The sequence below is a fragment of the Lycorma delicatula genome, chromosome 13, assembly GCF_047948215.1.
Source record: "Lycorma delicatula isolate Av1 chromosome 13, ASM4794821v1, whole genome shotgun sequence".
Lineage (NCBI taxonomy): Eukaryota > Metazoa > Arthropoda > Insecta > Hemiptera > Fulgoridae > Lycorma > Lycorma delicatula.
Window position 1 is genome coordinate 9428166 of NC_134467.1, and position 144179 is coordinate 9572344.

General features: G+C 30.4%; 5 protein-coding genes across 6 annotated transcripts; all 5 read right to left on the minus strand.

The window, feature by feature from the left end:
* Positions 1 to 13278: 13278 nt before the first annotated feature.
* On the minus strand, positions 13279 to 33791 carry LOC142334010 (uncharacterized). Its single transcript, XM_075381677.1, has 6 exons — positions 33690 to 33791; positions 30854 to 31006; positions 27573 to 27698; positions 21288 to 21422; positions 18877 to 19035; positions 13279 to 13746 (listed from the first exon to the last, which is right to left on the minus strand). Exons 2-6 carry the CDS (start codon positions 31001 to 31003, stop codon positions 13711 to 13713), a joined length of 606 nt encoding a protein of 201 aa, XP_075237792.1. The 5' UTR covers positions 31004 to 31006; positions 33690 to 33791; the 3' UTR covers positions 13279 to 13710.
* On the minus strand, positions 13740 to 18870 carry LOC142333975 (uncharacterized; the record flags this gene model as incomplete). Its single annotated transcript, XM_075381633.1, has 1 exon — positions 13740 to 18870. A coding segment is annotated over one exon (2133 nt), but the record flags the coding sequence as incomplete, so codon positions are not given.
* An 8309-nt stretch (positions 33792 to 42100) lies between the features above and the next one.
* On the minus strand, positions 42101 to 66244 carry LOC142334012 (uncharacterized). Of its 2 annotated transcripts, none has more exons than XM_075381679.1 (6): positions 66113 to 66244; positions 63302 to 63454; positions 59962 to 60087; positions 53568 to 53702; positions 51473 to 51631; positions 42101 to 42244 (listed from the first exon to the last, which is right to left on the minus strand). In XM_075381679.1, the coding sequence occupies exons 2-6, from the start codon at positions 63449 to 63451 to the stop codon at positions 42233 to 42235; spliced, it is 582 nt and encodes a 193-aa protein (XP_075237794.1). In that variant the 5' UTR covers positions 63452 to 63454; positions 66113 to 66244; the 3' UTR covers positions 42101 to 42232. The 2 variants fall into 2 exon arrangements, with proteins under 2 accessions (XP_075237794.1, XP_075237793.1); XM_075381678.1 differs by lacking the exon at positions 42101 to 42244 and adding an exon at positions 46459 to 46930.
* On the minus strand, positions 46929 to 51466 carry LOC142334009 (uncharacterized; the record flags this gene model as incomplete). Its single annotated transcript, XM_075381676.1, has 1 exon — positions 46929 to 51466. A coding segment is annotated over one exon (1545 nt), but the record flags the coding sequence as incomplete, so codon positions are not given.
* A 9702-nt stretch (positions 66245 to 75946) lies between the features above and the next one.
* LOC142334008 (uncharacterized) lies at positions 75947 to 96670 on the minus strand. Its single transcript, XM_075381675.1, has 5 exons — positions 96570 to 96670; positions 93726 to 93878; positions 90383 to 90508; positions 83726 to 83860; positions 75947 to 81367 (listed from the first exon to the last, which is right to left on the minus strand). The coding sequence occupies exons 2-5, from the start codon at positions 93873 to 93875 to the stop codon at positions 79406 to 79408; spliced, it is 2373 nt and encodes a 790-aa protein (XP_075237790.1). The 5' UTR covers positions 93876 to 93878; positions 96570 to 96670; the 3' UTR covers positions 75947 to 79405.
* Positions 96671 to 144179: the final 47509 nt, after the last annotated feature.

The window sequence follows — 144179 nt, forward strand, 5'->3', positions numbered from 1 at the left end:
CTAGTGTATTGATTTTATCCACTTATTAATTAATGAATAATGCTGGTTTTAAAATTACCAATATTCTGAAAGATTATACGTTAGATTAACCCTCATTCCCTGGAGGCGGCTTCAAAAGCTTACTTCTGAGTTGGTGTCGTTTTTTTTTTTTTTTTTTGCTATTTTTCCCTGACTTTCGTTCTATAACTTTTGGCCAGATTCAAATTGTAAAGAAGCCTGAGAAAAAGAGTTACAAGGATACAAGAGATTTGTACTTCTCAGTGGCTGACGTATAAAGCTATGTTTTCGTCAATTGCATAAGCTGATCTGACATCTCAGAGTGTTCATCGAGATAATTTCAAACCTCTGTGCTTTTAATTTAAAGCATTTTATTTAATGTATTTACAGATACAATGTTGTGAACAACACATATATATAGTTATCCATATTGACTTCACTAAAAGATTGGCTGAATATTATTTATCTGGTTCATATTTAAGTTTTAGACTATTTGAATTTTGAACTACTTTTAAAAAAATGGGAGAAACTAGGTATAACAGATGAATACAACAACCGTTTTAGATCACATCTTATAGATAATAAGTAATGTATACCAAAAAAAAAAACGAGGAAATTATTGATTCCAGTTTGTCTAAGCATTAGCTGAAGTACTGCCTGCATTATGCAACACTTCATCTATCTAGTGATCACATTTTGTGCTTTTTCCCCATGGTAAGAACTATTCTTTTTTCACAAACACTATAACTAGAGAAATTTATCTCGACAAGGTAAGTGAATGGCTAATGCCTTGAATTAGGAAAACACTGAGAATGTCATTTGTATAGAACTGGGCTCATTGAAGTTTGAAATTATCTCAGCGATTACCTTACAAGGAGTTGGATTGGGCTATGTAACTGATGAAAACATAGCTTTATACGTTGGACACCAGAAAGTCCAAACTTCTTGTACCCTTGTGATTCTTTATGGATTTTATAAAAGAGAGGTTTTGCCCCTCTCTTTCTGATATCCAACCAACTTAAAACAATGTATCATAAACACTTGTTAGTAATCGGGTATTCCATTTTAATTCAACAAATTTTATTGCATCACTATTTTTGATTTTGATGATATTTGGTATATGAGAACTACCCACCTTGCAGTGACCAAAAAATATTTTTTTCTTGAGTAACAGGCTATTTTCAGACTTGTCAACAGGTAAAACAGCCATTTTCATCACTTTTTCCACGAGCTGCAGCTTTCTTATTTTACCAAATATAGGGGTCAAAAAGAGATTTTTCAAAAGAGTAAAGATGAAACTTCATCTTAGTGTACTCAAAATTCATTTTGTTAACTAAATCTTTTAATATTTACTGAAATTATTTTACAAATTGCTTTTTACAAATTTTGGGCCCAAAATAAATAATGAAGGGCTTTGGGTAACAGGCTTGGTTTTACCTAATAACTCTAGGTATGAGTTTTTTTGTCTTCAGTCATTTGACTGGTTTGAGGCAGCTCTCCAAGATTCGCTTCTAGTGCTAGACGTTTCATTTCATATGTAAAACAATTTGTTTTACGTATTCCAAATGTTGCCTGCCTACACAATTTTTTGTTCTACCTGTCCCTCCAATATTAAAGCGACTATTCCAGGATGCCTTAATATATGGCCTCTAAGTCTGTCTCTTCTTTTAGCAATATTTTTCCAAATGCTTCTTTTGTTCATCTATTTGCCGCAACACCTCTTCATTTGTCACTTTATCCACCCATTTGATTTTTAACATTTACCTATAGCACCGCATTTCAAAAGCTTCTAATATTTTCTTCTCAGATACTCCGATCGTCCAAGTTTCACTTCCATATAAAGCGACAGTCCAAACATATACTTTCAAAAATCTTTTCCTGACATTTAAATTAACTTTTGATATAAATAAATTATATTTCTGACTGAAGGCTCATTTCGCCTGTGCTATTCGGCATTTTATGTCGCTTCTGCTTCGTCCATCTTTAGTAATTCTACTTCCCAAATAACAAAATTCTTCTACCTCCACAATCTTTTCTCCTCCTATTTTCACATTCATTGGTCCATCTTTGTTATTTCTAATACATTTCATTAATTTTGTTTTCTTCTTGTTTATTTTCATGCGATAGTTCTTGCGTAGGACTTCATCTATGCCGTTCATTGTTTCTTCTAAATCCTTTTTACTCTCGGCTAGAATTACTATATCATCAGCAAATCGTAGCATCTTTATCTTTTCAGCTTGTACTGTTACTCCGGATATAGATTGTTCTTTAACATCATTAACTGCTAGTTCCATGTAAAGATTAAAAAGTAACGGGAATAGGGAACATCCTTGTCAAGACTCCCTTGCTTATTACTGCTTCTTTCTTATGTTCTTCAATTATTACTGTTGCGGTTTGGTTCCTGTAAATGTTAGCAATTGTTCTTCTATCTCTGTATTTGATCCCTACTTTTTTTAAAATGCTGAACATTTTATTCCAGTCTACGTTATCGAATGCCTTTTCTAGGTTTCTAAACGCCAAGTATGTTGGTTTGTTTTTCTTTAATCTTCCTTCTACTATTAATCTGAGGCCTAAAATTGCTTCCCTTGTCCCTATACTTTTCCTGAAACCAAATCGGTTTTCTAACACTTTGTCCACTCTCCTCTCGATTCTTCTGTACAGAATCCTAGTTAAGATTTTTGATGCACAACTAGTTAAACTAATTGTTCTGTATTCTTCACATTTATCTGCTCCTGCTTTTTTTGGTACCATGACTACACTATAACACTCTTTTTGAAGCCTGATGGAACTTCCCCTTTTCCATAAATATTACACACCAGTGTATAATCTATCAATCGCTTCCTCACCTGCACTGCGCAGTAATTGTACAGGTATTCCATCTATTCCAGAAGCCTTTCTGCCATTTAAATCTTTTAATGCTCTCTTATATTCAAATCTCAGTACCGTTTCTCCCCTTTCATCCTCTTCAACTTCCTCTATAACACCATTTTCTAATTCATTTCCTCCGTATAACTCTTCAATATATTCCACCCACCTATCGACTTTACCTTTCGTATTATAAATTGGTGTACCATCTTTGTTTAACACATTATTGGATTTTAATTTATGTACCCCAAAATTTTCCTTAACTTTCCTGTACGTTCTGTCTACTTTACCAATGTTCATTTCTCTTTCCACTTTTCTTTAATCCACTCTTCTTTTGCTAGTTTGCACTTCCTGTTTACAGCATTTCTTAATTGTCAATAGTTCTTTTTACTTGCTTCATCACTAGCATTCTTATATTTTCTACGTTCATCCATCAGCTGCAATATATCATCTGAAACCCAAGGTTTTCTACCAGTTTTCTTTGTTCCGCCTAAGCTGATTTAAGAATTTCCTTTTTACATTCTCCCATTCTTCTACCTCATCTTTTTTACTCAGACCTCTTGTGATGTCCTCAAAAATCCTCTTTACCTCCTCTTCCTCAAGCTTCTGTAAATTCCACCGATTCATCTGACACCTTTTCTTCAGGCTTTTAAACTCCAATCTACATTTCATTATCACTAAATTATGGTCGCTATCATTGTCTGCTCCAGGGTAAATTTTGCAGTCAACTAGTTGATTTCTAAATCTTTGCTTAACCATGATATAATCTATCTGATACCTTGCAGTATTGCCTGGCTTTTTCCATGTGTATATTCTTCTATTATCATTTTTAATCTGTGTGTTGGAAATTACTAAATTACACTTCGTGCAAAACTCTATAAGTCGATCCCTTCTTTCATTCCTTTTACCTAGCCCATATTCACCCCCTATATCTCCTTCCTTGCTTGCCTTTTCCAATCTCCAACTAATATTAAATTTTCATCTTCTTTTATGTGTTTAATTGCTTCGTATATACACTCTACCTAATCATCATCATGGGCGCTTTGTAGGCATATAGAAGTTAACAATCGTTGCCTGTTTAAGTTTTGATTTTATCCTTATTACAATGATTCTATCGCTATGCATTTTGAAATACTCTATTCTCTTCCCTATCTTCTTTTTCATTATGAAACCTACTCCTGCCTGCCCATTATTTGAAGATGAGTTGATTATTCTAAAATCACCTGACCAAAAGTCGTTTTCCTCTTCACACTGAACCGAAGGTATGAGTAGTACTTATAAAAAAAAAGCTGGACTGTTACTGAGTGTCCTTCATTAAAAAAAAGTGGCTGCCAAATCGTACGATTTTAAAAATGTCTCATTTTTGGGACCCAAAAACCACATGTAGGACAGGTGGCATGAATTTCAAATTTTTACAGCAGTAAGTACTTTTTATATACTTTAAAACCTTATAAAATTTATTTTATTACTGAAAGGGGTTGACGAGTAGCGAAGCCATCAATACCGCTAAGACACTGATCCTTCTAACCGTGAACAATGTATCCAAAAAATTCACAGCATGTATTTTTTCTGATAATAATGTAGGCCTACTATACAAAATATTTTGATATGTTTATAATGAGATAGCTTATATTCTAGATAGTTTTTTAGTTAAAGTTTGACTGATACACACAAACTCACATTTAAACACGAAAGAGGTGACATGGACATGAATATTTGCGTAATCCTGAATGTAAACATTGTAGAAGGGTGTTACTGTTTCGATTTTAATGTGATATGTTGTATTGTTAATACTGTGATTAGTTAATGAACACTTGTTTATAAAGTAAATTTATTAGCAGTGAACTTCTCTTTTATGTAACATCTTTTATTTTTAATTTTACTAATTACAGAAATTTTTATTTTAGCTATAGAGAAACTGGGATAAGACAAAGTGAGGTGCAATTGGTAGTTTTATAATTTATACTAACTGTATTGTTATTGTAGGAACCCTTGCATTTTATAAAACCGGATTATGGAGTGTTCAATTGGCATTCATACTGAAACAGTGCGACACAAATTGACTTACACAATAGATCTTCTTTATTCCACGATATTTTAGAGTTTACTGAACAGCAATTAACATTGATATCTTTAAGAAGGGGAAGTATTGAAACAAAAAATATCTGTACTTATCATTAAACCGAATATTTAGATAAATATTTTCATATTAATGGGAAAAGTTGCTCTGATCCATTTAGCTGTCTCACTAAACCAGTTGAGAAATCTCTTCGAGAAATATCTTTGATACTTTCAGCAAGCAATTCACATTTAAAATTAAATCTAGGCAGAGCACTGAGTACAAAATGCTTAAACAAAATACAAGAACTGCAAGATGATACAGAAAGCAAACGGGGATGTCAAGATACATTTGAGCCGCAATGTGTTGTAGTTGAATCTGTGAATAAAGCTTGTTCAGCACTTGGCATTTCCCCAGTTAAAGTTAAAAAATGATAGAGCAGTGGAAAAGAACAAATTTAAAAAAATAAATTTACAAAAATAGCCGAGTCAGTTACCAGTAAATTAAACAATTCCTTTGATTTGAATATTTGTACAAAAGAAAACAGTTTAATACCACAAAATTATGCTGATTTAGGTAGGGAATATGAAGAATTAATCATTAAAATAAAGGAAAAATGAAAAAAGTTACAACAACCCAGGAAAAATATAATATTTTTTATTACCAAGCAGCTGAAGCATTCAAAAAATTCAAATTGAGTTTAGTGCTAATTATAATCATATACCAAATATCATTAAAATCAAAAATAGTTATGCAATAAAACCAATGACAACACACATTCAATCATGAATACTGAAGATTATTTTTAACGTTCACCACCCCCACAGATTACTTTCATAACTATCTATTCAGAATAAGAAAATAAACTAATGCCAACCCAAATTCACTCTTCATTACCATAGATTACTCTTCACATTAACCGCCCACAAAGATTACTTCCATAATTATCTAATCAGAATAGGAAAGTCGATAAAAACAAAACAGATGACAATACACACTCACTCTTCAATACCGCAGATTACTCCTAACATTCACTGTCTTTACAAATTAATTCTGTAAATATCTACTAAGATATGCAATATAAACCAATGACAACAAACATTCATTCTTTAATACCGCAGATTATTCTTAACATTCACCACTCTCATAGATTACTTCTGTAACTATTTAATCAGAATAGGAATATAAACCAATGACAACATGCAGTATTCCATTTTAATTCAACAAATGATGTCGCATCATTATTTTTGATTTTGATGATAATCTGTATATGATAACTAACCACCTTGTGGGCAACAACATATTTTTGATTTTGATTTGATTAACAAATAAATTCATAAATTTTTTCTCTTCATTATTTGTAGTAATTGACCATTACATTATATATCATTACACTGTGATAAACTGACTGATGATGCAGACCTACTCTCTTCATGACATCATCAAAAAACAAAAAAAAAAATTATTGAAAGTATTCTAATAAACATATCTTACACATCGAGATTATTTTTCTTTTGTTAAAGGTAAGAAATTGATCACTTACTAATTAGGTTAAAAAGTGTGGATCACTTAAACAGTGTTATGCGACTTAAATAATTACTATTAATGTAATACTAATAATAATTAATTGGTGGAAGAACTACTTAATTTGTAATTGGTGCTCCTTTTTACAGTATGTTATGTCTGTTTTTTACAGTACATCAACATTCTTATTTTTTATTGAAAATTTGTGCATATTACAATAAATATGCATGTTAGTTTTAATAAAAATATCCTTTCCTCCCAGCAGGCCTATCCACAAGTTGTTTATTTTTTATTTATACATTGTTATATGTGTTTTCAGGTTGTACATGTAACTTATTTTTGAGTTAAATGTTAGTTTTAAGTTGTGGTTGTGCTCCTCCAATTACCAGTAGGGCACAAATGTGATGTGTTTTTTTTTGTTTAACATCTGTACAACATTCATTTTGTATTTTGTACAACATTTATTTTTTTTACAAGAATTAGTTTAGTTTTAACGAATTCAAATTGTGTAGAAATTTATAGGGTATTTTAATTTTTACTAATTTTGCTTCAGAATATTTTAAGTTTGTTTGAGATATGGACAATTGTGATATTTTGAATAATTGTTGAGACACTGTAAGTTATAGTTAATGAATAAATAAAAAAAACAATAAAGAAAAATGAAAACACTGGATTCAAAAGGAACAAAATTATAAAAAATTTAAACAAATTGTTGAAAAGAACTTTACGATTCATGTATATAATTTCATTACAAATTAAGATTACACAGTACTTAAAAATATATTTCTTACATAAAACAATTTTTTTTTTTTAAATTGAATTGTTAATTTTTTATTTCTTAATTGTTTTAACTTAAAAGTTTTAATGGCACAGTAGTTTTGATTTGTTAAATATTTTAGGGAATCAAGTACGCCACAGTGCTAGTTACTAGGAACATACCTCTGAAACAATATGTTTTTATTTTCAATTTAATTTTGATTCAATATTACTAACTTTTTCATATTGAAAAGGAAAATTTGGATTCTTACAAAGTATCTGAAAAATAATATTATAGAAGATTATCATGAAAACTTGTTTCTAGTTCAACATCGGTGAGTAGAATAATAAAAGCCATAATATGTTCCCACCTATATGTTTTATACCTGCAATTTACTTTTCTCAGAGACTGTTAAAGTGGTGTTTTATCATACTTTGTATGCAAATATTGCCTGACAAATAAATCTCCATTTGGTAACTTTTTCGAACCACTTTAAGTCCTCTAAGGAGTTGATAAATTTTTCTAAAAACGTTTTTACCAAGTAAATAATATCTAAGAACAGAATTATCAAATTTTAGTCTCCTTGAATAAAATAAAACATAAATTATTTGAAGCAAATTGTTAGGAAAAAAGAAACTGATAGTTATTTAGAAATAATAATGGTGGTCTGTAATAAACTAGGTGGAAAGTTGCCAATCGGTTGGATTGAAGAAGGTAATTTTGATCAGTTTTGTAAACAATATTTGTGCATAATTAAAGTAGCCTACAGCTAATTTATGTTAATGCTAAATACTTATGATGCAATTACAGAATATTGATAAGAAAAAAATAATTCAATTAGTGAATCCTGGATGTGATAGAAAACTCATCCCATACAACTTGATGATTCCATAACGCATGGAATGTTTCGGAGAGTAAAATCATGGAAATGAATGTTTTGAAGTACTTAAATTTCCAGTGGTCAGTCATATGATCCATGTAGATCATCCAGGTTAAAGATGTTTAGTGCAATTCACTATATGCTATTAACATTTTTTAATAGCTATGTCCATAATAGCGAATGACATAATTTATAAATTGTACTACCTTTGTTGTATTCTATTTAAATGCTTATTTATTTTGTTCCAGTCAATTGACAGGAAGTATGTGGGTATATCACCTTTTTAAAAGTCTTCAGCACACTATCAAAACGCCAAGAAAAGTGACAGGGAACTCTGTTCCCTTTTTTATTTTATTACTTTTTTATATTTTCTACTTTTGAATAAAAATAAAATACAGTTTATTAAATGATTCTTGTATTTCTAATTTATATACAATATTATTTTCCTTTTTTTCTGAATTGTTCTGTCTCTTTTCCGCCTTCCCCCATTCCTTTCTCTTTATTTTTCAAATGGGTATTTTACTACTGAACTCTAATATCTTGATTTTCTACTATTATATATCACTGGATATTTGTTAAGTCTTTCTCTATGATTTTTTTTCAGTTGTGTTTCTGATTACAATATTAACCTCTATCAAACTAGACAACAGAACTGTTTTCAGGTTAACTCAACACAATACTTTGATTTACAAGAAAGAACCATATTTTGCTTCCATTACCATTTTTAATTATTAAACCGTTTAAAAAATCTTCCTACCAATTTAAAAAACAATATTACAATAAATGATTGAGAAATTTTTATACTCAAAACAATAAAATTTTCAAGCGGTTTTAGTGTAAAACCATCAGAATATGTTTAATTCATTTTAAATTTTAATAAATAAAAATTAAAAAGAAGTAAATATTTTTCAGTAACTATTTTATTCGATTATATTTTTCACTACAAAATACCAAATCTTAATTTAATAGTATGCAGATATTGGAAATGCATTTTAAATACGTATTGAAGACGTTATCCAAAGATTATAGCAGAAAGTCATAAGACAGCACAAAGAGCAGATGAATATTGTTAGAAATGGTGTTCGATACAAATGACAAAGTTAAATGGAAAGGTTGACTTAAAGGTTTGTCTAGAAAAAATAAACGAGAAATGCAAAGTTTAGTTTGAGAAGGTTAGGCGGGCATTGTATCAGAGTATATATGGTAAATTAAATTAAATTTGGGCGAAAAAATATAAACGATTTAAATATGAGAAATTTTATTAATACAGTATTCAGAGCAAGAGGTAGGTTGTTGTTACTCTTAAATGGTTTATTGATTAGGGAGGCTGAGGTGGAAAGAAACGCACACTCCCTTTGCAATATACAGGAGTACAATTTCTAAGTTCATGTCGGATTTTCCAAATACTAGTTCCGGTTCAAAATGAATTAGAAGAGAAGAGTATTATTTGTAAATTGGATGGAGAGGACTGGACTAAATCGGTTATGTCCAGGATGCAGTAAAATTTAGCGGCCATAGGTCGAGAATTTTAAAATTTTTAATCAGAAAGACTCAATATATTTTGAGCAGCCTGTCTTTCATTTACGACTGTTGAGCAAAACTAATATAGAACATTATTTAAAATAAACTTATTTCTTTTTGCTTTGCATTCTTGAAGCCGACTTTGCAAATGCCGTCGTGGTCATGCAGAACGTACAGTAGTATTTATAAGTAAATCTTTATACGTCTTGTAACTGTTATAATTCTATTTTACGTAGATAAACACAAATTATTTTATTTGTTTATCGTGTTACGCCATTTCCTTTACAGGACGAAGAAAACATTTTGTGGCGGTCGGAAATCATGAAAAGATTCTTTGTAAAGGGTTTCCCGTGTTACATACTGGTATGCTTAGTAAATTTTATTTTTATATTTGTTAATTTATGCGTATTACATTATGTTTATAAGAGAACAGTTTAGATCTTTCTACCAGATCAGGCTAAAATCAGATCTTACTTCGAGTGTTTTATGGTAGGCCTCTCGGGGAGAGATTTCACACGTTAATAAATTCTCAACACACCAAGGTTGCTACCTCAGTGTGGTGCGGAAAGGCAACCGATTTTTTCAGTTTATATAAGTGTACGTAACAATATCGGTTTCATTCCTCATTTGATTTCCATCAAGGAAATTTCAATCGAGTTACACGGCTTTCCTTGATAATAATGACGATTTTATCGTAAAGGAATCGGCTGTAGTGGCTCCTTACTCCTTTACTATTCTTTTCTTTTGACCGCCTTATGCAAAATCTAATCTTTGTTTTTCAAGATATACTCATAATGCTCTTATCGCTTATGGGAAACCAATTTAAATTTAATAACAAAATATATAAAACCAAGGATTGATTTGGAGGATAACACGCTATCAGTGATTTCTAAGTGAACTATTCCTATAGATTACTGAAGAAGAGAATATACGTGATGATCATGAAAATGCAGTTAGAACATTTTAGTTACACGGATGACACTGTATTAGTATTTAAAAAATAAATTAATCTAAAATTTAAAAATAAATCTATTTAAAAATCTAAAAAATAAATTAATAATAATAAAGAAAAGATTTTGGAAGAAATGAACAAATTCAACAGTTTCCATCAATGATGGAAAAATAGATAAATGAAACTATTAAATGTTTAGAAGTAACGATTAAAAGAAATAATAATAATAATCAAGATTTTGAAATATACAGAAAAGAAACCTTTATAGATAACATAATAGCTTATGATTTGAATCACCTGATGGATCATAAATTATCGACTTTTAGATACATGATAGATAGATAGACTACGTAAATCACCATTAAAGAAATCGGCATATAAAGAGTTAGACATTTTTCAAACAGCAGAAAATAATGGGTATAAAAATAAACGAACGGAAAAATGAATAAAAATAGAAATAAATTACATGACATTAAAACATACACAATAAAAAAATCTTTACATGGCGTAAATTAACATTTACCGGGAAAGAAATTTACCCGATTAAACAATTCTTTAGAAAACAAAATTTAAAAATGGTTATAAATGTAAATAATACCCTAAAAAATTTTTTTTAACAGCGACATAGAAAAAAAGATATTTACGAATGTAATGGTATATACAAAATAAAATGTAAATGGGATGCAACATATATCGGACAAATGGGAAGAAGATTAAAATAAAGATATAATGAACGCATGAGATCTTTTAAAAATCTAAAACAATATTCTAATTATGCGACGCATTTTATAAAAGGATACTCTGATGAAAATGGAAGAATCGATGAAATTAATTCACATCTGTTAAAAGAAGGAGAATGAACGTTTTAGAAAATTTTTAAATCTTTAAATAAATTAAAAAGTAACAATAAATGAACAGATTAACAATCAAGAGGATGTCATTTTCAAGAAACCCAATTTACTGAAAACAGGAAATAGATAAGTATAACCGTTAATAACAAGCAAGAAGGCCAAATAAGGCATGACATGAAATATAGGGAGGGGCGTTGACTAAATGCTATATAAAGATTAACAGAAATTTAAAAGTATGATTACAATAAGTTTTGACAATGGAGCGGTTTTGAAACACATCAAGAAATAAAAGAATGAAGCTAAGAAAGGCAAACAGTAGTTAACATAAAAATCATAGTAATGTTCTTAGCAGAAAAGATAATAGTAAATATTATCTTATAACAATAATTTTTTGCTTACGAGATTTTTATTAAACATTTATCAATATAATTAAAATCAGTTACGATACTTTAAATATGTACCTGAACTGTGTTTTATATTTAGATTAATTTCCGGGAAATCAGAAAAAAAAATTTTAATTGGCAATAAATAATTGAAGGTTCAAGGAAGTTATAGATGGTCCAATTAGTGAAATTTGAAAATGCCCTTGATTTTCAAATCTGCAAAGAAAAAAAAAATTTTTTTTGCAAGAAATAATTAGGTATTGTACAGTATTTCATTTTTTTTTTTAATTTTTACATAATACTATGCACATTTTGTCTTTTTTAACGTAATTTAGTACTGTAGTACATTATTATAGAACAACATCAATTTTTTCTAAATTATCAAATTTTTCTGTACAATTTTTGAGTTTCATTATTCTACCACTGTAAATAGTAAATCGCTAAATCGAAAAAAAATGTTGGTCCCTTGAGATTCGAATTAGAGAGATTTGTGCAAAATCGGTCCCAAAAAAACTCACCGTTGAACAGAAAAACAGGGTGGAAATGTGCCACAACTTGTCCTGATTTTCTAAAAATATGTTAATAATGGTGATGAATCTTGGATATTTGAGTACAACCCAGAAACCAAATGCCAGAACAAGGAGTCGAACACTTCAAACTTACCACGTCCTAAAAGAGCAATCAAAAATCAAAACCATGCTAATTTGTTTCTTTGATAATAACTGCATTGTCCATAAGGAGTTTTTAATTGCATGATAGACTGTAATTCAATATGTTTACCAAGAAATTCTTGGAAGACTGCGGAAAGGAGTTGCCCACGTGAGACCAGCCATCAGACAACTGGATGCTACATCATGACAATGCACCTTGTCACACTGCACACTCAATTAATTAGTTTTTGGCAAAGAAAAACATTCCTGTAGTTCTTTAACCACTTTATCCACCTGACTAGAGTTCCTGTGACTTTTCCTTGTTCTTTAAAAAAACAACTCAAAGGACACCATTTTGGAACAGTAGAAAACATTAAAAAAATGTAATCTGAAGTATACTCCGGTTTCTAAGTTGCAACACTGCTATGAAGAGTGGGAAACTCTATCACCTTCAAAATAGTTCCTTGGGAAGCCACACAATGCTTTAAATAAAAGGTTTTTCTGAACCCGTCTCATTATTTTATTTACAGACCTCGTATGTATCAGCAGGTCGAGCGCTAACTTTTTAACGCATCTAGTACACTTTTGATCTACCGGATCTTGGTTATCCGGAAATTAAATCATTTAGCTCTTATATTCTGATTGCACTCACTCACTGTACGATCTGATCTTTCGCTAAATACGCTCAAACCCATGTGCTAGCGCAGCTGTAAAGTATAAACATAAGAAGACTAAAAAGTAAAAAATAAAAAATAAGTAAAAACAAATTTTAAAAACACCACTCTTAAAAGCTCTAAAAGGTAAAAAATAATTTTAGGTCGGTATTTCAGAAAGGATTTTTTACAAGCTCCTTTTTCAAATTTTTATTTAATATCTCATTTTCACATCATTGAAAACTTTTAATAATATTAAAGATTTCCTTAAGTAATAATCTGATTTCTTTAATAAAACATTAATTTTTCTTTCAGAGGAAAGAAAAATTGGAATTTGTTTCCTTAAATAATATATCTCAGGCCAACTTACTTACACATCTCAGGCTAAGCTGGGATACATTACCAGATTATAGATGACTTGATTACATTTTTTTATTTTAAGAAAACCTTTTTTTTTTACCTTTTTTGAATAATATTTCATCAAATTGGGTAACTTATCATAAATAATTACTTTGATAAATAAAATTTTAACCCCATAAATCAAGAGGGCTTAATTAGATCTGTACTTAAAATCAACTTTTTTTTAACTTTAATTTCACGATGTAGAGACTAGTCAGATTATAAATTTCCTTTGCAAAGAAGAAGTTGGAGAATCTGTAAAGGAAAGAGCAAGAAAAACAGAAACAGCTTATCAGATGCAATATACATAAAATAAAAAAGCACTATCCATCATGTCAAAATAAGACATTATGTGGTTAAACTGGAAACAATATATGCACATTCTATAGAACGTTTACAAAAAATAAGTCTGCTTTTAAAAGAAATAAGGCAAAATTCTGAGGAAGATTCTAGGCCCGATTACAGTAAATGAAGAATATAAATTAAGAAGCAATAAGAGATTAACAATAAAACTGAAAGGATAACAACAATCAAGAAAAGAAGGTAAATGTTCTACTGTCATATTAAAAGTATGAATAAAGATAAAATAGTGAAACAACTCGTGGTATTTTGCAAAATAGAAAATAAAAACTAGGTTAAGAGAGAAGTGGAGAGGAAAAATAACAAAATTAAAGATGTAGAAAATAAGTGATTATAGAAATGTGATAAACACATGTATTTAGAATGAATAAATATACTATTATACAATATTTCAATTATAAGTGAACTTACTGGACACTGACTGTTTCCAAGTAAACTGTTATCACCTCATTATCCTATTGTAAAATGAACTAAATAGCAAACAAATGTATTTTTGTAGATTACTCAACTCTTGTCTATATAATTATATACATAATATGAGAGAGATCTTTGACAACAACAATTTTGAGTGAAAAAAAGTTATGTTGTACAATGTAAATATATATCAGAGATTTACAACAAAAATTTTATAATGCATTAAAATTTTCTATCATAACATAAAGTAGTTCTGCATACTACTCATATCTACCTATCCATATAAATAATATGAGAGATGTACAACCACTTAAAAAAAAAAAAAAAAATCTAACCGCCGTATTTACTTATTATTTTGATGTATTAGACTGTATAGATCTAAGTAGAGGTAAACATCTGTGCTCAGTAAGTGCAGATGTTTACCTATTAGAAAACTGTTAAACTTTTAATTTAAGATAATTCCTTCAATAATTATTATCCCTTACACCATTGACCACCACATTCTGCGATACTTCGACTGATCAGTTCTGCTTACCTTTGCATCAATCATAAAACTTAATAATTTTTTTTTTACTCAATAAATATTTATATATGAATTACATATATAAAATTTCATATATATTACCGTTTTTAAAATAATTTTTAAAAAATCGTGTGTTTGGGGCATGCAAGGTAACAACTTACCTGCCTTAAGTTGTAACATACAGAAATAAGAAAAATGTAATGTTAAATTATAAAAATTAGATAAATTTTGTTATACAGGGTCATTCACGGGAACCGGATGTTTTTGAAGTGGGTTGTACTCAGGCTCTCGTGGTGAGAGGGGCACATGGCTGGTGTCTTGACGTTTTCTTTGTTCATAGCATTTACATTTTAGTCGTTGAGATGGAGCCGTGGACGCTAGACCAACGCCTGCCTGTACGCATATGACAGTTTTGTGCAAAATGACGAATCCGTAACTGCTGTTCACCGAGATTTCCGCCGTCAGTTTAATATCCATCGTAATGCAAGTGTCCCTTCTCGTAACACAATATTGCAACGGGTAAACAACCTTCGAATAAGTGGTTCAATATTGAAGAAAAAACCACCGGGTCCCCGATGAACTGCTAGCACTCCGGAGAACATCGAACGAGTAAGGGAAGCCATTGTCAGAAACCCACGCCACTCTATTCAGAGGCATTCAGCAGCGCTTCAAATGAGCAAAAGTACGGTAAGACGAATTCTGCATACAGACCTGCATTTCCATCCTTACAAGATAGCCGTCGTGCGGCAGTTAAACAAGCAAGATTTCACGCAGCGATTACAATTTTGACGACAAATGCTTACCATTTTTGAAGAAAATGAAGATTTGTTATTGTTAATGAGTGATGAAGCCCATTTACATCTGAATGTCTTCGTCAACAATAAGAATTGCCAGTATTGGGCAGAATGAAATCCACATCAGCTTCACGAGAGACCACTTCATAGCCCAAAGGTGACTGTCGGGTGTGCAATAGGAAAGGTCAGTGTTATTGGACCATATTTTTTTGAAGAAAATGACGCTGCCGTAACTGAAACAGCTGATCGTTACATTGCGATGTTGAATACGTTTTTCATCCGAGTTATGAAACCGGGGAATCGATTTTCAAAATGTGTTATTCCAGCAGGATGGAGCTACAGCGCACACAGTGAGGGCAACGATGGCTGTTCTCTGTAACTTGTTTCCGGGACGGATCGTTTCCAGATTTGGCGACATTCCTTGGCTCCCTCGGTCCCCCGACTTGAGTAGTTGTGATTTTTTTCTGCGGGGGTTTCTGAAATCGCATGTGTACGGCAATAAACTGTGTACATTGGAGGACCTAAAGATCGCAATTCGTCATCACGTCACCCAGATTGATGTAGACATACTGCAAAGAATTGAGGCCGGTTACTGTGAAAGGCTACAACAATGTATTGCCCAAAATGGACATCACTTGCCGAACATAATTTTTCGTTCATGAGTAAGTAACAAATGCTTTGATTTTAAAAGTGTTTCAGTACCAATAAAACGTTTTTAAAGTAAATATTCAATGTTTTATGATTATTTTAAAAACATCCGGTTCCCGTGAATGACCCTGTACTTGTTATAAATTATGCACACTAAAAGAATGTTATTAATTTTTTTCCTTAATATAAGATTTTTAAAGGTCTTAACAATTCTCTAATATGGACATTAAAATGTCTTTTTAAAGTATAACTCTCGTTAAAAGATTTCTGATAAACGTTATAGAAAATGTTTTTCTTTGTGTGTAAATTAAATATGCTTCTTTAGATTTAAAAGACGATTAAAAAAACCTTTTGGCAGAAGTTACAAACATAACTTTTCTCTTTTGTATGAATATTTAAATGTAAATTTAAAGAAGAATTATGATTAAACTACTTCTGACAAAAATTACAAACATAATTTTTCTCATTTGTATGACTATTTTAAAATAAAAGAATGGTAAAAATCCTTTAAGCAGAAGTTACATAACTTTTCTCTTTTGTATGGATATTAATATGTGCCTTTAGAATTTTTTTACAATTAAATGACTTTTGACAAAAGTTACAAAGATAATTCTTCTCTTTCGTATGAGTATTAATATGTACCCTTAAATTGCATTCTTGATTAAATGACTTTTGACAAAATTTACAAACATAACTTTTCTCTTTTGTATGAATATTAATATGTACCTTTAGAGTTTTCTTACAATTAAATGACTTTTGACAAAAGTTACAAAGATAATTTTTCTCTTTCGTATGAGTATTAATATGTACCCTTAAATCGCGTTTTTGATTAAATGACTTTTGACAAAATTTACAAACATAACTTTTCTCTTTTGTATGAATATTAATATGTACCTTTAGAGTTTTCTTACAATTAAATGACTTTTGACAAAAGTTACAAAGATAATTCTTCTCTTTCGTATGAGTATTAATATGTACCCTTAAATTGCATTCTTGATTAAATGACTTTTGACAAAATTTACAAACATAACTTTTCTCTTTTGTATGAATATTAATATGTACCTTTAGAGTTTTCTTACAATTAAATGACTTTTGACAAAAGTTACAAAGATAATTTTTCTCTTTCGTATGAGTATTAATATGTACCCTTAAATCGCGTTTTTGATTAAATGACTTTTGACAAAATTTACAAACATAACTTTTCTCTTTTGTATGAATATTAATATGTGCCTTCAGATATTGTTTACAATTAAATGACTTTTGACAAAAGTTACAAACAAATTTTTTCTCATTTCTATGAATATCAAGATGTGTTTTTAAAGTAGTAGAACGATAAAAAACCTTTTGGCAGAAGTTACAAACATAATTTTTCTCTTTCGTATGAGTATTAATATGTCTCCTTAAATTGCGTTCTTGATTAAATGACTTTTGACAAAAGTTACAAACATAACTTTTCGTATTTGTATGAATATTAATATGTGCCTTTAGAATTTTTTTACAATAAAATGACTTTTGACAAAAGTTACAAACATAATTTTTCTCTTTCGTATGAGTATTAATATGTCTCCTTAAATTGCGTTCTTGATTAAATGACTTTTGACAAAATTTACAAACATAATTTTTCTCTTTTGTATGAGTATGAATATGTGCCTTTAGATACTGTTTACAATTAAATGACTTTTGACAAAAGTTACAAACATATTTTTTCTCATTTGTATGAATATCAAGATGTGTCTTTAAACTAGAAGAATAATAAAAATCCTTTTGGCAGAACTTACAAACATAATTTTTCTCCTTAGTATGAATATTTAAGTGTAATTTTAAAGAGGCATTACCATTAAAAGACTTTTGACAAAAATTACAAACATAACTTTTCTCTTTTGTATGAATATTAATATGTGCCTTTAGATATTGTTTACAATTAAATGACCTTTGACAAAACTTACAAACATATTTTTTCTCATTTTTATGAATATCAAGATGTCTCTTTAAACTAGAAGGATAATAAAAATCCTTTTGGCAGAACTTACAAACATAATTTTTCTCCTTAGTATGAATATTTAAGTGTAATTTTAAAGTAGCATTATCATTAAAAGACTTTTGACAAAAATTACAAACACAATTTTTCTCATTTGTATGAATATTAAGATGTCTCTTTAAATTAGAAGAATCATAAAAAACCTTTTGGCAGAACTTACAAACATAATTTTTCTCTTTCGTATGCCTATTAATATGTACCCATAAAATGCTTTCTTGATTAAATGACTTTTGACAAAATTTACAAACATAACTTTTCTCTTTTGTATGAATATTAAGATGTCTTTTTAAAGTAGTAGAATGATAAAAAACCTTTTGGCAGAAGTTACAAACATAATTTTTCTCTTTTGTATGAGTATTAATATGTACCTTTAAAGTGTTTACTTGTTTAAATGACTTTGGACAAAAGTTACAAACATAATTTCTCTCATTAGTATGAATCTTTAAATGTAATTTTAATTTACAATTTTGACTAAAAGACTTGTGACAAAAATTACAAATAAAACTTTTCTCTTTGTCACGTGTAATATGTGTTTTTAAATCATTAACATGAATAAGAGACTTTTGCTTATTTCCTTTCTGAACAGGTAACACATTTTCACTACTTACACTCTCGACTATATCTTCTGTCGTTACATCAACAAATGCATGCTTACAATCACTAGATTTTTCTTTTATAATTCCATCATGTACAGAATTATTTATACATCTCTTACAAGTAACACAATTCTTAGTACTTCCCTTGATCATTCCTTTATCGATAGTAACCTGTAAAATTAGAAATAACTAATAATTACAATCGAAAATGAAAAGGAAACACCAAAATTCCAATGTCTGGTTATGACGGAACAAAAATGGTGTATTTTTTTTTTCATGAAGCAGCACACTGTTACAGGGCAGTATACCTCAACATGCTTGAGAACTTTGCTGTTCCTCAGATTCCTGCAGGACTCAGTTTCCAACAAGATGGTGTTTCACTACACTTTTATTGAGATGTTATCATGTTCCTGAACAATGCTTCCCCGGATGTTGGATCACGCGAGGAGGTCCAACTGCATGCCCACCCAGATAATTTGACATTTAGATGATTTAAAACAAAAAAATTGTTGAAGGTGTTTGTCTAAAAATGCCACAGATGCACCTAAACACCTGGCAAGAGTTAAATTATCATCTAGACGTCTGCCGAGCTATAAAATGTGCATACACTAAAGTTGACTGACCTACATTAAAACATGGAGAGTTGCTGTGTTTATTAAAAAAAAATATTAAATTATATTAACTGGTTCTCTTATTGTAAACAGCACTTTTGGATACTTTTATCTGGACACCCTGTAAATTATAGTACATATATGATCAAACTAACAAAACAATATTTATATTATAAAATTATAATAACTTTAAATTTTAAATCTTTTTAAATGGTTTATGGTACATTTGATGATTCACATACTTAGGGTGAGCAAATAAAAACCAAATTGAGTAAGCTTCAACTGCAGTTATTTGTGTGCCACCTTTAACAATGCTTCTACTAGCACTATTATTGGTTGTATGTTACTCTAATCTACTGTCAGTTGTAAACTAATCGTGCATCAACAAAGTAAGTTTCATCCCACGAGTTGTTTTTCTAAAGAAAAATAGCCTTGATGCATCAAGGAATGCGTTACTATAGTGGAAGCTAATCTGCGTTCTGGAATCCTTTCAAGGAACACATTTGATATTTGTGAAAAATTTCTGAATGCCAATATCCCAGCAAAGAATAGTCCATAAAAAATTCTGTTAAAAAGTGGCTTACAAAGGTGTTGATTTAAAATTCCAGAACGAAGTAGACGACCTTCTGTTAAGAATCCAGAAGTCACAGACAATATTCAAACAATTTCTGTTTGTCCGAAAAATTTGTAATTGGTTTTCATGTTAAAGCCGTGTAAAATACACATCTTGCTTTAAAATTATTCACGATTTAAATTTAAAACTGTATCATACAACAATTTACGAGAACAAACTGAAATATCTTAATTAATGTAAACCGGTTTCTCAGAAACATTATTCATCGACAGATAGACCAGATATTGTGCTTTTTGTCAGATTGTGCACAGTTTCATTTATCTAGGATAATGAATGTAAATCCTCACCATGCGTTTGAGTGTACATATTACTATGAGAAATCAGTGTACAGTTCTGGTAATCATATAGAAGGAGGACCAATTTTTTTTTACTGTTAGTACAAAAGTGTTCTACTCTTGATCTCTTGGTTAACAGATTGTGGAAAAAATTATGGCTTCTTCTAACAAGACGAAGAAACAATCTGTTGCACATGAAACAATTCAATAGCACATATTCATGCAAGGCTACAGCCTTGTTACTGTGAGCAAGGGATAGTGGCCTCCTTGTTCCCCAGATTTGTGTAGTTGCAATTTTTCCTTTGGTTATTTAAAGGATTGGAGTTTATAAATCAAACTCTTACACTATTGATAATTGAAGGAGAACATTCAGAATAAGAGACTGAAGTCACCGACAACATTTTGCATCAGGTGACTCTCAGTATGATTACTTAAGCATTGCAGATACACAGGGTGCTTGCATCAAATATCTTTTCTAAAAATATGGTAAGTATGTAAGTTTTCCTAATGCAAATACAGAATTAAGTTTTATTTCATTTTCATTTCATAGAAAAAATTTTATGTCACAAATGTGTTTAATCTGTATCAAATCGATTTTAAATCGTATACCTGATAATTGAAATATGAAAAGCAAATACTATTAAAAACAAATCACCCAAAACATATTAAGTATGAACCCTTTCAACAACTTAGTTTCAAAACATCACTCTACCTTCACTCATTGACTTAGCATTCACACACACGCTAATAGGCCTATGTTAATTAAACAGAACTAAATAGAATTAAAAACAATTTTTTTTATAACAGAACTAACTGAAGTCGCAAAATATACATAAATACACAATAATGAAATTAGCAAGAGGCAAATAATGTTTATTACAATATCCAATAACTAATACTTACATAATCCGGATAAAATCCTATCTCTTCTTCTGCCTTCACCGTATGTAAATACTTATCATTTATTTGAAGTTCATCGGTTTTCATATTTAAATTAAGCTGTAATGAAACTTCTTCATTCAAAGATATCTCAGATTCCTTAAAAAAATATAATAAAAAACCTTACAAAATGTGAAAACTACCAATATTCATTCAATAAACAATATTTTTTTATTCTGAATGGAAGTTAATAATACCATCATATCATTATAAAATAAATTACAAGATAAAAATAAATGTGATTAAAGTTTATATCAATTGTTCACATAAAACACATGAAATAATGTTAAAAAGGTAAATATATAAACATAAAAGATCACAAAAAGATAATTCACAATTCAGAGGGCGCTATTGAAAATTATTCTGAGCATATATTTATATACATGTTAATCAAAATGCAGATAAATTGTGCGTTTTTTGCGTATTTAAAAATTCATTAACATAGGAATGTTGTTTCGATGAAAGAAAATTTTTAATTGTATTTTGAACTATTTGAAAAATCCTTCCACCAACTTATTTAAAATACAATTAAAAAAATTTCTTTTACAGAAACAGCATTCCTCCGTTGATGAATTTTAAAATAATACTAATTATAAAAAAAGTACAATTTACCTGCATTCCGATCAAAATGTACATAAATAATTGGTGGGAAGATTTTTCAAATAGTTTAGCAATTCAGACAGAAGTGCAATAAGGCCCTTTCTTGTAAGATGAAGTTATTTGGTTCAGTTTAGATGGATATTATTATTTTTTAAGAATAAGTTACAATTTTTTTTAGTAAAGATTTCATATTCATAAATATAAGCACAAGGATAAAATAATATATATATATAAATTTTGTATCTTAAAAACTCGATTTGACTTTTTCAGGTAGTGCCAAGATTTGATATACTTTATAAAAGATTATATGTAGGCATAATAAACATTTCATACAAACTGTATAATTCCTAATTTTGTCATAATCATTGTTTCATGCCAATCTCTGTGGCACAACAAAAACATTTTGGCCTTTCTTCAGGAGGTCCTGGTTTGAATCCTCATCACGAACGACATTTTCCACGTGCTACAAAATTCATTACCATCCATCAGTAACTTTAAGCAAGCATAAGCTTGTTACTGTAGAAATAAAGATTTATAAATAGTATATGATTATACCGAGCTATATTTTTACATTTTACTTTCTTTCTTTTTTTACCTTTGTTAAACCGCATATAAATTATGAAAGTTATTCAGAATAGCTAATATAAATCATACATTTCTAAATTTCCCTTTTACTATTATTATACTATCATAAACTCTACAAAATCTCTTATAATGGTATATAACCAGCTGTTTCAAAACCTAATAACAGCAAACAGGAAGAAATTAATGAAACTGAAATATTCAAATACCCAGGGAAGATTATTGGACATCAACATCTCTTATAAAGAAGCCATTATGTTAAAAGCAGTAAAATGGAACTAGCCTATTGATTAACTAAGAATACCTGCAGTAAAAAAATTGATATCGTTGAATGCTAAACTAAGTCACTACTGTACAGTTGTTTGATTGGAAGCTCTATAACCGATATAATATCTGACATTTGACAACTAACTTCTAATCGAAAAATTTCAAACAAAAAAACAAAGAATAGCAAACAAAAAGTCTTACAGCCCATCAAGGACAGAAAAGAAGACACAATAATGAAATTTACAACCTATGGCAACTGAACCAGAGAAACTGAAAGAAATAGAGAAGAAATGAAAATAACCCAAGAAGACTAAAAATGAACATTTAGTGCGAGAAAGAATTGTAAAATATCTCAGGTTTCCAGGAAAAACAAAACCACGAAAGAAATATTTCTTCCTATTTAAAATACCGAAAAATGATGAAGAGATATGGAAGAAAATGGATGTGAAATAACATGTATATTGAAAAAATTATTAAAAGTTATTTAATCCCCTTACTGGTTTTTTGACAAAATAACTCGTCATTAACTACCTTGAAAAAAGTCGCCCTTGACAAAACGATTTGTCAATATGAACCGACCTGTTTTATGCTGTTTGTTGACAAATTACAGCAATGTGTGTGTCTAGTTCCACTGTTACTCTAATTTAATGGTGAAGGGCTAGTTGCATATCGTTTCTCTATTTTATGTCTTATCTCATATTGTTCTGAATAGCTGTTACTATGGATTTTTCTTTGTTTTATGATTCCTTAAGTTACATTCATATTAGTTTTATTATTTCTTTGTATTGTTTATTGTTTTCATAATTTTGCTATTACTTTTGCATAATTTTCAGTCATATTTTTATTTCTAACTGTTTGTGTCTGTAGATAAGACCATACGTAAATAACAGAGTTGTTTACTATAACCTAATTTTAGTAATTTTTTATGCGAATAAACAATCTTTGTGTTATTATTTTAATTACTAGTGTTTTACAATATTATTGATATAACAGTTAAATATTGTAAGTGATATTTATTAGTCCAACATGGTCTGTTCATCACGTGTAAATGATAGTGATATAATTGAACTTTTAAATGATTTAGCTCATGGCAAATAAGATGATTCTCATTTTTTGGGCAATATTACCAATGATGAGCATGATGAACGGGATTTACAGCCTCCTGATAGGTACAAAACCTTAAATATCTGTTGCTTAAAAAAGGGCAAAACACTGGGCTTCGAATAGGGCTTGAATGGGCTTATTTATGATGTGACCACAAAACCTTGCAATGCTCAAATATTTACTGGTAATCCACGAATAAACTTCCCGACTGATGACCCTAACAATGTAAATTCTTTACGCCAAAAATTTCTTAAAAAAAAAAAATAATAATACTAAACCAGTATTTGAGATTTCAGCTATAGAATCCAACTGATAATGATGAGATGCTTTTGTTTCTAATTGTATACATGCTGTCAGCAATTATTTGGAAGCCACAAATCAAAAATCAAAAGCCAAAATTTGGAAGCCAAAAACAAAAGTTATCATACAAACAAGCTCCTTTTTACAGTTATTGTATTTGGAAAAATTTTATACCATAAGGGTCAAACTTCTGTTACATTTCCAACATTTTACTGTGATAATAACTAACCCATCTCCAAAAAAATAAACCGATTATTTTAACATCCGTTACCTTTATATTTTATAACAAATTCATATACACCTGAAAAAAATTTAGCAGTTGATGAAAGTTTACCACTGCAGAAAGGCAGGCTAAGTAAGCTTCATTCAGTTTATTAAAACAAAAAGGACACACTTTGGGGCATTAAGACATATGTTATTTCAGTCAGAAAAAAGTTATAATTATAAACGTGATTGTTTATGTAAATGGAGACAAAGAAATTATAAAAAAACCTAAATCATGGCAATAAGAAAGCAAATTATTGAGCAAATTGTTGAAATTCATTATAAAGTCATTTACCAAAAGAGGTTGGTCGTCTGTAGAAGATGATCTTATGAGAGTCTGTGAAATTTCAAGACGTATATTCCAGATACAGATAAAACCTACACAGAACAAGGTGTGCTGTTTGTTTTGCAAGCAACATAAGAAAGGAATTGCAATATTATTGCTGCGAATGTGATGTTGATCTTTGTCCCTAGTTTTAGACATTTCCACACTAAGAAGGAATAAAAAAAATATTTCTTAAAAATCTTTCAATATTTTAAAAACATTAAAATTCATTTAAAAAAAATAATTATTTATAACAAGTTTTAAATTGAAATATGATAACAGCAGGTTGGCAAGTGCGAATATAAATTGTTACTGTGTGATCTTGAACTCTTGCCTAAATTCATAAACACTTACAAACTATTTTCATTAAAAAAAATTTTTAATTAATTTTTCAGGTAAAGTGTTAATCTGTATCATGTTTTTTTATTGTGAGAAAAATATATATAGAAAATGTTTATCACATCCTTCAGTCGTCATAATTCATTATTATATATATAATTTTTTTTTTCATAAGAAAGCTACCTATTATATTGGGTATCATGATTCGACTTCTGGAAAATTTTGACATATCTTCATATTTCACATCCGCCAGACTCCAAAACCACTGTCCGTTCAAAAGTTTATAAATATATATATTTTTTTCTTAAATCAACCAAAGTACAGAATTTATAAAGTAGGAAGACTTATCTAATTTCACTATATATGCAGGAGTGCTCTCATGATTTACTCGCATCATCGGCTGTATTACATATTCATTTCAAATTACATTACAAACTTTGTAAAATATAATAACATATCAGGCATTTATTTATTTTTTTTAACATTAATAATTAAATTAAAATTAAATCTTAAAAATATTTACATATGTAAAAATATGACTTCAAGGCAAAAAATCAACTTAAAATTAAAAATCCAAAATTAAAATTAAATAAAAATAACTTTAAGTTAAGCAATTATGCAGGTTGTCCATTTAACTGAACTTACTTTACATTACTGATTGAAATATATTAAATTATGAATCACATCAAAATAGATGGTGGTGCCATCTACTGCAGCTTTCAAAATACTGTCACCCACATATTCTGTCTGAAGTTTGATCACATTAAATCTATTTTTATGTATATATGTATATTGTTCTGAGACGATCTGATGGTCTGGATTGGGTAGCGATTACGAAAGAGAAAAAACAATAAAACAGCACATCAACATTATTTAAAGTTTGTTAAATTTATGATTATACCAGAAACGCAAGAAGAGTTTATGCATCAACTAACTGTAAAATCAAGCCATGAGGGTGGAAATGGAGGTAGGCTTTTTCGAAAAACCATATTATCGCTATAACCTTCTTATTAAGTAAAATATCAAATTTGTTTCAAACTCCTACTATTCTTTGGATAAGGGCCTAAAATTTATATAAGTAAAGTTTTTTGATATCACCAACCATTGGCCCGGAGGGTGGAAAACATGAGGTTTTAAAGACAAAAAAATCATACCTCCCTTCATAGGCAAAGTATCGAATCGGTTTAAAGTGGTTGTTAGTCCTCTAAATATTACCTAAAACTTTTGTCTGAAACAATTTTTGATATGACCAACCCTTATGGCAAGGGATGACCAAAATGTTGCTGGAATTGTAAGATGAGGCTTGTCATATGCTAAAAATCTGCAACTTTTTTACATGTAACCTTTGTCATATTGAGTAAATTCACAGTCTTTATTAACTTTAAGGTGGAAATCTTTTTAATCCCCAACTTAACACTTGTGAAATCTACCTCCGCTTACCTGCATGCCGAAAGTGATTTTTTTTTTACATTGCATGATAAGAAAAGTATAAAAATAGAAACTTAAATTAGTTTTTTTATCATATTCATTGCATAAAAGGACATAACATGATTTTCTGCTAAAATAAAGATCCGTTAAGGGGTTAAAAAAGAATTATAAATGGTACAATTAAAAATTTTTAATTGCTAAAACCGATAGAAAATTCCAACAATTAAGATAAAAATAGACCAAAAAAAGAAAATTGTTTTATAGTTTTAATATAAATTTACTGAATGGATGCAGATAGATCGGAGAGGATATGAAGGAAATTGGCCTTACACCAGAAGACACCACAGATAAGATAAAATTAAACAAGAAAATCAAGAACAAAAACACTCACAACAAACATTTTCTATACTAGAAAGGGCACAAAGATCAGAACATATGATAAAGTACTGGGAAGACTAAAAGGCCTAAACAGTCCCATAGAAGAGACTTGGATAATGGACTGACTTTATATTGACTGACTATATTCTAAAAATGTTAATGTAATTTGTTCAACTTGTGAACAATAAAGCAGCCCCACCACGGTTCAACTCCAACCATCAAAGTAAACTAGTAAACACTGTTTTTATCTCTTACATCCACTAGTTTTTAAATCCATGTAAAAAAACTTACCTTAACTACGATTTGAACCTGAGAACCTTCAACATCGAAAATCAGCTGTTGAACAACTGATTTGCAATGAGTTTACCAGCCTGGTGGGCTAAATATATATATATAAATGAGTTAAGAGATGGCCTGTACAGAGTCCAAAGTCTACGTATTAGGTAATAATAATTAAATGATAATACAGTGGGACACCAACTTTCCAAATTTCTTTTTTTCTTTTACTGAAATACATTTATTTTTATTTCTTTACTTTGTGTGTTTCCGATTAAAAAATTGAATATGTGCAGTACATATGATAAAACGATTTTAAGATTTGGCCTTCAACGGTCCATCTGGGTAGTTGTTGTTCCACTGCAGGCAAAATGTAACACCCTTACCACTTTATTTTCGACTTTTAAATTTTCTAATTTAACTACGTTGGACTCTTCAATTGCTAAAGGATCTTTTTCAATATCACCATTAATATCAAGTGGTTCCTCTTTCAGTTGTTCAAAACCTATTTGCTGTAATAAAAAACAATTAATTAATGCTACAAAATAAATAATATGTTTATATTATTTGTATAATTTATAAAATTAACATAAATTGTACCTTTAATTCACTTTCACAGTGCAGCCAGTGTTAAATTATTATTATTATGTGACTTTAATGTGTCAGGTTTTATATGGGAAAAACTTAGAAAATGATTCTTTTGCTATGTGTTATCATCCAAATTTAAATGTTAAAAATGCTGCTACTTACCTTACAGATTTTTCAACAAACTGCTGTAATCTTTTACAGTCATATTAATTTGTTAAACTGATGCAGTATTTCTCATGATTTAGTTTTTCCTAATCTTATTGATATTAGTGTTAATATTGCTTACGGTGAAATTTTTATTGTGATAAATACCATTTACCTTTAGAGATAACTACTTAAGATTATGAATTCTAATCTTTTATCTCATAAATACTAATTAGATTATACAAATATTCATTTTGTAAAATATTTTTCCACAATATTTTAAGACAATTTTCAGCATTTACTAAATAAAAGTTTGATGGCAAATAATATTTATTTTTTATATCACCACATAAGACTGAATGAAGTTTGTACAAGGAACATGGAAATTGAATTTTGTAGCGTATGAAAAATCCCATGCCTGACAAGGATTTGATGCTGATCATTGATATAGAAATTTTTGCTGAGGAATTGCAACTTCTTATTAATATTTTTGATAGTCATGTCCAAAATGTAATTTTTGAAGTGGTTTTCTAGCAAACCTATCACAATTATTAAAAAAAAAATTGCATAAGCTTCAAAAACAATACAGATCTACTTATTATTACGAATTATTTAAGAATGAGATTTAAGAGTGTATGTAATACTCTTAGTCGTTAAGAATTATTAATTATAACATTAAAGTTAAGGAATCTTTATCTAATCATTGCAAAGATTTTTTTTAATTTGTTGATAAAAATGACTATAGATCTTCTCAATCTCGTATGCATTTTGAAAATAAGAATCCTGATAAGGGCGTTGATATTGCAGAGCTTTTTACTAAAATATTTGGGAATGTCTATACTAAGAATGATTTTTCCTAGACTGAAATTACATTTAACTGTGATCGCTGCAGTAACATTATTCTGAGAATGATGTTGAAGGTACCGTTAGCTGATTTAATAATTTTTTCATGGGCCCAGAAAATATTTATCCTCTTTTAGAGAAGAACTGCTCTGCCTTTTTTGTACCGGTTTTAACCAAGTTAGTAAATTGTTCTTTAAATACAATTCTTAGGTAAGTTAGTTTGTATGAAAATTACAACTTGCAGAAATAAATTTGCAGTTCCTGAAAAACATGATTTTCAGAAGGTAAATGTCATTGCAAACAAACTTGTATGAACACACACACATATATATATATTATACAGTATTATAATACTGTTGATGATGATGGTTATTATCTTGATGCAATTTATACTAATTTTTGTAGCGTCGCTGATATAGTTAATATCAAATTACTTATTAGAAAACTTGGTGCATGTAAATTTAATAATAAATAGTTGTCTTGGATACATTCGTTTTGTTCAAAATGAATTCTGTATGTTAAAAATGATAATTTTACCTCTACTTATGTTAGATCTAGAATAAGACAAGGGGTTCACCAATAATAAGGCATTTGGGTTCTAGTTTTTGTAATATTTATAAAGGACATGAGTTTAATTATATGATTTTCACTTTATTTATTATTTGTGGTTGATATGAAATTTTTAGGCAAATTACAAATCTAGTTTATATTCAATTACTTCAAATCGACTTAAACTCTACAAAAATATGTGACTTATTTTTCATATTCAATTTGTAAGGTTTGCAAATGTTGATTAATTATTTACTGAATAACACTACTTAAATCAGAGGACAGATTTAATATTTTCCTATAAAATTTTGAGTTATTTTGACTATCCTAATTTACTGCAACCCTATGACTTTCATATACCAACTAGATTGCTTGGCCACAATTTTCAATATTTTTATATTTCAATCATAGATCACCTAATACTAGGCCATCTTTACTATGTAAAATAGACTTAACCTGGCTAAACATTTATAATAGTAGATTAAGTACCATTATAATACCTAATTAAGAGCTATGAATGATAATTTTGTTATGTCCTTATGATTTTGTATTTATGGGTTTCATTCCCGTCTATTTGAATCAAATAAATAAAGTTTAAAATTTACACACTAACAGAAATTTAAAAACTTACAATATCAATCATCCAGCCCCTTTTCTTTACAATAGAAATGAAAAATTACGCCTTAACATCAAAAATAATTGTAAAATTTTAGCAAGCACTTAGAAAAATCATTAAACTACCAACAACCCGAGGTAAGATTTCAATTCCAAAATCCAGCAACAGGAACTGAAAAATCCAAACCATCTAATGAAATAAAAATAGACAAAATCATTCAAAAATTAAGCAAAAAGGAAACAGGAGATGGCTTCATTGCAGCAGGATTACAGAAACAATCATGAAACACACCACTAAATAAAATTGGGTCTGTAATTGAAAGGAATTGCAACTAACTGCTTAGCCTTCAATGATGGTATTACAATTTTCTTGGAGAACCTCAAAAAGGCAGCAAAACAATAAACCGCCTAAAATAAATTACAGGGAAAATAAGGCTAAAAATACTTCAAAAAGGCAGAATTCATGACCAACCAATCAAGATTCTCCCAAGTTCCTAAAAACAAAATATGGAAAAATCAAAAAAGTCAACAAACTTAAATATACAGGAGTAAAATCCAAATCAATGGTTTAGATAAAGAAGCCAATCAAACAAGAGTGAGAAAAATAAAATTAGCCTACCAACTGACAAATAATATTTTCAACACGTGAACATCTCAATAGACGCCAAAATCAGGCACTAAAATTCAATAATCAAACCAAAAGACCTATTTGCATCAGATGATCCTCCGTAAAATCAGTAAAGATTTCAAAGAAAACAAGAAAAAAGGAACATTTGGTCCGAAGAAAGAAGCCAAAAATAAAGCAAAAGAATGAAGAACTGTAGGAACACCAGGGACGAAAACACACATCAGAAAGAAATGAATTCAAAATATCGCTTCATGGTTCTCATTCGGCAAAACATACAAAAACGATTTTAAAAAATCTTACATGCTCAGATGATATAACAGCTTCAGTCATGTGAAGTGGCAAAAAAACGCTTATCATTCCTGTTACGTCATCCTGTTCAGTCTGTAATTTAACATTTGTATTAAGAGGTAGAGCTTCATTAATAAAATTATTGTTTACAGGCCCATTCATTATCTGTAAAAAAAATCCAACAAAACAGGAACAAAAATTAGAATAAATATCCATAATAAAAAAAAAACTGTTCATAAATACCTTTTTATTGATTGTTTTTGATTTATGTTTTATGGCGGTGGATAAGATTATATTTGATAATTGACGCAAGCTTTCTTAATTAAAAAGATAAGAACAGGCGAATAACATTAGTACATTGATTGCCATGTGCTCCATATGTGGCTCACATGAAGTCTGTGAGGCCATGTGTCATGGCCCTTGGCTCTGATTCTTTGAATCACAAGCCGTGTGAACTATATATGGCTCATATGCATATCCTTGCAAGAAGGCATCATGAACCTCATACGGCTTGCAACAGAATTTTTTTTATATTGGAATGTGTAGTTACAGCCTCACAGTTAGCAGCACGAATCTTAGCTTTCCAGAAATTTCATGCTGAGAGTAGTGATGACATGATTAATCCAGCTGCTTACATACGCGTGAAACAGTGAATGCAGTAACGTTTATATTCTGTTTTAACATAAATAAATACTATGATTTAATGCAATAAAAATTGAAATTATTGAACTTAAGTTTTTAATATCTTGTTATATTATTTTGTAATATTTGAATTTCATATTTGAGATGGAACAAGTGTCACTAACAAGTAACAAATTACAAGAACCGGTATAAAGTAAAACCGTTAAGCTAATGTACCTCACTAAGGTAAATACAGGCGATTCCAAATTGCATGGCAATCTCTGTCTCAGAAAAGCCTGAATTGTTCAGAGAACAGCATGAAAGATTGAGGTATAAAAGAATGAGCTATATACAATCACTTCTGAAGGACTGTGGAATTGAAGTTCAGTGTGACAGTAAATTCTGTGTTCTGGAAAAAATCATACAATGTCATATGGTAAAAGTTAAAATGCTTACTTCGGTTGGTGAAGTGGTGTATGCTGATGTCTGCATAAATGACATTTATGGTCACAGACATTATTTAGTTTTTAAATACAACAATACAACTTTCAAAACAACTTACCTTTTGAGCAGAAAAGATGAAGTGAAGGAAAAGTTGCTTTATTTTATTGAAATGGTGAAGACCCAAGCTACACTAAAATTGAAAGAGCTTCAATTGACTGTGGCAAGGAATTTGATAATGCAGGAGTTAACTAAAGAAATAGGTTTCAAGCATTCTATGATTATATCTTATTCTTCACAACAATCTGGAGTAGCTGAGAGAGAAAACAGAATAATTTGTGAGGCGATAAGATCCAGGTTGCATTCTGTAATCCACTTTCCCAAATCACTCAAGAGTGTAGCATGAAGTAGTCCTTTCTGCTACATATACATTAAATAGAACAGTACCGACAAAAGTGATAGGAAAAGGCCCCCTGTTGGGTTATTTATTAAAAGAAAAGTGAATATCAGTCATCTGACAATTTTTGGAAATGAATGTTTTATTTGGATCATGAACCAGACAAAAAGAAAATTCGATGAAACGTCATTAAAGAGTATATGGTTGGATATGCAGACTGCAGTTATAAAGTTTATTTTCTGGATAAGTAAAAGATTGTCGGCAGGGATATTAAGATTAGACCAAAAACATTATAAGAATCTAACTCATAACTTTTCTTACATACCAAGTAAAGACGACCTTTAAAAGCCAGAGAGAGCTGATTCTTGAAGAGGGATCAACAGATGAAAATTTGATTCCCTTGCAGTAGCAACAGATAATGAGGATAGATACCATTTAATTAAACACCTTCAAATTATAAATAGGCTATGCAGAGCTTCTGAATGGAAGAAAGTAATACATGAAGAAATAAATTCTCTTCATCAGAATCAAACATGGCAGCTACAGAAGCCTCCAGGCTGTCAACGGTTGATGGGTGTTAGCTGTCAAGATTGATTCAAATGACATCATTAAATATAAAGTAAGACTAATTGCATCATTCTCAAACGGTTGGCTTGTCTTAACATCTAATTAAAGAATGTTGGTTTACTTCATGTCAATTCAAAGCAAACTCTCTTAATAGATAATATCTCTCTCTTTTTCCTGTTTAGCCTCCGGTAACTACCGTTTAGATAATTCTTCAGAGGATGATATGTATGAGTGTAAATGAAGTGTAGTCTTGTACATTCTCAGTTCGTCCATTCCTGAGATGTTTGGTTAATTGAAACCGATCCACCAAAGATACACGATCTAGTATTCAAGAAGATAATCTTAATAGATAATCTAAGGGTCATTGAACTTACAAATAAACAGATGCTCCACAATAAATCTAAACTGGATGCCACTAAGTGAGGAAGCTGGTGAAGTCAGCTACATTCCATCTAGAAAATAGACAGCAGGTACATTTACAAAAGGATTATCATCTGCTTAAAACAATGAAGACGACTCATGGGAATGAAAATTAAATGTTAATTATAAACTTGTGAGAACTTGAATTATGATCATTGTGGGGGGGGGGGGGCATCAAGGAGTATTAATATTTATTACAATTTTTATATGTACTTATTTGTTTAAAATATAACTTACAAATTTTACTTTTGCCACGTAAAACACGTCGCTTACATAAAATATTTTACAACGAACTCAAATGAATTTACATCAGGATAAAGCCCACACTACGATTCATTAATACAAAATAAAAACTTAACTTAAATTTTATTAATTTATATTGAATAGTTTAAAAATACTTACTGAGATAAACAAATAAGAACCCCAACAACAAATAATACTGAATTTGATTATAGACCTTTAAGTAACAACCCTGCCCAACCAACGTTAAGCGTTAAATGATAATGAATGATGCCAACACAAGCAATTTTGTACTACAAGACATGATGTATGTTGGGGAAAAAAATTATATATATAAATTACGTAACAGATATATTAAATAATTGTCCATTCAATGAACATTTAAAGTGGTTTATACATAAAAAAAAAATTACTGAAAGTTTCATAAAATTCTTAGAAAAGATTGTTTTTTTTAATTTATTAAAACAACATGACGCGAAATTTAATAATAATAATGTTTTTGTTGTACATAAAAAGAAATACAAAAACAAAAACCAACATAAAAATACAAATAAAATTTACGTTACTAAATTAAACAACAATCATTTTTAATTGATTACAGATTCTGGTCCATGACGGTCTATGATGATATTTATTTCACAATATGAACTTCTACAGTGACAAACCGACCCCAATTTTTTTTTTTTATAAAAAAATACTTCAAATATTTTAAAAGTGATTACGTTTTTACGTTGGGGGAGGAAAAATTTCGACAGAAACCAACCGCCGGCAACGATACAGCTGTTTTAAACTGGCGTCAGCTGACATTATTAGGCGGTTTTTTTTTTTTAAATCAGTATTATATTTTAGAATGTGATCGAAATAAATAGCAGCTGATATAACATTTTTTTAATGCAATTAGATAACTATAATCTGTTCGTTCAGGACAATGTATACACGAGTTGACTGAATATTTGCAAATGTCATGAAGGAGAAAACCTTAACAAAATCCTCATTACTCCCAAGAACAACAATGATCTTGAAGACACCACCGTCAGAAGCACGCCATATACCTTACTTTTTTCTGTTTAACCTCGGGGAATTACGGGCAGGTATTACTTTAGAGGATGATATGTATGAATGGAAGTGAAGTGTAGTCTTGTACAGTCTCAGATCGACCATTTCCGAGATGTGCGGTTAATTGAAACCCAACCACCAAAGAACACCGGTAGCCACGATCTAGTATTCAAATCAGTGTTAAATTAACTGACTTTACTAGGACTTGAAAGCTGGAACTTTCGACTTCCAAATAAGCAGATTCGCGAAGACGCAAATGCGATTACCAGTTTCCATTACCAAACAAAACTTTGTATGCGGATGATTGTGATGAATTTGAAGCAACAGAAGAAGAAGAAAGTTCATCAAAAGCGGTGGAGAGAAAACCCACCACGACTAATGTGATATCATAAAGATATAAGAAAGTTGCGTCAGATCACATACGCAGTTCAGAATTCGTCATGGAAGAAGTTAGCGAGTATCACGGCTTCTTCGGCAACCGTGGTGAGTTTATAGTTAAAGAACTCGCTGTCGTCGGTGATGCTATATGATTCTTCATTTTTGTTCGAGGTCCGAGTTGAAATCGAAATACATACGGAGTCTTTCTTTTCATGTTTAGCCACCGGTAACTACCGTTTAGATAATTCTTCAGAGGATGAATGAGGATGATATGTATGAGTGGAAATGAACTGTAGTTTTGTACATTCTCAGTTCGACCGTTCCTGAGATGTTTGGTTAATTGAAACCGATCCACCAAAGATACACGATCTAGTATTCAAGAAGATAATCTTAATAGATAATCTAAGGATAGATAATCTTACAATAATAGATTGTAATTTGTGACTCGCGGTGTCCCGTAAGGGGTCTGTGTCAGGGGACAGTCTTGTTTTCCTGTATACGTAAATAATTTACGTCCGGGAAAGCTTAAGGGTTCTCAGATAGACTTTGCAGATGATGTCCTTAGTTACAGGGCAGAATTAAAATGCCGAGACACTTAGACAAATTAAGATATCGGTTTAACACTAACTGTACGGTGCTTAGTGACAAAACAAAATATGATTTTTAATGTAAGTTAAGATTCTAAATTTGATGAACAATTATATTTACGATCTCAGAATCGTATCTAAAATCTTGTAGCTAATCGTGTTAACCGTACTGCGATACGATTTAATTACGCTGATAAACACTCGTTTTTTAACATGCGATACACGAAATAGACCTGAAATCAGAATTTTTTCATCACCCTGTTTTTGAAAAATTCTAAAATTTAAATCCAAAAATTGTTGATATAATTCGATGCGTTATCGAACGCGCAAGTTTTTTTATTTCATACGATTACTTAATGAGTTCTGTATATATTTTTAACTCTATCTAGAGGTTGAAACCGTAAGTCCTAACACAAACATCAAGTATTGTGACGTCATACATCTCTGTTGAAGGGTACACGAACAAGAATAATCGGGTCTGTACGATTGAAAACAACAGAATGGTTTGTTTGGCGTCAGCCTACTTTTAGTGTATAATCTCTTTGGTCGGTAAGATAACTGTATTAAGTTAACGAACAGCGAAGTTAATCACCTTGTAAGCGTGTAAATGATTCGGACAGCTTTTTTTACGCGTACGGCGGCGAGTTTAATGTAAAATTACAAAATCTGATATGGACAACACCTGACTTCATTGTACGCCTATTAAATTACATTTACAATTTTTTTTAAAATGGAAAGTACATAAAATTTTATTTCGTTAGAAACTTCTGATACTTTTTATTATTATTTAATTATTCTTCGTAGTTTTTTTTTTACACTGAAAGGTTAATAATTACTAATAAATCAATCAATATATTTAAATTAAAAAAAAAAACTAAAATAATTAGATGAAGTCTGATTCGAACCGATATGTGCCTTCCACTAATATTCAAATATTTCATTAATAAAAGTTTTATTTGGCTATAACTCTGGAACCAATGAAAATAAGTGCCTCTTATGATATCGTTGAAAACCTCTCGATGAGGACTTATTAGTACAGTTAAGAAAAAGGCCAGATCCAGATTTTTTTTGGATTTTGGGCTTTTTTGGAAACTTATGGTTCAGTCGATTACAATCAAAAGGGGAGGTGCACAAATAGATGTTTCAGCAGTACTAAATCCAAAATTTCAACATCCTACGTATAATCGATTTTGAGTTATGCGAGATTCAGACGTCACATCGAAACTAGTCAAAATGGATTCAGGGATTTTCAAAATGGATATTTCCGTAGAAATCTGAATAAAAAATTACATACACAGTGTATGTAATTCAGTAAAACCTCCATCAGCAATGTTGAACATAAATTTACGTTTTGCTTTATCTTTTTCATCATCTTCCAAACCGGGTACAACACCTTTTTTCTTTTCGCCTTCTTCATCAACACACTCAGTTTTGTGAAAAAAAGAAAATAAAAAAATATAATTTTTGTATATTAATCTAAATGGTAGATATGTTAGACAATTTAGATTAATTAAATTTACATTACAGTAAATTTGATGAATCCGGTGATTATGCATGATTACTGGCTAAATGTTGAAGAATTTAATAAATATTCAGCTAGTTATTAAATATACCGGTTATTTACACATTCTCACTCGAATATAAGCAGAAATTTCTTTTTTAACCTCCGCGACCATCGTTAGGTACTGCCTCAGAGGATGAGATGAATGACAATTTTTACGGCGTGTGAAAATGCCATGTTTGACTGGAATTCAAACCCGGACCTTCCGAATGAATGGCCGAGATGCTACCACTCGTGCTACAGAGGCAAGCTGAATTTATTATAATCAAAACATGACTGTTAATTGGTCGAGGTTAGTGAGTACAGATTATGTTGATTCTGTATACTAACAAATCGTACGTATATCAACATAACCTAAGCTTGATAACCTCGTCTAATTAAAGTTAAATATACAAATTGTACATGTTTATCGCTATATATTTATTAAATTCTTCAACGTTTGAACGATTACACGTATTAACCGTTCATTATGATAATCACCAGATTAGTAGAATTTACCATAACATATACACCAATAAACACGAAAATAAAGTATTTCAAATCATGGAATAATTCAACAGTGAAAGGATGAACAGAATATACTTGACCGTTATTATTGAATATCTTTCTAGCCATAGCTTCATTTACGCTCTATCAATAATTTTTTTTTATATACCCTTGCCTCGCAGTAGAGGCAAGTTTTTAAAAGTAAGGTCCATTTTGAATTTGCTGCTTACATACTCAATATCAATGATGATGATACTCTCATAGCTCAGTTATCCATAGTCGGCAACATTATTTTAGTCATTTTGTTATTAGTTGTTTATATTCGTTTATTTATAATGGGTGCTACAATCTATGATACTGCTGAAATGTAAAATATACAGTAATCTGATTTTTGATGGCCAGCTAACAATTCTACATCTCGATTCCCCCCCCGAGGGGAGAAGATCCCACCTCGTAGCGTGTCCGGTCGCTACACCACCCCCTCTGTTCCTAGCCAGTAGTGGCTTTAACGGAGGAAACAATTTACAGCAACAATTCTTAACAATTCTACAGCTGATATTCACAGGCAAATTTTATGAGTACCCTAAAATAAGACAGTGGTGCCATTCATTAGAATGAACATTCATGTTGAAGGTAGCGGCCAGCCCTCGATGATTTCATTGAGAAAATTTAAAGATTTGCAAAAGCTTCATCATGTCACAATCATCTTTGATTTATGAAGATCGACTGAAAAATTGGACTATAAAAAATTGTGTGCTATAAGTGTGATGAAGAAGTTAATTGACATGCACAAGTAAAACAGTCTTGCTGCAGTGCATGAATTTTTGCGGCGTTACAGAAATGAATGTGATAAACTGTTTAATCGCATTGTATTGCAATTCAACAGTTATGTAAACAGTAAACATGCAAACAGTTTCTTAATCAAACCTGGATTTTTAATTGTAGAGACCAAGCACAGTCAACATGATGGCTGCATTCACCTCTCTTAGAATGAAGAAATTTAAACAAGAATGTTATTGTTCTTAATTTTAACATTTTTAAAAGTTTTATATGAGGAATAGATCAAAGGCACAAGCCAGATCTAGAAACACAGTTAGAATTTTATTCATTTAGTCGTTCACATTAATCTATTCAACTATTTTGTTACATGATTTTTAAATAAATTACTTAATAATCAAGTAATTTTATTATATAAAATAAACAGAATTTCAAACAATTTCATTTTATACTGTCAAACTTTTTCAGAATTTGCAACAGTAACAACAATCTTTTGGGTTTCCTAGGGATATTCTTAACAACACAATTTCTTCTACTTAATGCCCTTACATGCTTTCTTATTACACATTTTGCTCAACAGTCTTCTTGCTTTAAACAAGCTATATTATCTGGATCGTTAAACAATTTACGTGGAGTGAATATCTCCTTTAGGATTGTATTCACATATATGACAAAACATTTCTATTCTTTTTTTATAGAATACATTCCCTCACTTTTATCTGCTAAAATGGACTAGATCACATTTTATAATATTTTAAACTTGTGTGAGAATAATGTAAAGAGTTACATTTTAGGCAAACATAAAGCTATTGTTTGATACTGTTGAGTTTACTCTTAATTTCTGTCTTCTCTATTTGAATTATCTAATACTCCTGAATAGTTCTTCACTTTTTATAATGGAATAACAATAAATTTTATAATTCTTTTCTTACTACTGTTGCCAAATTTAGGTAAAGGAATATTTCTTTGATGGGTTAATGTTTCACGCTAGCTTTATTTTTCTAGAGGTAAATTGTTATCTTTTCCAACTACAAATGGGGAATTCGCTCTTTAGATGACTCATGTATACATAATTGGGTTGTGGTAATCCAGGGTTTTGCTTTTTAAACTAACTTCACACTTGAACAGTGTTAATGTGACTTAAATAATTACTATTAATGTAATACTAATAATAATTAATTTGTGGGAGAACTACTTAATTTGTAATTGAGCTCCTTTTTGCAGTATGTTATGTCTATTTTTTACAGTAATCAACATTCTTATTTTTTATTGAAAATTTGTGCATATTACAATAAATATGCATGTTAGTTTTAATAGAAATATCCTTTCCTCCCAGCAGGCCTATCCACAGGTTTATTTTTTATTTATACATTGTTATGTGTGTTTTCAGGTTTTACATGTATTTTATTTTTGGGTTAAATGTTTTAAGTCGTGGTCGTGCCCCTCCAATTCCAGTAGGGCACAAATGTGATGTGTTTTTTGTTTCAGGTACAACATTAATTTTTACAAGAATTAGTTTAGTTTTAATGAATTCAAATTGTGTTAACCTGTGGAGAAATTTATAAGGTATTTCAATTTTTTTGCGTATTTATATTTCAGTTATAATAAACCATCACTTATATTTTTTACTAATTTTGCTTCAGAATATTTTAAGTTTGTTTCGGATATGGACATTTGTGATATTTTGAATAATTGTTGAGACAAAAAAGTTTTAGTTAATGAGTAAATAAAAAAAACAATAAAGAAAAATGAAAACACTGGTTTCAAAAGGAGCAAAATTATAAAAATTAAAACAAATTGTCAAATTCTTGAAAAGAACTTAATGATTTATTAAGTATATAATTTCATTATAACTTAAGATTACACAGTACATATAACTATATTTCATACATAACAATTTTTTTTTTTTAATTGAATTGTTAATTTTTTATTTCTTAATTGTTTTAACTAAAAAGTTTTAATGGCACAGTAGTTTTGATTTGTTAAATATTTTAGGGAATCAAGTACGCCACAGTGCTAGTTACTAAGGAACATACCTCTGAAACAATATGTTTTTATTTTCAATTTAATTTTGATTCAATATTACTAACTTTTTCATATTGAAAAGGAAAATTTGGATTCTTACAAAGTATCTGAAAAATAATATTATAGAAGATTATCATGAAAACTTGTTTCTAGTTCAACATCGGTGAGTAGAATAATAAAAGCCATAATATGTTCCCACCTATATGTTTTATACCTGCAATTTACTTTTCTCAGAGACTGTTAAAGTGGTGTTTTATCATACTTTGTATGCAAATATTGCCTGACAAATAAATCTCCATTTGGTGACTTTTTCAAAACACTTATAGTCCTCTAAGGAGTTGATAAATTTTTCTAAAAACGTTTTTACCAAGTAAATAATATCTAAGAACAGAATTATCAAATTTTAGTCTCCTTGAATTAAATAAAACATAAATTATTTGAAGCAAATTGTTAGGAAAAAAGAAACTGATAGTTATTTAGAAATAATAATTGTGGTCTGTAATAAACTAGGTAGAAAGTTGCCAATCAGTTGGATTGAAGAAAGTAATTTTGATCAGTTTTGTAACAGAATCCTGTGCATCATCAAAGTGGCCTACAGCTAATTTATGTCAATGCTAAATACTTATGACGCAATTACAGAATATTGATAATTAAAAAATGATTCAATTAGTGAATCCTGGATGTGATAGAAAACTCATCCCATACAACTTGATGATTCCATAACGAATGGAATGTTTCGGAGAGTAAAATCATGGAAATGGAATGTTTTGAAGTACTTAAATTTCCAGTGGTCAAAGTCATATGATCCATGTAGATCATCCAGGTTAAATATGTTGAGTGCAATTAACATTTGCTATATGCTATTAACATTTTTTAATAGCTATGTCCATAATAGCGAATGACATAATTTATAAATTGTACTACCTTTGTTGTATTCTATTTAAATGCTTATTTATTTTGTCCCAGTCAATTGACAGGAAGTATGTGGGTATATCACCTTTTTAAAAGTCTTCAGCACACTATCAAAACGCCAAGGAAAGTGACAGGGAACTCTGTTCCCTTTTTTATTTTATTACTTTTTTATATTTTCTACTTTTGAATAAAAATAAAATACAGTTTATTAAATGATTCTTGTATTTCTAATTTATATACAATATTATTTTCCTTTTTTTCTGAATTGTTCTGTCTCTTTTCTGCCTTCCCCCATTCCTTTCTCTTTATTTTTCAAATGGGTATTTTACTACTGAACTCTAATATCTTGATTTTCTACTATTATATATCACTGAATATTTGTTAAGTCTTTCTCTATGATTTTTTTCAGTTGTGTTTCGGATTACAATATTAACCTCTATCAAACTAGACAACAGAACTGTTTTCAGGTTAACTCAACACAATACTTTGATTTACAAGAAAGAATCATATTTTGCTCCCATTACCATTTTTAATTATTAAACCGTTTAAAAAATCTTCCCACCAATTTAAAAAACAATATTACAATAAATGATTGAGAAATTTTTATACTCAAAACAATAAAATTTTCAAGCGGTTTTAGTGTAAAACCATCAGAATATGTTTAATTAATTTTAAATTTTAATAAATAAAAATTAAAAAGAAGTAAATATTTTTCAGTAACTATTTTATTCGATTATATTTTTCACTACAAAATACCAAATCTTAATTTAATAGTATGCAGATATTGGAAATACATTTTAAATACGTATTGAAGACGTTATCCAAAGATTATAGCAGAAAGTCATAAGACAGCACAAAGAGCAGATGAATATTGTTAGAAATGGTGTTCGATACAAATGACAAAGTTAAATGGAAAGGTCGACTTAAAGGTTTGTCTAGAAAAAACAAACGAGAAATGCAAAGTTTAGTTTGAGAAAGTTAGGCGGGCATTGTATCAGAGTATATATGGTAAATTAAATTAAATTTGGGCGAAAAAATATAAACGATTTAAATATGAGAAGTTTTATTAATACAGTATTCAGAGCAAGAGGTAGGTTGTTGTTACTCTTAAATGGTTTATTGAATAGGGAGGCTGAGGTGGAAAGAAACACACACTCCCTTTGCAATATACAGGAGTACAATTTCTAAGTTCATGTCGGATTTTCCAAATACTAGTTCCGGTTCAAAATGAATTAGAAGTGAAGAGTATTATTTGTAAATTGGATGGAGAGGACTGGACTAAATCGGTTATGTCCAGGATGCAGTAAAATTTAGCGGCCATAGGTCGAGAATTTTAAAATTTTTAATCAGAAAGACTCAATATTTTTTGAGCAGCCTGTCTTTCATTTACGACTGTTGAGCAAAACTAATATTGAACATTATTTAAAATAAACTTATTTCTTTTTGCTTTGCATTCTTGAAGCTGACTTTGCAAATGCCGTCGTGGTCATGCAGAACATACAGTAGTATTTATAAGTAAACCTTTATACGTCTTGTAACTGTTATAATTCTATTTTACGTAGATAAACACAAATTATTTTATTTGTTTATTGTGTTACGCCATTTCCTTTACAGGACGAAGAAAACATTTTGTGGCGGTCGGAAATCATGAAAAGATTCTTTGTAAAGGGTTTCCCGTGTTACATACTGGTATGCTTAGTAAATTTTATTTTTATATTTGTTAATTTATGCGTATTACATTATGTTTATAAGAGAAAAGTTTAGATCTTTCTACCAGATCAGGCGAAAATCAGATCTTACTTCGAGTGTTTTATGGTAGGCCTCTCGGGGAGAGATTTCACATGTTAATAAATTCTCAACACACCAAGGTTGCTACCTCAGTGTGGTGCGGAAAGGCAACCGATTTTTTCAGTTTATATAAGTGTACGTAACAATATCGGTTTCATTCCTCATTTGATTTCCATCATGGAAATTTCAATCGAGTTACACGGCTTTCCTTGATAATAATGACGATTTTATCGTAAAGGAATCGGCTGTAGTGGCTCCTTACTCCTTTACTATTCTTTTCTTTTGACCGCCTTATGCAAAATCTAACCTCAAACTTATGTATAGTTGAAATATCATCATAAAAACTGTGATCGTGGAGAGGCTGTATATACTGAGGGTTCAATGAAAACACTTTGTTTTGTTTTTCAAGATATACTCATAATGCTCTTATCGCTTATGGGAAACCAATTTAAATTTAATAACAAAATATATAAAACCAAGGATAGATTTGGAGGGTAACACGCTATCAGTGATTTCTAAGTGAACTATTCCTATAGGTTACTGAAGAAGAGAATATACGTGATGATCATGAAAATGCAGTTGTTAGAACATTTTAGTTACACGGATGACACTGTATTAGTATTTAAAAAATAAATTAATCTAAAATTTAAAAATAAATCTATTTAAAAATCTAAAAAATAAATTAATAATAATAAAGAAAAGATTTTGGAAGAAATGAACAAATTCAACAGTTTCCATCAATGATGGAAAAATAGATAAATGAAACTATTAAATTTTTAGAAGTAACGATTAAAAGAAATAATAATAATAATCAAGATTTTGAAATATACAGAAAAGAAACCTTTATAGATAACATAATAGCTTATGATTTGAATCACCTGATGGATCATAAATTATCGACTTTTAGATACATGATAGATAGATAGACTACGTAAATCACCATTAAAGAAATCGGCATATAAAGAGTTAGACATTTATCAGAAAATAATAGGTATAAAAATAAACGAACAGAAAAATGAATAAAAATAGAATTAAATTACATGAAATTAAAACATACACAATAACATGGCGTAAATTAACATTTACCGGGAAAGAAATTTACCCGATTAAACAATTCTTTAGAAAACAAAATTAAAAAATTGTTATAAATATAAATAATACCCTAAAAAATTTTTTTTAACAGCGACATATTTACGAATGTAATGGTATATATATTTTTAAGATATTTACGAATGTAATGGTATATATATTTTTAAGATATTTACGAATGTAATGGTATATACAAAATAAAATGTAAATGGGATGCAACATATATTGGACAAACGAGAAGAAGATTAAAATAAAGATATAATGAACGCATGAGATCTTTTAAAAATCTAAAACAATATTCTAATTATTGTGTTATTATTATGCGACGCATTTGATAAAAGGATACTCCGATGAAAATGGAAGAATCTATGAAATTAATTCACATCTGTTAAAAAAAGGAGAATGAACGTTTTAGAAAATTTTAAAATCTTTAAATAAATTAAAAAGTAACAATAAATGAACAGATTAACAATCAAGAGGATGTCATTTTCAAGAAACTTAATTTACTGAAAACAGGAAATAGATAAGTATAACTGTTAATAACAAACAAGAAGGCCAAATAAGGCATGACATGAAATATAGGGAGGGGCGTTGACTAAATGCTATATAAAGATTAACAGAAATTTAAAAGTATGATTACAATAAGTTTTGACAATGGAGCGGTTTTGAAACACATCAAGAAATAAAAGAATGAAGCTAAGAAAGGCAAACAGTAGTTAACATAAAAATCATAGTAATGTTCTTAGCAGAAAAGATAATAGTAAATATTATCTTATAACAATAATTTTTTGCTTACGAGATTTTTATTAAACATTTATCAATATAATTAAAATCAGTTACGATACTTTAAATATGTACCTGAACTGTGTTTTATATTTAGATTAATTTCCGGGAAATCAGAAAAAAAAATTTTAATTGGCAATAAATAATTGAAGGTTCAAGGAAGTTATACATGCTCCAATTAGTGAAATTTGAAAATGCCCTTGATTTTCAAATCTGCAAAGAAAAAAAAAAAAATTTTTTTGCAAGAAATAATTAGGTATTGTACAGTATTTCATTTTTTTTTTAATTTTTACATAATACTATGCACATTTTGTCTTTTTTAACGTAATTTAGTACTGTAGTACATTATTATAGAACAACATCAATTTTTTCTAAATTATGAAATTTTTCTGTACAATTTTTGAGTTTCATTATTCTACCACTGTAAATAGTAAACCCCTAAATCGAAAAAAAATGTTGGTCCCTTGAGATTCGAATTACAGAGATTTGTGCAAAATTGGTCCCAAAAAAACTCACCGTTGAACAGAAAAAGAGGGTGGAAATGTGCCACGAACTTGTCCTGATTTTCTAAAAATATGTTAATAATGGTGATGAATCTTGGATATTTGAGTACAACCCAGAAACCAAATGCCAGAACAAGGAGTCGAACACTTCAAACTTACCACGTCCCAAAACAGCAATCAAAAATCAAAACCATGCTAATTTGTTTCTTTGATAGTAACTGCATTGTCCATAAGGAGTTTTTAATTGCATGATAGACTGTAATTCAATATGTTTACCAAGAAATTCTTGGAAGACTGCGGAAAGGAGTTGCCCACGTGAGACCAGCCATCAGACAACTGGATGCTACATCATGACAATGCACCTTGTCACACTGCACACTCAATTAATTAGTTTTTGGCAAAGAAAAACATTCCTGTAGTTCTTTAACCACTTTATCCACCTGACTAGAGTTCCTGTGACTTTTCCTTGTTCTTTAAAAAAACAACTCAAAGGACACCATTTTGGAACAGTAGAAAACATTAAAAAAATGTAATCTGAAGTATACTCCGGTTTCTAAGTTGCAACACTGCTATGAAGAGTGGGAAACTCTATCACCTTCAAAATAGTTCCTTTGGGAAGCCACACAATGCTTTAAATAAAAGGTTTTTTCTGAACCCGTCTCATTATTTTATTTACAGACCTCGTATGTATCAGCAGGTCGAGCGCTAACTTTTTAACGCATCTAGTACACTTTTGATCTACCGGATCTTGGTTATCCGGAAATTAAATCATTTAGCTCTATGTTCTGATTGCACTCACTCACTGTACGATCTGATCTTTCGCTAAATACGCTCAAACCCATGTGCTAGCGCAGCTGTAAAGTATAAACATAAGAAGACTAAAAAGTAGAAAATAAAAAATAAGTAAAAAAAAATTTTAAAAACATCACTCTTAAAAGCTCTAAAAGGTAAAAAATAATTTTAGGTCGGTATTTCAGAAAGGATTTTTTACAAGCTCCTTTTTCAAATTTTTATTTAATATCTCATTTTCACATCATTGAAAACTTTTAATAATATTAAAGATTTCCTTAAGTAATAATCTGATTTCTTTAATAAAACATTAATTTTTCTTTCAGAGGAAAGAAAAATTGGAATTTGTTTCCTTAAATAATATATCTCAGGCCACCTTACTTACACATCTCAGGCTAAGCTGGGATACATTACCAGATTATAGATGACTTGATTACATTTTTTTATTTTAAGAAAACCTATTATTTATTTTTTTTGAATAATATTTCATCAAATTGGGTAACTTATCATAAATAATTACTTTGATAAATAAAATTTTAACCCCATAAATCAAGAGGGCTTAGGCTTAATTAGATCTGTACTTAAAATCAACTTTTTTTTAACTTTAATTTCACGATGTAGAGACTAGTCAGATTATAAATTTTCTTTGCAAAGAAGAAGTTGGAGAATCTGTAAAGGAAAGAGCAAGAAAAACAGAAACAGCTTATCAGATGCAATACACATAAAATAAAAAAGCACTATCCATCATGTCAAAATAAGACATTATGTGGTTGAACTGGAAACAATATATGCACATTCTATAGAACGTTTACAAAAAATGTCGGCTTTTAAAAGAAATAAGGCAAAATTCTGAGGAAGATTCTAGGCCCGATTACAGTAAATGAAGAATATAAATTAAGAAGCAATAAGAGATTAACAATAAAATTGAAAGGATAACAACAATCAAGAAAAGAAGGTAAATGTTCTACTGTCATATTAAAAGTATGAATAAAGATAAAATAGTGAAACAACTCGTGGTATTTTGCAAAATAGAAAATAAAAACTAGGTTAAGAGAGAAGTGGAGAGGAAAAATAACAAAATTAAAGATGTAGAAAATAAGTGATTATAGAAATGTGATAAACACATGTATTTAGAATGAATAAATATACTATTATACAATATTTCAATTATAAGTGAACTTACTGGACACTGACTGTTTCCAAGTAAACTGTTATCACCTCATTATCCTATTGTAAAATGAACTAAATAGCAAACAAATGTATTTTTGTAGATTACTCAACTCTTGTCTATATAATTATATACATAATATGAGAGAGATCTTTGACAACAACAATTTTGAGTGAAAAAAAGTTATGTTGTACAATGTAAATATATATCAGAGATTTACAACAAAAATTTTATAATGCATTAAAATTTTCTATCATAACATAAAGTAGTTCTGCATACTACTCATATCTACCTATCCATATAAATAATATGAGAGATGTACAACCACTTAAAAAAAAAAAAAAATCTAACCGCCGTATTTACTTATTATTTTGATGTATTAGACTGTATAGATCTAAGTAGAGGTAAACATCTGTGCTCAGTAAGTGCAGATGTTTACCTATTAGAAAACTGTTAGACTTTTAATTTAAGATAATTCCTTCAATAATTATTATCCCTTACACCATTGACCACCACATTCTGCGATACTTCGACTGATCAGTTCTGCTTACCTTTGCATCAATCATAAAACTTAATAATTTTTTTTTTACTCAATAAATATTTATATATAAATTACATATATAAAATTTCATATATATTACAGTTTTTAAAATAATTTTTAAAAAATCGTGTGTTTGGGGCATGCAAGGTAAAAACTTACCTGCCTTAAGTTGTAACATATACAGAAATGAGAAAAATGTAATGTTAAATTATAAATATTAGATAAATTTTGTTATACAGGGTCATTCACGGGAACCGGATGTTTTTGAAGTGGGTTGTACTCAGGCTTTCGTGGTGAGAGGGGGACATGGCTGGTGTCTTGACGTTTTCTTTGTTCATAGCATTTACATTTTAGTCGTTGAGATGGAGCCGTGGACGCTAGACCAACGCCTGCCTGTACGCATATGACAGTTTTGTGCAAAATGACGAATCCGTAACTGCTGTTCACCGAGATTTCCGCCGTCAGTTTAATATCCATCGTAATGCAAGTGTCCCTTCTCGTAACACAATATTGCGACGGGTAAACAACCTTCGAATAATTGGTTCAATATTAAAGAAAAAACCACCGGGTCCCCGATGAACTGCTAGCACTCTGGAGAACATCGAACGAGTAAGGGAAGCCATTGTCAGAAACCCACGCCGCTCTATTCAGAGGCATTCAGCAGCGCTTCAAACGAGCACAAGTACGGTAAGACGAATTCTGCGTACAGACCTGCATTTCCATCCTTACAAGATAGCCGTCTTGCGGCAGTTAAACAAGCAAGATTTCACGCAGCGATTACAATTTTGTCGACAAATGCTTACCATTTTTGAAGAAAATGAAGATTTGTTATTGTTAATGAGTGATGAAGCCCATTTACATCTGAATGGCTTCGTCAACAATAAGAATTGCCAGTATTGGGCAGAATGAAATCCACATCAGCTTCACGAGAGACCACTTCATAGCCCAAAGGTGACTGTCTGGTGTGCAATAGGAAAGGTCAGTGTTATTGGACCATATTTTTTTTAAGAAAATGACGCTGCCGTAACTGAAACAGCTGATAGTTACATTGCGATGTTGAATACGTTTTTCATCCCTGAGTTATGAAACCGGGGAATCGATTTTCAAAATGTGTTATTCCAGCAGGATGGAGCTACAGCGCACACAGAGAGGGCAACAATGGCTGTTCTCTGTAACTTGTTTCCGGGACGGATCGTTTCCAGATTTGGCGACATTCCTTGGCTCCCTCGGTCCCCCGACTTGAGTAGTTGTGATTTTTTTCTGCGGGGGTTTCTGAAATCGCATGTGTACGGCAATAAACCGCGTACATTGGAGGACCTAAAGATCGCAATTCGTCATCACGTCACCCAGATTGATGTAGACATCCTGCAAAGAATTGAGGCCGGTTACTGTGAAAGGCTACAACAATGTATTGCCCAAAATGGACATCACTTGCCGGACATAATTTTTCGTTCATGAGTAAGTAACAAATGCTTTGATTTAAAAAGTGTTTCAGTACCAATAAAACTTTTTTAAAGTAAATATTCAATTTTTTATGATTATTTTAAAAACATCCGGTTCCCGTGAATGACCCTGTACTTGTTATAAATTATGCACACTTAAAAGAATGTTATTAATTTTTTTCCTTAATATAAGATTTTTAAAGGTCTTAACAATTCTCTAATATGGACATTAAAATGTCTTTTTAAAGTATAACTCTCGTTAAAAGATTTCTGATAAACGTTATAAAAAATGTTTTTCTTTGTGTGTAAATTAAATATGCTTCTTTAAATTTAAAAGACGATTAAAAAACCTTTTTGCAGAAGTTACAAACATAACTTTTCTCTTTTGTATGAATATTTAAATGTAAATTTAAAGAAGAATTATGATTAAACTACTTCTGACAAAAATTACAAACATAATTTTTCTCATTTGTATGACTATTTTAAAATAAAAGAATGATAAAAATCCTTTAAGCAGAAGTTACATAACTTTTCTCTTTTGTATGGATATTAATATGTGCCTTTAGAATTTTTTTACAATTAAATGACTTTTGACAAAAGTTACAAAGATAATTTTTCTCTTTCGTATGAGTATTAATATGTACCCTTAAATTGCATTCTTGATTAAATGACTTTTGACAAAATTTACAAACATAACTTTTCTCTTTTGTATGAATATTAATATGTACCTTTAGAGTTTTCTTACAATTAAATGACTTTTGACAAAAGTTACAAAGATAATTTTTCTCTTTCGTATGAGTATTAATATGTACCCTTAAATTGCATTCGTGATTAAATGACTTTTGACAAAATTTACAAACATAACTTTTCTCTTTTGTATGAATATTAATATGTACCTTTAGAGTTTTTTTACAATTAAATGACTTTTGACAAAAGTTACAAACATAATTTATCTCTTTCGTATGAGTATTAATATGTACCCTTAAATCGCGTTTTTGATTAAATGACTTTTGACAAAATTTACAAACATAACTTTTCTCTTTTGTATGAATATTAATATGTGCCTTTAAATATTGTTTACAATTAAATGACTTTTGACAAAAGTTACAAACAAATTTTTTCTCATTTGTATGAATATCAAGATGTGTTTTTAAAGTAAAAGAACGATAAAAAACCTTTTGGCAGAAGTTACAAACATAATTTTTTTCTTTTGTATGAGTATTAATATGTGCCTTTAGATACTGTTTACAATTAAATGACTTTTGACAAAAGTTACAAACATATTTTTTCTCATTTGTATGAATATCAAGATGTGTCTTTAAACTAGAAGAATAATGAAAATCCTTTTGGCAGAACTTACAAACATAATTTTTCTCTTTCGTATGAGTATTAATATGTACCCATAAATTGCGTTTTTGATTAAATGACTTTTGGCAAAATTTACAAACATAACTTTTCTCATTTGTATGAATATTAATATGTGCCTTTAGATATTGTTTACAATTAAATGACCTTTGACAAAAGTTACAAACATATTTTTTCTCATTTGTATGAATATCAAGATGTGTCTTTAAACTAGAAGAATAATAAAAATCCTTTTGGCAGAACTTACAAACATAATTTTTCTCCTTAGTATGAATATTTAAGTGTAATTTTAAAGTAGCATTATCATTAAATGACTTTTGACAAAAATTACAAACACAATTTTTCTCATTTGTATGAATATTAAGATGTCTTTTTAAAGTAGTAGAATGATAAAAAACCTTTTGGCAGAAGTTACAAACATAATTTTTCTCTTTTGTATGAGTATTAATATGTACCTTTAAAGTGTTTACTTGTTTAAATGACTTTGGACAAAAGTTACAAACATAATTTCTCTCATTAGTATGAATCTTTAAATGTAATTTTAATTTACAATTTTGACTAAAAGACTTGTGACAAAAATTACAAATAAAACTTTTCTCTTTGTCACGTGTAATATGTGTTTTTAAATCATTAACATGAATAAGAGACTTTTGCCTATTTCCTTTCTGAACAGGTAACACATTTTCACTACTTACACTCTCGACTAAATCTTCTGTCGTTACATCAACAAATGCATGCTTACAATCACTGGATTTTTCTTTTATAATTCCATCATGTACAGAATTATTTATACATCTCTTACAAGTAACACAATTCTTAGTACTTCCCTTGATCATTCCTTTATCGATAGTAACCTGTAAAATTAGAAATAACTAATAATTACAATCGAAAATGAAAAGGAAACACCAAAAGTCCAATGTCTGGTTATGACGGAACAAAAATGGCATATTTTTTTTTCATGAAGCACACTGTTACAGGGCAGCATACCTCAACTTTGCTGTTCCTCAGATTCCTGCAGGACTCAGTTTCCAACAAGATGGTGTTTCACTACACTTTTATTGAGATGTTATCATGTTCCTGAACAATGCTTCCCCGGATGTTGGATCACGCGAGGAGGTCCAACTGCATGACCACCCAGATAATTTGACATTTAGATGATTTAAAACAAAAAAATTGTTGAAGGTGTTTGTCTAAAAATGCCACAGATGCACCTAAACACCTGGCAAGAGTTAAATTATCATCTAGACGTCTGCCGAGCTATAAAATGTGCATACACTGAAGTTGACTGACCTACATTAAAACATGGAGAGTTGCTGTGTTTATTAAAAAAAATTATTAAATTATATTAACTGGTTCTCCTATTGTAAACAGCACTTTTGGATACTTTTATCTGGACACCCTGTAAATTATAGTACATATATGATCAAACTAACCAAACAATATTTATATTATAAAATTATAATAATATAAGATTATAAATAATAATATGAACAATATGTTGTTAAAAAAGATTATGAAAGTCCTATTTTTAACAGTCAGACCAAGGAGTAACATCCATCCGTCTTTAAATTTTAAATCTTTTTTAAATGGTTTATGGTACATTTGATGATTCACATACTTAGGGTGAGCAAATAAAAACCAAATTGAGTAAGGTTCAACTGCAGTTATTTGTGTGCCACCTTTAACAATGCTTCTACTAGCACTATTATTGGTTGTATGTTACTCTAATCTACTGTCAGTTGTAAACTAATTTACAACAATTTACGAGAACAAACTGAAATACCTTAATTAATCCAAACAGGTTTCTCAAAAACATTATTCATCGACAGATAGACCCGATATTGTGCTTTTTGTCAGATTGTGCACAGTTTCATTTATCTAGGGTAATGAATGAAAATCCTCACCATGCGTTTGAGTGTACATATTACTATGAGAAATCAGTGTACAGTTCTGGTAATCATATAGAAGGAGGACCAATTTTTTTTTACTGTTAGTACAAAAGTGTTCTACTCTTGATCTCTTTGTTAACAGATTGTGGAAAAAATTATGGCTTCTTCTAACAAGACGAAGAAACAATCTGTTGCACATGAAACAATTCAATAGCACACATTCATGCAAGGCTACAGCCTTGTTACTGTGAGCAAGGGATAGTGGCCTCCTTGTTCCCCAGATTTGTGTAGTTGCAATTTTTTCCTTTGGTTATTTAAAGGATTGGAGTTTATAAATCAAACTCTTACACTATTGATAATTGAAGGAGAACATTCAGAATAAGAGACTGAAGTCACCGACAACATTTTGCATCAGGTGACTCTCAGTATGATTACTTAAGCATTGCAGATACACAGGGTGCTTGCATCAAATATCTTTTCTAAAAATATGGTAAGTATGTAAGTTTTCCTAATGCAAATACAGAATTAAATTTTATTTCATTTTCATTTCATAGATAAAATTTTATGTCACAAATGTGTTTAATCTGTATCAAATCGATTTTAAATCGTATACCTGATAATTGAAATATGAAAAGCAAATACTATTAAAAACAAATCACCCAAAACATATTAAGTATGAACCCTTTCAACAACTTAGTTTCAAAACATCACTCTATTGACTTAGCATTCACACAAACGCTAATAGGCCTATGTTAATTAAACAGAACTAAATAGAATTAAAAACAATTTTTTTTATAACATAACTAACTGAAGTCGCAAAACATACATACATACATACACACCAATGAAATTAGCAAGAGGCAAATAATGTTTATTACAATATCCAATAACTAATACTTACATAATCCGGATAAAATCCTATCTCTTCTTCTGCCTTCACCGTATGTAAGTACTTATCATTTATTTGAAGTTCATCGGTTTTCATATTTAAATTAAGCTGTAATGAAACTTCTTCATTTAAAGATATCTCAGATTCCTTAAAAAAATATAATAAAAAACCTTACAAAATGTGAAAACTACCAATATTCATTCAATAAACAATATTTTTTTATTCTGAATGGAAGTTAATAATACCATCATATCATTATAAAATAAATTACAAGATAAAAATAAATGTGATTAAAGTTTATATCAATTGTTCACATAAAACACGTGAAATAATGTTAAAAAGGTAAATATATAAACATAAAAGATCACAAAAAGATAATTCACAATTCAGAGGGCGCTATTGAAAATTATTCTGAGCATATATTTATATACATGTTAATCAAAATGCAGATAAATTGTGCGTTTTTTGCGTATTTAAAAATTCATTAACATAGGAATGTTGTTTCGATGAAAGAAAATTTTTTAATTGTATTTTGAACTATTTGAAAAATCCTTCCACCAACTTATATAAAATACAATTAAAAAAATTTCTTTTACAGAAACAGCATTCCTCCGTTGATGAATTTTTAAATAATACTACTTATAAAAAAGGTACAATTAACCTGCATTCCGATCAAAATGTACATAAATAATTGGTGGGAAGATTTTTCAAATAGTTTAGCAATTCAGACAGAAGTGCAATAAGGCCCTTTCTTGTAAGATGAAGTTATTTGGTTCAGTTTAGATGGATATTATTATTTTTTAAGAATAAGTTACAATTTTTTTTAGTAAAGATTTCATATTCATAAATATAAGCACAAGGATAAAATAATATATATATATATATACATATAAACTCGATTTGATATTTTCAGGGAGTGCCAAGATTTGATATACTTTATAAAAGATTATATGTAGGCATAATAAACATTTCATACAAACTGTATAATTCCTAACTATAAAAAAAAACAAAAAAAAAAAAACAATCTGAACCAGTCAGTATAAAAGACAAGAAATAAATTGAGTGAGAATGATGGTAATGAATTTTTTGTCATAATCATTGTTTCATGCCAATCTCTGTGGCACAACAAAAACATTTTGACCTTTCTTCAGGAGGTCCTGGGTTTGAATTCTCATCACGAACGACATTTTCCACGTGCTACAAAATTCATTACCATCCATAAGTAACTTTAAGCAAGCATAAGCTTGTTACTGTAGAAATAAAGATTTATAAATAGTATATGATTATACCGAGCTATATTTTTACATTTTACTTTCTTTCTTTTTTTACCTTTGTTAAACCGCATATAAATTATGAAAGTTATTCAGAATAGCTAATATAAATCATACATTTCTAAATTTCCCTTTTACTATTATTATACTATCATAAACTCTACAAAATCTCTTATAATGGTATATAACCAGCTGTTTCAAAACCTAATAACAGCAAGCAGGAAGAAATTAATGAAACTGAAATATTCAAATACCCAGGGAAGATTATTGGACATCAACATCTCTTATAAAGAAGCCATTATGTTAAAAGCAGTAAAATGGAACTAGCCTATTGATTAACTAAGAATACCTGCAGTAAAAAAATTGATATCGTTGAATGCTAAACTAAGTCACTACTGTACAGTTGTTTGATTGGAAGCTCTATAACCGATATAATATCTGACATTTGACAACTAACTTCTAATCGAAAAATTTCAACAACAAAAAGTCTTACAGTCCATCAAGGACAGAAAAGAAGACACAATAATGAAATTTACAACCTATGGCAACTGAACCAGAGAAACTGAAAGAAATGAAAATAACCCAAGAAGACTAAAAATGAACATTTAGTGCGAGAAAGAATTTTTCCAGGTTTCCAGGAAAAACAAAACCACGAAAGAAATATTTCTTCCTATTTAAAATACCGAAAAATGATGAAGAGATATGGAAGAAAATGGATGTGAAATAACATGTATATTGAAAAAATTTGATTAACAACAAAGATGAAAACTAAACATAAATCATGTAAATTTAGACACAAAACACTCATATTAAAAGTTATTTAATCCCCTTACTGGTTTTTTGACAAAATAACTCGTCATTAACTACCTTGAAAAAAGTCGCCCTTGACAAAACGATTTGTCAATATGAACCGACCTGTTTTATGCTGTTTGTTGACAAATTACAGCAATGTGTGTGTCTAGTTCCACTGTTACTCTAATTTAATGGTGAAGCGCTAGTTGCATATCGTTTCTCTATTTTATGTCTTATCTCATATTGTTCTGAATAGCTGTTACTATGGATTTTTCTTTGTTTTATGATTCCTTAAGTTACATTCATATTAGTTTTATTATTTCTTTGTATTGTTTATTGTTTTCATAATTTTGCTATTACTTTTGCATAATTTTCAGTCATATTTTTATTTCTAACTGTTTGTGTCTGTAGATAAGACCATACGTAAATAACAGAGTTGTTTACTATAACCTAATTTTAGTAATTTTTTATGCGAATAAACAATCTTTGTGTTATTATTTTAATTACTAGTGTTTTACAATATTATTGATATAACAGTTAAATATTGTAAGTGATATTTATTAGTCCAACATGGTCTGTTCATCACGTGTAAATGATAGTGATATAATTGAACTTTTAAATGATTTAGCTCATGGCAAATAAGATGATTCTCATTTTTTGGGCAATATTACCAATGATGAGCATGATGAATGGGATTTACAGCCTCCTGATAGGTATAAGACCTTAAATATCTGTTGCTTAAAAAAAGGCAAAACACTGGGCTTCGAATAGGGCTTGAAAGGGCTTATTTATGATGTGACCACAAAACCTTGCAATGCTCAAATATTTACTGGTAATCCATGAATAAACTTCCCAACTGATGACCCTAACAATGTAAATTCTTTACGCCAAAAATTTCTTAAAAAAAAAAAAAATAATACTAAACCAGTATTTGAGATTTCAGCTATAGAATCCAACTGATAATGATGAGATGCTTTTGTTTCTAATTGTATATATGCTGTCAGCAATTATTTGGAAGCCACAAATCAAAAATCAAAAGCCAAAATTTGGAAGCCAAAAACAAAAGTTATCATACAAACAAGCCCCTTTTTACAGTTATTGTATTTGGAAAAATTTTATACCATAAGGGTCAAACTTCTGTTACATTTCCAACATTTTACTGTGATAATAACTAACCCATCTCCAAAAAAATAAACCGATTATTTTAACATCTGTTACCTTTATATTTTATAACAAATTCATATACACCTGAAAAAAATTTAGCAGTTGATGCAACTTTACCACTGCAGAAATGCAGGCTAAGTAAGCTTCATTCAGTTTATTAAAACAAAAAGGACACACTTTGGCATTAAGACATATGTTATTTCAGTCAGAAAAAAGTTATAATTATAAACGTGATTGTTTATGTAAGTGGAGACAAAGAAATTATAAAAAAACCTAAATCACGGCAATAAGAAAGCACTTATTGAGCAAATTGTTGAAATTCATTATAAAGTCATTTACCAAAAGAGGTTGGTCGTCTGTAGAAGATGATCTTATGAGAGTCTGTGAAATTTCAAGACGTATATTCCAGATACAGATAAAACCTACACAGAACAAGTTGTGCTGTTTGTTTTGCAAGCAACATAAGAAAGGAATTGCAATATTATTGCTGCAAATGTGATGTTGATCTTTGTCCCTAGTTTTAGACATTTCCACACTAAGAAGGAATAAAAAAAATATTTCTTAAAAATCTTTCAATATTTTAAAAACATTAAAATTCATTTAAAAAAAATAATTATTTATAACAAGTTTTAAATTGAAATATGATAACAGCAGATTGGCAAGTGCGAATATAAATTGTTACTGTGTGATCTTGAACTCTTGCCTAAATTCATAAACACTTACAAACTATTTTCATTAAAAAAAATTTTTAATTAATTTTTCAGGTAAAGTGTTCATCTGTATCATGTTTTTTTATTGTGAGAAAAATATATATAGAAAATGTTTATCACATCCTTCAGTCGTCATAATTCATTATTATATATATATAATTATTTTTTTCATAAGAAAGCTACCTATTATATTGGGTATCATGATTCGACTTCTGGAAAATTTTGACATATCTTCATATTTCACATCCGCCAGACTCCAAAACCACTGTCAGTTCAAAAGTTTATAAATATATATATTTTTTTATTAAATCAACCAAAGTACAGAATTTACAAAGTAGGAAGACTTATCTAATTTCACTATATATGCAGGAGTGCTCTCATGATTTACTCGCATCATCGGCTGTATTACATATTCACTTCAAATTACATTACAAACTTTGTAAAATATAATAACATATCAGGCATTTATTTATTTTTTTTTAACATTAATAATTAAATTAAAATTAAATCTTAAAAATATTTACATATGTAAAAATATGACGTCAAGGCAAAAAATCAACTTAAAATTAAAAATCCAAAATTAAAATTAAATAAAAATAACTTTAAGTTAAGCAATTATGCAGGTTGTCCATTTAACTGAACTTACTTTACATTACTGATTGAAATATATTAAATTATGAATCACATCAAAATAGATGGTGGTGCCATCTACTGCAGCTTTCAAAATACTGTCACCCACATATTCTGTCTGAAGTTTGATCACATTAAATCTATTTTTATGTATATATGTATATTGTTCTGAGAGGATCTGATGGTCTGGATTGGGTAGCGATTACGAAAGAGAAAAAACAATAAAACAGCACATCAACATTATTTAAAGTTTGTTAAATTTATAATTATACCAGAAACGCAAGAAGAGTTTATGCATCAACTAACTGCAAAATCAAGCCATGAGGGTGGAAATGGAGGTAGGCTTTTTCGAAAAAACATATTATCGCTATAACCTTCTTATTAAGTAAAATATCAAATTTGTTTCAAACTCCTACTATTCTTTGGATAAGGGCCTAAAATTTATATAAGTAAAGTTTTTTGATATCACCAACCATTGGCCCGGAGGGTGGAAAACATGAGGTTTTAAAGACAAAAAAATCATACCTCCCTTCATAGGCAAAGTATCGAATCTGTTTAAAGTGGTTGTTAGTCCTCTAAATATTACCTAAAACTTTTGTCTGAAACAATTTTTGATATGACCAACCCTTACGGCAAGGGATGACCAAAATGTTGCTGGAATTATAAGAAGATGAGGCTTGTCATATGCTAAAAATCTGCAACTTTTTTTACATGTAACCTTTGTCATATTGAGTAAATTCACAGTCTTTATTAACTTTAAGGTGGAAATCTTTTTAATCCCCAACTTAACACTTGTGAAATCTACCTCCGCTTACCTGCATGCCGAAAGTGATTTTTTTTTTACATTGTATGATAAGAAAAGTATAAAAATAGAAACTTAAATTAGTTTTTTTATCATATTCATTGCATAAAAGGACATAACATGATTTTCTGCTAAAATAAAAAACCGTTAAGGGGTTAAAAAATAATTATAAATGGTACAATTAAAAATTTTTAATTGCTAAAACAGATAGAAAATTCCAACAATTAAGATAAAAATAGACCAAAAAAAGAAAATTGTTTTATTGTTTTAATATAAATTTACTGAATGGATGCAGATAGATCAGAGGATATGAAGGAAATTAGCCTTACACCAGAAGACACCACAGATAAGATAAAATTAAACAAGAAAATCAAGAACAAAAACACTCACAACAAACACTTTCTATACTAGAAAGGGCACAAAGATCAGAACATATGATAAAGTACTGGGAAGACTAAAAGGCCTAAACAGTCCCATAGAAGAGACTTGGATAATGGACTGACTTTATATTGACTGACTATATTCTAAAAATGTTAATGTAATTTGTTCAACTTGTGAACAATAAAGCAGCCCCACCACGGTTCAACTCCAACCATCAAAGTAAACTAGTAAACACTGTTTTTATCTCTTACATCCACTAGTTTTTAAATCCATGTAAAAAAACTTACCTTAACTACGATTTGAACCTGAGAACCTTCAACATCGAAAATCAGCTGTTGAACAACTGATTTGCAATGAGTTTACCAGCCTGGTGGGCTAAATATATATATAAATGAGTTAAGAGATGGCCTGTACAGAGTCCAAAGTCTACGTATTAGGTAATAATAATTAAATGATAATACAGTGGGACACCAACTTTCCAAATTTCTTTTTTTCTTTTACTGAAATACATTTATTTTTATTTCTTTACTTTATGTGTTTCCTATTAAAAAATTGAATATGTGCAGTACATATGATAAAACGATTTTATGATTTGGCCTTCAAAGGTCCATCTGGGTAGTTGTTGTTCCACTGCAGGCAAAATGTAACACCCTTACCACTTTATTTTCGACTTTTAAATTTTCTAATTTAACTACGTTGGACTCTTCAATTGCTAAAGGATCTTTTTCAATATCACCATTAATATCAAGTGGTTCCTCTTTCAGTTGTTCAAAACCTATTTGCTGTAATAAAAAACAATTAATTAATGCTACAAAATAAATAATATGTTTATATTATTTGTATAATTTATAAAATTAACATAAATTGTACCTTTAATTCGCTTTCACAGTGCAGCCAGTGTTAAATTATTATTATTATGTGACTTTAATGTGCCAGGTTTTATATGGGGAAAACTTAGAAAATGATTCTTTTGCTATGTGTTATCATCCAAATTTAAATGTTAAAAATGCTGCTACTTACCTTACAGATTTTTCAACAAACTGCTGTAATCTTTTACAGTCATATAATTTGTTAAACTGATGCAGTATTTCTCATGATTTAGTTTTTTCCTTATCTTATTGATATTAGTATTGCTTATGGTGAAATTTTTATCGTGATAAATACCATTTACCTTTAGAGATAACTACTTAAGATTATGAATTCTAATCTTTTATCTCATAAATACTAATTAAATTATACAAATATTCATTTTGTAAGATATTTTTCCACAATATTTTAAGACAATTTTCAGCATTTACTAAATAAAAGTTTGATAGCAAATAATATTTATTTTTTATATCACCACATAAGACTGAATGAAGTTTGTACAAGGAACATGGAAATTGAATTTTGTAGCGTATGAAAAATGCCATGCCTGACAAGGATTTGATGCTGATCATTGATATAGAAATTTTTGCTGAGGAATTGCAACTTCTTATTAATATTTTTGATAGTCATGTCCAAAATGTAATTTTTGAAGTGGTTTTCTAGCAAACCTATCACAATTATTAAAAGAAAAAATTGCATAAGCTTCAAAAACAATACAGATCTACTTATTATTACGAATTACTTAAGAATGAGATTTAAGAGTGTATGTAATACTCTTAGTCGTTAAGAATTATTAATTATAACATTAAAGTTAAGGAATCTTTATCTAATCATTGCAAAGATTTTTTTTAATTTGTTGATAAAAACGACTATAGATCTTCTCAATCTCGTATGCATTTTGAAAATAAGAATCCTGATAAGGGCGTTGATATTGCAGAGCTTTTTACTAAAATATTTGGGAATGTCTATACTAAGAATGATTTTTCCTAGACTGAAATTACATTTAACTGTGATCGCTGCAGTAACATTATTCTGAGAATGATGTTGAAGGTACCGTTAGCTGATTTAATAATTTTTTCATGGGCCCAGAAAATATTTATCCTCTTTTAGAGAAGAACTGCTCTGCCTTTTTTGTACCGGTTTTAACCAAGTTCCTAAATTGTTCTTTAAATACAATTCTTAGGTAAGTTAGTTTGTATGAAAATTACAACTTGCAGAAATAAATTTGCAGTTCCTGAAAAACATGATTTTCAGAAGGTAAATGTCTTTGCAAACAAACTTGTATGAACACACACACATATATATATATTATACAGTATTATAATACTGTTGATGATGATGGTTATTATCTTGATGCAATTTATACTAATTTTTGTAGCGTCGCTGATATAGTTAATATCAAATTACTTATTAGAAAACTTGGTGCATGTAAATTTAATAATAAATAGTTGTCTTGGATACATTCGTTTTGTTCAAAATGAATTCTGTATGTTAAAAATGATAATTTTACCTCTACTTATGTTAGATCTAGAATAAGACAAGGGGTTCACCAATAATAAGGCATTTGGGTTCTAGTTTTTGTAATATTTATAAAGGACATGAGTTTAATTATATGATTTTCACTTTATTTATTATTTGTGGTTGATATGAAATTTTTAGGCAAATTACAAATCTAGTTTATATTCAATTACTTCAAATCGACTTAAACTCTATAAAAATATGTGACTTATTTTTCATATTCAATTTGTAAGGTTTGCAAATGTTGATTAATTATTTACTGAATAACACTACTTAAATCAGAGGACAGATTTAATATTTTCCTATAAAATTTTGAGTTATTTTGACTATCCTAATTTACTGCAACCCTATGACTTTCATATACCAACTAGATTGCTTGGCCACAATTTTCAATATTTTTATATTTCAATCATAGATCACCTAATACTAGGCCATCTTTACTATGTAAAATAGACTTAACCTGGCTAAACATTTATAATAGTAGATTAAGTACCATTATAATACCTAATTAAGAGCTATGAATGATAATTTTGTTATGTCCTTATGATTTTGTATTTATGGGTTTCATTCCCGTCTATTTGAATCAAATAAATAAAGTTTAAAATTTACACACTAACAGAAATTTAAAAACTTACAATATCAATCATCCAGCCCCTTTTCTTTACAATAGAAATGAAAAATTACGCCTTAACATCAAAAATAATTGTAAAATTTTAGCAAGCACTTAGAAAAATCATTAAACTACCAACAACCCGAGGTAAGATTTCAATTCCAAAATCCAGCAACAGGAACTGAAAAATCCAAACCATCTAATGAAATAAAAATAGACAAAATCATTCAAAAATTAAGCAAAAAGGAAACAGGAGATGGCTTCATTGCAGCAGGATTACAGAAACAATCATGAAACACACCACTAAATAAAATTGGGTCTGTAATTGAAAGGAATTGCAACTAACTGCTTAGCCTTCAATGATGGTATTACAATTTTCTTGGAGAACCTCAAAAACGCAGCAAAACAATAAACCACCTAAAATAAATTGCAGGGAAAATAAGGCTAAAAAGACTTCAAAAAGGCAGAATTCATGACCAACCAATCAAGATTCTCCCAAGTTTCTAAAAACAAAATATGGAAAAATCAAAAAAGTCAACAAACTTAAATATACAGGAGTAAAATCCAAATTAATGGTTTAGATAAAGAAGCCAATCAAACAAGAATGAGAAAAATAAAATTAGCCTACCAACTGACAAATAATATTTTCAACAAGTGAACATCTCAATAGACGCCAAAATCAGGCACTAAAATTCAATAATCAAACCAAAAGACCTATTTGCATCAGATGATCCTCCGTTTGAAATCAAATAAAATAAATGGAAATATTTGAAGGAAATAGTACAGTATTCAACAATGTTCAGAAAATCAGTAAAGATTTCAAAGAAAACAAGAAAAAAGGAACATTTGGTCCGAAGAAAGAAGCCAAAAATAAAGCAGAAGAATGAAGAACTGTAGGAACACCAGGGACGAAAACACACATCAGAAAGAAATGAATTAAAAATATCGCTTCATGGTTCTCATTCGGCAAAACATACAAAAACGATTTTAAAAAATCTTACATGCTCAGATGATATAACAGCTTCAGTCATGTGAAGTGGCAAAAAAACGCTTATCATTCCTGTTACGTCATCCTGTTCAGTCTGTAATTTAACATTTGTATTAAGAGGTAGAGCTTCATTAATAAAATTATTGTTTACAGGCCCATTCATTATCTGTAAAAAAAATCCAACAAAACAGGAACAAAAATTAGAATAAATATCTATAATAAAAAAAAAACTGTTCATAAATACCTTTTTATTGATTGTTTTTGATTTATGTTTTATGGCGGTGGATAAGATTATATTTGATAACTGACGCAAGCTTTCTTAATTAAAAAGATAAGAACAGGCGAATAACATTAGTACATTGATTGCCATGTGCTCCATATGTGGCTCACATGAAGTCTGTGAGGCCATGTGTCATGGCCCTTGGCTCTGATTCTTTGAATCACAAGCCGTGTGAACTATATATGGCTCATATGCATATCCTTGCAAGAAGGCATCATGAACCTCATACGGCTTGCAACAGAATTTTTTTTATATTGGAATGTGTAGTTACAGCCTCACAGTTAGCAGCACGAATCTTAGCTTTCCAGAAATTTCATGCTGAGAGTAGTGATGACATGATTAATCCAGCTGCTTACATACGCGTGAAACAGTGAATGCAGTAACGTTTATATTCTGTTTTAACATAAATAAATACTATGATTTAATGCAATAAAAATTGAAATTATTGAACTTAAGTTTTTAATATCTCGTTATATTATTTTGTAATATTTGAATTTCATATTTGAGATGGAACAAATGTCACCAACAAGTAACAAATTACAAGAACCGGTATAAAGTAAAAGCGTTAAGCTAATGTACCTCACTAAGGTAAATACAGGCGATTCCAAATTGCATGGCAATCTCTGTCTCAGAAAAGCCTGGTTTGTTCAGAGAACAGCATGAAAGATTGAGGCATAAAAGAATGAGCTATATACAATCACTTCTGAAGGACTGTGGAATTGAAGTTCAGTGTGACAGTAAATTCTGTGTTCTGGAAAAAATCATACAATGTCATATGGTAAAAGTTAAAATGCTTACTTCGGTTGGTGAAGTGGTGTATGCTGATGTCTGCATAAATGACATTTATGGTCACAGACATTATTTAGTTTTTAAATACAACAATACAACTTTCAAAACAACTTACCTTTTGAGCAGAAAAGATGAAATGAAGGAAAAGTTGCTTTATTTTATTGAAATGGTGAAGACCCAAGCTACACTAAAATTGAAAGAGCTTCATACTGACTGTGGCAAGGAATTTGATAATGCAGGAGTTAACTAAAGAAATAGGTTTCAAGCATTCTATGATTATATCTTATTCTTCACAACAATCTGGAGTAGCTGAGAGAGAAAACAGAATAATTTGTGAGGCGATAAGATCCAGGTTGCATTCTGTAATCCACTTTCCCAAATCACTCAAGAGTGTAGCATGAAGTAGTCCTTTCTGCTACATATACATTAAATAGAACAGTACCGACAAAAGTGATAGGAAAAGGCCCCCTGTTGGGTTATTTATTAAAAGAAAAGTGAATATCAGTCATCTGACAATTTTTGGAAATGAATGTTTTATTTGGATCATGAACCAGACAAAAAGAAAATTCGATGAAACGTCATTAAAGAGTATATGGTTGCATATGCAGACTGCAGTTATAAAGTTTATTTTCTGGATAAGTAAAAGATTGTCGGCAGGGATATTAAAATTAGACCAAAAACATTACAAGAATCTAACTCATAACTTTTCTTACATACAAAGTAAAGACGACCTGAAAAAGCCAGAGAGAGCTGATTCTTGAAGAGGGATCAACAGATGAAAATTTGATTCCCTTGCAGTAGCAACAGATAATGAGGATAGATACCATTTAATTAAACACTTTCAAATTATAAATAGGCTATGCAGAGCTTCTGAATGGAAGAAAGTGATACATGAAGAAATAAATTCTCTTCATCAGAATCAAACATGGCAGCTACAGAAGCCTCCAGGCTGTCAACAGTTGATGGGTGTTAGCTGTCAAGATTGATTCGAATGACATCATTAAATATAAAGTAAGACTAATTGCATCATTCTCAAACGATTGGCTTGTCTTAACATCTAATTAAAGAATGTCGGTTTACTTCATGTCAATTCAAAGCAAACTCTCTTAATAGATAATCTCTCTCTCTCTTTTTCCTGTTTAGCCTCCGGTAACTACCGTTTAGATAATTCTTCAGAGGATGAATGAGGATGATATGTATGAGTGTAAATGAAGTGTAGTCTTGTACAATCTCAGTTCGACCATTCCTGAGATGTTTGGTTAATTGAAACCGATCCACCAAAGATACACGATCTAGTATTCAAGAAGATAATCTTAATAGATAATCTAAGGGTCATTGAACTTACAAATAAACAGATGCTCCACAATAAATCTAAACTGGATGCCACTAAATGAGGAAGCTGGTGAAGTCAGCTACATTCCAAAGGATTATCATCTGCTTAAAACAATGAAGACTCATGGGAATGAAAATTAAATGTTAATTATAAACTTGTGAGAACTTGAATTATGATCATTGTGGGGGGGGGCATCAAGGAGTATTAATATTTATTACAATGTTTATATGTACTTATTTGTTTAAAATATAACTTACAAATTTTACTTTTGCCACGTAAAACACGTCGCTTACATAAAATATTTTACAACGAACTCAAATGAACTTACATCAGGATAAAACCCACACTACGATGCATTAATACAAAATAAAAATTTAACTTAAATATTATTCATTTATATTGAATAGTTTAAAAATACTTACTGAGATAAACAAATAAGAACCCCAACAACAAATAATACTGAATTTGATTATAGATCTTTAAGTAACAACCCTGCCCAAACAACGTTAAGCGTTAAATGATAATGATTGATGCCAACACAAGCAATTTTATACTACAAGACATGATGTATGTTGGGGAAATAAATTACATATATATATATATATATTACGTAACAGATGTATTAAATAATTTTCCATTCAATGAACATTTAAAGTTGTTTATACATAAAAAAAATTACCGAAATTTTCATAAAATTCTTAGAAAAGACTATTTTCTTTAAATTTATTAAAACAACATGATGCGAAGTTTAATAATAATAATGTTTTTGTTGTACGTAAAAAGAAATACAAAAACAAAAACCAACATAAAAATACAAATAAAATTTACTTTACTAAATTAAACAACAAACAATCATTTTTAATTGATTACAGATTCTGGTCCATGACGGTTTATGATGACATTTATTTCACAATATGAACTTCTACAGTGACAAACCGACCCGAATTTTTTTATTTTTTATAAAAAATATTTCAAATATTTTAAAAGTGATTACGTTTTTACGTTGGTGGAGGAAAAATTTCTAAAGAAACCAACCGCCGGCAACGATACAGCTGTTTTAAACTGGCGTCAGTCAGCTGAGGGTTTATTTTTTTCATCATCTTCCAAACCGGGTACAACACCTTTTTTATTTTCGCCTTCTTCGTCAACACGCTCAGTTTTCTGAAAAAAATATAATTTTTGTATATTAATCTAAATGGTACATATGTTATACAATTTAGATTAATTAAATTTACATTACAGTAAATTTGATGAATCCGGTGATTATGCATGATTACTGGCTAAATGTTGAAGAATCTAATAAATATTCAGCTAGTTATTAAATATACCGGATATTTACACATTCTCACTCGAATATAAGCAGAAATTTCTTTTTTAACCTCCGCGACCATCGTTAGGTACTGCCTCAGAGGATGAGATGAATGACAATTTTTACGGCGTGTGAAAATGTCATGTTTGACTGGAATTAAAACCCGGACCTTCCGAATGAATGGCCGAGATGCTACCACTCGCGCTACAGAGGCAAGCTGAATTTATTATAATCAAAACATGACTGTTAATCGGTCGAGGTTAGTGAGTACAGATTATGTTGATTCTGTATACTAACAAATCGTACGTATATCAACATAACCTAAGCTTGATAACCTCGTCTAATTAAAGTTAAATATACAAATTGTACATGTTTATCGCTATATATTTATTAAATTCTTCACCGTTGGAACGATTACACGTATTAACCGTTCATTATGATAATCACCAGATTAGTAGAATTTACCATTACGTATACACCAATAAACACGAAAATAAAGTATTTCAAATCATGGAATAATTCAACAGTGAAAGGATGAACAGAATATACTTGACCGTTATTATTGAATATCTTTCTAGCCATAGCTTCATTTACGCTCTATCAATAATTTTTTTTTATATACCCATAGCTCAGTTATTTCAATCCATAGTCGGCAACGTTATTTTAGTCATTTTGTTATTAGTTGTTTATATTCGTTTATTTATAATGGGTGCTACAATCTATGATACTGCTGAAATGTAAAATATACAGTAATCTGATTTTTGATGGCCAGCTAACAATTCTACAGCCGATATTCACAGGCAAATTTTATGAGTACCCTAAAATAAGACAGTGGTGCCATTCATTAGAATGAACATTCATGTTGAAGGTAGCAGCCAGCCCTCGATGATTTCATTGAGAAAATTTAAAGATTTGCAAAAACTTCATCATGTCACAATCATCTTTGATTTATGAAGATCGACTGAAAAATTGGACTATAAAAAATTGTGTGCTATAAGTGAGATGAAGAAGTTAATTGACATGCACAAGTAAAACAGTCTTGCTGCAGTGCATGAATTTTTGCGGCGTTACAGAAATGAATGTGATAAACTGTTTAATCGCATTGCAATGCAATTCAACAGTTATGTAAACAGTAAACATGCAAACAGTTTCTTAATCAAACCTGGATTTTTAATTGTAGAGACCAAGCACAGTCAACATGATGGCTGCATTCACCTCTCTTAGAATGAAGAAATTTAAACAAGAATGTTATTGTTCTTCATTTTAACATTTCTAAAAGTTTTATATGAGGAATAGATCAAAGGCACAAGCCAGATCTAGAAACACAGTTAGAATTTTATTCATTTAGTCGTTCACATTAATCTATTCAACTATTTTGTTACATGATTTTTAAATAAATTACTTAATAATCAAGTAATTTTATTATATAAAATAAACAGAATTTCAAACAATTTCATTTTATACTGTCAAACTTTTTCAGAATTTGCAACAGTAACAACAATCTTTTGGGTTTCCTAGGGATATTCTTACCAACACAATTTCTTCTACTTAATGCCCTTACATGCTTTCTTATTACACATTTTGCTCAACAGTCTTCTTGCTTTAAACAAGCTATATTATCTGGATCGTTAAACAATTCACATAGCTGGACTGAATATCTCCTTTAGGATTGTATTCACATACATGACAAAACATTTCTATTCTTTTTTTATAGAATACATTCCCTCACTTTTATCTGCTAAAATGGACTAGATCACATTTTATAATATTTTAAACTTGTGTGAGAATAATGTAAAGAGTTACATTTTAGGCAAACATAAAGCTATTGTTTGATACTGTTGAGTTTACTCTTAATTTCTGTCTTCTCTATTTGAATTATCTAATACTCCTGAATAGTTCTTCACTTTTTGTAATGGAATAACAATAAATTTTATAATTCTTTTCTTACTACTGTTGCCAAATTTAGGTAAAGGAATATTTCTTTGATGGGTTAATGTTTCACGCTAGCTTTATTTTTCTAGAGGTAAATTGTTATCTTTTCCAACTACAAATGGGGAATTCGCTCTTTAGATGAACTCATGTATACATAATTGGGTTGTGGTAATCCAGGGTTTTGCTTTTTAAACTAACTTCACACTTGAACAGTGTTAATGTGACTTAAATAATTACTATTAATGTAATACTAATAATAATTAATTTGTGGGAGAACTACTTAATTTGTAATTGGTGCTCCTTTTTGCAGTATGTTATGTCTATTTTATACTGTAATCAACATTCTTATTTTTTATTGAAAATTTGTGCACATTACAATAAATATGCGTGTTAGTTTTAATAAAAATATCATTTCCTCCCAGCAGGCCTATCCACAAGTTTATTTTTTATTTATACATTGTTATGTGTGTTTTCAGGTTTTACATGCATTTTATTTTTGGGTTAAATGTTTTAAGTCGTGGTCGTGCCCCTCCAATTCCAGTAGGGCACAAATGTGATGTGTTTTTTTGTTTCAGGTAAAACATTAATTTTTACAAGAATTAGTTTAGTTTTAATGAATTCAAATTGTGTTAACCTGTGGAGAAATTTATAAGGTATTTCAATTTTTTTGTGTATTTATATTTCTGTTATAATAAACCATCACTTATATTTTTTACTAATTTTGCTTCAGAATATTTTAAGTTTGTTACAGATATGGACATTTGTGATATTTTGAATAATTGTTGAGACAAAAGTTTTAGTTAATGAGTAAATAAAAAAAAATAAAGAAAAATGAAAACACTGGTTTCAAAAGGAACAAAATTATAAAAATTAAAACAAATTGTCAAATTCTTGAAAAGAACTTAATGATTCATGTAAGTATATAATTTCATTATAACTTAAGGTTACACAGTACTTAAAAATATATTTCTTACATAAAACAATTTTTTTTTTTTAATTGAAGTGTTAATTTTTTATTTCTTAATTGTTTTAACTTAAAAGTTTTAATGGCACAGTAGTTTTGATTTGTTAAATATTTTAGGGAATCAAGTACGCCACAGTGCTAGTTACTAGGAACATACCTCTGAAACAATATGTTTTTATTTTCAATTTAATTTTGATTCAATATTACTAACTTTTTCATATTGAAAAGGAAAATTTGGATTCTTACAAAGTATCTGAAAAATAATATTATAGAAGATTATCATGAAAACTTGTTTCTAGTTCAACATCGGTGAGTAGAATAATAAAAGCCATAATATGTTCCCACCTATATGTTTTATACCTGCAATTTACTTTTCTCAGAGACTGTTAAAGTGGTGTTTTATCATACTTTGTATGCAAATATTGCCTGACAAATAAATCTCCATTTGGTAACTTTTTCGAACCACTTTAAGTCCTCTAAGGAGTTGATAAATTTTTCTAAAAACGTTTTTACCAAGTAAATAATATCTAAGAACAGAATTATCAAATTTTAGTCTCCTTGAATAAAATAAAACATAAATTATTTGAAGCAAATTGTTAGGAAAAAAGAAACTGATAGTTATTTAGAAATAATAATGGTGGTCTGTAATAAACTAGGTGGAAAGTTGCCAATCGGTTGGATTGAAGAAGGTAATTTTGATCAGTTTTGTAAACAATATTTGTGCATAATTAAAGTAGCCTACAGCTAATTTATGTTAATGCTAAATACTTATGATGCAATTACAGAATATTGATAAGAAAAAAATAATTCAATTAGTGAATCCTGGATGTGATAGAAAACTCATCCCATACAACTTGATGATTCCATAACGCATGGAATGTTTCGGAGAGTAAAATCATGGAAATGAATGTTTTGAAGTACTTAAATTTCCAGTGGTCAGTCATATGATCCATGTAGATCATCCAGGTTAAAGATGTTTAGTGCAATTCACTATATGCTATTAACATTTTTTAATAGCTATGTCCATAATAGCGAATGACATAATTTATAAATTGTACTACCTTTGTTGTATTCTATTTAAATGCTTATTTATTTTGTTCCAGTCAATTGACAGGAAGTATGTGGGTATATCACCTTTTTAAAAGTCTTCAGCACACTATCAAAACGCCAAGAAAAGTGACAGGGAACTCTGTTCCCTTTTTTATTTTATTACTTTTTTATATTTTCTACTTTTGAATAAAAATAAAATACAGTTTATTAAATGATTCTTGTATTTCTAATTTATATACAATATTATTTTCCTTTTTTTCTGAATTGTTCTGTCTCTTTTCCGCCTTCCCCCATTCCTTTCTCTTTATTTTTCAAATGGGTATTTTACTACTGAACTCTAATATCTTGATTTTCTACTATTATATATCACTGGATATTTGTTAAGTCTTTCTCTATGATTTTTTTTCAGTTGTGTTTCTGATTACAATATTAACCTCTATCAAACTAGACAACAGAACTGTTTTCAGGTTAACTCAACACAATACTTTGATTTACAAGAAAGAACCATATTTTGCTTCCATTACCATTTTTAATTATTAAACCGTTTAAAAAATCTTCCTACCAATTTAAAAAACAATATTACAATAAATGATTGAGAAATTTTTATACTCAAAACAATAAAATTTTCAAGCGGTTTTAGTGTAAAACCATCAGAATATGTTTAATTCATTTTAAATTTTAATAAATAAAAATTAAAAAGAAGTAAATATTTTTCAGTAACTATTTTATTCGATTATATTTTTCACTACAAAATACCAAATCTTAATTTAATAGTATGCAGATATTGGAAATGCATTTTAAATACGTATTGAAGACGTTATCCAAAGATTATAGCAGAAAGTCATAAGACAGCACAAAGAGCAGATGAATATTGTTAGAAATGGTGTTCGATACAAATGACAAAGTTAAATGGAAAGGTTGACTTAAAGGTTTGTCTAGAAAAAATAAACGAGAAATGCAAAGTTTAGTTTGAGAAGGTTAGGCGGGCATTGTATCAGAGTATATATGGTAAATTAAATTAAATTTGGGCGAAAAAATATAAACGATTTAAATATGAGAAATTTTATTAATACAGTATTCAGAGCAAGAGGTAGGTTGTTGTTACTCTTAAATGGTTTATTGATTAGGGAGGCTGAGGTGGAAAGAAACGCACACTCCCTTTGCAATATACAGGAGTACAATTTCTAAGTTCATGTCGGATTTTCCAAATACTAGTTCCGGTTCAAAATGAATTAGAAGAGAAGAGTATTATTTGTAAATTGGATGGAGAGGACTGGACTAAATCGGTTATGTCCAGGATGCAGTAAAATTTAGCGGCCATAGGTCGAGAATTTTAAAATTTTTAATCAGAAAGACTCAATATATTTTGAGCAGCCTGTCTTTCATTTACGACTGTTGAGCAAAACTAATATAGAACATTATTTAAAATAAACTTATTTCTTTTTGCTTTGCATTCTTGAAGCCGACTTTGCAAATGCCGTCGTGGTCATGCAGAACGTACAGTAGTATTTATAAGTAAATCTTTATACGTCTTGTAACTGTTATAATTCTATTTTACGTAGATAAACACAAATTATTTTATTTGTTTATCGTGTTACGCCATTTCCTTTACAGGACGAAGAAAACATTTTGTGGCGGTCGGAAATCATGAAAAGATTCTTTGTAAAGGGTTTCCCGTGTTACATACTGGTATGCTTAGTAAATTTTATTTTTATATTTGTTAATTTATGCGTATTACATTATGTTTATAAGAGAACAGTTTAGATCTTTCTACCAGATCAGGCTAAAATCAGATCTTACTTCGAGTGTTTTATGGTAGGCCTCTCGGGGAGAGATTTCACACGTTAATAAATTCTCAACACACCAAGGTTGCTACCTCAGTGTGGTGCGGAAAGGCAACCGATTTTTTCAGTTTATATAAGTGTACGTAACAATATCGGTTTCATTCCTCATTTGATTTCCATCAAGGAAATTTCAATCGAGTTACACGGCTTTCCTTGATAATAATGACGATTTTATCGTAAAGGAATCGGCTGTAGTGGCTCCTTACTCCTTTACTATTCTTTTCTTTTGACCGCCTTATGCAAAATCTAATCTTTGTTTTTCAAGATATACTCATAATGCTCTTATCGCTTATGGGAAACCAATTTAAATTTAATAACAAAATATATAAAACCAAGGATTGATTTGGAGGATAACACGCTATCAGTGATTTCTAAGTGAACTATTCCTATAGATTACTGAAGAAGAGAATATACGTGATGATCATGAAAATGCAGTTAGAACATTTTAGTTACACGGATGACACTGTATTAGTATTTAAAAAATAAATTAATCTAAAATTTAAAAATAAATCTATTTAAAAATCTAAAAAATAAATTAATAATAATAAAGAAAAGATTTTGGAAGAAATGAACAAATTCAACAGTTTCCATCAATGATGGAAAAATAGATAAATGAAACTATTAAATGTTTAGAAGTAACGATTAAAAGAAATAATAATAATAATCAAGATTTTGAAATATACAGAAAAGAAACCTTTATAGATAACATAATAGCTTATGATTTGAATCACCTGATGGATCATAAATTATCGACTTTTAGATACATGATAGATAGATAGACTACGTAAATCACCATTAAAGAAATCGGCATATAAAGAGTTAGACATTTTTCAAACAGCAGAAAATAATGGGTATAAAAATAAACGAACGGAAAAATGAATAAAAATAGAAATAAATTACATGACATTAAAACATACACAATAAAAAAATCTTTACATGGCGTAAATTAACATTTACCGGGAAAGAAATTTACCCGATTAAACAATTCTTTAGAAAACAAAATTTAAAAATGGTTATAAATGTAAATAATACCCTAAAAAATTTTTTTTAACAGCGACATAGAAAAAAAGATATTTACGAATGTAATGGTATATACAAAATAAAATGTAAATGGGATGCAACATATATCGGACAAATGGGAAGAAGATTAAAATAAAGATATAATGAACGCATGAGATCTTTTAAAAATCTAAAACAATATTCTAATTATGCGACGCATTTTATAAAAGGATACTCTGATGAAAATGGAAGAATCGATGAAATTAATTCACATCTGTTAAAAGAAGGAGAATGAACGTTTTAGAAAATTTTTAAATCTTTAAATAAATTAAAAAGTAACAATAAATGAACAGATTAACAATCAAGAGGATGTCATTTTCAAGAAACCCAATTTACTGAAAACAGGAAATAGATAAGTATAACCGTTAATAACAAGCAAGAAGGCCAAATAAGGCATGACATGAAATATAGGGAGGGGCGTTGACTAAATGCTATATAAAGATTAACAGAAATTTAAAAGTATGATTACAATAAGTTTTGACAATGGAGCGGTTTTGAAACACATCAAGAAATAAAAGAATGAAGCTAAGAAAGGCAAACAGTAGTTAACATAAAAATCATAGTAATGTTCTTAGCAGAAAAGATAATAGTAAATATTATCTTATAACAATAATTTTTTGCTTACGAGATTTTTATTAAACATTTATCAATATAATTAAAATCAGTTACGATACTTTAAATATGTACCTGAACTGTGTTTTATATTTAGATTAATTTCCGGGAAATCAGAAAAAAAAATTTTAATTGGCAATAAATAATTGAAGGTTCAAGGAAGTTATAGATGGTCCAATTAGTGAAATTTGAAAATGCCCTTGATTTTCAAATCTGCAAAGAAAAAAAAAATTTTTTTTGCAAGAAATAATTAGGTATTGTACAGTATTTCATTTTTTTTTTTAATTTTTACATAATACTATGCACATTTTGTCTTTTTTAACGTAATTTAGTACTGTAGTACATTATTATAGAACAACATCAATTTTTTCTAAATTATCAAATTTTTCTGTACAATTTTTGAGTTTCATTATTCTACCACTGTAAATAGTAAATCGCTAAATCGAAAAAAAATGTTGGTCCCTTGAGATTCGAATTAGAGAGATTTGTGCAAAATCGGTCCCAAAAAAACTCACCGTTGAACAGAAAAACAGGGTGGAAATGTGCCACAACTTGTCCTGATTTTCTAAAAATATGTTAATAATGGTGATGAATCTTGGATATTTGAGTACAACCCAGAAACCAAATGCCAGAACAAGGAGTCGAACACTTCAAACTTACCACGTCCTAAAAGAGCAATCAAAAATCAAAACCATGCTAATTTGTTTCTTTGATAATAACTGCATTGTCCATAAGGAGTTTTTAATTGCATGATAGACTGTAATTCAATATGTTTACCAAGAAATTCTTGGAAGACTGCGGAAAGGAGTTGCCCACGTGAGACCAGCCATCAGACAACTGGATGCTACATCATGACAATGCACCTTGTCACACTGCACACTCAATTAATTAGTTTTTGGCAAAGAAAAACATTCCTGTAGTTCTTTAACCACTTTATCCACCTGACTAGAGTTCCTGTGACTTTTCCTTGTTCTTTAAAAAAACAACTCAAAGGACACCATTTTGGAACAGTAGAAAACATTAAAAAAATGTAATCTGAAGTATACTCCGGTTTCTAAGTTGCAACACTGCTATGAAGAGTGGGAAACTCTATCACCTTCAAAATAGTTCCTTGGGAAGCCACACAATGCTTTAAATAAAAGGTTTTTCTGAACCCGTCTCATTATTTTATTTACAGACCTCGTATGTATCAGCAGGTCGAGCGCTAACTTTTTAACGCATCTAGTACACTTTTGATCTACCGGATCTTGGTTATCCGGAAATTAAATCATTTAGCTCTTATATTCTGATTGCACTCACTCACTGTACGATCTGATCTTTCGCTAAATACGCTCAAACCCATGTGCTAGCGCAGCTGTAAAGTATAAACATAAGAAGACTAAAAAGTAAAAAATAAAAAATAAGTAAAAACAAATTTTAAAAACACCACTCTTAAAAGCTCTAAAAGGTAAAAAATAATTTTAGGTCGGTATTTCAGAAAGGATTTTTTACAAGCTCCTTTTTCAAATTTTTATTTAATATCTCATTTTCACATCATTGAAAACTTTTAATAATATTAAAGATTTCCTTAAGTAATAATCTGATTTCTTTAATAAAACATTAATTTTTCTTTCAGAGGAAAGAAAAATTGGAATTTGTTTCCTTAAATAATATATCTCAGGCCAACTTACTTACACATCTCAGGCTAAGCTGGGATACATTACCAGATTATAGATGACTTGATTACATTTTTTTATTTTAAGAAAACCTTTTTTTTTTACCTTTTTTGAATAATATTTCATCAAATTGGGTAACTTATCATAAATAATTACTTTGATAAATAAAATTTTAACCCCATAAATCAAGAGGGCTTAATTAGATCTGTACTTAAAATCAACTTTTTTTTAACTTTAATTTCACGATGTAGAGACTAGTCAGATTATAAATTTCCTTTGCAAAGAAGAAGTTGGAGAATCTGTAAAGGAAAGAGCAAGAAAAACAGAAACAGCTTATCAGATGCAATATACATAAAATAAAAAAGCACTATCCATCATGTCAAAATAAGACATTATGTGGTTAAACTGGAAACAATATATGCACATTCTATAGAACGTTTACAAAAAATAAGTCTGCTTTTAAAAGAAATAAGGCAAAATTCTGAGGAAGATTCTAGGCCCGATTACAGTAAATGAAGAATATAAATTAAGAAGCAATAAGAGATTAACAATAAAACTGAAAGGATAACAACAATCAAGAAAAGAAGGTAAATGTTCTACTGTCATATTAAAAGTATGAATAAAGATAAAATAGTGAAACAACTCGTGGTATTTTGCAAAATAGAAAATAAAAACTAGGTTAAGAGAGAAGTGGAGAGGAAAAATAACAAAATTAAAGATGTAGAAAATAAGTGATTATAGAAATGTGATAAACACATGTATTTAGAATGAATAAATATACTATTATACAATATTTCAATTATAAGTGAACTTACTGGACACTGACTGTTTCCAAGTAAACTGTTATCACCTCATTATCCTATTGTAAAATGAACTAAATAGCAAACAAATGTATTTTTGTAGATTACTCAACTCTTGTCTATATAATTATATACATAATATGAGAGAGATCTTTGACAACAACAATTTTGAGTGAAAAAAAGTTATGTTGTACAATGTAAATATATATCAGAGATTTACAACAAAAATTTTATAATGCATTAAAATTTTCTATCATAACATAAAGTAGTTCTGCATACTACTCATATCTACCTATCCATATAAATAATATGAGAGATGTACAACCACTTAAAAAAAAAAAAAAAAATCTAACCGCCGTATTTACTTATTATTTTGATGTATTAGACTGTATAGATCTAAGTAGAGGTAAACATCTGTGCTCAGTAAGTGCAGATGTTTACCTATTAGAAAACTGTTAAACTTTTAATTTAAGATAATTCCTTCAATAATTATTATCCCTTACACCATTGACCACCACATTCTGCGATACTTCGACTGATCAGTTCTGCTTACCTTTGCATCAATCATAAAACTTAATAATTTTTTTTTTACTCAATAAATATTTATATATGAATTACATATATAAAATTTCATATATATTACCGTTTTTAAAATAATTTTTAAAAAATCGTGTGTTTGGGGCATGCAAGGTAACAACTTACCTGCCTTAAGTTGTAACATACAGAAATAAGAAAAATGTAATGTTAAATTATAAAAATTAGATAAATTTTGTTATACAGGGTCATTCACGGGAACCGGATGTTTTTGAAGTGGGTTGTACTCAGGCTCTCGTGGTGAGAGGGGCACATGGCTGGTGTCTTGACGTTTTCTTTGTTCATAGCATTTACATTTTAGTCGTTGAGATGGAGCCGTGGACGCTAGACCAACGCCTGCCTGTACGCATATGACAGTTTTGTGCAAAATGACGAATCCGTAACTGCTGTTCACCGAGATTTCCGCCGTCAGTTTAATATCCATCGTAATGCAAGTGTCCCTTCTCGTAACACAATATTGCAACGGGTAAACAACCTTCGAATAAGTGGTTCAATATTGAAGAAAAAACCACCGGGTCCCCGATGAACTGCTAGCACTCCGGAGAACATCGAACGAGTAAGGGAAGCCATTGTCAGAAACCCACGCCACTCTATTCAGAGGCATTCAGCAGCGCTTCAAATGAGCAAAAGTACGGTAAGACGAATTCTGCATACAGACCTGCATTTCCATCCTTACAAGATAGCCGTCGTGCGGCAGTTAAACAAGCAAGATTTCACGCAGCGATTACAATTTTGACGACAAATGCTTACCATTTTTGAAGAAAATGAAGATTTGTTATTGTTAATGAGTGATGAAGCCCATTTACATCTGAATGTCTTCGTCAACAATAAGAATTGCCAGTATTGGGCAGAATGAAATCCACATCAGCTTCACGAGAGACCACTTCATAGCCCAAAGGTGACTGTCGGGTGTGCAATAGGAAAGGTCAGTGTTATTGGACCATATTTTTTTGAAGAAAATGACGCTGCCGTAACTGAAACAGCTGATCGTTACATTGCGATGTTGAATACGTTTTTCATCCGAGTTATGAAACCGGGGAATCGATTTTCAAAATGTGTTATTCCAGCAGGATGGAGCTACAGCGCACACAGTGAGGGCAACGATGGCTGTTCTCTGTAACTTGTTTCCGGGACGGATCGTTTCCAGATTTGGCGACATTCCTTGGCTCCCTCGGTCCCCCGACTTGAGTAGTTGTGATTTTTTTCTGCGGGGGTTTCTGAAATCGCATGTGTACGGCAATAAACTGTGTACATTGGAGGACCTAAAGATCGCAATTCGTCATCACGTCACCCAGATTGATGTAGACATACTGCAAAGAATTGAGGCCGGTTACTGTGAAAGGCTACAACAATGTATTGCCCAAAATGGACATCACTTGCCGAACATAATTTTTCGTTCATGAGTAAGTAACAAATGCTTTGATTTTAAAAGTGTTTCAGTACCAATAAAACGTTTTTAAAGTAAATATTCAATGTTTTATGATTATTTTAAAAACATCCGGTTCCCGTGAATGACCCTGTACTTGTTATAAATTATGCACACTAAAAGAATGTTATTAATTTTTTTCCTTAATATAAGATTTTTAAAGGTCTTAACAATTCTCTAATATGGACATTAAAATGTCTTTTTAAAGTATAACTCTCGTTAAAAGATTTCTGATAAACGTTATAGAAAATGTTTTTCTTTGTGTGTAAATTAAATATGCTTCTTTAGATTTAAAAGACGATTAAAAAAACCTTTTGGCAGAAGTTACAAACATAACTTTTCTCTTTTGTATGAATATTTAAATGTAAATTTAAAGAAGAATTATGATTAAACTACTTCTGACAAAAATTACAAACATAATTTTTCTCATTTGTATGACTATTTTAAAATAAAAGAATGGTAAAAATCCTTTAAGCAGAAGTTACATAACTTTTCTCTTTTGTATGGATATTAATATGTGCCTTTAGAATTTTTTTACAATTAAATGACTTTTGACAAAAGTTACAAAGATAATTCTTCTCTTTCGTATGAGTATTAATATGTACCCTTAAATTGCATTCTTGATTAAATGACTTTTGACAAAATTTACAAACATAACTTTTCTCTTTTGTATGAATATTAATATGTACCTTTAGAGTTTTCTTACAATTAAATGACTTTTGACAAAAGTTACAAAGATAATTTTTCTCTTTCGTATGAGTATTAATATGTACCCTTAAATCGCGTTTTTGATTAAATGACTTTTGACAAAATTTACAAACATAACTTTTCTCTTTTGTATGAATATTAATATGTGCCTTTAGATATTGTTTACAATTAAATGACTTTTGACAAAAGTTACAAACAAATTTTTTTTCATTTGTATGAATATCAAGATGTGTTTTTAAAGTAGTAGAACGATAAAAAACCTTTTGGCAGAAGTTACAAACATAATTTTTCTCTTTCGTATGAGTATTAATATGTACCAATAAATTGCGTTGTTGATTAAATGACTTTTGACAAAATTTACAAACATAACTTTTCGTATTTGTATGAATATTGATATGTGCCTTTAGAATTTTTTTACAATAAAATGACTTTTGACAAAAGTTACAAACATAATTTTTCTCTTTCGTATGAGTATTAATATGTCTCCTTAAATTGCGTTCTTGATTAAATGACTTTTGACAAAATTTACAAACATAATTTTTCTCTTTTGTATGAGTATTAATATGTGCCTTTAGATACTGTTTACAATTAAATGACTTTTGACAAAAGTTACAAACATATCTTTTCTCATTTGTATGAATATCAAGATGTGTCTTTAAACTAGAAGAATAATGAAAATCCTTTTGGCAGAACTTACAAACAAAATTTTTCTCTTTCGTATGAGTATTAATATGTACCCATAAATTGCGTTTTTGATTAAATGACTTTTGGCAAAATTTACAAACATAACTTTTCTCTTTTGTATGAATATTAATATGTGCCTTTAGATATTGTTTACAATTAAATGACCTTTGACAAAAGTTACAAACATATTTTTTCTCATTTGTATGAATATCAAGATGTCTCTTTAAACTAGAAGAATAATAAAAATCCTTTTGGCAGAACTTACAAACATAATTTTTCTCCTTAGTATGAATATTTAAGTGTAATTTTAAAGTAGCATTATCATTAAAAGACTTTTGACAAAAATTACAAACACAATGTTTCTCATTTGTATGAATATTAAGATGTCTCTTAAAATTAGAAGAATCATAAAAAACCTTTTGGCAGAATTTACAAACATAATTTTTCTCTTTCGTATGCTTATTAATATGTACCCATAAAATGCTTTCTTGATTAAATGACTTTTGACAAAATTTACAAACATAACTTTTCTCTTTTGTATGAATATTAAGATGTCTTTTTAAAGTAGTAGAATGATAAAAAACCTTTTGGCAGAAGTTACAAACATAATTTTTCTCTTTTGTATGAGTATTAATATGTACCTTTAAAGTGTTTACTTGATTAAATGACTTTGGACAAAAGTTACAAACATAATTTCTCTCATTAGTATGAATCTTTAAATGTAATTTTAATTTACAATTTTGACTAAAAGACTTGTGACAAAAATTACAAATAAAACTTTTCTCTTTGTCACGTGTAATATGTGTTTTTAAATCATTAACATGAATAAGAGACTTTTGCCTATTTCCTTTCTGAACAGGTAACACATTTTCACTACTTACACTCTCGACTATATCTTCTGTCGTTACATCAACAAATGCATGCTTACAATCACTAGATTTTTCTTTTATAATTCCATCATGTACAGAATTATTTATACATCTCTTACAAGTAACACAATTCTTAGTACTTCCCTTGATCATTCCTTTATCGATAGTAACCTGTAAAATTAGAAATAACTAATAATTATAATCGAAAATGAAAAGGAAACACCAAAAGTCCAATGTCTGGTTATGACGGAACAAAAATGGCATATTTTTTTTCATGAAGCACACTGTTAGAGGGCAGCATACCTCAACATGCTTGAGAACTTTGCTGTTCCTCAGATTCCTGCAGGACTCAGTTTCCAACAAGATGGTGTTTCACTACACTTTTATTGAGATGTTATCATGTTCCTGAACAATGCTTCCCCGGATGTTGGATCACGCGAGGAGGTCCAACTGCATGATCACCCAGATAATTTGACATTTAGATGATTTAAAACAAAAAAATTGTTGAAGGTGTTTGTCTAAAAATGCCACAGATGCACCTAAACACCTGGCAAGAGTTAAATTATCATCTAGACGTCTGCCGAGCTATAAAATGTGCATACACTAAAGTTGACTGACCTACATTAAAACATGGAGAGTTGCTGTGTTTATTAAAAAAAATTATTAAATTATATTAACTGGTTCTCTTATTGTAACAGCACTTTTGGATACTTTTATCTGGACACCCTGTAAATTATAGTACATATATGATCAAACTAACCAAACAATATTTATATTATAAAATTATAATAATATAAGATTATAAATAATAATATGAACAATATGTTGTTAAAAAAGATTATGAAAGTCCTATTTTTAACAGTCAGACCAAGGAGTAACATCCATCCGTCTTTAAATTTTAAATCTTTTTTAAATGGTTTATGGTACATTTGATGATTCACATACTTAGGGTGAGCAAATAAAAACCAAATTGAGTAAGCTTCAACTGCAGTTATTTGTGTGCCACCTTTAACAATGCTTCTACTAGCACTATTATTGGTTGTATGTTACTCTAATCTACTGTCAGTTGTAAACTAATCGTGCATCAACAAAGTAAGTTTCATCCCACGAGTTGTTTTTCTAAAGAAAAATAGCCTTGATGCATCAAGGAATGCGTTACTATAGTGGAAGCTAATCTGCGTTCTGGAATCCTTTCAAGGAACACATTTGATATTTGTGAAAAATTTCTGAATGCCAATATCCCAGCAAAGAATAGCATAAAAAATTCTGTTAAAAAGTGGCTTACAAAGGTGTTGATTTAAAATTGCAGAACGAAGTAGACGACCTTCTGTTAAGAATCCAGAAGTCACAGATAATATTCAAACAATTTCTGTTTGTCCGAAAAATTTGTAATTGGTTTTCATGTTAAAGCCGTGTAAAATACACATCTTGCTTTAAAATTATTCACGATTTAAATTTAAAACTGTATCATACAACAATTTACGAGAACAAACTGAAATATCTTAATTAATCCAAACAGGTTTCTCAAAAACATTATTCATCGACAGATAGACCCGATATTGTGCTTTTTGTCAGATTGTGCACAGTTTCATTTATCTAGGGTAATGAATGAAAATCCTCACCATGCGTTTGAGTGTACATATTACTATGAGAAATCAGTGTACAGTTCTGGTAATCATATAGAAGGAGGACCAATTTTTTTTTTACTGTTAGTACAAAAGTGTTCCATACAATTTTCAAAGAATTCTACTCTTGATCTCTTGGTTAATAGATTGTGAAAAAATTATGGCTTCTTCTAACAAGACGAAGAAACAATCTGTTGCACATGAAACAATTCAATAGCACACATTCATGCAAGGCTACAGCCTTGTTACTGTGAGCAAGGGATAGTGGCCTCCTTGTTCCCCAGATTTGTATAGTTGCAATTTTTTCCTTTGGTTATTTAAAGGATTGGAGTTTATAAATCAAACTCTTACACTATTGATAATTGAAGGAGAACATTCAGAATAAGAGACTGAAGTCACCGACAACATTTTGGATAAGGTGACTTTCAGTATGATTACTTAAGCATTGCAGATACACAGGGTGCTTGCATCAAATATCTTTTCTAAAAATATGGTAAGTATGTAAGTTTTCCTAATGCAAATACAGAATTAAATTTTATTTCATTTTCATTTCATAGATAAAATTTTATGTCACAAATGTGTTTAATCTGTATCAAATCGATTTTAAATCGTATACCTGATAATTGAAATATGAAAAGCAAATACTATTAAAAACAAATCACCCAAAACATATTAAGTATGAACCCTTTCAACAACTTAGTTTCAAAACATCACTCTATTGACTTAGCATTCACACAAACGCTAATAGGCCTATGTTAATTAAACAGAACTAAATAGAATTAAAAACAATTTTTTTTATAACATAACTAACTGAAGTCGCAAAACATACATACATACATACACACCAATGAAATTAGCAAGAGGCAAATAATGTTTATTACAATATCCAATAACTAATACTTACATAATCCGGATAAAATCCTATCTCTTCTTCTGCCTTCACCGTATGTAAGTACTTATCATTTATTTGAAGTTCATCGGTTTTCATATTTAAATTAAGCTGTAATGAAACTTCTTCATTTAAAGATATCTCAGATTCCTTAAAAAAATATAATAAAAAACCTTACAAAATGTGAAAACTACCAATATTCATTCAATAAACAATATTTTTTTATTCTGAATGGAAGTTAATAATACCATCATATCATTATAAAATAAATTACAAGATAAAAATAAATGTGATTAAAGTTTATATCAATTGTTCACATAAAACACGTGAAATAATGTTAAAAAGGTAAATATATAAACATAAAAGATCACAAAAAGATAATTCACTATTCAGAGGGCGCTATTGAAAATTATTCTGAGCATATATTTATATACATGTTAATCAAAATGCAGATAAATTGTGCGTTTTTTGCGTATTTAAAAATTCATTAACATAGGAATGTTGTTTCGATGAAAGAAAATTTTTTAATTGTATTTTGAACTATTTGAAAAATCCTTCCACCAACTTATATAAAATACAATTAAAAAAATTTCTTTTACAGAAACAGCATTCCTCCGTTGATGAATTTTTAAATAATACTACTTATAAAAAAGGTACAATTAACCTGCATTCCGATCAAAATGTACATAAATAATTGGTGGGAAGATTTTTCAAATAGTTTAGCAATTCAGACAGAAGTGCAATAAGGCCCTTTCTTGTAAGATGAAGTTATTTGGTTCAGTTTAGATGGATATTATTATTTTTTAAGAATAAGTTACAATTTTTTTTAGTAAAGATTTCATATTCATAAATATAAGCACAAGGATAAAATAATATATATATATATATACATATAAACTCGATTTGATATTTTCAGGGAGTGCCAAGATTTGATATACTTTATAAAAGATTATATGTAGGCATAATAAACATTTCATACAAACTGTATAATTCCTAACTATAAAAAAAAACAAAAAAAAAAAAACAATCTGAACCAGTCAGTATAAAAGACAAGAAATAAATTGAGTGAGAATGATGGTAATGAATTTTTTGTCATAATCATTGTTTCATGCCAATCTCTGTGGCACAACAAAAACATTTTGACCTTTCTTCAGGAGGTCCTGGGTTTGAATTCTCATCACGAACGACATTTTCCACGTGCTACAAAATTCATTACCATCCATAAGTAACTTTAAGCAAGCATAAGCTTGTTACTGTAGAAATAAAGATTTATAAATAGTATATGATTATACCGAGCTATATTTTTACATTTTACTTTCTTTCTTTTTTTACCTTTGTTAAACCGCATATAAATTATGAAAGTTATTCAGAATAGCTAATATAAATCATACATTTCTAAATTTCCCTTTTACTATTATTATACTATCATAAACTCTACAAAATCTCTTATAATGGTATATAACCAGCTGTTTCAAAACCTAATAACAGCAAACAGGAAGAAATTAATGAAACTGAAATATTCAAATACCCAGGGAAGATTATTGGACATCAACATCTCTTATAAAGAAGCCATTATGTTAAAAGCAGTAAAATGGAACTAGCCTATTGATTAACTAAGAATACCTGCAGTAAAAAAATTGGTATCGTTGAATGCTAAACTAAGTCACTACTGTACAGTTGTTTGATTGGAAGCTCTATAACCGATATAATATCTGACATTTGACAACTAACTTCTAATCGAAAAATTTCAACAACAAAAAGTCTTACAGTCCATCAAGGACAGAAAAGAAGACACAATAATGAAATTTACAACCTATGGCAACTGAACCAGAGAAACTGAAAGAAATGAAAATAACCCAAGAAGACTAAAAATGAACATTTAGTGCGAGAAAGAATTGTAAAATATCTCAGGTTTCCAGGAAAAACAAAACCACGAAAGAAATATTTCTTCCTATTTAAAATACCGAAAAATGATGAAGAGATATGGAAGAAAATGGATGTGAAATAACATGTATATTGAAAAAATTTGATTAACAACAAAGATGAAAACTAAACATAAATCATGTAAATTTAGACACAAAACACTCATATTAAAAGTTATTTAATCCCCTTACTGGTTTTTTGACAAAATAACTCGTCATTAACTACCTTGAAAAAAGTCGCCCTTGACAAAACGATTTGTCAATATGAACCGACCTGTTTTATGCTGTTTGTTGACAAATTACAGCAATGTGTGTGTCTAGTTCCACTGTTACTCTAATTTAATGGTGAAGCGCTAGTTGCATATCGTTTCTCTATTTTATGTCTTATCTCATATTGTTCTGAATAGCTGTTACTATGGATTTTTCTTTGTTTTTATGATTCCTTAAGTTACATTCATATTAGTTTTATTATTTCTTTGTATTGTTTATTGTTTTCATAATTTTGCTATTACTTTTGCATAATTTTCAGTCATATTTTTATTTCTAACTGTTTGTGTCCGTAGATAAGACCATACGTAAATAACAGAGTTGTTTACTATAACCTAATTTTAGTAATTTTTTATGCGAATAAACAATCTTTGTGTTATTATTTTAATTACTAGTGTTTTACAATATTATTGATATAACAGTTAAATATTGTAAGTGATATTTATTAGTCCAACATGGTCTGTTCATCACGTGTAAATGATAGTGATATAATTGAACTTTTAAATGATTTAGCTCATGGCAAATAAGATGATTCTCATTTTTTGGGCAATATTACCAATGATGAGCATGATGAATGGGATTTACAGCCTCCTGATAGGTATAAGACCTTAAATATCTGTTGCTTAAAAAAAGGCAAAACACTGGGCTTCGAATAGGGCTTGAAAGGGCTTATTTATGATGTGACCACAAAACCTTGCAATGCTCAAATATTTACTGGTAATCCACGAATAAACTTCCCAACTGATGACCCTAACAATGTAAATTCTTTACGCCAAAAATTTCTTAAAAAAAAAAAAAATAATACTAAACCAGTATTTGAGATTTCAGCTATAGAATCCAACTGATAATGATGAGATGCTTTTGTTTCTAATTGTATATATGCTGTCAGCAATTATTTGGAAGCCACAAATCAAAAATCAAAAGCCAAAATTTGGAAGCCAAAAACAAAAGTTATCATACAAACAAGCCCCTTTTTACAGTTATTGTATTTGGAAAAATTTTATACCATAAGGGTCAAACTTCTGTTACATTTCCAACATTTTACTGTGATAATAACTAACCCATCTCCAAAAAAATAAACCGATTATTTTAACATCTGTTACCTTTATATTTTATAACAAATTCATATACACCTGAAAAAAATTTAGCAGTTGATGCAACTTTACCACTGCAGAAAGGCAGGCTAAGTAAGCTTCATTCAGTTTATTAAAACAAAAAGGACACACTTTGGCATTAAGACATATGTTATTTCAGTCAGAAAAAAGTTATAATTATAAACGTGATTGTTTATGTAAGTGGAGACAAAGAAATTATAAAAAAACCTAAATCACGGCAATAAGAAAGCACTTATTGAGCAAATTGTTGAAATTCATTATAAAGTCATTTACCAAAAGAGGTTGGTCGTCTGTAGAAGATGATCTTATGAGAGTCTGTGAAATTTCAAGACGTATATTCCAGATACAGATAAAACCTACACAGAACAAGTTGTGCTGTTTGTTTTGCAAGCAACATAAGAAAGGAATTGCAATATTATTGCTGCAAATGTGATGTTGATCTTTGTCCCTAGTTTTAGACATTTCCACACTAAGAAGGAATAAAAAAAATATTTCTTAAAAATCTTTCAATATTTTAAAAACATTAAAATTCATTTAAAAAAAATAATTATTTATAACAAGTTTTAAATTGAAATATGATAACAGCAGATTGGCAAGTGCGAATATAAATTGTTACTGTGTGATCTTGAACTCTTGCCTAAATTCATAAACACTTACAAACTATTTTCATTAAAAAAAATTTTTAATTAATTTTTCAGGTAAAGTGTTCATCTGTATCATGTTTTTTTATTGTGAGAAAAATATATATAGAAAATGTTTATCACATCCTTCAGTCGTCATAATTCATTATTATATATATATAATTATTTTTTTCATAAGAAAGCTACCTATTATATTGGGTATCATGATTCGACTTCTGGAAAATTTTGACATATCTTCATATTTCACATCCGCCAGACTCCAAAACCACTGTCAGTTCAAAAGTTTATAAATATATATATTTTTTTATTAAATCAACCAAAGTACAGAATTTACAAAGTAGGAAGACTTATCTAATTTCACTATATATGCAGGAGTGCTCTCATGATTTACTCGCATCATCGGCTGTATTACATATTCATTTCAAATTACATTACAAACTTTGTAAAATATAATAACATATCAGGCATTTATTTATTTTTTTTAACATTAATAATTAAATTAAATTTAAATCTTAAAAATATTTACATATGTAAAAATATGACGTCAAGGCAAAAAATCAACTTAAAATTAAAAATCCAAAATTAAAATTAAATAAAAATAACTTTAAGTAAAGCAATTATGCAGGTTGTCCATTTAACTGAACTTACTTTACATTACTGATTGAAATATATTAAATTATGAATCACATCAAAATAGATGGTGGTGCCATCTACTGCAGCTTTCAAAATACTGTCACCCACATATTCTGTCTGAAGTTTGATCACATTAAATCTATTTTTATGTATATATGTATATTGTTCTGAGACGATCTGATGGTCTGGATTGAGTAGCGATTACGAAAGAGAAAAAACAATAAAACAGCACATCAACATTATTTAAAGTTTGTTAAATTTATGATTATACCAGAAACGCAAGAAGAGTTTATGCATCAACTAACTGCAAAATCAAGCCATGAGGGTGGAAATGGAGGTAGGCTTTTTCGAAAAAACATATTATCGCTATAACCTTCTTATTAAGTAAAATATCAAATTTGTTTCAAACTCCTACTATTCTTTGGATAAGGGCCTAAAATTTATATAAGTAAAGTTTTTTGATATCACCAACCATTGGCCCGGAGGGTGGAAAACATGAGGTTTTAAAGACAAAAAAATCATACCTCCCTTCATAGGCAAAGTATCGAATCGGTTTAAAGTGGTTGTTAGTCCTCTAAATATTACTTAAAACTTTTGTCTGAAACAATTTTTGATACGACCAACCCTTATGGCAAGGGATGACCAAAATGTTGCTGGAATTGTAAGATGAGGCTTGTCATATGCTAAAAATCTGCAACTTTTTTTACATGTAACCTTTGTCATATTGAGTAAATTCACAGTCTTTATTAACTTTAAGGTGGAAATCTTTTTAATCCCCAACTTAACACTTGTGAAATCTACCTCCGCTTACCTGCATGCCGAAAGTGATTTTTTTTTTACATTGCATGATAAGAAAAGTATAAAAATAGAAACTTAAATTAGTTTTTTATCATATTCATTGCATAAAAGGACATAACATGATTTTCTGCTAAAATAAAGAACCGTTAAGGGGTTAAAAAAGAATTATAAATTTATCATATTCATTGCATAAAAGGACATAACATGATTTTCTGCTAAAATAAAGAACCGTTAAGGGGTTAAAAAATAATTATAAATGGTACAATTAAAAATTTTTAATTGCTAAAACCGATAGAAAATTCCAACAATTAAGATAAAAATAGACCAAAAAAAGAAAATTGTTTTATTGTTTTAATATAAATTTACTGAATGGATGCAGATAGATCAGGGAGGATATGAAGGAAATTGGCCTTACACCAGAAGACACCACAGATAAGATAAAATTAAACAAGAAAATCAAGAACAAAAACACTCACAACAAACATTTTCTATACTAGAAAGGGCACAAAGATCAGAACATATGATAAAGTACTGGGAAGACTAAAAGGCCTAAACAGTCCCATAGAAGAGACTTGGATAATGGACTGACTTTATATTGACTGACTATATTCTAAAAATGTTAATGTAATTTGTTCAACTTGTGAACAATAAAGCAGCCCCACCACGGTTCAACTCCAACCATCAAAGTAAACTAGTAAACACTGTTTTTATCTCTTACATCCACTAGTTTTTAAATCCATGTAAAAAAACTTACCTTAACTACGATTTGAACCTGAGAACCTTCAACATCGAAAATCAGCTGTTGAACAACTGATTTGCAATGAGTTTACCAGCCTGGTGGGCTAAATATATATATAAATGAGTTAAGAGACGGCCTGTACAGAGTCCAAAGTCTACGTATTAGGTAATAATAATTAAATGATAATACAGTGGGACACCAACTTTCCAGATGTGCAACTAACTGGACTGCTTAAATCCAGACTAGTAAATTTATAAAAAACAAAAAACTAATACATTATATGAAAAACTTAAAACATTAGTCAAATAAATCTTTACTTCAACAAATTTTTTTTTTTATTAATCTTTCTATCTCTTTTTTCTTACATTGTACATATGTTCCAAATTTCTTTTTTTCTTTTACTCAAATACATTTATTTTTATTTCTTTACTTTGTGTGTTTCCTATTAAAAAATTGAATATGTGCAGTACATATGATAAAACGATTTTAAGATTTGGCCTTCAAAGGTCCATCTGGGTAATTGTTGTTCCACTGCAGGCAAAATGTAACACCCTTACCACTTTATTTTCGACTTTTAAATTTTCTAATTTAACTACGTTGGACTCTTCAATTGCTAAAGGATCTTTTTCAATATCACCATTAATATCAAGTGGTTCCTCTTTCAGTTGTTCAAAACCTATTTGCTGTAATAAAAAACAATTAATTAATGCTACAAAATAAATAATATGTTTATATTATTTGTATAATTTATAAAATTAACATAAATTGTACCTTTAATTCACTTTCACAGTGCAGCCAGTGTTAAATTATTATTATTATTATGTGACTTTAATGTGCCAGGTTTTATATGGGGAAAACTTAGAAAATGATTCTTTTGCTATGTGTTATCATCCAAATTTAAATGTTAAAAATGCTGCTACTTACCTTACAGATTTTTCAACAAACTGCTGTAATCTTTTACAGTCATATAATTTGTTAAACTGATGCAGTATTTCTCATGATTTAGTTTTTTCCTTATCTTATTGATATTAGTATTGCTTATGGTGAAATTTTTATCGTGATAAATACCATTTACCTTTAGAGATAACTACTTAAGATTATGAATTCTAATCTTTTATCTCATAAATACTAATTAAATTATACAAATATTCATTTTGTAAGATATTTTTCCACAATATTTTAAGACAATTTTCAGCATTTACTAAATAAAAGTTTGATAGCAAATAATATTTATTTTTTATATCACCACATAAGACTGAATGAAGTTTGTACAAGGAACATGGAAATTGAATTTTGTAGCGTATGAAAAATGCCATGCCTGACAAGGATTTGATGCTGATCATTGATATAGAAATTTTTGCTGAGGAATTGCAACTTCTTATTAATATTTTTGATAGTCATGTCCAAAATGTAATTTTTGAAGTGGTTTTCTAGCAAACCTATCACAATTATTAAAAGAAAAAATTGCATAAGCTTCAAAAACAATACAGATCTACTTATTATTACGAATTACTTAAGAATGAGATTTAAGAGTGTATGTAATACTCTTAGTCGTTAAGAATTATTAATTATAACATTAAAGTTAAGGAATCTTTATCTAATCATTGCAAAGATTTTTTTTAATTTGTTGATAAAAACGACTATAGATCTTCTCAATCTCGTATGCATTTTGAAAATAAGAATCCTGATAAGGGCGTTGATATTGCAGAGCTTTTTACTAAAATATTTGGGAATGTCTATACTAAGAATGATTTTTCCTAGACTGAAATTACAATTAACTGTGTACGCTGCAGTAACATTATTCTGAGAATGATGTTGAAGGTACCGTTAGCTGATTTAATAATTTTTTCATGGGCCCAGAAAATATTTATCCTCTTTTAGAGAAGAACTGCTCTGCCTTTTTTGTACCGGTTTTAACCAAGTTCCTAAATTGTTCTTTAAATACAATTCTTAGGTAAGTTAGTTTGTATGAAAATTACAACTTGCAGAAATAAATTTGCAGTTCCTGAAAAACATGATTTTCAGAAGGTAAATGTCTTTGCAAACAAACTTGTATGAACACACACACATATATATATATTATACAGTATTATAATACTGTTGATGATGATGGTTATTATCTTGATGCAATTTATACTAATTTTTGTAGCGTCGCTGATATAGTTAATATCAAATTACTTATTAGAAAACTTGGTGCATGTAAATTTAATAATAAATAGTTGTCTTGGATACATTCGTTTTGTTCAAAATGAATTCTGTATGTTAAAAATGATAATTTTACCTCTACTTATGTTAGATCTAGAATAAGACAAGGGGTTCACCAATAATAAGGCATTTGGGTTCTAGTTTTTGTAATATTTATAAAGGACATGAGTTTAATTATATGATTTTCACTTTATTTATTATTTGTGGTTGATATGAAATTTTTAGGCAAATTACAAATCTAGTTTATATTCAATTACTTCAAATCGACTTAAACTCTACAAAAATATGTGACTTATTTTTCATATTCAATTTGTAAGGTTTGCAAATGTTGATTAATTATTTACTGAATAACACTACTTAAATCAGAGGACAGATTTAATATTTTCCTATAAAATTTTGAGTTATTTTGACTATCCTAATTTACTGCAACCCTATGACTTTCATATACCAACTAGATTGCTTGGCCACAATTTTCAATATTTTTATATTTCAATCATAGATCACCTAATACTAGGCCATCTTTACTATGTAAAATAGACTTAACCTGGCTAAACATTTATAATAGTAGATTAAGTACCATTATAATACCTAATTAAGAGCTATGAATGATAATTTTGTTATGTCCTTATGATTTTGTATTTATGGGTTTCATTCCCGTCTATTTGAATCAAATAAATAAAGTTTAAAATTTACACACTAACAGAAATTTAAAAACTTACAATATCAATCATCCAGCCCCTTTTCTTTACAATAGAAATGAAAAATTACGCCTTAACATCAAAAATAATTGTAAAATTTTAGCAAGCACTTAGAAAAATCATTAAACTACCAACAACCCGAGGTAAGATTTCAATTCCAAAATCCAGCAACAGGAACTGAAAAATCCAAACCATCTAATGAAATAAAAATAGACAAAATCATTCAAAAATTAAGCAAAAAGGAAACAGGAGATGGCTTCATTGCAGCAGGATTACAGAAACAATCATGAAACACACCACTAAATAAAATTGGGTCTGTAATTGAAAGGAATTGCAACTAACTGCTTAGCCTTCAACGATGGTATTACAATTTTCTTGGAGAACCTCAAAAAGGCAGCAAAACAATAAACCGCCTAAAATAAATTACAGGGAAAATAAGGCTAAAAATACTTCAAAAAGGCAGAATTCATGACCAACCAATCAAGATTCTCCCAAGTTCCTAAAAACAAAATATGGAAAAATCAAAAAAGTCAACAAACTTAAATATGCAGGAGTAAAATACAAATTAATGGTTTAGATAAAGAAGCCAATCAAACAAGAGTGAGAAAAATAAAATTAGCCTACCAACTGACAAATAATATTTTCAACAAGTGAACATCTCAATAGACGCCAAAATCAGGCACTAAAATTCAATAATCAAACCAAAACACCTATTTGCATCAGATGATCCTCAGTTTGAAATCAAATAAAATAAATGGAAATATTTGAAGGAAATAGTACAGTATTCAACAATGTTCAGAAAATCAGTAAAGATTTCAAAGAAAACAAGAAAAAAGGAACATTTGGTCCGAAGAAAGAAGCCAAAAATAAAGCAAAAGAATGAAGAACTGTAGGAACACCAGGTACGAAAACACACATCAGAAAGAAATAAATTGAAAATATCGCTTCATGGTTCTCATTCGGCAAAACATACAAAAACGATTTTAAAAAATCTTACATGCTCAGATGATATAACAGCTTCAGTCATGTGAAGTGGCAAAAAAACGCTTATCATTCCTGTTATGTCATCCTGTTCAGTCTGTAATTTAACATTTGTATTAAGAGGTAGAGCTTCATTAATAAAATTATTGTTTACAGGCCCATTCATTATCTGTAAAAAAAATCCAACAAAACAGGAACAAAAATTAGAATAAATATCCATAATAAAAAAAAAACTGTTCATAAATACCTCTTTAATGATTGTTTTTGATTTATGTTTTATGGCGGTGGATAAGATTATATTTGATAACTGACGCAAGCTTTCTTAATTAAAAAGATAAGAACAGGCGAATAACATTAGTACATTGATTGCCATGTGCTCCATATGTGGCTCACATGAAGTCTGTGAGGCCATGTGTCATGGCCCTTGGCTCTGATTCTTTGAATCACAAGCCGTGTGAACTATATATGGCTCATATGCATATCCTTGCAAGAAGGCATCATGAACCTCATACGGCTTGCAACAGAATTTTTTTTATATTGGAATGTGTAGTTACAGCCTCACAGTTAGCAGCACGAACCTTAGCTTTCCAGAAATTTCATGCTGAGAGTAGTGATGACATGATTAATCCAGCTGCTTACATACGCGTGAAACAGTGAATGCAGTAAAGTTTATATTCTGTTTTAACATAAATAAATACTATGATTCAATGCAATAAAAATTGAAATTATTGAACTTAAGTTTTTAATATCTTGTTATATTATTTTGTAATATTTGAATTTCATTTTTGTGATGGAACAAGTGTCACTAACAAGTAATAAATTACAAGAACCGGTATAAAGTAAAACCGTTAAGCTAATGTACCTCACTAAGGTAAATACAGGCGATTCCAAATTCCATGCCAATCTCTGTCTCAGAAAAGCCTGGTTTGTTCAGAGAACAGCATGAAAGATTGAGGTATAAAAGAATGAGCTATATACAATCACTTCTGAAGGACTGTGGAATTGAAGTTCAGTGTGACAGTAAATTCTGTGTTCTGGAAAAAATCATACAATGTCATATGGTAAAAGTTAAAATGCTTACTTCGGTTGGTGAAGTGGTGTATGCTGATGTCTGCATAAATGACATTTATGGTCACAGACATTATTTAGTTTTTAAATACAACAATACAACTTTCAAAACAACTTACCTTTTGAGCAGAAAAGATGAAGTGAAGGAAAAGTTGCTTTATTTTATTGAAATGGTGAAGACCCAAGCTACACTAAAATTGAAAGAGCTTCATACTGACTGTGGCAAGGAATTTGATAATGCAGGAGTTAACTAAAGAAATAGGTTTCAAGCATTCTATGATTATATCTTATTCTTCACAACAATCTGGAGTAGCTGAGAGAGAAAACAGAATAATTTGTGAGGCGATAAGATCCAGGTTGCATTCTGTAATCCACTTTCCCAAATCACTCAAGAGTGTAGCATGAAGTAGTCCTTTCTGCTACATATACATTAAATAGAACAGTACCGACAAAAGTGATAGGAAAAGGCCCCCTGTTGGGTTATTTATTAAAAGAAAAGTGAATATCAGTCATCTGACAATTTTTGGAAATGAATGTTTTATTTGGATCATGAACCAGACAAAAAGAAAATTCGATGAAACGTCATTAAAGAGTATATGGTTGGATATGCAGACTGCAGTTATAAAGTTTATTTTCTGGATAAGTAAAAGATTGTCGGCAGGGATATTAAGATTAGACCAAAAACATTATAAGAATCTAACTCATAACTTTTCTTACATACCAAGTAAAGACGACCTTTAAAAGCCAGAGAGAGCTGATTCTTGAAGAGGGATCAACAGATGAAAATTTGATTCCCTTGCAGTAGCAACAGATAATGAGGATAGATACCATTTAATTAAACACCTTCAAATTATAAATAGGCTATGCAGAGCTTCTGAATGGAAGAAAGTAATACATGAAGAAATAAATTCTCTTCATCAGAATCAAACATGGCAGCTACAGAAGCCTCCAGGCTGTCAACGGTTGATGGGTGTTAGCTGTCAAGATTGATTCGAATGACATCATTAAATATAAAGTAAGACTAATTGCATCATTCTCAAACGGTTGGCTTGTCTTAACATCTAATTAAAGAATGTTGGTTTACTTCATGTCAATTCAAAGCAAACTCTCTTAATAGATAATCTCTCTCTTTTTCCTGTTTAGCCTTCGGTAACTACCGTTTAGATAATTCTTCAGAGGCTGATATGTATGAGTGTAAATGAAGTGTAGTCTTGTACATTCTCAGTTCGACCATTCCTGAGATGTTTGGTTAATTGAAACCCAACCACCAAAGAACCACGGTATACACGATCTAGTATTCAAGAAGATAATCTTAATAGATAATCTAAGGGTCATTAAACTTACAAATAAACAGATGCTCCACAATAAATCTAAACTGGATGCCACTAAGTGAGGAAGCTGGTGAAGTCAGCTACATTCCATCTAGAAAATAGACAGCAGATACATTTACAAAAGGATTATCATCTGCTTAAAAGAATGAAGACTCATGGGAATGAAAATTAAATGTTAATTATAAACTTGTGAGAACTTGAATTATGATCGTTGTTGGGGGGGGGGGGGGGCATCAAGGAGTATTAATATTTATTACAATGTTTATATGTACTTATTTGTTTAAAATATAACTTACAAATTTTACTTTTGCCACGTAAACCACGTCGCTTACATAAAATATTTTACAACGAACTCAAATGAATTTACATCAGGATAAAGCCCACACTACGATTCATTAATACAAAATAAAAATTTAACTTAAATTTTATTAATTTATATTGAATAGTTTAAAAATACTTACTGAGATAAACAAATAAGAACCCCAACAACAAATAATACTGAATTTGATTATAGATCTTTAAGTAACAACCCTGCCGAAACAACGTTAAGCGTTAAATGTTAATGAATGATGCCAACACAAGCAATTTTATACTACAAGACATGATGTATGTTGGGCAAAAAAATTATATATATATATATTACGTAACAGATGTATTAAATAATTTTCCATTCAATGAACATTTAAAGTTGTTTATACATAAAAAAAATTACTGAAATTTTCATAAAATTCTTAGAAAAGGCTGTTTTCTTTAAATTTATTAAAACAACATGATGCGAAATTTAATAATAATAATGTTTTTGTTGTACATAAAAAGAAATACAAAAACAAAAACCAACATAAAAATACAAATAAAATTTACGTTACTAAATTAAACAACAAACAATCATTTTTAATTGATTACAGATTCTGGTCCATGACAGTCTATGATGACATTTATTTCACAATATGAACTTCTACAGTGACAAACCGACCCGAATTTTTTTTATTTTTTATAAAAAATACTTCAAATATTTTAAAAGTGATTACGTTTTTACGTTGGGGGAGGAAACATTTCTACAGAAACCAACCGCCGGCAACGATACAGCTGTTTTAAACTGGCGTCAGCTGACATTATTAGGCGGGTTTTTTAAAAAAATCAGTATTATATTTTAGAATGTGATCGAAATAAATAACAGCTGATATAACATTTTTTTAATGCAATTAGATAACTATAATCTGTTCGATCAGGACAATGTACACATGAGTTGACTGAATATTTGCAAATGTCATGAAGGAGAAAACCTCAACAAAATCCTCATTACTCCCAAGAACAACAATGATCTTGAAGACACCACCGTCAGAAGCACGCCATATACCTTACTATTTCCTGTTTAACCTCGGGAAATTACCGTCAGGTATTACTTTAGAAGATGATATGTATGAATGGAAGTGAAGTGTAGTCTTGTACAGTCTCAGATCGACCATTTCCGAGATGTGCGGTTAATTGAAACCCAACCACCAAAGAACACCGGTAGCCACGATCTAGTATTCAAGTCAGTGTTAAATTAACTGACTTTACTAGGATTTGAAAGCTGGAACTTTCGACTTTCAAATAAGCCGATTCGCGAAGACGCAAATGCGATTACCAGTTTCCATTACCAAACAAAACTTTGTATGCGGATGATTCTGATGAATTTGAAGCAACAGAAGAAGAAGAAGAAAGTTCATCAAAAGCGGTGGAGAGAAAACCCACCACGACTAATGTGATATCATAAAGATATAAGAAAGTTGCGTCAGATCACATACGCAGTTCAGAATTCGTCATGGAAGAAGTTAGCGAGTATCACGGCTTCTTCGGCAACCGTGGTGAGTTTATAGTTAAAGAACTCGCTGTCGTCGGTGATGCTATATGATTCTTCATTTTTGTTCGAGGTCCGAGTTGAAATCGAAATACAGACGGAGTCTTTCTTTTCATGTTTAGCCTCCGGTAACTACCGTTTAGATAATTCTTCAGAGGATGATATATGTATGAGTGGAAATGAACTGTAGTTTTGTACATTCTCAGTTCGACCGTTCCTGAGATGTGTGGTTAATTGAAACCTAACCACCAAAGAACACCGGTATCCACGATCTAGTATTCAAATCCGTGTAAAAATAACTGGCTTTACTTGGACTTGAACGCTGTAATTCTCGACTTCCAAATCAGCTAATTTGGGAAGACGCGTTAACCGCTAGACCAACCCGGTGGGTCTACGAATGGGTTAATTTTATTAAACTACACGCGGAGGGCAAGCATCCCCTATCACCGGTTTAGTTACTTAAAGGGGAGAAGCCAAAAATTTTGGGTTGTTTCAGCTGCGATTAGATTGTAATTTGTACTCGCGGTGTCCCGTAAGGGGTCTGTGTCAGGGGACAGTCTTGTTTTCCTGTATACGTAAGTAATTTACGTCCGGGAAAGCTTAAGGGTTCTCAGATGACTAAAAAACTAAACTAATATTCAAATATTTCATTAATAAAAATTTTATTTGGCTATAACTCTGGAACCCACCGGGTTGGTCTAGTGGTTAACGCGTCTTCCCAAATCAGCTGATTTGGGAGTCGAGAGTTACAGCGTTCAAGTCCTAGTAAAGCCAGTTATTTTTACACGGATTTGAATACTAGATCGTGGATACCGGTGTTCTTTTTGGTGGTTGGGTTTCAATTAACCACACATCTCAGGAATGGTCGATCTGAGAATGTATGTACAAGACTACACTTCATTTACACTCATACATATCATCCTCTGAAGAATTATCTAAACGGTAGTTACCGGAGGCTAAACAGGAAAAAAAGAAAGGCTATAACTTTGGAACCAATGAAAATAAGTGCCTCTTATGATATCGTTGAAAACCTCTCAATGAGGGCTTATTAGTACAGTTAAGAAAAAGGCCAGATCCAGATTTTTTTTGGATTTTGGGCTTTTTTGGACACTTATGGTTCAGTCGATTACAATCAAAATGGGAGGTGCACAAATAGATGTTTCAGCAGTACTAAATCCAAAATTTCAACATCCTACGTATAATCGATTTTGAGTTATGCGAGATTCAGACGTCACGTCGAAACTAGTCAAAATGGATTCAGGGATGTTCAAATGGATATTTCCGTAGAAATGTGAATAAAAAATTACATACACAGTGTATGTAATTCAGTAAAACCTCCATCAGCAATGTTGAAGATAAATTTACGTTTTGCTTTATCTTTTTCATCATCTTCCAAACCGGGTACAACACCTTTTTTCTTTTCGCCTTCTTCATCAACACACTCAGTTTTGTGAAAAAAAGAAAATAAAAAAATATAATTTTTGTATATTAATCTAAATGGTAGATATGTTAGACAATTTAGATTAATTAAATTTACATTACAGTAAATTTGATGAATCCGGTGATTATGCATGATTACTGGCTAAATGTTGAAGAATTTAATAAATATTCAGCTAGTTATTAAATATACCGGTTATTTACACATTTTCAATATAAACATATTTCATATATTAAAATACTCGAATATAAGTAGAAATTTCTTTTTTAACCTCCGGGACCATCATTAGGTACTGCTTCAGAGGATGAGATGAATGACAATTTTTACGGCGTGTGAAAATGCCATGTTTGACTGGAATTCAAACCCGGACCTTCCAAATGAATGGCCGAGATGCTACCACTCGCGCTACAGAGGCAAGCTGAATTTATTATAATCAAAACATGACTGTTAATCGGTCGAGGTTAGTGAGTACAGCTTATGTTTAATTATGTTGATTCTGTATACTAACAAATCGTACGTATATCAACCTAAGCTTGATAACCTCATCTAATTAAAGTTAAATATACAAATTGTACATGTTTATCGCTATATATTTATTAAATTCTTCAACGTTGGAACGATTACACGTATTAACCGTTCATTATGATAATCACCAGATTAGTAGAATTTACCATAACATATACACCAATAAACACGAAAATAAAGTATTTCAAATCATGGAATAATTCAACAGTGAAAGGATGAACAGAATATACTTGACCGTTATTATTGAATATCTTTCTAGCCATAGCTTCATTTACGCTCTATCAATAATTTTTTTTTATATACCCTTGCCTCGCAGTAGAGGCAAGTTTTTAAAAGTAAGGTCCATTTTGAATTTGCTGCTTACATACTCAATATCAATGATGATGATACTCTCATAGCTCAGTTATTTCAATCCATAGTCTGCAACGTTATTTTAGTCATTTTGTTATTAGTTGTTTATATTCGTTTATTTATAATGGGTGCTACAATCTATGATACTGCTGAAATGTAAAATATACAGTAATCTGATTTTTGATGGCCAGCAAACAATTCTACAGCTGATATCCACAGGCAAATTTTATGAGTACCCTAAAATAAGACAGTGGTGCCATTCATTAGAATGAACATTCATGTTGAAGGTAGCGGCCAGCCCTCGATGATTTCATTGAGAAAATTTAAAGATTTGCAAAAGCTTCATCATGTCACAATCATCTTTGATTTATGAAGATCGACTGAAAAATTGGACTATAAAAAATTGTGTGCTATAAGTGAGATGAAGAAGTTAATTGACATGCACAAGTAAAACAGTCTTGCTGCAGTGCATGAATTTTTGCGGCGTTACAGAAATGAATGTGATAAACTGTTTAATCGCATTGTAATGCGATTCAACAGTTATGTAAACAGTAAACATGCAAACAGTTTCTTAATCAAACCTGGATTTTTAATTGTAGAGACCAAGCACAGTCAACATGATGGCTGCATTCACCTCTCTTAGAATGAAGAAATTTAAACAAGAATGTTATTGTTCTTCATTTTAACATTTCTAAAAGTTTTATATGAGGAATAGATCAAAGGCACAAGCCAGATCTAGAAACACAGTTAGAATTTTATTCATTTAGTCGTTCACATTAATCTATTCAACTATTTTGTTACATGATTTTTAAATAAATTACTTATCAAGTAATTTTATTATATAAAATAAACAGAATTTCAGATTGTATTCACATATATGACAAAACATTTCTATTCTTTTTTTATAGAATACATTCCCTCACTTTTATCTGCTAAAATGGACTAGATCACATTTTATAATATTTTAAACTTGTGTGAGAATAATGTAAAGAGTTACATTTTAGGCAAACATAAAGCTATTGTTTGATACTGTTGAGTTTACTCTTAATTTCTGTCTTCTCTATTTGAATTATCTAATACTCCTGAATAGTTCTTCACTTTTTGTAATGGAATAACAATAAATTTTATAATTCTTTTCTTACTACTGTTGCCAAATTTAGGTAAAGGAATATTTCTTTGATGGGGTAATGTTTCACGCTAGCTTTATTTTTCTTGAGGTAAATTTTTATCTTTTCCAACTACAAATGGGGAATTTGCTCTTTAGATGAACTCATGTATACGCAATTGGGTTGTGGTAATCCAGGGTTTTGCTTTTTAAACTAACTTCACACTTGAACAGTGTTAATATGTGAATAATAATTAATTTGTGGGAGAACTACTTAATTTGTAATTGGTGCCCCTTTTTGCAGTATGTTATGTCCATTTTTTACAGTAATCAACATTCTTATTTTTTATTGAAAATTTGTGCATATTACAATAAATATGCATGTTAGATTTAATAAAAATATCCTTTCCTTCCAGCAGGCCTATCCACAGGTTTATTTTTTATTTATACATTGTTATGTGTGTTTTCAGGTTTTACATGTATTTTATTTTTGGGTTAAATGTTTTAAGTCATGGTCGTGCCCCTCCAATTCCAGTAGGGCACAAATGTGATGTGTTTTTTTTGTTTCAGGTACAACATTAATTTTTACAAGAATTAGTTTAGTTTTAATGAATTCAAATTGTGTTAACCTGTGGAGAAATTTATAAGGTAATTCAATTTTTTGTGTATTTATATTTCAGTTATAATAAACCATCACTTATATTTTTTACTAATTTTGCTTCAGAATATTTTAAGTTTGTTTCAGATATGGACATTTGTGATATTTTGAATAATTGTTGAGACAAAAAAGTTTTAGTTAATGAGTAAATAAAAAAAACAATAAAGAAAAATGAAAACACTGGTTTCAAAAGGAACAAAATTATAAAAATTAAAACAAATTGTCAAATTCTTGAAAAGAACTTAATGATTCATGTAAGTATATAATTTCATTATAACTTAAGATTACACAGTACTTATAACTATATTTCTTACATAAAACAATTTTTTTTTTTTAATTTAAGTGTTAATTTTTTATTTCTTAATTGTTTTAACTTAAAAGTTTTAATGGCACAGTAGTTTTGATTTGTTAAATATTTTAGGGAATCAAGTACGCCACAGTGCTAGTTACTAGGAACATACCTCTGAAACAATATGTTTTTATTTTCAATTTAATTTTGATTCAATATTACTAACTTTTTCATATTGAAAAGGAAAATTTGGATTCTTACAAAGTATCTGAAAAATAATATTATAGAAGATTATCATGAAAACTTGTTTCTAGTTCAACATCGGTGAGTAGAATAATAAAAGCCATAATATGTTGTTCCCACCTATATGTTTTATACCTGCAATTTACTTTTCTCAGAGACTGTTAAAGTGGTGTTTTATCATACTTTGTATGCAAATATTGCCTGACAAATAAATCTCCATTTGGTAACTTTTTCGAACCACTTTAAGTCCTCTAAGGAGTTGATAAATTTTTCTAAAAACGTTTTTACCAAGTAAATAATATCTAAGAACAGAATTATCAAATTTTAGTCTCCTTGAATAAAATAAAACATAAATTATTTGAAGCAAATTGTTAGGAAAAAAGAAACTGATAGTTATTTAGAAATAATAATGGTGGTCTGTAATAAACTAGGTGGAAAGTTGCCAATCGGTTGGATTGAAGAAGGTAATTTTGATCAGTTTTGTAAACAATATTTGTGCATAATTAAAGTAGCCTACAGCTAATTTATGTTAATTCTAAATACTTATGATGCAATTACAGAATATTGATAAGTAAAAAATAATTCAATTAGTGAATCCTGGATGTGATAGAAAACTCATCCCATACAACTTGATTCCATAACGCATGGAATGTGTCGGAGAGTAAAATCATGGAAATGGAATGTTTTGAAGTAATTAAATTTCCAGTGGTCAAAGTCATATGATCCATGTAGATCATCCAGGTTAAAGATGTTGGGTGCCATTCACTATATGCTGTTAACATCTTTTAGTAGCTATGTTTATAATAGCGAACAACATAGTTTATAAATTGTACTACCTTTGTTGTATTCTATTTAAATACTTATTTATTTTGTCCCACATTCATTTGACAGAAAGTGACAGGAAACTCTCTTCCCTTTTTTATTTTATTACTTTTTTATATTTACTACTTTTGATTAAAAATAAAATACAGTTTATTTAATGATTTTTGTATTTGTAATTTATATACAATATTATTTTCCTTTTTTCTGAATTGTTCGGTCTCTCTTCCACCTTCTCCCCACTCCTTTCTCTTTTCAAATGGGCATTTTACTACTGAACTGTAATATCTTGATTTTCTACTATTATATCTCACTGGATGTTTGTTAAGTCATTCTCTATGATTTTTTCAGTTGTGTTTCAGATTACAATATTTACCTCTATCAAACTAGACAACAGAACTGTTTTCAGGTCTTAACACAAAACTTTGATTTACAAGAAAGAACCATATTTTGCTTCCATTACGGTTTTTGATTATCAAACCGTTTAAAAAATCTTCCCACCAATTTAAAAAAAAATATTACTTTCGATGAATTTTTAAATAATATGCATTAGAGAATTTAAAAACCCTGAATTTTCTTTATTTATCATTGTATGAACACCTTCAACCAGATCAGAGGTAAACGTTTTTGTACTATTCCATACTACAGTCGAGTATTCCAAACGACTCCTCACCAAAAATTTGTACAAAAGATTTCAAGTGGAAACATTATTAAATCGTTCACAAATCCAAAGAACAAGACCAAGGCCCCTGTATGTGCTGTATGTGCTCAAATAATTTTTCATTAGTGTCTTCTAAATTGTAATTTATTTTTTATATTTAGTGATCATCTTGGATTACATATTTAATAATTAAAATTAACTTTAATGAAATATATTTTTGATTTCATAATTAATCATATATTTTGTGATACTGCTCTGATCAAGGAGTTATCTTTATCCATCAAGATAAATGTTGGAGAGTTCCTTTTTTCACCCGTGAAATAGCATATCTATCCATTCCTGATATAAACTACATAATTATTATTATGTATTGATTAGAATAAAAGATTTATTTATACTTAATTAATGCTTCAACCACAATCGGCACAACTTTAATGATCATTTTACGATTAAATATGACTGTGCTAGCCTGTTTGAATGGGTGAATTGTTATACTACTATTAGTTTCTTTAAACAATCTCTGTTAATTCATAAAAATCTACAGGACTGTAACTTGATTACAACAGTCAACTTTGCCTTTTCATGATGAAATTCAGGCAATTATGGTCAAGAATGAATAAATAAATCATTAATCAGTTAGATCCCCAAATCTACATTTTATTGTAGGTTTCTAATTAATAATAAATCCTACCTAGACAAAATATTACAGTGTGAATCTGGTTAAACAATATTTCTATTTGACACTCCTACAAGTAACACATTTGTGGGGATTGATGAGGGAGGGGGTTTTCCTTAGTGATCTGCTGTTTTAGGGTGGTTCTATGATATTGGACAGAAGTATAAATAATTCCAACTATTTCTCATAGGTTGAAGCAAATCATTAATCGTTCATATACTTCTGTCATCCTGGATAAATACAGTTCAGCCTGTCAACTTCTTTGACTAGACTTGTTATCATGTACATCAATATGAATGAATATCATAAGGTGGTTATTACGTTTTTACTCAATTTTTCGTCGTCTAATCTATCGATGCAACCCGAGAATTCATCTTCACGCGAATAAAGTAGAATTTTACATCCTGAACTAAGAAATTCAATCAGGGTAAACCGTACACATTATCGGCGTAAATTCGACTTTGGTATTAATATTGTTTGTTAATAATAGTTTTGCACGAAGTATAATTTAGTAATTGCCAACACCCAATTTAAAAATCATAATAGAAGAATATACACTTGGAAAAAGCCAGGCGATACTGCAAGGTATCAGATAGATTATATCATGGTTAAGCAAAAAGATTTAGAAATCAACTCATTGACTGCAAAACTTACCCTGGAGCAGACATTGATAGCAACCATAATTTGGTGATAATGAAATGTAGATTGGGTTTAAAAACCTGAAGAAAAGGTGTCAGATGAATCGGTGGAATTTAGAGAAGCTTGAGGAAGAGGAGGTAAAGAAGATTTTTGAGGAGGACATCGCAAGAGGTCTGAGTAAAAAAGATAAGGTAGAAAATGTAGAAGAAGAATGGGAGAATGTTAAAAAGGAAATTCTTAAATCAGCAGAAGCAAACTTAGGCGGAATAAAGAGAACCGGTTGAAAACCTTGGGTTTCAGACGATATATTGCAGCTGATGGATGAACGTAGAAAATATAAGAATGCTAGTGATGAAGAAAGTAAAAGGAACTATCGGCAATTAAGAAATGCTATAAACAGGAAGTGCAAACTGGCGAAAGAAGAGTGGATTAAAGAAAAGTGTTCAGAAGTGGAAAGAGAAATGAACATTGGTAAAATAGACGGAGCATACAGGAAAGTTAAGGAAAATTTTGGGGTACGTAAATTAAAATCTAATGATGTGTTAAACAAAGATGGTACACCGATATATAATACGAAAGGTAAAGTCGATAGATGGGTGGAATATATTGAAGAGTTATACGAAGGAAATGAATTAGAAAATGATGTTATAGAGGAAGAAGAGGAAGTTGAGGAGGATGAAATGGGAGAAACAATACTGAGATCTGAATTTAAGAGAGCATTAGAAGATTTAAATGGCAGAAAGGCTCCTGGAATAGACGGAATACCTGTAGAATTACTGCGCAGTGCAGGTGAGGAAGCGATTGATAGATTATACAAACTGGTGTGTAATATTTATGAAAAAGAGGAATTTCCGTCAGACTTCAAAAAAAGTGTTATAGTAATGATACCAAAGAAAGCAGGGGCAGATAAAGATGAAGAATACAGAACAATTAGTTTAACTAGTCAAGCATCAAAAATCTTAACTAGAATTCTATACAGAAGAATTGAGACGAGAGTGGAGGAAGTGTTAGGAGAAGACCAATTTGGTTTCAGGAAAAGTATAGGGACAAGGGAAGCAATTTTAGGCCTCAGATTAATAGTAGAAGGAAGATTAAAGAAAAACAAACCAACATACTTGGCGTTTATAAACCTAGAAAAGGCATTCGATAACGTAGACCGGAATAAAATGTTCAGCATTTTTAAAAAATTAGGGTTCAAATACAGAGATAGAAGAACAATTGCTAACATGTACAGGAACCAAACAGCAACATTAACAATTGAAGAACATATGAAAGAAACCGTAATAAGAAAGGGAGTCCGACACGGATGTTCCCTATCTCCGTTACTTTTTAATTTTTACATGGAACTAGCAGTTAATGATGTTAAAGAACAATTTAGATTCAGAGTAACAGTACAAGATGAAAAGATAAAGACGCTACGATTTGCCTATGATATAGTAATTCTAGCCGAGAGTAAAAAGGATTTAGAAGAAACAATGAACGGGATAGATGAAGTCCTATGCAAGAACTATCGCATGAAAATAAACAAGAACAAAACAAAAGTAATGAAATGTAGTTGAAATAACAAAGATGGACCACTGAATGTGAAAATAGGAGGAGAAAAGTTTATGGAGGTAGAAGAATTTTTTTTTTGGGAAGTAGAATTACTAAAGATGGACGAAGCAGGAGCGATATAAAATGCCGAATAGCACAAGCTAAACGATCCTTCAGAAAGAAATATAATTTGTTTACATCAAAAATTAATTTAAATGTCAGGAAAAGATTTTTGAAAGTATATGTTTGGAGCGTCGCTTTATATGGAAGTGAAGCTTGGACGATCGGAGTATCTGAGAAGAAAAGATTAGAAGCTTTTGAAATGCGGTGCTATAGGAGAATGTTAAAAATCAGACGGGTGGATAAAGCGACAAATGAAGAGGTGTTGCGGGAAATAGATGAAGAAAGAAGCATTTGGAAAAATATAGTTAAAAGAAGAGACAGACTTATAGGCCACATACTAAGGCATCCTGGAATAGTCGCTTTAATATTGGAAGAACAGGTAGAAGGGAATAATTGTGTAGGCAGGCCACGTTTGGAATACGTAAAACAAATTGTTAGGGATGTAGGATGTAGAGGGTATACTGAAATGAAACGACTAGCACTAGATAGGGAATCTTGGAGAGCTGCATGAAACCAGTCAAATGACTGATGACAAAAAAAAAATAATAGTTTGGTATTAATATTTTCCTAACGTCACCGTCGGCGAAGTTAAAGATAAGAGGAACTGTTAGCGTTACACGAATTTACGATCGTAGACAACGTACGCCAGAGGGTTCTCAAAAACTTAGAGTAACTTATACGTTCGGCTCAAAGTCCAGTTTAACTTTTGGGAAATACGTTTTTAGTCGTGAATAACGATAACTCTGTGAAGTAACCGCACGTAATTACCGAAAAACCATTTCCAATTTTTGAAGGCTATATGGATATACCGAGGGCAAAGCCGCTACGGGATGCTAGTAATTAAATAAATTGCAAGTCGACTAATTTTATTACAATAGTCAGATGACGTGTTCGATTCATTTTGACACCCGACTCCACGTTGGCTTTCCAGAAGCTTTTATTTATTTTTCTTTTTATACCCCTCATTTTTTCTGGAGTTTGGTATAGAGTGAGAAGGAGGCTTTGGTGATAATTTTCGGGGTCTGTTTCTACACTCGTAATAGAATGATATTTTATTATTTTGGTCTTTACAACAATGTACTTTTATATCAATTGTTGTATATATTTTTCGCCGTCATGGATACATATTCGTGATTTGTTACATTACCGTGGTATTCAGAAATTTTATTTTATCGTTGTAATCGGTCAGTAAAATATAAAAAAATCCTCAATCCTCAATTTAAAAAACAAACCTTAATTCATTTTGGTAAGTTTTTACGTATTTCATTTAGTAAATTATAATTACTATATTAATTATTATTTCTTATCGTTACATAATTTTTGATCAGCGTACATTTATAATGACACCGAACAATCGTATAGGTTAAACGATCACATCACTCAGCACGGTTGTTCTGCTACTTTTGTTGGACGATGCTGTCTGTAGTTAATATTTAATTCCATACACCCGTCGTTCATTTGAAAACTAAATTACGTTATAAAAACCGAAGTATCTTAAACTTTTTAAATTATATTTTTTTCTGAAAGTAGTTGAATTAATAAAAATTCTTAAGAATTAAATTTATCCGGTATTTTCATTATTTGTATAGCCTCGCTACTCAATTCGATTCCGTTTTCAGCATTTAGTAATTTCATATATGATTTTTATTTCTCATCAAGTTTATTAGTATTTTGCAAAATTTGAAGTTATATCCAAAAAGGATAATTATATTTTAATAATTTTTTTTTGCGTTAAAACATAGAATACAAAGCGAAAAATAAGGAGTTCGTTAGTGTTACCTGTGTAGGAGATACCGGCATACATTGGTTACAACAAAAAGGTTATTCTGTGCACAGCACGTAATAATAATTACTTTGTTTAAGCTGTTGTAATCGAATATTAATATTACTTATTCCTGAATACGGAACCGATGAAATTTCTGCGATCAGCCGTTCGTGTTTCTTAATTTCAAATAAGAGTCGCGTGTTTTCTGGGCTGTCCATCACGACGGGTCGCAGCTAGAAACATCATAGTGGTTTTCTCCGCACTGAATACTCCATAACCTCATTACCTTACATGTGTGTGTCGTTCGAGTTCTACCACGGCACGCGAGTTACCCTCGAACAGCAGCAACCCGTCGTCGGCATACGCCACGATGCGGCAGCCGCTGGGCATCCGAAACGGCATTAGAGAGTCCAAATCACCCGGACGAGTGAACCTAGAACGCTGCCCTGAGGACAAACTTTTGACAGGGTTTTTCCTACTTCCGAGCCGCTGTCACGAAGGACGACGGTTCTGTCGTTGAAATACCTCGAGAGAGTCTCAATCTCATTTTGCATGCGACCAAGCTGCAGCAATTGGAACAAGGCAGAGGGCCACCGCAAGTTATTGAAGGCCCTGGATATGTCCAAAAAGACGCCGAGTATATTCTTGCACTCGCTGGTCGAAGCTAAATCCATTACCCTAAGAATAGCGTCCTCCGAGTCCTTGCCGGGGTGAAAACCGTACTAGTCGTCGATCAGCACAAGTCGGCCTGCTATTGATGCGGAGGTACAAGACCTTCTCGAAAACCTTACCTACTAGGGGCGAGAGCGTCAGAGGCCGGTAAGAAGAACTTAAGAGTGGGGTCCTTGTCACCACTTTTTGAAGAGTAGTTTCAACTCGCCGCGTTTCCAACAAGCTGGGAAATGTCCGGCAAAAAGCATCCTGTTAAAAACCCTAGTCGAGGGACCAAGAATCACGGCTGGCCGTTCCACTCGGAGCGGTCACAGCAATAACTCATTTTGTCGTATCCCCAAAGGAAGATACCGTTCTACTGTTATTCTCAGAACAAATTTTTTCCGCACTACCAGCGATGAAAAATAACAAAACGAACGGTTTTGTTAAGCGATTTCTCTGAAACCTTCTTGAAGAATCGTTTTTGTTTTATGTTCATACACCGTACAGCTTTTCCAGATTTCTCATTCGTCTAGGCGGTTCACAAATTTCACTTTGTTGCGCCTCTTCTTCGTCAACATTTGTTAATTCGACCCAAATATCTATATTTTGTCGGTTCGATAGCTGTAATTCAGCGGCTAAACGATTTGTAATTTGTTTAATTTCTTACAAATTTCCGCATTAAATTCTCTATCGCCAGGTCGCAATAAATTCTTTTAGCTAGGAACGGCTCCTTCGTGGAATTTAAACCTTTTAATAAGGCTGTAATAATAATAATTTTCCTGATCTGCGGTTTGTGTGAAGTACCTTGTGCGTAAAATCCGACTCGCTATTATTATTTTTCAGGACTACATAATTTTCATATTTGGTTACATACGACCTAGAAAATGGTAAAGTTTCACTGTGTTTTCCTAATTCGTTTAGATGTAACGGATAAACAAGATAAATTGTAATCATCTGAAAAACAAAAGAAAGCTTTAGGATTGATTTTTTAAAATTATATATTTTCAATAAAACCCGAAGAGAGACGATCAGAAAAATACAGAAATTTTCTTTAACGCCGACGTAGAAAACTAAAAAGCTATGGCCTGATCACCCCGTATAAATGTAAAACAAAACTAAATAAAATGTTAAGAACCGATTGTTTTTACCCGATCCGCTATTCGAAATCGTCACAAAAAACTAAATAAATACACTTCACGCTAAACAAATATTGTTGATATTAAATTAACTTCAAAAAAATAACTCTGTAAAGAATGACGCACGACTGCGTGATACGATTATAAATATCCGGTTGATATTTCTTTTTCTGTTTAGCCTCCGGAAACGCCGTAAGGTATTGCTTCAGAAGAATCCCGTCGATATTAAATCGTGTTTACATATTTATATTTTCTATCACGACATAAATATAGATGTACAGAATGATTCAAAGAAACGGGAAATTTAAAAAATTAAATAACGTTAATAAAAAATATTTTTTAGAAAATTAATTTTATTCCATGTAATCGTACAAATGTAGCCATTTTAGGATACATACATTTTAGTTTATTTTTTAAAGATACATCTTGCAGGTGACCTCCTCTTCTACGTAACCGCTCACGAAGTCTCTTCGATAAATTGTTCACGGTTTGACGTAACATCTCGACTGGAATTTCCGCAATCGCTTCTCGGATCTTTGCCTTCAGTTCTTCCGTTGTAGCAGGTCTACTGTGGAACGCTTTGCTTTTAAGGTGACCCCGCAAAAAGTAATCGCAAGCTGAGAGATCAGGCAATCTAATGTCACCATTTCGTGAAATGACACGTTGTCCAAACAATCGGCGTACAGCTGCCATCGATATTCATGCAGTACGTGACGTTGCTCCGTCTTGTTGAAACCAGGCTGTGTTAAGAATCGGTGGAAATCTCTTTTGTTGTTCCACAACAAAGGTTTCAAGCACGGCTACGTAACGAGCCGACGTCACTGTAATCGCAAGACCGTTGTCATCCTCAAAAAAAATAAGGGCTTATAACACCGTAAGATGACATAGCACACCACAAGGTCGCTTTCTGGCTGTGCAACGGACGCTGGTGTAGCTGCGTAGGATTTTATTGTGCCCGGTATCTGGAATTTTGCTTGTTAACAAATCCACCGAGGTGGAAATACGCTTCGTCTGACATTCACAGTTCGTGAACAAACTCTTCGTTATCGTTTATCTTCTGAAGCATTACATTACAGAATTGTGCTCGCACAACCGCATCGTTCGGTTTCAGTTCCTGGACGATCTGCAACTTGTACGGATGGTATTGCAAGTCCTTCGCTAACATTCTTCGAACACTTGAACTATGCGATTGTAAAGATGCTGAGACGACGGATTGACCGATGTGGACTTCGTGTGACAGCATCTTGTAAAGCTTGAACGTTCTGTGGAGTACGGACGGTTCGCTCACGGCCTGGGTTTTCATTTTCATTGCCGAACCGATTTCCTCAAAATTAGATATCCGTGTTTTAATTGCATGTGCTGATGGAACACGGTCGTATTTTTCACATTTGTTGTAATCGAAAGTATATCGTCGATCGGTTTCCAAAGGGTTAGAAGTCATCGCCGAGAGACAGTTATTAAGACGTCGGTATCCTTTGTCGATCGCTTTAAAGGATGACAGATTAATCCACAAAAATTCCGTCGTTAATGCTTTAAATCTCCCTTTTATAACTGCTGGGCAACAGTGTATGCATTTGATTTGCATCGCTTTCAAATCGGCAAACTGTTTTAAATGACGAAGCAAAAATTACATATTATTTAAATCTAATAATAGATTTTTAATAAATTTCCAGTCGGTATTTACTTTAAGGATATGAATTCTGCGAAAAATAAATAGTCTCCTACCTCAATTGCGTTTTATATTTTCATTATAGCTCCCCGTCGCAGCTTCGCCCGCGCTATACGGTTACTTGCGTTTCCCGTAGCGGTCAATCTTTTATTTTACGCTTTAGTCAAGTAACGGGAGGCAGGTGCAGCCAGTCACACATGCAGTAACGGTGCCAGCGGCTGTTAATTGAACTAGAGCACCGTACCTTCGTACCCCTTAAAAAAAACCCGAAAATTATTTTTAAATATTAAATATCTGAAGAGTATTTGCAAGCCCAAATCTAAAAACATCTCGTTTACTACAGTCGGGATCGGGAAAATTTACAATAATTGTTTTTCTTCATTCCCTTTCAAGGTCGAATTTCAAAAATCTAGAAATCGTTTTATCGACATGAAGATTACACTCGCCAAAAATTGATTTTTTCGTTTGTTACTGAAAAATTAAAAAAATAACAGGGTTTAAAAAATCCATTTTAACCGTTGAAACTCGGAATTTCAAAAACAAATAGAAATTGGTTATTAATAATCGTTCAGTTCAAATCCAGCTTGCACAATTCACAAACTCATAATTTAGATTTTTTGAGATGAAATATACCTAAAAGCTTCTAAGTTATGCCAAAAAATATGCGTAATGTGATCTAGTAATTTTTTTGTTTATTCCTAACAAACAAAACCCCTTTTCCTCTTTATAGATTATCGGTATTTTAATCAGCATTTTAAATTTTATATTTCATTCTGAATTTATTTAACGAATAAATAGTGTATAGTGTTACATGTAAAAATTATTTATTGTAATTAGAATAAATATGTGATGTTAATGAATGCTATCTTTTTCAGGAAACGCGTAAATAAAATTGTCGGTCTATAAAAACGCCGGTAATTTGTTTGTGTTGATTGTTCGTACTTTGTGAATTGTAAAAACAATGTTTTCAAACGCATGTGAGGAGAGCTCAAGAGATAACATTTTGGCTATAAAGGTTGCTGAGAAAGAATCGGGCAAAACTAAAACAAAAAAGTGTAACATCCCAGGTATGATTTTCTCAAACGTACCGGTCGATGAAAGCCCCGGGTACGATTTTGTGGCTATCGAGGATGACGAAAAGAAATTATGTAACGTAATAGTTGAAAATAATTACCGTTACCATCAAAAAGTAGGCGAAATTCAATCAAAAACCAGACGCTTAAAGATAAAGAGTTTAATTTCATCATCTTTTAATTTGTTAAACTGTAAAGAAACTTTTCACAATTTCAATTTGTTTAAATTATTCAAAATTTTAAAAAATCCCCACGTTACATTTTCGTCTAGAATACGAACATGTATTATTAACAATGAAAACGATGAAGAGCCGCCAAATGTCAATTTGCAGCCGGCTCATGCACCCTCTTCTCATAGCATTGTTCATGAAAATCCACCAAATGTCGATTTGCAGCCAGCAACACCAGGCTGCTCACACGATATTGTTGACATTGTGATCGAAGACCCACCAAAATCGAAAAATGAAGTTAAGGTAAGAAAAATAGTATTTATATTCAAGTAACTTAATATTTATCGCATTTACTCTATTACTTTCCTTTCCTTTCTAAAGTTACAGCGTAGCTTTAGAAAGGAAAGTATTGTAATCGGTCCGATTTGGGCAAACGCGGTTTCATTGGATCTTCACGTTTTGACACCTAGGAACCCAAAAAAACCCGGATGGAAATTAACCGGATGTTCGTATGTGTTCAGTGTCGCACTCTAAATCACATTAATCTCCAGAACTACTGAACCGATTTTGACCAAAATCGGTCAGATTACTTCTATATATGAAGAATTGATGCCGTTAAATTTTCAACTTTAAGGGTCGAGGGGGTAAGGCTGTAGAGCAAGGTCACGATTTTACGTAATTAAGGTCTTATCTTTCTTAGGCGCACTTAACGATTCAAAAAAACATTATATTTAAATAAAACGATAAATATTTTAAATTAAGCGGTACATCAAAAAAAACTTCGGTACCAGAAAAGTCCTATAAAGTCTTGTCAGTTTTTTTTTTCTATAAATGCGTATGAATACATCTTACGCCTTTGTTTTTACTTCTACTCGACTGCACCTTTGTTTTATTTCCGGTTTGGTCGGTATGATTGTTGTGCGAATGATAAAGTACATTTAAAAAAAAGGAGCTAATTAATTGAAAAGTAAGAAAATCTTCCCGACAAAGACAATCATAAGGATGCGAGCTTACGAGTAAACGAAGCCTTTACACTCAGCCCGGTTTACTTTTTATTTTATGCGCTTATTTTTAGACGCTTAGACCGCATATAAGATTCTTGTTTTCATTTCTATAAACACCGTAGTGTTACTTGGCTAAATAATTTCCTTTTTAAAGGAAAAAAGTTTAAAAATAGCTCTAACACTTCAGTAGTTTGCGAGTTTACTCATTTCAATAGTAAATCGATTGGGGTAGTCTATAATTTCAAGATATCTTTAGTTGTTTTAAAGTTAAATTAACGGCACGATATCCTAGCGGTTGAATCGTTGAAGACGAAGTAGATTGCTTTGCCGCGCTCGATATTTCTCCGATACACCGAAATGATTTTCAATATGAACCGATCAAAAAATTTCATCGTTACCTCTTAATGGAAGCTCACGTTGTACAATTTTTTTCCAGAATTCGCATTCATTTTCATACATTTAGTGAAATCGGTTTCCAAACTCTGTTTATTTGATCTAGCAAATGAAATAAAACAATATTTTGAATGCGAAGCGATATTTTCTTGCGATAAGAGCCTTTCTTTTCTTCTTTCTTTCTCATTCCTGTTTAGCCTCCGGTAACTACCGTTTAGATAATTCTTCAGAGGATGATATGTATGACTGTAAATGAAGTGTAGTCTTATACATTCTCAGTTCGATCGTTCCTAAGATGTGTGGTTAATTGAAACCTGACCAGCAAAGAACACCGGTATCCACGATCTAGTATTCAAATCCGTATAAAAATAACCGACTTTACTAGGACTTGAACGCTGTAACTTTCGACTTCCAAATCAGCTGATTTGGGAAGACGCGTTAACCGCTAGACTAACCCGGTGGGTTTGCAATAAGAGCCTGGATGCGGCATTTTTCCCGTCGCTGAAGACTTCGTTCTTTATCTGCATAGCCTCTCGTAAGATATTACTTCAGAAAATAAATAAGGATGATGCGTGAACGAAAATGAAGTGTGGTCTTGTACGGTCTCAGGTTGGCCGTTCCTGAAACGTGTGGTCAATTGAAACCCGATCGCTAAAGAACACCGGTATCCGCAATGTGGAATTCAAATCCGTATAAAAGTAACTGCCTTTACTAGTATTTCAACCTTACTACTCTCGACTTCGAAATCAGCTGACAAACTGAACTTGAAATCTTTCTAATAACTCGTACGGTACGTATAACTTGGGGATTTCAGTGAAAACTTGCCGAGAGCGATATAATGTTTTGCGTTTAAACATCAATTTTGAAATGAATCTTTGAGTTGCTCCGCTCATTCGTAATGTACATTTTATCCTTTCCTTTTCTTTAAAATCGATATTCATTTATCAATAAACGTCGATAAAATACCGTATTAGTTCATTAATCGGGTCACGCTTGTTGCAAGATGAATTATTACATACAGTTCCGGTTACGGTTCTAACTAATCCCTTTTGACAACGCGGAATCTTTTGAACGTTACGTGAACTTGACGATGAATCTTAAGTTGTAATAAAGATGCTTGTCCTTTATCAGACTACTTAAACTTTTTTTTCTCCAATTTATTTTTTCTGTTCCTTTGGGATATTGCCTTTTTATCTCGTATCTGTGATCGAAGCAAAAATTAAATTAGACTATTTTAAATTAAAAAATTAATTTGATGAACAAATCGCGCACTTGCCTAACATGGCTTATAGGTAATTCGCCTCTTGTCAAAAATAAAAACTATATTTAAATCTTTCATCAAAATTAATTACTGGTTTTCACGGACTTTGTGTTGAACTGGCTTTTACCTTTTACGGGTAGGCAGTTCACTTCCTTTGGTTAGTGAAGTCCTTACAGTCTTAACTTAAGACTCGGTGAGATGCGTTTGAGTTCATTAAATAGTAGCACACCGACAGGAATGTCACTCGTGGCGCTCGGCATCGGTGGCATCCTGGCCAAGGCGGACTGGAATTTGTCAAAAGTGACCTCCGGTAAAGTCCATTAGGGCAAGAACGGAAGGGCTGTTGCGGCGGGTATCTTCCTTTACGATAAAGACGCGTCATCGCAAATCAGCTGATTTCGAAGTCGAGGTCTAAGGTTCAAATACACTAGTAAAGGCAGTTATTTTTATACGGATTTGAATACTAGGTCGTGAGTACTGGTGTTCTTTGGTGGATGGGTTTCGATTAACCACACATCTCAGTAACGGTCAACCTGAGACTGTACAAGACGACATCCTTCATATACATCCTCTGAAGTAATACCTGACGATGGTTCCGGAGGCTAAACAGAATAAAGAGAGAGAAAAAGAGGACAGAAAAGATTGGAATTTTTTGGCTTGTGCTTTTCAGCCGATAATCTCTCTGGTTATTTGCTAAGATAAAAATTTAAATTAAAAACATAGTGTTTTAAAACTTACATATTTTTTTAAAAAATTTCCAATTCCAGCAATAAACACCACTTGTGTGGAAACGTTAAATGACTGAGAACCTTTTATACTCAGAACAACGAACAATAAAATATTCAAGCGGTTTTAATGTAAAACCATCAGAATATGTTTATTTAATTTTAAATCATTAATAAATTTAGATCCGGAGTAACAGTACAAGGTGAAAAGATAAAGATGCTACGATTTGCTGATGATATAGTAATTCTAGCCGAGAGTAAAAAGGATTTAGAAGAAACAATGAACGGCATAGATGAAGTCCTACGCAAGAACTATCGCGTGAAAATACACATGAAGAAAACAAAAGTAATGAAATGTAGTAGAAATAACAAAGATGGACCGCTGAATGTGAAAATAGGAGGAGAAAAGATTATGGAGGTAAAAGAATTTTGTTATTTGGGAAGTAGAATTACTAAAGATGGACGAAGCAGGAGCGATATAAAATGCCGAATAGCACAAGCTAAACGAGCCTTCAGTAAGAAATATAATTTGTTTAAATCAAAAATTAATTTAAATATCAGGAAAAGATTTTTGAAAGTGTATGTTTGGAGCGTCGCTTTATATGGAAGTGAAACTTGGACGATCGGAGTATCTGAGAAGAAAAGATTAGAAGCTTTTGAAATGGGGTGCTATAGGAGAATGTTAAAAATCAGACGGGTGGATAAAGCGACAAATGAAGAGGTATTGCGGCAAATATATGAAGAAAGAAGCATTTGGAAAAATATAGTTAAAATAACAGACAGACTTATATAGGCCACATACTAAGGCACCCTGGAATAGTCGCTTTGATATTGGAAGGACAGGTAGAAGGAAACAATTGTGTAGGCAGGCCACGTTTGGAATATGTAAAACAAATTGTTAGGGATGTAGGATGTGGAGGGTATACTGAAATGAAACTACTAGCACTAGATAGGGAATCTTGGAGAGCTGCATCAAACCAGTCAAATGACTGAAGACAAAAAAATAAATAAATAAAAATTAAAAACAAGTAAATATTTTTAGCAATACTCTTTTATTCGATTATATTTTTCAATATAAAATACCAAATCTTAACTTAATAGTACGCAGATGTTAGAAATGTATTTTAAATACGTATTGAAGACGTTATCCAGAGATTATAGCAGAAAGTCATAAGACGGCACAAAGAGCAGATGAATATTGTTAGAAATGGTGTTAGATACAAATGACAAAGTTAAATGGAAAGGTCGACTTAAAGGTTTGTCTAGAAAAAACAAACGAGAAACGCAAAGTTTGAGAAGGTTAGGCGGGCATTACATATCGTAAATTAAATTTAAAAATATAAACGATTTAAATATGAGAATACGGTTGGCTGAATAGGGAGGCCGAGGTCGAAAGACACGCACGCTCCCTTTGTAATATTCAGGAGTACGAGTACAATTTCTAAGTTCATGTCGGATTTTCCAAATACTAGTTCCGGTTCAAAATTAATTAGAAGAGAAGAGTATTATTTGTAAATTGGATGGAGAGGACTGGACTAAATCGGTTATGTCCAAGATGCAGTAAAATTTGGCGGTCAATAGACGAGAATTTAAAATTTTTAATCAAAAAGACTCAATATTTTTTTGGTATCCTGTCTTTGGTTTACGAATGTTGAGCAAAACTAATATCGAACATTATTTAAAATAAACTTATTTATTTTTGCTTTGCATTCTTGAAGCCGACTTTGCAAACGCCGCCGTGGTCATGCAGAACGTACGGTAGTATTTATAAGTGAATCTTTATACGTTTTGTAACTGTTATAATTCTATTTTACGCCGATAAACACAAATTATTTTATTTTTTATCGTGTTACACCATTTCCTTTACAGGACGAAGAAAACATTTTTTGGCGGTCTGAAATCGTGAAAAGATTCTTTGTAAAGGGTTTGCCGTGTTACATACTGGTATGCTTAGTAAATTTTATTTTTATATTTGTTAATTTATGCGTATTACATTACGTTTATAAGAGAACAGTTTAGATCTTTCTACCAGATCAGGCGAAAATCAAATCTTACTTCGAGTGTTTTACGGTAGGCCTCTCTGGGAGAGATTTCACACGTTAATAAATTCTCAACACACCAACGTTGCTACCTCAGCGTGGTGCCGAAACGCAACCGATTTTTTCAGTTTATTATATAAGTGTACGTAACAATATTAGTAATTAAAAAATAAATTAATAATAATGAAGAAATGAACAAGTTCAACGGTTTCCATCAACGATGGAAAAATAAAAAGATGAAAATATTAACTTTTTAGAACTAACGATTAAAAGAAATAATAATAATAAAATCTAGATTTTGAAACATACAAAAAATAAACCTTTACAGATAACATAATAGCTTATGATTTGAATCACCTGATGGATCATAAATTATCGACTTTTAGATACATGATAGATAGATAGACTACGTAAATCACCATTAAAGAAATCGGCATATAAAGAGTTAGACATTTTTCAAACAGCAGAAAATAATGGGTAAAAAATAAACGAATGGAAAAATGAATAAAAATAGAAATAAATTACATGAAATTAAAACACACGATAAACCAATCTCCAAATGGAGTAAATTAACAGTTACCGGGAAAGAAATTTATCCGATTAAACAAGTCTTTAGTAAATATAATTTAAAAATGGTTATAAATACAAATAATAGCCTAAAAAATTTGTTTTAACAGCAACATAGAATCAGTAACAGTATATACAAAATAAAATTTAAATGCGATGCAACATATATCGGACAAACAGGAAGATTAAAATTAAGATATAATGAATGAACGCATGAGATATAAACATCTAAAACAATATTCTAATTATGCGACGCATCTGATAAAAGGATACCCTCATTAAATGGAAGAATCGATGAAATTAATTCACATATGTTAAAAGGAAGAAAAATGAACGTTTTAGAAAAAATCGTTAAATTAAAAAGTAACAATAAATGAACCGATTAACAATCAAGCGGATGTCCTTTTCAAGAAACTCAATTTATTGAAAACAGGAAATAGATAAGTAACAAACAAGAAGGCCAAATAAGGCGTGACGTGAAATATAAGGATAGGCGTTGACGAAACGCTGTATAAAGATTAACAGAAATGTAAAAGTAAGATTACAATAAGTTTTGACAACAGAGCGGTTTCGAAACACATCAAGAGATAAAAGAATGAAGCTAAGAAAGGCAAACAGTAGTTAACATAAAAATCATAATGTACCTATACATTTTAAATAATGTACCTGAACTGTGTTTTATATTTAGATTAATTTCCGGGAAATGAAAAAAAAAATTAAATTGGCAATAAATAACCTTCGAACATTCTTTGAAGGTTCACGGAAGTAGAAGATTTAGTGGAGTTTCAAAATGCCCTTGATTTTCAAATCTGCAAGAAAATTAAAAAAAAAAAAAAAATTTACAAGATATATAATTAAGGTATTGTACAGAATTTCATTTTTTTTTTTTTTAATTTTTACATAATACTATGCACATTTTGTCTTTTCTAATGTAATTTAGTACTGTAGTACATTATTATAGAACAACATCAATTTTTATTAAATAATGAAATTTCTCTGTACAATTTTTGAGTTTCATTATTTTACCAGTCTATAGAAAACTCCCTAAATCGAAAAAAAATGTCGGTCTCTTGAGATTCGAATTAGAGAGCTTTCACTGTAATTATACGTAACTCTACGCAATGAAGACTCGACAAACGATTAAATTTAGCCGTTCTATTCTCTTGCAAACTTTTAACAGACTTCATAAAGAAGCGGTTGTTAATGTCGTGTTCTTGTCATATTCAAGCCGTACTCACAATCTTACGTACTGATCTTTCCTTCCCTTCAGGTCACGGCAGCTTTGCAAATTTCTTTCGGCTAACGTAAGCAGAAATCTTTTTTATTTACACATTATATATCATTTACGTACACGATTTAAAATGAACCGTTCTGTACAGAGTGAAGGTACATTTACACCCTAAATTATAAATGAGGGTGTTCTCCCCAGATAGTATCGCTTGTGTGCATCACTCACCCGGTGCACAATCGTATTACACAAAATCATTTCAGAGATAACACTGTATATCACGGACAACAGGGTCTCTGGAATACATATCACTGATCGCTTGTAAGGCGCTCTTATAATCCAACAGACAACTACGTATCGAAATGTTGGGCTGGTTATATTAAGGCCTTATACAGTAAATAATGAGGAAAGGCCGTCCCAAAGCGGGTAATTACACGAAGCAACAGTAAGAATTGGAGGTAACTGTATATTTAGAAGCAAGAAAAGGTGCTGAGAGATGCCTAGCATAGCAGTAGATCTTTGCTGTTCGTGATATCGATAAAGATGCGGGTTAGAGAACACCGCATCAAAGGTCAGATGCTTTGGTTGCGCTTTATAGCTACGTAAGAGGAGAAAATTTGGTTTCGTCTAGTCTAAATGGATGGCTCACCGCAATTCACTAGTAGACTTACAGCAAGTCGGATAAATGAATCATGGACTGCATCGAGCGTTATACCGAGCAGACGAATAAGTTACGCACCGTAGTCTAAGCAGGAACAGACCAGAGCTCAGTAGAACCACAACAAGCGTATTCGATCATCCCCCGGCAAGTATTAGATAAAACTCTCAGCATGTCTAGTTTTTAAAAATTTTATATTCAGCTTCTTTAAATGTGTAGTCATGTCAGTCGTTCGTCAACAAGAGTCCCAAAATGTGAATCCAGTTGTTTTACACTACGATTTTAAACGGGTTATTGTGTGTTTGAGCGCCTCTTACCAGTAGCTGAAATTTTTGATGTTACGTAAATTGAAATCTTACCCTACTAAATGCCATTTGTGTGTGTCCCCCCTAGCTTAGCACGGGAACGTATCGATCAGTAGCGAAAAATCCCGATTCGTTACTACATGATATATCGATATATATATATATATGTAAGTTTTGGAAAAATTTAATACTTTTTAATCGGATCCGAATTTTCAGAAGAAAATCACATCCCCACCACGATAATTCCGTCCGCTCTCAGTAGTACCCGTCAGATGACAATATTTTCAAGCGCCCCGCAGCGCCGTTCAGAAGTTTGGTTGGGGTTCCGTTGTAATTTTTCAGCAACCGCTAGTCCAATTTTCACGATTCAAATGGTATGCAAATAAATTAATGAGACTTGATATAGTACGACTGGCGATTACCTGTCAGAATGATTGCAGAACAATTGAATTTGAACCGTACCGCAATTCAAGTTTTGACAAACAAATTGGATGTGAAAAAAGTTTGTGCAAAATTGGTCCCAAAAAAAACTCACTGTCAAACAGAAAAACAACAGGGTGGAAGTGTGCCGCAATCTTGTTCTGATTTTCTAAAAAAATGTTAATACCGGTGATGAATCTTGGATATTTGAGTACGATCCAGAAACAAAATGCCAGAGCAAGGAGTGGAACACTTCAAACTCACCGCATCCCAAAAGAGCATTTAATTTGTTTCTTTGTTAGTAACTGCATCGTCCATAAGGAGTTTTTAACTGCAGGGTAGACTGTAAATCAATATGTTTACCGAGAAATTCTTGGAAGGCTGCGGAAAAGAATCGCCCACATGAAACCAGCCATCAAAGACAACCGGATGCTACATCATGACAATGCACCTTGTCAAATTTAATGATTTAATTTCCAGATAACCATGATTCGGTAGATCAAAAGTGTACTAGATGCGTTAAAAAGTTAGCGCTCGACCTGCTGATACATACGAGGTCTGTAAATAAAGTAATGAGACCGGTTCAGAAAAACCTTTTATTTAAAGCGTTGTGTGGCTTCCCAAGGGAACTATTTTGAAGGTGATAGTTTCCCGCTCTTCATAGCAGTGTTGGAACTTAGAAACCGGAGTATACTTCAGGTGGTCGATTACATTTTTTTAATGTTTTCTATTGTTCCAAGATGGTACCATTGAGGTGTATTTTTAAAGGTGGGAACAGGAAGTCACATGGACTCAAGTAAGGTGAATAAAGTGGTTGAAGAACTACAGGAATGTTTTTCGTTGCCAAAAACTCATTAATTGAGGCTCAATTAATTTCATTTGAGTAATTAATCTATAGCATAATTTTAGGTTTGGGTCGCTGAAACTAATTTCTGATGAATTTTTATTTAAGTATTTCACCGATAAAATATAGAGACAAAAGTTAAAAAACAATACGCAAGATCGGATAGATAATTCCTGCCTGATTTTCTGGGAGTTTCATTAAAAAACAGACACCTGCAGAAATCAGCTGCCAGATCTTAGACTATTAGGTGCTTTACATGCGTCTAGTCGTAAAAAGAGATGGCAAATCACATAGAAAACAAATTAAAGTATCATTTTCTGTTGTGAAACAGCGTATTAAAGTAAATGTTTAATTTACCATCAAACTTTTATTATTGTAGGAATCTGAATCCATTTAATAAACCGATATTTGAAATGTAATCAAAGCGGTTACTAATTCTTTATCAAAAGATTCACTCAAATCAATTTAACCATCCACAAGTCGTACGCCAACAAAAATATAAAAGAAAATTTATTCTTTGTTAAAAATAGGAGAATAAACAACATTACCTTGATAAATCATAAATTATATTAAACTGCTTTTTTTAGGATTTTATAAAAACCCGCAGATTATAGTGAAGTTCTGTAAATAAACTAAAATAAAGAATTTATTATAATGTATGCGATTTTAATTATAAGTAAAAATTAAACTAATTTATAAAAAAAAGTCCTTCGCCTAATTTAAAACAAAATGTTTCCTTTGACAAAATCGTAAAATACGTACAGTAAAAATCAACTGTTCAGATTAACTCTGACTAAATAGCTTCTGAATTAGTAGAAAATTTAGGAAGGAAAGTATACATGTTTTCAAATTCTTGAATCAAACAGGCCTATAATTCAAGAGAGGGAAAATTTTAATGTTTTCATTCATACGACGACTGTGTGGTACAAATTATAGACACTCTATAAGACACGATTGTGAGGTTTTTAGTAATTTTATTTGAATTAAAATTTATAACAAACATTTTCTTTACGTAAAATAACAAAATTATAATTTTTTTTATAAAGAATATTTGAAATCGATGAGGTATGAACAAAAAAGGATATATACAATATTGCTAAATTTTTATTTTCATTAAAAAAATATACCGATATCAACCTTTTATAGACCTACAATAATATAGATTTTAAATGTAAGCTTTTACAATAATGCCTCGCTGTTTTTGGTTTTGTTAAATGCAATATTTCCTATATAAAATTATGAAAACTATCCAAATAAAATAGATAGCTATAACTCATCGCAAAGAAATTTACGAGTTATAAGAAAGAACAAACATTTAGTAATTTAAAAAGATTTATCTCCAAAATGTTGAACTTTGAATTTGATAAAATAATGATAATAAAATCATCAGTAACCGACATGAAAAGCAATATGGAAATTTTTGTTCGCTTCATTTTTTTATCGTTTTAATTGTCAAATGCTTTTTGATTATTAGCTGAAGGCAACGTGAAAGATTTTCTGATCGATTATTTACGATTAACCAGATAGAATCTCCAGAAGACAGTAAAGCCTTTATGCGATATAGGTAGAGTTAAAGGAGTACTAAACTTAGCGATTGCAAAGTTGTGATACGGGCACATGTCAAAATAAGTACGATGGAATAAAATAAGTACAGGAATGTCCACGAACTACTGACATACTTTTAAGTTTATTTTGGAATGAGATAAAGATATTTTAACCGGTATTTGACACGCTCTTTACAATATGGTAACAAGATTAAATAAATTATATATTCCATAGAATGTCACCCGTGACATTTGCATCAGTGGCATCCTGACCGAGGCAAGATGAAATATGTCTTCAAGCCTAAAAGATGACCTTTAGAAAAGCTCTTAAGGGTTAGGTACAGGGGGAGGTGTGGCAATCGGATCTGTCACGAGGTATCTTCCTTTTCAGGGATGCATGAATCCCATTTTAATCGCATACATAAAATCTTTTCACAATTGAAGCTCCAGGATCTTATTTCAAGTTATATTATATATATATATATATATATATATATATATATAATAAATATTTACACCTTGAAATTTGTTTTAACATAACTTACCAGTACTGCTTCAAATATAAGATGCATCTTTTTTAACAGATTAAAGGGTCAAAACATAAGGTGCGACTTAAATTGGAGGTCTAAAGCTATTTGACATAAATGCAGAGTTAATAGCTGGAAAGCTGAATCTGTACGCACGTTCATCATCAAATGGAGACCAGACAAAAAACATGAAAGAACATTTGTCATCGTGTATAGAACGTACATAAATTTCTAGAAAGATGACTCTTATCAGAAAGCTTTACATCTCAATAGCTTATCGCTGTTGACATCATAATTTAATGAGTGATCGCTCTGGAATTTGTGCATATGCTCTATGGATGATGACAAAAGTTCTTTCACGTTTCCTGTCTAACATCCATTTGATGTTGAACAGGCGTACGGTGTACTACTATAGTTGTAAATCGGTCTGATTTTTCATAATCGTTCCTTTCTACCTATTTGTTGACTTTTTCTAACCGTTTCATCATCGTGGTAAAGTATTCACATACATTGCTGACTTTAAACACAAGGTTATTTTATGCGCTGAACAGATCAGAAATCTGTGCCGCCGGTAAATGGTTTTCGGTAAGTGAAGCGAACACGCGTTACTGATGCAGTATGACACAAAGATTATTTGCGTGTAAATGAATGAAGAGATCTTTTTTGAGACCAAAACACGGAAAATATTTGGAAATCAATGCTGCTCTTTTTGCCTATTTCAAGGAACTCCACACAAAAGGTCTTCTAGTGATGTTAAAGACCAGGGAAATTGCCAGGAATAACAGTCTTCAATTTAAAGCTAGCCACGAATGATGTGAGAAATTCGTGACAAGGCAATGTCTGTCACTGCATTGCAAACCCTCCATTTGTCAGAAGTTACAATCAGATTACAAGCGTAAATTAGTGAGATATAAACATTACGTAATCGATCTACAATTAAAAAAACAATACCGTCTCGGTCAAATCGGTAATGCTGAAGTCGCTGTTTGTTTTGATATGCCGTAAAATTACATTAAGCGAGAAGAGAGAAAAACAAGTAACGGTAAAAACAACTGGATATAAGAAAGTAAGAGTAACTGCTTAGTTGTAATTCCTGGAGGTATGAAAAGTCAATTACAAACACTGGATGTCGGGGTTAATACATATTTTAAAGATTGTATTTCTACACGATACAATCAGTGGTCGACTGAAAACGTTCATCCCCCTTACACCGAGCAACATAATTAGAAGACTGAAGAATGGATTTCGAAAGCTTGAAATGATCTGCCATCAGAAGTTGTTAAAAAGTCATTCTTGAAGTGCCGCTTATCAAATCCGGTCCGCAATATTTTTGACAGATAACTAGAAGAAACATAAGGTACTGGAACCGCTCAAAATATGAAGGTTATATACATTTTCTATGACATGTATTTTATCTTTTAAAATAAATTCAATCTTTTCTACTTTTTTTTATAAAATGTTCTAATTAAAATAAGTGTATTTATCGCGTAAAAGGAATAAAACCGGTTAAGCGGCAAAGAAAAATACGATAAAGCAGCATACTAAAGTATATTAGTACACAAAGTACTATAGCTGTTTATTCTGTCCTAAAATACTCATATAAGTCTAATGCTTTGTCGATCAAAGTTTTAAGCGCAAAAGTATACTTAGGAACATATGTTAATAACCAAAAAGCTAATATTTTTTATAAACAGTTACTATCGATATTATCAAAACCTGCAACAGATATAGAATGAATTTAGCAAATAAAGTAATATCTCAGTAGTTTAGGCCGAGTCATTCTGTCACTCCCATGTATAAGTGCAATTATTGCTTTACGCATACAATATTGCAATGTAAACTATAACTTGTCTGTTGCTGTGGCATGCGGATGATAAACAGAACACAAATAATAAACACAACATTTAAGTTAAACGACGTAAAAAATCTACCGATAGATGTTAATTACAAATACTTGGAAAAATTGTATTCAATATGTAATAAAAGAGGAAAAAAAGGACGGGAAGCAGATAGTATGTGTGAAAATATTTTTGAAGACATTGTGATACATTTGAGAAACGATGACAACGGTTCAACAGGCAGTAGTTTATTGGATATTAAAAAAATACACCAAGGCAATAAATATTTTTTCTCATTTACTCGATGAAATTTTAATATAGTGGTAACGTAATTTCTTAAAAGTTTTATTTTTAAGGTAAATATACAATTTTATCATTATTTTCAAAATTTTTGTATTACCAGTTATTAAGTAAAGAGAAGTTTTTTCTCAGATGGATGGCACTAAATTAAAATAAAAATTAGAATCATCATACTATTATTTTTTGGTTTGCTAGCAGTTTTGTGAGACAAGGTTTAGTTATAAGATCAAAAATAACAGTTATAATGTTCATCATAGAAATTATTCCCTTAAAGGCACACATATTACTACTATATTTAAGACACAAGAGAAAAAACCATTAGTTTTTTCTAAAATTAAACCGTCTATACTAAACAAATTAACTAACATAAAACAGTTACGCGTGCATTAAAATGATAAATAACTTAAAAATATAATCCTACTTTTATCGTTAGTAGGTTAATTATTTCTAAAATTATTACGAGTTACTTCTAAGAAGTATGAACATTTTGTAGTAATACTTTCATCAAAAACATCCTTAACACAAAATTCTGAACACTAAACAAGATAAGTTATTAAATACCCACAAGTATCATATAAAAATATTAATGATCTGATTAATAGAAATTAACTTTGGTAGTCATACGTTTATAAATGTTAAGGATCATTATAAAAGAACGGTAAAATTTCAGTAATTCAAATCAAATCATTAGAAGAAACATTTTGAGAAGTTAAATTAATAACACTGAAAGTAAAAACCTCCATCCAAAAATTTTGTGCAACAGCCATTTTAACCACAGATGTGTTTCTTTATTTACTATGTTTTCTGTTCAAGAAAAAGGACAATGTGTTTTGTCAGTAATCAGAATTTCCCCTCAATTTCCCTTCTGTGTGGCAACTGTATTATACATTTTTTTTTCCTGTTTAGCCTCCAGGAATCACCGTCATGTATTACTAAAGAGGATGGAATGAGAATGATATGTATGAGTGTAAGTGAAGTGTAGTCTTGTACAGTTTCAGGTCGACCATTACCAAGATGTGTGGTTAATTGAAACCCAACCGCCAAAGAACACCGGTATCCGCTATTTATCCTCTTCATATTTTTATATCGTACTGAGAAGTTCTAAAAATAATATTTTGACATTAGAAAGATTACACCTGACATGAGAGACCGGTACCGCATCATTTGAATATAAAATTCACTAATAGTTCTATCAATGACCGACAGGTACCATTTCAAGAGCCAAAAGCTTACATGATGCGAGTATCTTGTAACGTACAGATAGAAACATAAATACTGGATAACAGGTATTTGTAACGCATGCAAATCGCTAGCGTTAAAAAAAACAGCAACCAATGCGTTAATGGATATGTAGTAGACACAGAATTCACGAATATGGGGATCTGAAAACAGACTTTACCTTTGAGAAGTATATGACATTCTTAAAGTGAATGTTTGGTGTGGTTTAATGAAAATCATTGATCTCGGCCTTTTTTCTTTGCTGAAAAGTCTATTAATGGAAATATTTATCCTAATATATTAACAGGCTGTTGCTTACCTCAACTGGACGAATGTGAAAATACATGTCAAATTTATTTTTAATAAGACGGCTTAAGTAAAGACTTAAGCACGCTTTAATGCATTTGTTGACTAGTCTTGAAATGAAAACTTTGTGCGAAGATAAATAGCCTAACCGCAACAATTCCAGACCTAAACTCTTGACTTTTCTTGCGGGAATATATTAAAACCGCTATTTACTAAATGACCTGAATCGGTGAAAGGAAATAATAATGAAGCGATTACAACCGTAACAGAAGATGTGTTACATCACATATAGGCAGAAACAATATTGATTGGACATTTGCCGAGCTGAAAATGGTTGCACATTGAAATTCACTTTGTAATAAAACTATTTGAAATGAAAAATTTGACAAATAAAAAAATATGTTGTATTTGTCAAATTTTTTAACGATATAATACTGTAATTTTTGTTTTTAATTCATGCCTTAAACATTCACCGTTCTTTTATGATAATATCTATATATTAGAACAAAGAAGATTAACTGTATGGAAAATAGCAATAAACTCGATTGTAATATACTCATACAAAAATTTCAGTCGATAAACAATACAATATAATATCTAGCTTTTGAAATATTTTAATTTCATTATTTAGGTTTATATAATAAAACGGGTAAGAGAAAAGATGAAAACTATTTGATCGCTCAATCCAGAACAATCAAGATAACCACAGGTCTAAAAAATGTATTTTTATAAATTTACATAAATCTCTGAAAGATTATTCGTATTTCTTGATACATTAAAAGTTTGATCTAAATTTCATAAAAATTCATCAAATTTTACGGTGAAATAAAATTTCAAAGAAATTTATTAACTTAAAAAATATAATACAACAAACCAAAATGTAAACGTTTTTCAATTTGTTTTTTTTTTAATTTACAAATATAACATTTTTTCTACTAATACTGGTATATCTTTCTATATATGATTCGCTAAGGAAAAATTACGGTTAAGCACCATTTATCAGACACTATCAACGCAAACCCTCATAAATGTGATATTTTTATCGGGCAAATAACGGTTTCGCATTACCATTGCCCGGGTCAAAAACAATTACAAAAAACCCTTCTTGGATATTAAAATATTAATAAAGTAAGGTTAAAACTAAGATGGATTTGCTACGATAAAATATACAACACGAATAACAAAATAAAATTAAAATTTACGGTTGCTAAACATTAAATTTTATGAAGTATACTGATTGCAAAGTGTATTGACTTTATTTCAAACGTGATATTGCTGGACAGGGAATAACCCCCCCAGGTGTGCATCAAACGATTTAAAATGAAAAATAAGGTGAAAAGTTAGATAAAATTCAAATTTGTTTCACCGGTCCATTGATGCGTTCAATTGCCATCAACGTGCCACCATCCGGTCACTGTGTTACAACCAGAACACAACTGGCATACAAATATGTAATCTGCGATCAGGATATCAGAAGTGTTTTGTTGACCACAGACGAAAATGTTCATTCCATCATCATCATCACATTATTAAAACAGTATTTACATTGTCACTGGTAACTATTGTTTTTTCAAATTTACCGCCTATGTCAGAAGCGTTTAAAAATTTTAGTTCCTCACTACTATATTATTTACTCTATTTTATTTTTTATGTAATAACACAATGTCTTTCTTGCAGAGATGCAATATCTGATGCCAAATCATATGTAAAATCATATATACAAATACACAAAATAAAAAAAAGTAATAATACAAAGAAAATAAAAATATAAAAAAAGTCTACAAAAATTTAAAACTGAAATTGCAAAACCAAATATGATACCATCCAATACAGTCACTTAAGTATTCATCTATGTGAAATAGCCTTATTTTAAGTTCATTCATCTTAACCTTTCCGATCTCTTGATACTAGACTTTTCGTTTCAAGAGGAAGTTTATTAAAATAAAACATAGCAGTATATTTATGATTCCTTAGGTTGTATTTTGATATTTTTATTTGCTGACCCCCAAGCAATTACACCATACCACACAATACTGTAATAAATCCCATACATAATAGTAAATAGATTTTGAGCAGTAAGAATTTTGCTTATCTAGATAAACAAATATAGTATGAAAACCATATATTTTATTTGAAATTTCAAAATACCATCTGAAATGTCGATCGATAAATAATACCTAAATAGTTTGTGTACCATTTTTTTTTTTTTACAAATTCACTTCTGATAACAACATTAAAGTCAGTAGTCATAATGATTATAAAAAATTAAACAGACAGTCTTATTTACATTTAGAGCTAACTTATTAGAATCTTTTTCTTTTTCCTGTTTAGCCTCTGGCAATTACCGTTCAGGTAATACTTCAGAGGATGATATGTATGAGTGTAAATATGATATGTAGTCTTGTACAGTCTCATTTCTACCGTTCCTGAGATGTGTGGTTAATTGAAACTCAACCGCCAAAGAACACCGGTATCCACGATCTAGTATTCACATCCGTGTAAAAATAACTGACTTTACCAGGACTTGAACGCTGGAACTCTCGACTTTCAAATCAGTTGATTTGGGAAGACACGTTCACCACTAGACCAACCCGGTCGGTAACTTATTAGAATCTAACCGTACGTTTTAATTCAGTAAGTTGATTTTCCAATTTATTATAAACTGAAAATCAAGAATTTCCATAACTTATTGTAACCGTCATCGGCATAAGATAAAATTTTATAATCAGGATTTTGTAGTTCAAATGTATCATTAACATAAACAATAAAGGCCAAGAATGGTTTTTGGACACCTTTTTTATTCCTTCATTAAAAGAACAAGATGGCCGCCCCAACAACCAATTGCACATATAATGCTTGACTACAGTCATTGTCTTTCCTCTCCTAAAATTTCTTTAGGAGAAAAGAAAAGAGAACTTCTTTAGGAAAACGTTTGGTTCAGCAAACCAAACATGTGGAAATCACATGGTGAATTGTGTGGCAGGTGTTAAATGAATTTTAGTGAGTTTATCGCAAGTCTGACCTGCTATATGCGGCTGTGCAGTCAGAAGGAGGGCATTGGGAATCGGTTGCTGGCATTAACTGTTGCGATAAGCAGTCCTTATGTCATCAAACAACTGGGAGGAAGTAGTATGCTGCATTTATCGTCCCTCATTCAAGCAAGAAATCAATCAACAGCACACCTTTTCAGTCCCAAAACTTTTCCAGCTGACAAGTGTTTCTTGGCCTTGACTGGTACCTCCTCTTCAATTTTCCACCACTCCATACTTGTTCTCTTGCTTTTGGTGCAGTGGAGGACCACGTTTTGTCAAAGGTCACAATACGGTCCAAGAATGCCTCTCCTTTTTCCTCAAAGCGACTCAGAGGCCACTGACGAATGTCTTTTAGACATTTCTCTGTGCCTCAGTGAAAAGACATGGAACCAATCTTGCCGACACTTTGCTGTATCCAAGAATGTCTGACAACATTGTATGCACACTTCCAACACTTATGACCACCTCTGATGCAATTTCAGAGATGTTTTGCAGCAGTCACCTTCCACACGGTCATCAACAGCCTGAATGTTGTCACCGATGATGCTGGTCCATGGACGACGTTTGTGACTTCTGTTCTCCACTGCGTTACAACCGCTTTGAAATTTTTTGGCCCGATCAAACACTTGAGTTTTTGACAAGGTAGCATCTCCCAACTGTGCCTGGAGTCGATTCAAAATTTCAGAGGATTTGACACTTTCATTGGCAAGCGATCTGATTATAATTTGTTACACAACAATTGATGGTACCTCCTGCTCAGAAATTTTGCTAGTGACATGCAAATGTGACTTACGGGTATGGCTGGCTGGTTGCTCCTCTCCAAGCATATCCAACTAAGTAGAAGTCGGTATTCTTTACCTACTACGACATACTTTGGAGTGCTCCTGAGAGTATCAAAAGTGGTATAAAGGTAGTAATGTTTTAAGTACATGAAAAAGTGCTAGAGATAAGTTTTCTGAGTGCAACGAGACGTAAGACATTAAAATCTGTTCAGAATTCATAAAGTTATTAGTTTTAAGATTTCAGTATAAGAACACGTGGTGTTTATAAGCAAGGTGACTTTTGATATCTTATATAAAATTAAATAGGTCATTTAAAATAGTCTGTTAGTTTAAAAACAATAATATCAAAGGTGTAGAGTAAGTTTTTAATATTAGTATAGACTTTTACTTTAGTTTAAGTAGATTAAATAGCTTTAATAAGTGTTAGGTTGACATACCTAAAAACGTCCGCCAACTCTAGACTAGGCACACAGCTAGTTTTCAACATTTAGTGTTGAAATTAAGTTGGCAATAGATTTTGTTGAACTAGATTCCAATCTCACTGGAGTCTAGCGCGACTTTTGAACGTCAGAAAAAACTTAGAATTATTTTTTTCTAGCGACACAGGGAAACGGCCGTTTCCCTGTGTCGCTGTCCCAGGGCCCCGAGCCACAAACCCCCAGGGTTCCAGGCCAGATCCCCCTTTTTTTTTTTTTGCTCGGCGACATTCCTTCCCCCAAAAATTCTACATTTTTCAGGGACACAAAAAACAAGGTCAAAAAGATTACATAGAAAATTATGGCAGACCAAGAAAACGTTATCAGCTACCTTAAAAACAACAAGACAAAAAAAATGACTAGGGGTACAAAATCTAGCAGGAGCTCCTCTTACTCAGAACCAGAACTATCGGCTCTAGATCAGACTACAACTAAAAGACGACAACACAAAAGACAACAAGGGAAGAAGAAGTCAACAGCAGTATCTGCCCCCAAACCCCCAAGGCAGGAAGAAAAATAAACCAAACATTGCCACCTGAGGAATTCAAAGTACCAGACAGGTGGGATGAGGATATCATGGACTGCAGTACCTTTCAAAACCTAATCGTTCAAAAATACTTCAAGAAATAAATCTACAGAAATGTAAAATAATATTTAGAGAATAGCAATAAGATTGATCATGTTTTAAACTTGTTTTATGGGAATTTTATTTTAATTACCTCTTATGAAAAAGAGTTGGATAAACTACACAAACACTAAAGTAGCAGACAAGTTAAACAATAATAGCAGCTAAAGGATAAAATAAACATGAAATATTCGTTAAAAAAAGAAAGTTAACATCATAAGTCCTATTTAATAACACATATATTACTGAAGTTGAACAGCTCCACCAGGTGCATTTCCCAATTGATGGGTTTTAGCTAACAGTGAACAACAACAATAAGTAAATTTGTACAATATATCTATTTAATTATCTTAAAAATGTTTTCTATTTCTAATGATTAATATACACATTAATAAGGCTACAATAAACATAAAGTATATTTTCATAACAGTTAATATATATATTAAAGATTTTAATAAATAAAATAATTGTATAGATGATAATGATTAACCCATTCACTGCAATGAAAAATAAAAACCGATTCTGGTTATGCCAAAAGTTTGTATTAATCCATATTCTAGCAAAAAGATATACATATTAGAAATTAAACAGACTAATAATAATCTTACCATTTTTCATGATATGTCTAAGAAAGAAGGGACATTTATAAAAATAAATTAAATGAAGAAAATATAAAATTTATCCTAATGTGTATATATATATATAATGAAATAGATGCAATCCAGTGCTCATATAAACTTGTCAGAGTTTAGAAAAATCAGTTGACACACAGAGCAAGAATGGATCATTGGACTCACAACTGGCTTCTTTTACTGTAGACTTCAACTAGTAGAATTATTGTGTGTCTATATGTTTAAATTTTCTGTAATATGACTATAACAGGATTGAAACAAATTCCCAGTTTTAGTTCAAATAATTTTTCGTTTTTGTAAAACAGGAATCGATAGAATGAATCATCAAGATAGAGTTAAATCTTTAACTTTATTTAATCTTGAGTCACAAACTGGGTATTTAAACGTGTTAGAAATATTTTTCATAAACACAACATGAAAAAAATTGTATTAATTGTACACAATACATATAATAGTGTAAAGAAACTAATCTTAAACATTAAAAACAAAATAAGGTTATGACAAAAAATTAATAAAATAAAACAAGGACATGAAATCAATAACAGACTACAGTTAGGACTCGAAAATAAAAAACAAAAATCAAACAAACAAGGTAATGAAATTAAATTGTTAAAATGTAAAATATTATTTATTCACAGGTCAAATAAAATATAACATGGTAATTGAATATTAGCATAAAATGAATATTATTAAAGAAACAAAATCATAAAAATAAGTAACAAAATAAAGAGAAAAATCGGCCGAATTTTTAATCTACTAATCACTGCTATTAATCTAGAGCTTAAATAAATATTACTGTAACTGTAATAAAATTTTTTTTCTCCCAGATAACTGAAATATCTTACATTTTATTAATATAAAGGGAAAAAAATCACATTTTTTAATATAGAGGGAAAATAATATATATCATTTCAGTCTACCATTGAGCCACTTTTGTAAATCTCCTCATTGAACTAACCACATCTGCACAAACTCAACATAAAAATTATATGCACAAAATAAAGGACACAAATTAAATACACATGAGCAACACAGAATAAAAAATAAAAGAGAATACATTTAAAGAGTATGAAGATAACAAAAATAAAATTAATTTTTACTTTACAATGAATACAAAAAATTCAGCAATTTTCATAAAAACTGTTTGGGCCAACAGCAAGAAATCATAACATATACAAAATTGCACAACTACACAGCGATCTGCATTTTGACCACAGTAAATAAATCAGGTACTGCACATTTTCATGCATGATCCATTAACCCTTCAACATTAGATCAAACTTTTAACCAGCCATATACTTAACGTACAGATGAAAATTCAATCGTAAACATTTCAAAGATTTCAACTTGATATTATCAAAAATAATATTTATTAGAATTCTATTTTAATTATAATAAATTTTATAGTAAATCTTTAATTCTGTATCAAATTTTTAAAAATTTAATTTCTAGGAAAAATAATCCAAAATTTATTTAAACATTTTAACTTAAACCTGAAAAGTCAATCACCATTCTCCTAATCATTCCATTTTTTGCACTTTTTACAATTGAATCTTCATAAATTCAGTGAATTTTTTCATATTTTTCAGAAAATATTTAATTAAAAAAATAATAAAAATATGTAAAAGCATATCGTGGCAGAAAAATTAAATGCAAAATCATACATATTTTTCACTATTTCATTTTTTTTTATCATCGATGTAAAAGAGCAATAAAAAGAAAAACAAATTTAGGCAGCGAAGTAAGAAATGCAGAAAAGGAGCTGATTGAAGAGAATAGATGGGAAAAGATGATTTACAGTGATAGAAGAACCAAGCTTACAACAATCTACAGGTAATCGGTTTTGGATACCATTCTAACCGGTTTATCTATCTCCTGAGATAGATGAAAGAAAACCAGAAGGTATAAGTAAAGAAGATGGAAAGTGTACACACTCTAGTAAAAGTTAGAAGAGGGTAAATAAAAGACAATAGAATATGGGAATAGCTGATGTGTAGGAAGAACTTTTCATTCTAAGTTTCTCTTTACATCTTAACAAGAAATGTATAAGGAATAGAATTAATAAGGGAAAGATATAAAAAAGTAGACAATTTCTATATACAAAAAAAATTCTTTTTTTATATGTTTTAACAAACATATAAAGATCCAGTTGAATATTTTTTTGCAATATTTGAAAAAATCACTGGGAATGATAGACTTTTTTGGTTGAAACCGGTTCATCAAAGTTTTAGAAAAGAATCTTTTATAAGCAAACTCTTTGCTATACCTGCTGCAGTGAAGCTTCTTCAAAGAAAGAAAAACGAGTAAAATAACTAATACTTGTGCAAAGTGCAGTATATGCACATACATAAAAACCAAACACTTGTTTTGAATGTAAAAATGAACCAGAAGAGTGCGAGTAGTTTAGTAAAAAATTTTGAAATCTACTGATGATAAAAGAACATTTATTTTTTTAAGAAAATTTAGTATTTAAGATGTGATCTAGAAAATTGTTCTGTTTTACAAAAAAAAAAAAAAAATCATACTTTATAACAGATCTGTAAATATTAAACTTCTTAATTAAAATAAACATGTGGTAAAAAGTATATGAATAAGTGTAAATATTTTTTTGACTTCCCCTTTGACCTGCACATTACAGAAACACCTTGAACTATCTAGGGTTAATTCTACTACCCAACGGGTTGGTCTAGTGGTGAACGCGTCTTTCCAAATCAGCTGATTTGGAAGCCGAGAGTTCCAGCGTTCAAGTCCTAGTAAAGCCAGTTATTTTTACATGGATTTGAATGCTAGATCGTGGATACCGGTGTTCTTTGGTGGTTGGGTTTCAATTAACCACACATCTCAGGATTGGTCGAACTGAGAATGTACAAGACTACACTTCATTTACACTTATACATTTCATCCTCTGAAGCATTATCAAAATGGTAGTTACCGGAGGCTAAACAGGAAATAGAAGAAAGGGTTAATTCTACTGGAGAATTCACCGTTACTTCATATAAGTTGTAAATTTAAAATTGTAAATCATCCGTTACTGTAAAATTTAAAAAAATATTTTAAGTAAGCTCTGCAGTAGAAGGGTATATGGTAAGTACAGTTATGGAAGAGTAAAATAGTAAACTTGAACAATTAATTTTATGAACCATTCATCAACCATGCCAGGACACTAACATGTTTATTTTTATAGTTACATTTAAAATTTGTATAACCACAATAAAATTAATTTACTGAAAAGTTTTCTACTGTTAAGATCACACACCAAGACACAGTAATTAACATATGTTATATATGCAAGTGTATCATAAAGTTCTCTCAGGACTTTCACAACCTATTTACTCATGAAAATAATTTATAACAACCTATGTCTTAAAATATTTTGCTAGCAAATTACAGCTAGTGAAAGATTTTGCATGAATTTCAATTACCCCTTAACTAACACTAACAAAATTATTACACAACAAACATAAAAAACCAGGTTTTTTACCCCCAATTTATTGGTTTTCACCCTATATTTCTCAAAAATATAAATATTCATCAAAAATGTTTCTGGGACCTATTTTATTAGATTTTTCAGATCAAAAACCAGAATGAACCGCTAATTCTGCTCTATTAATTTACGGCCTAAAAATTCCGTTTCTTACATATGTTTCTATATGAATTACTTACATTATTTTCATGACATCTTGTGAAAATAATGGGCTTGCGAATACTCTTCAGATAAATATTTAAATACCATTTTTGGGTTTTTTATTTTCAATTTTTTAAGGGGTGTGATAGTGTACAGCATGGTGGCTCAACCAACACATCCACTGTTTCTGTACATGCATAGCGACTAGTTGTACCTGCCTTCAGTTACTTGAATAAAAAACATAAAATAAAAATAATTAAAACATTAAAAAGTAATTAAAAGATTAAATTGAAAAACAAAGTATAGTCATTTCCTAGTGTGTTTGTCAGGTAATGCTAAGAACCGAGCAAGCAAAATACCTGTACCTGTATTACCTGTATGAATTACGGGTAACCAGCAATAAGTAATATTTTTAAGATGGAGGCCAACTGTTTTGAAACCCACAATCTTAGATTACTCAAAATTTCAGGTCCATACTGACCAAACTGTTGTTCTGAAGAAATTACAATACAATGATAATTTTATAATTTGAATAGGCTTTAATTTTTATTTATCATTATTATTCTCATAAGCATGAGTTTAATGAACAAAGCAGAGTCCAATGGTTAGAGCCCTCTAGCTAGATAGGAAGGGCAAGTGAAGCAAGCCATGATGGCTAAATATCCCCTGAATGTAACAGGAAACGCAGTAATCATACAGCCTAGGCAAAGCCATGACAGATGCTAGCACTCATATGTGAGATAAATAGGTTTGCTATTAAAAAAAGCACACTGATATCATGGGCAAAGCCACGGCGGAGAAATGCTAGTGTGTATATATAAAAGCTGAACAAAATTGTTTAAACACAAATGTTTTCACCAAAAGAAAAATTACTGAGTATAATACTAAAATTCTTTTAGCCATAAATCAAATACAAATCCACAAAAAATTTTTTATTATTTACTCACAATTGATTAATCTCGTCTCAAATTTTCTTTTGTAATTTCACATGAACTCAAATCAACCTCCAATTTATGTAACTTTGATTCAATACAAGCCTTATTATCTTCCAGAGTTCTTATTCTACTATTGACTGAATCTGTTAATTCCAACTGTCTATTTAACTGTGAGTTTAGTGCAGCTATTTTATCTTTCAATGACTCTATATGCTAAGAAACATCAGTCACCGATTATCTTAAACAAAAATTTTCAAAAATAAATCATTTATTAACATCTGAATTTTATTCTTTAACAATTTATACTAAATCTAAATTGAATTCTCTTTGTAAACATGCAATGATCTAATTCATAAAATGAACAGAATGCACATAATTGGATCAAGTGAAGTGAAATGAAAACAAAAATCTAATATTAACAAGTGATTATTTTAATTTATACCGATTAATAAACAAAAGGAAGAAGGGAAGACTGGGTAACTGGGTATTCAACATACGTAATAATTGAACTGGTAGAAAACCTTGGGTTTCAGACGATATATTGCAGCTGATGGATGAACGTAGAAAATATAAGAATGCTAGTGATGAATAAAGTAAAAGGAACTATCAGCAATTAAGAAATGCTATAAACAGGAAGTGCAAACTGGCGAAAGAAGAGTGGATTAAAGAAAAGTGTTCAGAAGTGGAAAGAGAAAAGAACATTGGTAAAATAGACGGAGCATACTGGAAAGTTAAGGAAAATTTTGGGGTACATAAATTAAAATCTAATAATGTGTTAAACAAAGATGGTACACCAATATATAATACGAAAGGTAAAGTCGATAGATGGGTGGAATATATTGAAGAGTTATACGGAGGAAATGAATTAGAAAATGGTGTTATAGAGGAAGAAGAGGAAGTTGAGGAGGATGAAATGGGAGAAACAATACTGAGATCTGAATCTAAGAGAGCATTAAAAGATTTAAATGGCAGAAAGGCTCCTGGAATAGACAGATGTGTAGTTAATTGAAACCCCACCACCAAAAAACAGAGGTATCCACGATCTAGTATTCAAACCCGTGTAAAAATAACTGCCTTTACTAGGACTTGAACGCTTGAACTCTCGACTTCCAAATCAGCTGATTTCAGAAGACGCGTTTCACTACTAGACCAACCCGGTGGGTTACACACACCAACACTCACAATACTGCACTGTAACAAAACGGGTACCGACTGAAACGTAACCACCTGACAAACGGAAGCAACAATCAGTAGTAACATATACATCCACTAGTCGCGCTAGTTGTATGAGTCTTTCATAAATAGTGTTGGGTAGCGGTTTCAATATGGGTTCGGTTTTATGTTCCTCAACCTGTAGAATAGAATATTCTAATGATACAGAATACAGAATACTGTATTCTAGATTCTAGAATACAGAATATTTTAATGAAATTTAAGTATATTTAATAGTACAGAGGAATAATATAAATCTTAAAAACATTAATTTCAGTAATATACGAAGGTATATTACCCCTAAGATGAAAATAATTATAAGTTGTACCTCATATAATATAATATACGAGGGTAAGTCTATTATCCGCAATGTAGTTATACATTTTATTGCAATGCAAATAGGAAACACCATTTTTTAACATAATCCCCTTGCATTTTAACGCACTTGGTCCATCTTTGCACAGATTTCCTGATGCCCTCATAAAATAAGTTTTTCGATTGAGCTGCGAGCTAGAAATGCACCGCTTCTTTCACTGTTTCGTCCGAGAGACAATACTACCAACATAAAGAAAAATATAACTAAATTGTGGATAATAATTGACTTAACCTCGTATATATTTAGTCAGTATACATACACATAGACATTTTTATAATTATTTTTAAAAGAATTCAAAACAATTTTTTACAAAAAAATTTATTAAAAAAAATATATACAAGAATTTTTATGATGAAATTATATTACTATTTTTATCACTTGAAGAAATATGCATACGTTGAATTTTGATGTTGTAGATTTTAATTATACTTGTAAATTTAGTAATTTTGATAACCATAAATTTATGGTTTAAGCCATCTTAAAAAAAAAAAGAAAGAACAGTTTTTTCCACCATTTCATTTGTTTCCTCTTGAAAGGATAATTGGCAATGATTTGGTCATTTCTATCACTGGATTTATTTTTTTTACAGTCAATGATGACATCGGGTTTGGATTTTGTATCTTACCTTCTTTTGAACGAACTTGAACATCTGTTCGAGTCATTTTATGAGCTGATAACAACACTAAAACATCGCTTGTATCTTTCCACTTTAGACATAGAAGCTAGAACCATAGAAGAAAATTTGTCAAATGCTTTTTTGAAAATGTTCAAAATATTATAGGTAATGTCTACACGATAGTAAGTGGTATCTGGATTAGAAATTAATGAAACAAAAGAACTAGGAGAGAGTGAAATAAGGATGTATGTCATGTAAAAAAAAAAGAAAGGAAGGAGAAAGAATAAAGGAAATTAAATATGCAGGTAACAAATGTTCACTGTTAGCAGGGAATGAACTGCATTTTATAATCAAGAGAGAGTAATTATAATTGTTATCTTAAACTGATAATTAACTAGCTGATAATTAACTAACTCTCATCATAAAACTCTAGTTACTGTAAAAGCGGGGAAAGAGCTGAGAATAAAGATAAATATGGAAAAATGAAAGTTTGGACACCAGAATTGACAAAAAAGTAGGCTCTATATATTGTGCTGGAAAGAAAGATTAGAGAGTAGACAGCGACTTAATTACTAAAGAAGTTATGTGACCTGGAATGAAAGATGTATGCAAGAAATAAAAAGTTGATTATCTACAGGAAAAAAATTTTTTAAAAAGTGAAATGATAAAATTAAACAACACTGTTCTGCTCATTTATAAAAGGATTATAAAATCTAAATGATAGGCTTCTATTATCTTACTAAATACTTTTGTTTTATTATCTTACTAAATACTTTTCAGCAGACTTTTTCCTATAACCATTTGATTTTGTTATCTCTTTCTTTCTTTTGATTTTAACTCTCTTTTCAGCTCCTAATGCCATGATTGCATCAGCTTCCTTGTTCAAAATTCCTAATGATTTTTCCATTGCAGATTTTTCTTTTATAGCGTTTTTATTTTTTTCTTGAATCTGTTTTTTCATCTTCAGTTTTTTATTTCTTCTGGTCATGTAAACAATGAACGCTAGCCTAAGGTCCTTTACTTAAAACATAATCACAATTTCTTTCTCTGAATATATCATAAATGATACTCGATGGAATTAAACTTTCTTCCTTCAGATTTGCCACAATAATCGTTTTAAATCTGAATAGCTTCATTCTACAGTTGCTTGTCCATAAGATATTAAGATAAGTTGTACCATGTTCCAAATATCACTATACTCTTTTTTAAAAATTAATTACCTAAAAAAGCATCCAGCTTTTATTTATCCCTCTGAAATTCATTGAAATTAATTGGGCATTCCAACATTTCCTTCAAGAAACAATTTAAATTGCTGTAATGCTGTATTATAGATATTTGAATCGATTATGTACGGTGTACGTATTTTAAAACTTGCTTCAAAAATTTGCAAGCCATCAACGCAAAATAGATAAATTTTTATCTAAAATGATTCATGAAAAATATTTTGAATGGATTTTTCTCAAAACTTTATTTAAATAAAATCTTGCTCCATTTACCCAAATATTACGGTTAACTTAGCATTCAAAAACCCTTGTATTTGAATAGATGCATGAAGTCACGTGAAAAACTGCAACTCAAATCACATATGCAGGAACCTATGGAGGCACAGTTTATAATTTAAACTACTTCAGGAAAGAGTTGCATGTAAATTTCATTTTAATAAAGAAGAAAGTTAAATACCTAAGAGCCTATGCTCATCCTGGTATAAAAAGTAGGGGGTTTTTATCAATTCATATATTATTTCTACATCGTGCAAACCAAAGTGATTCAAGCATTCGCAATAAAGCCTTATGCTCACATATGATATTCCCGACATGAATTCACCACAGAAACCTATAATGTCATAAAAATAATAACACAGTGAAAATCAATTGAAATAGTTATCATAATATTATAATACGATTTGACAGAAGTTTTTTCAATATTTCTCAAATCACAGTGGAAACTAAACAAGAACATTATGAAATGATGAAAATTACACATGGAATCAATTGTTTTCTTTCTTACACTTTTAGTGGATATAGTATACCTTACATCTATTCAACCACCCACTTCAGTTCAGGTGTCTGTGGATAATTTAAATTATATAAAAAATATAGGGTGATTATTTTTATAAGGCAAATTGTAATGTTATTTTCACGAGTATACAAAAAATTGAAAATTCTCTGGAACACAAATAAATTGGAGGGAACCAGGATTTTTGTTACGGAAGAGTGCAATAAGGAAGTAAATATAAGAAAGAAGGTAATTAAGATATAAGTTAAGCAGCAGGAATCAAACAAAACGGTAAACTTAGAGGGAACAACTTCTTTAGAAGATAGAAAACTGCATTATACAGAAATATTGAAGGTAGATGGAGAATATATGCAAGTGAAGAATCAGAAGAGGGAGCAAGGAAGCGATCGGCAAGAGTTCTGAAGAATTTTAAGAAGCACAAGAGATCATCAGGGCAGTCAACCTCACCATCCACTGGTACGATTAAGAATTTTTTTCATGCGGATTCTGCATCTTTATCAAACAGAAAGTAGAATGATTTTATGATGATAAAGCATGTTTTATAACTTCTTAGAATACGGAGGAGTTTTGCAATATACTGTATTAATTTCAGTACTAATGAAACAATGTGCATGCCACTAAAACATTAAATAATTTATTTTTTAGAAACTTTCTCATTTCTGTGGTAGTAAAGTATTCTGTGCCCCAATATGACCGATACATTATGACCGTTTGCAAATATTGCTGTCAAAATAAACAAATGGGTAAGGTAAATAGGAATAAGTCAATTTTTGGTTAAAAAAAAAATTTCATAACAGAAACCAATAATTACTACAACAAATTTATGGCTAAATTACATTTCAGGTAAGCCAGTTTATGATACTATATATGTGTATTTCTATTAGTAGTAATGTTGGATTAGATCTAATGCATTTTAATGATAGTATTAAAAACAGTTCTAAAACAAAAATATTAATACCTACTTTCCAAATCAGAATGATTGGATGAATTTATGACCGATAACATATCACAAATCGGTTTTGTAATTGCTGTATTATAAATATCGCCATTTAAAAAGCGCACACAATTAATACAATAAAATATACTAATAAATGAAACTTTTACATAAAATAATAGTCTCATAAGCAGACCAAACTTTAGACGCAACGAAAACGACATACATAACCTGAATAAACACGTATTTTGTTTTCAAAAAATATC

Coding starts and splice junctions, on each gene's coding strand:
- LOC142334012 (XM_075381678.1), bottom strand. CDS start 63,451: ATGAATGGGCCTGTAAACAATAATTTTATTAATGAAGCTCTACCTCTT. Junction 51,632..53,567: donor TAGGATTTTATCCGGATTAT/GTAAGTATTAGT, acceptor CTAATTTTACAG/GTTACTATCGATAAAGGAAT. Junction 46,931..51,472: donor CAGAAGATTTAGTCGAGAGT/GTAAGTAGTGAA, acceptor TTTCCTTTACAG/ATTCTCCAACTTCTTCTTTG.
- LOC142334008 (XM_075381675.1), bottom strand. CDS start 93,875: ATGAATGGGCCTGTAAACAATAATTTTATTAATGAAGCTCTACCTCTT. Junction 90,509..93,725: donor CTGTTATATCATCTGAGCAT/GTAAGATTTTTT, acceptor TTTTTATTACAG/CAAATAGGTTTTGAACAACT. Junction 83,861..90,382: donor TAAAAGTCGAAAATAAAGTG/GTAAGGGTGTTA, acceptor TATTTTTTTAAG/GAATCTGAGATATCTTTAAA.
- LOC142334010 (XM_075381677.1), bottom strand. CDS start 31,003: ATGAATGGGCCTGTAAACAATAATTTTATTAATGAAGCTCTACCTCTT. Junction 27,699..30,853: donor CTGTTATATCATCTGAGCAT/GTAAGATTTTTT, acceptor TTTTTATTACAG/CAAATAGGTTTTGAACAACT. Junction 21,423..27,572: donor TAAAAGTCGAAAATAAAGTG/GTAAGGGTGTTA, acceptor TATTTTTTTAAG/GAATCTGAGATATCTTTGAA.